A 144,179-nucleotide genomic window follows, 5' to 3' on the forward strand; every position below is an offset into this window, starting at 1 on the left:
CAAACGACGTCGTTTTTTTTTTTTTTTTGGTTCACTGCAGCCCAAACGACCCAAGGTCGTTTGCAGCCACAGCGGCATCGTCAGTGACGCCGGAAGCGGCATCGTCAGTGACGCCGGAAGCGGCGTCGCGGCGGCACAAGGCCAGTGCGCCTCCATGGCGCTCCAGCGTCGGAAGCAGCGTCGTCAGTGACGCCGGTAGCAGCCGCGCTCCAGCGCGCCTCCAATGGCGCTGATGAAGCGCCCTAACAGCGCTGCAGTGGCGCCTTTAACGCGCCCTAACGACGCGTGGAGATGGCGCCTCACAACGCCTGCAATGGAGCCCAACGACGCCCTTCGCCAGAGACAGCGCTTGAAGGCGCACCTGAAGCGCGCGCCACCAGCGCACCACCAGCGAGCCACTAGCGCGCCTGAAGAGCGCACCAGCAGCGCGCCTGAAACGCGCACCAGCTCGCCTGAAGCGCGCACCAGTGCGCCTGAAGCGCCCCCCCGAAACGGCGTCGGAAGCCGCGGCTGCAACGCGCCCCATCAGCGCGCCTGAAACGCGCCGCCTGAAGCGCCTTGACTGGTGCCTTAAAGCCGTCAGAGAGACGCCCTGAAGGGCGCTGCATAACAGCGCCTTTATGGCATCTGAGTGGCGCCTGCACTGGCGCCTTCTCTGGTGCCTCCAAATGTGCGTGAAACGCACTTCCAATGGTGCTGAACAATACAATTTTTATTGCCCTAACATGCTATTTCTCATTGATCCAACAATGGCTCTGATACCAATTGTAAGATTTCATATTCTATTTATTCAATGATCATATAGGATCATATGTTGAATCACATGAAGAAACTATGCTATGATTATTATTAAAAATTGTACCAACCTGAATCCATGTGTGAATTTGATGAAGACGGTATGAATCTTCTAAGACTAATGGAGGGCACCACCTCTGGATTCTCTCAGGCAATGGGAGCGGGAGAGAGAGCGGTTAAGTTCTTTTCAAAAGATGTGATTGTGACAAAAGACACAAGCCAAAGCCCTTTTATACCCTCCTGCCTTAGGGACCATACCCATTGGTTATTGGGCCTCACGGGCCTTAGGCCCATCATCTAAAGCCCGTGATGGCATTGGGCTCTACACATTAGGTGGCCCATACTCAAGATTAAATCATAAATTGCATGTGAAAAGATAGATTAATCCTGGACAATGTTTAATATATTGTCGGTCCACATTTATTCTATCACTCTCACCATCAAGCTCTGCAATTGTTCTCGATGGTTCTTCCCCTCTATGTACCGTGACATCAATAGATGCTGAGGGGACTGTCAAGCTTCACGTTCAGGTTGATTGACTACATGCTGAAGATGTGTTGGCATTTCCATATTCGGATATAATATGAGCGAGCTTTCATGTCAGTATTAGCCTGAAGCTAGATCAAAAGCAGTAGCTTCATAAGTCGCCATGGTGAAGTGCTCTGGAGAATCAGACAATCCCACCAAGTTTTGCAATACCGGGGACTCAGATTCCAGAGTTCACTTCAAGAATACCAGGGTGACTACTCGGGCAACCAGTATGTTGCTTTTGACCATGGCTAGAGGGTATTTGGAGGACGCCCTAGTCCGCGAGCAAACCATGCCTTTCACCCGTTTTTGTAGAGGTATTCCGTCAATGGTGAACATGGTCGAGCTTACTGCTCACTTCCCATTTGATTTATTTCTCTCTCACTTGGTCGTTTTGGCCGTTCGTGACATGTATCAAACTGTTGCTATTGGACTCACCCTCGTGCATGGAGACCATGCAAGCCAGATCACCTTTTCCTATACCCATTTTCTCATTAAACCTCTCTACTCATTCCACCAATCCATTACCTGTTTCCGCCCATGCATGGCTGTCCAAAACTCCTCAGATTCATTCACCCACGCTCATAAGAACATGCAAATCTGGTCATCTCTCTCATACCCATATCCCTACACCTTCATATTTTTCCCGCCACCTCACCTTCTCTCTCTACACCACATATTCATCATTCCCACAAAGGGTTGCTCGAGATATTGACATGTCGGTAAAATGGCTGGTTGATGGAGTCATAGCTGCAAGAGCCACAAGGAAGCTCGGTGGATTATTTCAAATATCATTGTTGGCAACAAGGAGCATGTTCAGGCTGTAACTAAGGCAAGCTTAATTGGTCCCCTTGATTATCTGTTTCAAAAATGCTGGGTTTGATACCAAGAAAGAAGCTACTTTTCTTCCACCCCGCGGACCATAATGGCGTATTTGATCCACGAAGCCACACCTTTTTGTGAGAGAAGGAGCCCTCGTTAACGTGCAGGGCCCCACGAGGTCACTGTCTAATTTAGTGGCTGATCAAGTACCCAATCTCACTACGTGGTCACCCATGCATGGCCATCTTTAGGATTGATTATTATTTTATTTCATCTTTCACCATTTTTAATTTCAAAGCAATCCCATAAATTCCGGTTTTCAAATATTTTTCAAATGACTTCAATTCTTTTTTTGAAATTTCATCCTTAGGGTTTTAGGTCTCAAAAATTCACTTTTCAAATAAAATTCACCGCCATTCTTTCTTTGGCCAGTGACTTTCGCAATTCCTCTGATTTTCAAAATGTTTTAAATAAGCTAGAATCGAATTCCGTAATTCCTAGTGATGGAATTTATGGATTTGATCCGTGCAAAATGAATCGGGCTGTGGTGGGGGCCCCACATAGGTGATTTCATGATTGATTGATTTAATTGCCATGAATGATGGACTTTATTATACTCTGTGACATATCTCGTGATTGTTATTATGCACTAACCTCCTCTCTTGATAGCGCATGGTGGCTTGTTGGTCAGGTACACACATATTCTCACTCTGGTCACTCTGTATACATGTATTGATTCCCATATGTGCATGATCAATTCGGGTATTCATTGATTTCTTTATTAGACGTCACGTCAGCTTCATTCTATTAGTAGAGACCCGACTTTAGGGACTTAGAGGGGTGCTACGGTCCTTACTGTACCTTCCCGATAAGTAACCTGACCCCCGAACCCGATCCGGTTTTCACAGACCACCTTTTCCAAAACAAGGAGTCACACTTAGGGTTTTTCTTTCTTATTTTGTTTACCCTTTAAAAATAAAACAAAAATAAGTGGCGACTCCAAGTCAATTTTTTTCAACAATAAAATCAATTTTTTCAAATAAGAATCGAGCTCGCCATTCGAGTGGGAAACGCATTGAGCTGAAAATGCGGGTCCACAGATATATATGTTTTTTTTTTCAATGATTAGATTTATTTTTGAGTTGCAAATTATTTCAAAAAAAAATTTAAACTCATTAATAAATTCAATAAAAAGTACCATTTGATTTGAAGTTCATTTTTCTAGTGAAAAAAAAATTATAAAACAATAATTATGTGCATAAAATAAACAATAGAGTCATTATAAACCAATTTTTATTCATAAATTTATGGTTTTTTTACAAATCATTCTTAAAATTAAATGATTTATTAAATAATTAAAATTATTAATCATGTCTTACTTAATTTATAACCTACTTACCTAGTGAGAAAATTTTCAAAAGAATAGTTCTTAAAATTAAATGATTTATTAAATAATTAAAATTATTAATCATGTCTTACTTAATTTATAACCTATTTACCTAGTGAGAAAATTTTCAAAAGAATAGTTGTGTGTATAGGTTAAATAGTAAAGTTATGACTCATGATATATATGTTTTTTTTTCAATGATTAGATTTATTTTTGAGTTGCAAATTATTTCAAAAAAAAATTTAAACTCATTAATAAATTCAATAAAAAGTACCATTTGATTTGAAGTTCATTTTTCTAGTGAAAAAAAAATTATAAAACAATAATTATGTGCATAAAATAAACAATAGAGTCATTATAAACCAATTTTTATTCATAAATTTATGGTTTTAATAAGTTTATTATTTGAGTTTTAAATTATTTTAAAAAATGATTAGAGTTGTTAATGTATTACATATGCGCACATTTAATATTCAATTTTGAACATAATATTCTACAATGTTTTGATTTAATCTACAATTAATTGGGCCAATATTTTTATTACAAATCATTCTTAAAATTAAATGATTTATTAAATAATTAAAATTATTAATCATGTCTTACTTAATTTATAACCTATTTACCTAGTGAGAAAATTTTCAAAAGAATAGTTGTGTGTATAGGTTAAATAGTAAAGTTATGACTCATGATATATATGTTTTTTTTTCAATGATTAGATTTATTTTTGAGTTGCAAATTATTTCAAAAAAAAATTTTAACTCATTAATAAATTCAATAAAAAGTACCATTTGATTTGAAGTTCATTTTTCTAGCGAAAAAAAAAATTATAAAACAATAATTATGTGCATAAAATAAATAATAGAGTCATTATAAACCAATTTTTATTCATAAATTTATGGTTTTAATAAGTTTATTATTTGAGTTTTAAATTATTTTAAAAAATTATTAGAGTTGTTAATGAATCCAATATATGAAGTCTTATTTAATTTGAAGTTCATCTGCCTATTGAAAAAAAAATCATAAAATAATAATTTTATATAGAAGAGAAACAATAAAATTGTTTTAAACCAATTTTTATATATAAATTTCTGATATTAATGAGTTTATTATTTAAGTTTTAAATTATTTTTAAAAATTAATAGACTTGTTAACAAATCTAACATATTAAGTCTTATTTAATTTGAAGTTAATTTACCTAACAAAAAGAAATTGAAAAATAATGATTCTATGTAGAAGAAACAATAGAATGTGTGTTTTTCTATTAGTTTTAAAAATCGATGAAAACAACTTTTACTTATTATTTAAAATTTATTCTCTATTTCACTTTGATTTTAAAAATTAGAATCAGAGAACAATAATTAAATGGTATTATGAATTTTTAAAAACTATTTTATGTTTCTAAAAAACAAAAAGTTGTTTTTAAAAACTCCGCTAAACAGGCTCTAATTTTTTAAAAATGTTTTTAAACTAAAGAACAAGAAAGAGTTTTATGATGTTTTATTAAAACCTAACTCATACTTTTAAAATAAATTTTGGTCTATAGCTTATTAATATTATTGAGTTCCTTCTTAATATTAATTAAATTGGTTTTTGAGTTTTAAATTATTTTTAAAAATTAATAAATTTTATGTATCAAGTATAATTTGATTTGAAATTTATTTGTGTAATGAAAAATTTTAAAGAAATTAAAAAAAATAGAAAAATACATGTAATATAAAGGAAAATCATATTTTAAAATTTTTTATATCAGTATTATATCGTAAAAAGAGAAAGGGAATGGGATCATATTCAATTTTATTTCTTTTTATTATTTTTCTAAAATTTTATGTGTTTTACTACTGTTTTTAAAAATTGGTGAAAACAATTTTTACTTGTTCTCTAAAAACTATTCTTTATTTCACTTTGTTTTTAAAAATCGTTTCCTAAGAACAACGGTCAAACAGTGTTCAGAATTTTTAAAAACGGTTTTTTGTTTTTTTGATAAAGATTGTATGATATGTAATAAGACAAACATTGATATAGAATAAAAAACATTAGAAGATGGTTTCACTATACACAAGATACTATAGATCCAAAGGTATAGAGATACAACATTACTATTACTTCCAATACATAAGTACTTCATCATAGTGGGAGGTTTATACTCTATATATTATGATGAAGCAATGAGTGTGTTGGTGCTCATAACTCGACAAGGAGCTATGAATGATAGTTAGAATCGTTGTAATTTTAATGTAGTCTGGGTTCTTGTAGAAGCACCCGAAGGGATAAAACCCATAAGTGGAAGTTGGTCTACAAAAGGAACAAAGGAGTAGATGGAAAGGTTGAGATTTAAGTGGTTAGGTTGTAGCTAAAGTTTATAGTTTGAAACATCGTTTTGAATACAGGAAACCTTTTCACCAGTAGTTATAATCAAATCCATTAGAGTACTCCTATCCATTGTGGTGTATCTCATTTATGAGATATTGCAATAAGATGTCAAGATAGTGTTCTTAAACTTTTATCTTGATATTAACATCTATATGATGTAACCATATATTTTCATAACAAATGGTCTTGTGTGTACAAGAAGGTGAAGGGAAGTGTGGTAGTGCTCTAAGATCTTCTAGGTAGATAACAATCTACTCATTGAGAATGATGTAGAGATATTTTCATCAACCAAGATAAGTTTTTCTACTCAATTCTACAAGGGACACCATCTAAGTTTATCTATCTAAGTTTATTGTTTGTTCCTTTGGTTATTCATCATTGGGACACCATCCTAAGTTCTAAGTTTATTCTTTGTTTCTTTGGACTTTTATCATTGGGATGCTATCATAGGCTACATCTAAGTTAATTATTTGTTCATTTGGTTTCTAATTATTAAGACATCATCCTAGGTTCAATCTAATGTTATTCTTTATTTCTTTAGACTCTTATCATTGTGGTACTATCCTACGTTGTATCTAACTTAATTCAATTTTCCTTTGGACTCTTATCTAAATTTATTCTATGTTCCATTGGCTTCTCATTATTGGGACACCACCATAGGTGTAATCTAAGTTCATTATTCATTCCTTTGGATCCTTATCATTAGGACGTTATCCTGGGTCCTATCTAAGTTTGTTATTTGTTCCTTTGGTTTCCTATCATTGGGATGTCGTCGTAGGTTCAATCTAAATTTATTCTTTGTTCCTTTGGACTCTTATCTTTGGGACATCATCCTAGGTTCTATCTAAGCTTATTATTTGTCCATTCGGTTTCTAATCATTAGGACACCATCCTAGCCGCAATTTGAGTTTATTCTTTGATCCTTAGGACTCTTATCATTAGGATGTAATCTTAGGTTCTAGTTAAGTTTATTATTTGTTCCTTTTTTTTTTTTTCTAATCATTGGGATACCATCCAAGGTTCAATATAAGTTTATTTTTTGTTCCTTTGAACTCTTATCATTGGGACGCCACCCAAGGTTCTATCTAAATTTATTATTTGTTTCTTTGGTTTCTTATCATTGGAACACAATCCTAAGTTAAATCTAAGTTTATTCTCTGTTCCTTTTAGAGTTTTATCATTAGGATGTCATCCTAAATTGTAATACCTAGCACCAATGAATTAAATAGGCAATAATGATTATCTTAGTACTTAACTTTAAACGTGTTTAATTAGATGTTAAAACTAGTTTAGTGTTAATCCTGTTTAATTATGAATTAAACTTTGATTAATGTTAAGTTAGATTAGTTAATGACAACCATGCTTATTAGGTTCTTAGGGGCTGATTATAATTATGAAAACCTAAAGGACTAATGGGTAATTATGGGTTTAATTTTTGATAACCTAAAATACTAAAGTGCAAAATTGGGAAGTTGGAGTTAGTGGCAGCCAAGTGGCCTGCCACCTCCTACTTGGGTGGGTTGGTGGCCGCCATGTGGCCTGCCACCTTCTACTTGGCTGCATGGAGAGCCCTATATAAGGGCATGCAACTCATTTTGCACCATTTTACCTACAACAACTTGGGTTAGAGAGAGTTGTTTAATTTAGTAATTTCGGTTCATTTTTGTTCCTAATGGTGTACTGAAACAAATTAATGGTAAAATTTTTGTAAAAGTTGAGTGTAATTAGCTATAAACATGTTTTAGTTAAAAATAAAAATTAATTAAGGATTAAAGTATTTTAGCTTAAATATTTTATTAATGGTAAGATCAGTATAAATCTTTGTTTAATTTGGTTTAATGGAAAAATAGATTAGTAAACATGTGATTAATTAGGTTATTTGGACCCTTGGGATTTGTTAATGGGTTAGGCTTTAAGAAAATCATAACAATTAGTGTTTGGTAATTAATTAGAGAATATTAATATGCATTATAAATATTGTTTAATTCAATTCAAATTTGATTTAAAATCCTGTAGGCATGTAGATTATAGAACATTAGAATTAAAAATTAGCAACAGTAAATTGTATAAATTTTCATCATTAGGAAGTCTAAATTATGTGTTTCATTTCAATTCCTTGTAATAGGTAAAGATCGCCTACATAGAAGAATCATAGAAGGAAAGTTTGTGTAAGGTAGGGAATTTTATGCTAACCCATGGTGTATCTGATTTCTTTCCTTGAAAGATTTATTGGAAATTTCATGTCATTTCTATGATTTCATAAAATGTTTTAATGTGTCATTGCATCTCGGTTTATTGTGTTGAAATGTTACATTGAGATTGGTGGTATGAAGATTCATGGTTCTGTGTTGTGGAAATGGTTCATGGTGTGGTTGCATTGACAAAAGGATATGGAATAATCACAGATGATATTCAAAGAATTGATTGGTGGGAAGTATTTGTGCGATGCTACAGGCATTATCCTTTAATATATTATTTATGTGGGATCGTGGGTCCTTGGGTGAAAGTCCCTAAAGCCCTCGAGGAAGACACTCCGATGTGGGTGTATGGGGTTGGTCCTACCCTTGGGTTTTTGTCCCTAAAGACACAGGGTTGGTCCTGCCCTTGGGTATGAGTCCCAAAAGGCACGGGGTATGACTTGCCCTTTGGTGATGTCCCAAAATAGTCATTATTATATTGATCATGTATCTTGTGGAGCATTGATATATGATATATAGATTGGTGGGGGTCAATAGTTTATCAATCGTGAAAGGATGGACAAGGTAAAGTAAAGATGAAACCAGCAAACACATGCATACATGTTTGACATGATTGCATATTTGTTAATGGTTATAAAATGTTTATCATGCATGCTATTACATGTTTAATTCAAAGTTTTTAAGGGTATGCTTAGGATGGTTATAAACTTTCCTACTGAGTTGTGAACTCACCCTATCCCTTCCATCTTTAAATGTAGGTCAGAAGACCTATGTGGGAAATAATGCTGGAGCATTGCTTTACTATGATTGGATGTTGTTTGCTCGCATTGATAGTGTTTTGAGGCTTTGCCTTTGTATTAAAGACCAAATCTTTTTTTAGGAATGATGTAATATATATATTTGTTAGGTACACTTGTAGTATGGGCTACCCGTAGTGAACCATGGGATTTTGGTATATGTAAATTAATGTAGTACAAGTTTCTTTTGTGAAACAAAACATATTTTGTTAACTAATAGTTACGAAGTTTAATACAAGATGCACTCTTTATAACATATTTTGCATATTCTCTTTTTGCACAAAATCAAGCAGGAACTTGACATTTAAATTCTTGTATCCCATGCAGCATGTAGCCATTCTATTTTCATATTACGAACCAAGGCCAAGCCTTAGACCCTAGTCTCATTCTTCCATCCCACAGCGAAGTTAATCATTTAACCAGTTGTCCTTATCTTCTTTTCGGTTTATTTATTAGAGGATTTCCAATTTTCTTTATATATATATACATGGATCTACTCATTTGAATATTTGTAATTTTATTGTCTCCATGAATAAGTCCACTTTTGTATATATATTTCTATTTTTTATAAATAAAAAAAATAATTCAAACAACATCTAGTCTAGATTTTGATTTTTAAATGAACATTCAAATTATTTAAAACTATTTAATGAAACTAAAATACTATTTACAAAATTTAGATCTTACCTAGAAAGATTGTTCTCCAAAACCGTACATTCTCTTTCTAGGGATTTTTGTATAGAAAAATCATGAATAAGCTATTTATAATTAGGTTTTTAATGGAAAATGATCATTCTATTTCCATTTATTTTATTTTATTTCTTTTTAAAATTACATTTGCCTCCTTGACAGTAAATTTGTTGTACTACAATCATGCCTAACCTTAGCACACATTACTCTCAAGAGCACATAGAACTCATCATACACAAACCACATATATGTTACTCAGCTAGCTTAGTTGTTTACATTGTAAATATTTAAGTAAATATCCACGTCTTACATTTACTTATTTTTCCACTTACTTCAAGTTTATAGCATAAGTAATGAATTGCCCCATATATATTAATTCAATACAAATACTCCTAAAAATTAATTTCATGTAAATCAATTTTTTTTTTCAATTTTAATTATAAAATGAAAAGTTTTGAGGAAATTATATATATAAAAAAAAGTATATATATACTCAAAAGTAGGAAAATGTCATTTTTCAATTTAGATATACTAAATTGAAAGCAAGAAATACAATTTGTTTTTTTTTTTTTAAATTAGGAAATTTTCAAAACTATCAAATTTCTCATACTTAGGTTAAAATTCAGGATACAAAGTTAGCGTACAAGGTACATAACCTAAAGCGTCATCTTATCTATACTCTTATATGAGATAATTAAATTATAACTGAGAGCAAAGCATATAAAATAAGGTTTGATATCATTTTTATATGGTGTTACCTTTTGAAAAGCCTTAGAAACGATAAGATCCTAAATATGTAAATAAATTTTTAGGGGAAATATATTACAATCACTATCCTTTTCCTTGGGTTTGCCATATCTCAATGTTATACTTTGTTATATAATTTCATATCAAATTTAAGGTTGTCTCTCAATAATTGATTTTCTCTATTGTTCACAATTCAATATCAAAATGAAATCAATAAAGGATCCACATTAAGGTTTCAAATCGTGTCAATGCATAATTTGATACTCCACTTTGTGGTATCGACCTCCCTACGGATTTAAAATTTTGACACTTTAGCCCCTAGTGTTGATTTCAGTGCAATTCATCCACAATATCCTAGCCAACCTTGGGTCAATTTTTTGGGCCTTGTTTGCATATTTTTAGTTTTGAAACCAAATTTGAATTTGAATTTCATTAGGTTCATGATGGTTCATATTGTCATTTCTTTGATTTTGTCCATGCGTGCATATCTCGGCCTTCATCATGTTATCATATACATCTTTTGTCTATTATTTGAGTGTCACTACTTTTGGTATTCATCAATAAATTAATAAAATATGAAAAAAAATTACTTGTTTAGTAAAGACCATAGTTATTCATCGTTTAACGGAATACTCCTGAACCTTTTCATTAAGTATGCTAACTCTTAGATCTATTTTTCATTAATACACTTGTTTATTACTTTATGAAGTCACATATGATTTTCTTTCTTATTTTATTTTTACTTTAAAATTAAATAAAGACTCCAAATCTTAATAAATAGAAACCAATTTTCTCAAAGGAATACTTTTCTCATAGTCTAAATCTTTCCATGAAGTAGGGATGCATACAAAATGTTGTCCATAGTGGGTGACAATATTTATAAGACTTTTCTTTGGTTTATTATAACTTACAAATGGAATTATTTATCATATCATAAAAAAATTTATAGTATATTTTTATTTTTTATTGATGTGAAATTATTAGTAAAAATTTTTATTTTTATGAAAATTATTGTAGACTTTATATTAATTTAACCAAATATCTTTATAGATTTAAATTCATTTTCTTTTAAAATTAAAGCAACATCTATTAACCATCTACGAGTCAAAAAGGCATATATAACTTTGACAAAAATAAACCAATCCCTATTATAATGGCATCAAATCAATGCTATAACAGAAATGTAGATTCTTACAAAGCTTAGATATCCACTATTCAAAATCAAGTTAAACAGATTTACCTAGTCTCTTTACTCTAAGGACTTACTCTCCAGTACTTACAACTTGATTCACGTCCACGACGCAACAACTTCATGTTGCTTCCTAATAAATCCTTCAACCACTCTAAAGGGATGATGGTCTTCAACCCAATATTCGAATATCAAATCCTTGGATGAGAGATCAGAAATAGTATGACACTTTAAGCTTTCTTAAAGAGATCGTATTTAAGGAATGAAAGGTCTTTCAACAATATATCTCCAATCTCCAAGATCTCTAACCCTTAAGGGGTTATAATGAGGTATTTATAGGTGAATACCACAAAGAATTTCAGTATCTTAAGTTTCCAGATAGAGTTTGAGTGAAATTAATCCAAAATTCGTTTCTAAACTAGGTAGGACTATCAAGTGTGCTTGAGCGGACTTACATCACTTAAGCGGTCTACTTGAGTGAGCTTAATCGCTTGAGCAACCCCTACTTCTTTTGAAAAAACATTTTAATACATTTTAAGTCTAAAAATGATATTGAACCTTTTTATACCTCAAAAGAGCCTAATATGTCACAAGCAAAACCTTTTTAAACATACTTGTGACTTCCTAGTTAGACGAACACGAACCCTTGATCTTTAATGGAAATCAATTCATTATCTAAAAAGACTTCTATGGACAAACATTACAAGGAACAAAATTTCCAACATATAAACAAGACTCAATGTCCTAAAAATCTCCCCCTTTGGCAATTTTGTGACAAAATATCATTACATAAACCAACCTAAACTCTCATATTGGAGTTTACATAACACACATTAATACTCAATTAAAACTAAACTAAGGGAATGCTTTGCATCACTTTTTAGTACTTATCTTCTAACCTTGTAACCTGCACACATATAGAAAACTATACCAAAGGTAAAATGGTATGAGAGATAAAATAATGTCGTGAAAGAAAAATAGGATAGTTGGAGGTTTTGCTTGATGGCTTGTGAAATCATGAAAAAGAACATATTCATGTAGTGATACTAAGGTACAAAGCAAAGCTTGAGAGGAATATAGATGTATGCAAATCAACCAATCATAATAGAAGTTAAATAAAACCTAATAAATCAACAGTAAAGAATAGGGGCCTTCTTGTTAGGATAGAACCCTTAAAAGCATGACATGATGTAATAAATTTGGAATTCATTATTTATTTAATGATGTTCCAATTTCACTTTTATCTATCCTTATTCAATGTATTATACTTTATGAGCATTCTTGTCTGCACCTTTTTCATTGTACGTGACTTAGGTGCATTGGCAGTTGCACAGAAGATCTAAGTCATGGGTTCCTTGCAAATAGATGACTTGTTCATAGTCGGGTCATGAGCCTAGGCAACCCATTAAAGGTTGTAGTGCACCACCTCCTATTTAGAGGGATGGCTGGTCTTGGCTTTTGGGATGGGTTTCCATGATGAGTGCACTAGTATGTATGGTTACACATTGGACAATGCCTATGGTGAGTTATAACTTAAGGCTATCAAGGAGTCATGACCTCACTAAGTTACTTCATTGTGTTGTCTGTCAAACTTGAGAGAATATTGAACTTGTGCTAAAGTTAGCAATGACTTTGTCTTACGGGTGAGACCATAAGTTGATTATATATTCCTTATGGATTGGGTCATTGTTGATGGAAGCCGGTAGCAATAGGTATTCTCAATAGATGCACCATGATATCTCTTGGGATTGAGACAGTGTGTCCCTTTGGGTGATCCTAAGGAGGTGATGGAAACTATGGCCATAGTAGTTCCTTAAGTGGAACTTGACATAAGTTCTTTGAGAGCTAAGATATATCAATTGAACACGCAATAGGAGGATCTATAACTTAAGGATAGTAGAGGTAGTCTTGAAAGGTTGATAGCTTTCATTTTATTAAACTACAAATACCAGTTCATAGGGAAACCGAACACAATGAATAGTAGGTCAAGGACATGAGCACTTGTTGTCTCATTGTTATTTACATAGGATACTAAAGTTTAGTTAATTAATCAATTAGAACCCATTTGGGCTAAATTAAGTGACCCAAGCCCATGTGGGCTCAAGCTACTTAAGCCCACATAGGAACCCTGTAAATACCCCATTGGGGTTAGAGTTTCCATAGCTTTTGTCTTCCACCATCCAGAGAGATAGAGAGCCATTGTCTCCACCCTCTTCTCCCTCCCTACCAGAAGTGTGCTAAGATCAAGGTTCAAGTCATCAAGAAGAAGACTTTGGGTTTACGAGACTTTTACGATTTCGATCTTCATCTTCACCATGTGGATTTGATTCGAGAACATCCAAATATAAGGTATGGTTTGTAAGAACTTTTTGAATCCTTTTAAAGTATAAAAATGTTATTTTTCCGTTGTGCATAGGATTTAGAAAAAGCGTAGGATAGTTATGCATGTTCCTAACCCGATTCGGACTTGGGAAATAGAGAGATTCGGGTTTTTCCCATCCTAGTATAAGAGCCATAGGTTAGTAATCGTGCTAGAACCATTGTAGGGTGTGTTAACTTGGTTTTGCAGGGTTTTTGTTTATCCCATGGCCCCAAGGATAATTAATGTGCGTTCTTTATTATGATCTTATTATAATATGATGGTTATAATTGTGATTGCTTTTATTGGGATGTAATAATTATTTAGATTGTTGTTTACTTTTCCTATATGGGTTGTAAGCCTCATAAGAGGCATATGATTTTTGTTATTTTGTAAAAATCCCGCTTTTATCTTAGAATGATATGTAAACTCTAAAACTTTGGAGTACAGGATTTTGTTGTAAAAATTCATTTTTTTTTTATTTATCATTCTTTGTAACCTATGGAGAGTATGGAAGTAGTGCAAAGCATCACAGAGTGTTCGCGCACATTCCCTTGCTGGAAAAGAGAAAAGAAGGCTTCTTGGAGTTTCTTTCATGAGTTCCTATGGTGATTTAAGGGAAAAGAAAGAATCTTGGAAGTTCTTGATTTTAGATCATTGGCAGCATAGTTTTGTCATTTTTAACTTAAAATTGGAATGACATCCCATGATTTTCTTGGGTCAAACCACTTATGGTTTTGGAACCTAGGAAATCATCAATCCAACGCTTCAAATGGATCATATTTCGGAATTGAAACGAGAGAGTTATAACCACTTGAATCAAGGTTGTGCAGAGAGCATGGTAGCGACATTGACTTCAACTCAAAATCGGGGCTACATCCTATAATCTTTTTATGGCAAATCAAATATGATTTTGAATCTTAGGAAGTCAGAAATCCAGTGCTTCAAACAGATTTCAATTGAAAGTTGAAACGAGGGAGATATGGCTGATTGAAATAAGGTTACGCAAAGGGCGTGCAATTATAAGATTGAGTTTGGACCAAATTGTTTTTTGTTGTTTGGGCTCAATTTTTTAGCCTCTTTTTGGGCCCTCTTTTTTTTTTTTTAATGGCAATTGGGCATGTTAGGTTTTTCTTTTTTCACTAACCCTATCTTTGGTTGTAGGACTATTTTGGTAATTTGGATTTTATCCAAGTGTTAGTTACCAAATATGCAACAAAATCCCTAAGGCCATGGGGATTATTTATTTAATTTCTTTTATGTATTTTATGCTTTTTTATTTTTGGCTTAGAATATATTTTGGTATTCTTAAGTTAATGAATTTTCATATTTTCTGGTTGTTAAGTTAATGATAATTGGGAGACTTGCGAATGCTGGAGATTGTTTCAAGGCTTTCTGGTTGTTTCTAACGACATGACAAGAATATTCTAATGTTGGGTTTTAGACGTTTGTAGCCATGATTCAGGTATCTTCTGAATTGAGGCTCAGTTTTGCTAGAGAACAGTTACACTCTTATTCTTTGAAGACAAGTGTAGATGGAGATGCTTTATGGCTTGAGCACTGATGAACATGTATGGTAAATGTGGGAGCATTGGAGATGTTCAGTGAGTCTATGATCAGATGCCAAAGAAGACCATAGTAAGATGGAATTCTATCATTGCGAGTTATGCACTTCATGATTATAGTGAGAAGCCATTGAGTATGCATCACAAAATGTAGGTCCCATCCTTACAGGGCCATGCACGGTCACTTACCTTGGCTTATTTTCACAGTCCATATCTGCATGCATGCATGCATTTGAAACTATTTTTTCTGAATAACTTGATTTCCAAATGATTTAATTCACAACTCTCCATCCCTTTTTAAAAAATATTTTAAAATAAGTAAGAAATCAAATCCCGTAATTCCAAATAATGGAGTTATGGGAATTGATCCATGCAAAATAAATTGGGCTTTGGTGGGGACCCAACATCAAATAAATTTTCACCAAAATAAAAGTGAATTTGAAATGAATGCCATGTGTGCTGTTGATGGTTCTTTATCTGTTTAGTGACACACGGGCTATATTTTGTATTCATTAATTGTGCACTAACCCCATTTCTTGATAGTGCATGGTGGTTCATTGCCAAGGTATGTATTTACTCGTGTCTTGGTCATTCTCTCTGCATGTTCTAATTCTCATATGTGCATGATCATTTAGGGTATTCATTGATTCATTCATCAATTGTCATGTCAACTTCATTTTATTAGTAGAGACCCAACTTTAGGGACTTAGAGGGTGCTACAGTCGTTACTGTACCTTTCTGATAAGTAACCTGACCCCCGAACCTGATCCGGTTTTTCACATACCACTTTTTCCAAAATAAGGAGTCACACTTAGAGTTTTCTTTCTTATTTTGTTTACCCTTTAAAAATAAAACAAAAATAAGTGGTGACTCCAAGTCATTTTCTAATAAATAAAATCATTTTCAAAATAAAAATCGAGCTCGCCATCTAGTAGAAGCGCATGAGCCGAAATGTGGGGTCCATAAAATATAATTTAAACTATAAATAAAAACTCTTTTTACTTAATTTTATTCTTATAGCTAAAATTTTAAAGTGAAAATGAAGTGCTGCATGAGTGTTTCATACCAATTATTTTCTTCATGAAAAATTTACTAATAAATCTATAGTATTTCCAAATAAATGATGGCTAAAATATAATCATTAATTATATATATTAATTTTAACCATAATATGTAAAATTGTATTATTGATAAAAATTTATCCATTTCACTTAAACAATATAATTTTATTTCCATGAAATATTATGCACAATGTTTAAAAATTTATGAATAGCATATGATAAGTATGAAATTAAATGTGTGTTTAGTAAACCAATTTAATAACACAAAGTGACTTAATGACTTAATTTAAGTTGTTAAGTAAATTAAGTATATTTGGTAAAATAACTTAAAGTAAAAAACAATTTTAGGTAATAAGTAAAAACAATTAACTCATTTTTAAATTTACATCTTTAGTTTACTTTTTTTATCATCATTTGTCATAATTTTTCATAATCTCTTTTGCTACTCCATGACCTCCATGATGTGCCTATTCTGTTCTAAAATCAATTTTTTTTTATCTTGTTGATAAGTATAAAAAAAAAAGTACATCATTGAAAAAGAAATTCAACAAAACAACTTTAAGTAATAAGTAAAAACAATTAACTCATTTTTAAATTTACATATTTATTTTACTTTTTTACCATCATTTGTCATAATTTCTCATAATCTCTTTTGCTACTCCATGACCTCCATTGTTATTTGATCTCCTTTACCCAAATAATAATTTATGAGAATAAATATATCAATTTGATGATTTATAATAAATTTTAAATTAATTTTATTAAACAACCTTGATACTTAAAGTAATAAGTTTTAAATCAATGACTGAAGTATGATTTAACTTAAAGTCAACTTAAGTCATTAAGTAATAAGTATTAAGTTTACCAAATATCCCTTAAATTTGTAAAGAATAAAACAAACTTTCATTATTTCTATTATCGAATATTCAAATTAAATTTCCTAGTTTGAATTAAAATAATACAAAACACTTTTTATTTATAAAATTGAGCACCTATAATTTTGGTATTAAAATTTTTACCACTTAAAGGGTGTTTTGTAAAATTTAATACTTATTACTTGATAAGTTAAGTTGACTTTAAATTAAATTATTCTTAAACTATTATTTAAAACTTATTATTTATTTTAAACTTTAAGATTTAAGGTTGTTTAATAAAGTTAATTTAAATTTTATTATAAATCATCTAATTAATATATTTATTCTTATTAATTTTAACTAATATTTATCTTCACTGATTTTAATTAATATTTATCTTCATTAATTTTAACTTGTATTTATTTTTATTAAGCTTAAATAATAACTTTATTTGTTAAACATCTATTTACAGTATGATAAATATATGAGATAACTATGAACATTTATTATAAAAGATATGTAGTAGATGTAGAACTATACTTGTAAAATATACCATTACCATATATTATTAAATGATTAAAAAAAAAAATTAAAGATTAAAAATAAGTTAATTTTTTTGACTTATTACTTAAAATTCATTTATAATATTAAATTATTTTATTAAATATATCTAATTAATGAATTTAAATTAAGTTATGGAGTGATTAGATTAATTTATTAAATACCCTTATAGACTATCTTTGATTATCAAAAAAATGATAGAGAAAAATGGAGGAGAAAAAAAATAGAAAAACAGAAAATGCTAGAATAATTTTAAAGTCACTAAGATATTTATTTTTATTTTTTTATAAAGATTAAATATTTTTGAAATATATTAACTAATAATAATTTTAATTATACTAGATTTTCTTCCCCTATTTTTTCATAATAAAATCAAATGCAAGAAAATTATTTCTCTTTAAACATTTATTTTTTCTCCTTCCCTTAAGTACCACCAATACCACCTTAACCCGGCTTTGTCGCTATTCTCTTCACTTTCCCGCCAAACGAGTGCCAGAATCTCAATCACTTCTCTGCAACCATTCTCCTGCCCACCTTCACCCATCAATGGACGCCAACATGTACATTCCCCTCCCAGAAGAGCTCGAATGGCTGGAAGCCAATTCTCACCTCCACCAAGACCTCGAAGACTACGAAGACCAAGAACCCCCAGAACCCTACCCTGAAGAAGAAGAAGAACAGCTCCCTGAACCTCCTTCACCACTTTCACAACCTCAAGTCAATAGCCAGAAACGCCCCCTATCCGACGGACTAGATGCCCCCGATTCTGGAAAGCGTAGCAAAGCTGATCTGTCTGAGACCGGAGCTGAGGAAGATTGGCTGCGATACTCGCTGCCGCAGGACAGTGACGGTGATTTGGAGCCTATGGTTGTTGATGAGGAGAGAATCGTTTCGCGATACGCGTCAGAGATTGACGGTGATTGTATTCCGGTGACTGGACCAGGTGGCGACAGGGTTTACTTGAAGATTAGCGCGACTGGGAGCGACGGGAGGTTGAAGAAACTTGATTTAGAGGGACGCACCAAGGGTGAGTCTAGTTTTGTGGTAGCTGTTTGGTTACCGAGAGAATGGAGGAAAAGAATAGTAAATGCAATCTATGAATTCTAGGGCGTATTTATCAACTGACCACAACACAATTTTGGTTTTTGAAAACCGTTTTCTGGTAACAGAACCAAACATGTCTTTAAATTTTGCTATGTCTGGATCCTGAAAAACAACATAATCACCAGAGCTCCACTTAGTTCAATGCGGCAATTGTTTAGTTGAAAGTGGTGTTTTGAGTTTTTACCTTTTTATTTTCCTTTTCTTTTTCCTTTTCTTTTTCCTCATCTTCTTGGCAACCAAATGAAGTTCAATTGTGGAATCACTGCCATAATTGCTTGGATGTTGATGATATAAAGAGGGAACTGCATTTGCCCTATCATATTAATTTGTTGAAGAATTTCATCATTGTTCTTCTTTTTATTATTTTTGTGAAATATTAGCTTGAACTCTGATTTTTGATTAGATTTTTATCGAGGAACCTCCAGCCAAAGTATATTAGTCACTAGCAAACCAAATAATCATATTTCTTATTTTGTTTGGAAGTTTAGGTTATAGCCTGACCTGAAGTGTATCAAAATAGTTTCATCACATTTGTCCAGACAACCAAGTTCCAGCTTCAAGTGTTAACAAACTGGAATTTTGGCTTCAAGGGTTGACAAACTGGAATTTTGAGAAGGTCACATGATTTTAAAGGGAGGATATTACCTCAAGTAGGGGCAAGTGGCAAAATAGGATTTACCTAACACCCCTAATTGTTAGGACTAAAGTTTCACTGAATTGAGTTTAGTATGATTTTGATATTTTTATTATGTTGTGAGAGACTTATTTCTGAAAATTATGTCAGATCTGCAGTCAGTCATGAAGTGATCCTTGTGTATTAAGCTATGCCCCACATGACTCTTGCAAATTAGGTTTATGGTGTTATGAATGTTTCTTGAGATTTGCCTTGACACATGTCTTGAATTCACTAACTAGCATTCCAACGTTATGGTTGTGAGTGTTGTTCCTTTGAATGCAAGACAATTTAGGGACATGATAGAATGAATACTGTTTTTGGATTTCTTTTATGTTTATTCTTTTGGAAAGAAGGTACCAAGTTATCAGATGTTCTAAATGAAAGAAATTTGCAACAATTTGGCATGGTCTTTTTGATAGGTAAGGATCAATTGTATTAAAAGTGGTTATCAAAAGGGCACACAAAAGTATACATGGTGTATTCAAGCGCTAAAGGTGAAACATGGTAGAGGGAAACACAAAAAACAACACCCTTGCCTTACTCAGACTCTTAGAGTTCAACTATCGATAGCGTTGATCATTGACAAAGAGCTGTCTCTTGTGTGTACCCTAACCTATTCTAAAAAATTGTACATAAATAGTTGTTTAATTGCTCGATCTGCATTTTTAGTGTTCTCGAAAGCTCTCTTATTTCTCTACTCCAAAAATCAAAATAAAGGAGCTGCTCTCCACGCTGTTTTCCTACAAAGGGTATGTGCTAGCTTAGAAGGACATCTCGAACTAAGGAGATCACCACTTACTGAACACCTAATAGAGCATAAATTAATTGCCAAAGCATGACTGCTTTGGAACAATGAAGGAGGATATGGTCCATCGTTTCTTCCTTTACTTTACACAAATAACACTTACCCGACAACTGTGAACCCCTCCTTTTGAGTTGATTAGAAGTTAGAATGTTCCCCATAAAGCTTCCAAACAAAAAAGTCAACTATCATTGGAACCCATGGTCCATATAATGCCAGATGGAAATGCCTCCATTCTATGATTTCTTAAGAATAAAGCGATTTAACTATAAATTTGCCACTCTTTGATATCCAACTAAATTATGATATCCTCTACATCCCTTCTAATTATTTGCCCTTGCAATCTCTTAAAAAACCTACACACCTACACCTCTCCTCACTCTTAGTCGATGTTTTGTCTTGTAAACAAGGGATTCCAACAACCTCTCTACCTACTCAACTCCCACAAATTAGTCAATTGTACATCTTTAGCAGGGACCATAGAGAACAACTTAGGAAAAGCCTCTTCTAGGGAATCATTGTTGTACCATCTATCCTTCCAAAATTTTACCCTCCTACCGTTTCCCACCCTATACCCAATCTTATTATGAAACTCCTCTCACTTGCTCTTAATAGCCTTCCACAACTCCACCCCATATCCTTTCCTTCGATGCTCTCGAGCACCATCCGTCCTCTTCCTCCCCACTCTTCCCTATAATGACTTGCTTCCAAAGGGATTATTCTTAGTTGCAATCTCTAACACCATTTTCCAAGGAAGGCCTTGTTTAGAATAGACAAATTTTTGATGCCTAAGCCTTCACCTTTTTTCTCCATATGGACTATCAACTAATTCATCAAATAAGGCCTTCTTTGAAGCTCTCCTCCCACTTAAAGTTCACTTTAATTGTAACCAAATAAGTCCTTCTATGGGAATTTGACATTTTGTGGAAGAACTTTAGAATTTTTTTTCTCTTTCTTTTAGCCATAATTCTCGTGGTTTCTACTCTAGGAGATCTATTGTATTACTACCTACATTCTGAACTCCTCCATTATCCCCTCTTAACCTCACTTTCCTCCATTGAAAGGGCGGTCTCCTTTGTTTTTGCATCCCCGAAACCAATCTTGTTGAGAGTTGCAACTTTATTAGTAGACAAATTCCCTACCACCTCTCTATTCTAGACTTGTGGATCCTGCTTCAAAGCCTTTAGTTTGCTAGCTAAAATGTGGCTATAAGAGCCATTAACATTGTAGCCTTCCCACCAATTTCTAACTAGGTCTTTAAAACCTTCTACATTTAGCTTCATATTTTCAAACCCAAAAGGCATTTTGCCCTTCCTCATCTCTCTTTCATCAATAAAATAGGAGCAGGATCAAAAACAAGTTTAGGCAACACACTTTGGGTCAAACAATTGAAGTGACTTTCCCACTCTTTTGAATCAAGGTAGCTATCTAGTCTAAAAAAGGATTGAATATTTAGATCACCACACTAAGTAAAAGGACCCGCCGCAAGGGGATGATCCCTCAATTGAAGCTCATCTATGATCTTCAAATTTCTTCTTTCCCCTAGGAATTTGACAAACATTAAGATCCCTTCCAATGCAACAAGGGTTGCTCCACAATGCTCTAATATCTCCCAATTTTGACCATAGATCCTCTCTCTCTCTCTCTCTCTCTCCATTATGAATTGACCTATACACTCCTAAAAGCATCTAAATAAAATTATCCTTGCAGTTCTTAAACCAACATGAAAGAGAAGGCACCCCATTTCTACCTCCAGAAGCTTCATGACCTTATTGTCCCAAAAAAACTAAAATACCCCCTACTTGCCCTCTGGCCTCCACATTTGATTACTACCAAAAAGTGCTATTTTGTAGACCTAATTATAATGGTTTTAAGCACCTTTGAGTAGTAATCATATTCATTTAACCCAATTAATTCATTAAGGTCCTTAGTAATTGGTTTTAACCATTTTGTGGCAAGTTTACATGTTTATATCAGCTTATGAATCAATTCAAGCATGCCAAATGATGGAGGAGCTACTTGGACAAGTTAAAGCAAGCTTTTAGCTACACCAAAGCAAGCCAACAAAAGGAGAAAAGCAAAGAGAAGCAAAAAGAAGCAAAGAGGAAAATAGAGGACAGCAGCTGCAGTCTTCTTTGGCACTTTTGGAGCAATTCCCGAAGTCCATTTTCTACATGCTATATACCATTTCAAAGCTCAGGAAGTCAAGAATCTAACGCTTCAAACCGTGTACGATTTGGAGCTGAAATGAGGAAGATATGGCCTTTGGAAGACAACTGCTCCAGGTGTGCGAATGGTGTGCGAAACTCGCACACCCCCCTCAGGTGTGCGAAAATTTCGCACACCCCATGCGTGGTGCGAATTTTGCTCTGTTTTTGCCGACTCCACTTTAGAAATTTTCTTTTGTATTTTTTGATGTAATTTCCTTTCTTCTCCTTGTAACAAGCCAATCACAAGCTTTTGCTTTTGTAAAGACTATATAAGGGGTGGAAATCACCTCTTGGAATATATAATACATATTACGTTTTACACTCTCTCGTTTTCTCTTTTCTCTTCACTATTTTATTTTCTTGGTAGCCAAACAGCCTCTAAGGGCTTTTTCTCAGAGGATGATTGGCTAAAACTTTTAGTTTCTCAAAGTATGGATGTTATGTGATGACTTGGATGCAATCCCATGGAAATTTCTCACACCCGGAAGGTAAGGTAGTCGTTTTTCATTAAAGGTTCATTAATGCAAAGTTTGGTTTTTATTTCCTTTGGACAACTTCCAACGGCCAATACTTGATAAGCTTTTGGATTTCTATCCATTAGTTATCTCCTACGAGCTATTGGAAGGTGAGGTTTTCAATTCCAAGTTTTGTATTAATCCGTTAGAACCAATTTCAATGGCCATTGAAAGGTGAGTTTATCACCTGGAATGACTTTGAGTTGCCAATATTTGGTAAGCTTTTGGCTTTAGACCATTAGTTATCTCTTACGAGCCATTCAAAGGAAGTCTAAGGTGAATAACCATTGATGAAATTCACTACCATCTGTTTTGCCATTTTAAAGGATTAAAACGTGATTTGCTAAATCCATACCGGTTCGGGAAGCAAGCATCACCATAGTTGCAACCCCAACGCGAGGAGCCTATCCTGAGATTTCCAATTTGCATAAGAGCCAGAGCATAGCTATCCTATCTTTGAGAAACTTGTTTTTACACCCTTTCATTTTAGTCTTTAATGTTAGCTTAGATTAGTTTAAATCTTTCTAAAACATTTACATCTTCTTTTAAAGCTAACATCCACAAGAAAATCACCTATTTTCCTAACTTGAATATCACTTGTGTTTGCGAAAATCCTTCCCAGTGAACGATCCTAGAACCACTATGCTATAGTAGCTTGGCTACTTTAGTAATAGTATTCAAGGTATAAATTTTGTTGATACGCCTTTAAAGCTAAGCTACCATGAGTCGAATCAACATTACCCCAATTTATATTCTATGTACTCCTAAATTCCTCACCAATTAACTCGACATTTATTACACCTTGGTCTCTTCTAGATGAACTAGGTTTACCCTCTACAATGTGATCAAAGCCTTTGCTACTTTCCGCTTTTCTATATCATTAATATGACTTTCAAATCTTTCACAAAAGGATTCAAATATTTTCTTTTTGATAGGTAAATAAGCAAAATATATTAAAAACGCTTGCAAAAAGGTGCAACAAAGCACACACGGAGTATACAAATATGACCCATAGGCAAGTGATAAAAGAAGAGAGAAAGATTAAAACCCACCGTCCCACCAACACCTAGCTCCAACAAGGGCTGGAAACCCCTTAGCGAAAAACCAAAAAAGAGAAAAACATAAAAAACCTTACCTAGAATGAACAAAGAACCCCTAGTCGAACAAAGAGAAAAACATAAAAAACCTTACCTAGAATGAACAAAGAACCCCTAGTCGAACCACTAGTGGTCAACAGAGACCCCTGCCACTAACTCCGCACCCCTCTCCCCTTTCCTTTTACTGTGGTTGAAACACTATTATAATTGACTGATCACTCGAGGCTTTGGATTTCCTTCTCAAGATGCAAAGAGGACAAAAGGATTCAAATCTTCTTCACTAAACTTTGCATATCTCTAAATAGCTTCTATTCCTCCTCCCTTTTCTTTAAGCTGAATTATGGTTAATGGAGCACTCCACTTTGCGAAGTCTCCTCTTAAATCTGGATCCAAGTGCCAAATTCTTTTTTATTACTCGACTTAACTCTTTGCTCCTCTTTCTGTTCTCCAACCCTTTTAAGAAGCCATTATTTTCTTCCTTAAGATCCTCAATTGACATTCCCTCAAATATGTTGAAAGTTGCTAATTTTTGAAGGTATCCGTGGAGCAGTTGAAGATTTGGCTCGCTCTACATGGAGGGGAATCACATAATGAGGAAGGCTCCTCAATGAATCCTTCTTCTTGATCACTACAACCACCTCTCATAGTGCTTGCTAACATCTCCACCATCATTCCATTTTTCAGAATAAAGCAGAAAGTTCCAACCATTAAATTTTCAGCCTTTGGAAAAGACCCATTAAGAGGGTTATCCCAGTGAACCATACTCCCTATTGTCTTTTCCATTGGAAGATTGCCATTTGAGATTGAAAAAGGAGAGAATGCCCCGTCCCCTAATAGAGTATGGAGTAAGGAAGCTTACTTGGGAAGTAGGAGGCCTCCTTCACTAGGATTACATCCATAGGAGTCAAAAACACAACCTTAACTAGAAATCTCTTCTCAACCGTGGGTTTGAGATCATCCTTGACACTCACAATCATGTCAGAGAGTAATGAACCTTCGAAACCCTCACGATTGCTAGAGCTCATGGTTTTAGCCTGATGAGAGATTGCATAAGGCTCTCGTAATGCTAAAGGGCCAATCATCTCCATTAGGCCTAGACCTTCCCCTTTAAAAGAAACACAATACGCATCCGTAGTGCCTAAGCCTCCATCCACGCCTATACCTAATGCAACCCCCTTCATTTCATGGGGTGACATGCAAACATCCCCATGTTTGTTTGCATATGGTCCACCAACCCTAGTCTCGCTGCGATGTGTAAAGCACTATCCAAGTCCTCTCCAACCTCCAGCCCCTACCTAAGCTTGAGCGGCTTCACCATCAACATCCATGGTGGAATCTCCCACCACAGTTGAATGGCGAAGTAAAGCTTTCCTACCATAACTTGCAAACTTCTTGGGACCTTCCTTCCATTTGTTTTTACTACTACCTCTCCCACTATAAATTTCAGCGCATTGCAGTGTCTTCATCTACAACTATGAAGCCTCCACAAGCTTCACCTAATTGCTTAAAAAAGCCTCTGTGCCACAAAAACAAAGGAAGACCCATAATCATCACCTAAGATTCAGCCACCTTATCTCCTTCCCTAAGTTAGCCAACCTTTAGAACCTTTTTTTTTTTTACAATAGCCTCTTCCTCTTGAACATTGTTGATTACTACTCAAAAAGTGCTATTTGATAGCTTGTAATTAACTCTTTTAAACACTTTTGAGTAGTAGTTATTGCCTTTTAACCCAATTAACATGTTAAGGACCCTTGCAATCAATTCTAATCAAATTGTGTTAAGTTTTGGTGTTTTGATAGCTTTTTGATCACCAAAGCAATCCAAGATTGAGGAGAGTTATTTGGAATCCATGGAAAAGCAATGGAAAGCTCAAATTCATGAAGAACAAGCTTTGGAGCTCCATAGCCCTTTGTCAAAGTCGTTCAAAGTATGCAAGGAAAGAACAAAGGAGAGAGGAAAAACAGAGTGAAGAAAACAGAGGACAGCAGCTGCAGTCTTCTTTCGCACTTTTAGAGCACTTACCGAAGTCCATTTTCTACATTCTATATACCATTTCAAAGCTTAGGAAGTCAAGAATCCAATGCTTTAAACGGTGCACGATTCGGAGTTGATACGAAGGAGTTACAGCCATTGCAAGAAGATCACTCCAAGCTGAAGGAAGAATTTTGCACAACGCTGCGAAATCACCCTTTTGTTGCGAGATGATTTCACAGCCTTTTTGTACAGTGCTGTGGATTCCCCCTTGAAGTTTCCCGTCACGATGGAAGCCGAATACCACAAGCTGAAAGACCACTTCGCAGCGTTGCGAAGTCAGCCGTTTGCTGCGAAGTAATTTCGCAGCCCTTTGTGTGCATATGCGAAATCTCGCAGACCTCGTTTTCACCTGCGAAATGGTCCTTAATGCTTCCCGATATTTGTGCACCGACTCTTTTAGATCTTTTCTTCAGATATTTTTGTATAAATTTCCATTGTTCTCCTTGTAATCCACCAACCATAAGATTTCTTAGTTAGGAAGGTTGGAAAAACGTCTCTATATATATTCCCTTGCATCCACTGTAATAGAGGGAGAGAAATAGATAAATATATCATATATAGAATCAACGAACAGAGCACTTGCTCTGTTTTTCTTATATATTCTTGTTTTCTCGTTAGTTTTCTTGCTAGCCAAACATTCTCTAAGGATTTTTCCTCAGAGGATGAGAGGCTAGGCTCTTTGTCTCTTGGAGTGAGGAAAGCCGGGTAAGTTTCCACATGCATAAATTGGAAGTTTTGTTGTTTTAGTTTTTAATGAAGAGAAAGTGTGACCCGTTAATGGTTTTTATCTTTTTAGTTAACTTAAAACGCCTTTAAATCACCTAGGCCAACACTTGGTAAGGCAAGTGATCTCCGTCCATGGAGATGCACTAGTTTACCCCTTGCGAGCCTTTGGGAGGTGACTTGAAGGTAGGATTTTCTAGAATAGCCAACACTTGGTAAGCTTTTGGACTTCAAGGAGACATCCATTAGTTATCTCTTGCGAGCTTTTGACGGGTAATCCAAGGTTAAAGATCACCTTGAATGGCAAGTGCTAGGTGAGAGGTATGAGCCATTGCAAGGTGCATCAGTGAGAGGGATTTAGTGTTTGAACCCATTAATGGGAAGCATCTGTACAACACCGGTTGGAGAAGGAACTATATGTTAATTCTCTAATGCGAGGAAAAGAAACAAGTGACCGGAACTCTCTTTTTTGTATGAGGAACCTGAGCCTAGTGATCTGAACTCCAAGAAACATTTTTCTTTGTAAGTAAAATCAGTTACTATTTTTGGTTAGTTTAAAACCAAACCTTTTTCATTCAAACATCTTTATGTTTTCTTTTAAAGCTAACCTTGAAATGAAAAGGCACCAATTCAACTTTGAATTAATATCATTTGTGAAGTGAAAACCCATCCCAGTGAACGATCCTAGAGCCACTATGCTATAGTAGCTTTGTCTTTGCTACCCTAGTAAATGGTGTAATAGGTTATAAATTTTGTTGATTACTCCCTCAATCAAGGAGCACCAGCTGGACACGAATCAGCTGAGACACCAATTGGGCACGAATCAAATGGCGCCGTTGCCGGGGATCGAACCCCGAATCAGATGGTGCCATTGCCACTGCCGCTGCTAGGGACGAATCAAATGGCGCCGTTGCCGGGGATGGTGCCACTTTATAGTGATATCACCTTTTCAGAGTACTTGTGATCTTCATCACAAGTTTGGTGACTTTTCTTTTCCTTTTACTAACTCTTTTTATTTCTTTATTGTTCATATTTTAGTATACCTTTTATTTAGTTTTTAGTTTACCTTAATTTTCTTTCTTTGGATTGTTTTTCTTTTATTTTCCTTTGTTTTCTCTATTTTTAATTCACAAATTGCTAAGTTGTGCATGCCATATTGAATACCATAGCAGAGGAAGCCATGAACTTCATGAGTTATGTGGCTGAAGTCTCAAGAGAATGGGGTGAACCAAATGCTAGAGATAAGGGAAGAATGACGTCTCAACCTAAAGCTAAGGGTGAGATGTATATTTTGAATGATGGTATGAACATGAAGGCAAAGATTGCAGCTATGGAAAGGAGATTGGAAGAGCTAGAAATGAACCAAATGCAAGAAGTGCAAGCCATCTCTCTAACACCATTGCTACCTATGGCTTGTTCCATTTGTCGATCATATGAGCACTTGGTGGATGAGTGTCCTACCATTCCAGCCGAGAGGGAAATGTTTGGTGATTGCAACACCTACAATTCCAATTGGACGGACCATCCAAAATTCTCTTGGAAACCACAGCCACCTCAGTACAAGCAACATGTTCAAGCATTTCCGCAAGCCTCAAGCCTTGAACAAGCTATGGTGAATCTTAGCAAGTTCGTGGGAGACTTTGTTGGAGCTCAGAAAGCCATCAATGCTCAACTCAATCAAAGAATTGACAGAGTGGAGAGTACTTTGAACAAAAGGATGGATGGAATGCAAAATGATATATCCCAAAAGTTTGATAATATCCAATACTCAATTTCAAGGCTCACAAATCTCAACACAATGCAAGAGAAAGAAAACTCTCCTTCTCAACCTTATCAAAATTCCAAGGGCATCCATGTAGTGGAGGCTCAAGAGGAAGAATCTTCAATGGTGAAGGAAGTTAAAACGGTTATCACTTTGAGTGGTAAAGAGGTTGATCTGCCCACATGCAAGCTAGAGCATAAGGTAGAGAGTGAAACAGAGAAAGAAAAGAGGGAGGAAATCAAAGGAAAGAAAAAGGGGAAAAGCATAGAGAAAGATGGCTATGAGGTTAATGTACGAAGAGAACCACAGAGGATAGTCATCAAGGAATTGATGAAGAAACACATGCCTCCACCTTTTCTCCAAGCTTTGTATGGGAAAGTCATACAAACCAAGTCTCAAGTGAAGGATCCAAACTTCATATGGGATTCGGGCAAGCTAAATCAAGAGCAAATTTTTTGATGGACTTAGTCTTTCTAAAGACTAGCTAGTCCATATCTTTTTGTTTTGTTTTTTTTTTTACATGCTTTAATTTTGATTTCAAATGCTTTAATTTTGATTTAAATGCTTTAATTTTGATTTTAATGCTTTAATTCTAATTTGTTTTGATGTAATATAGGTTTTTGGATGATCAAAATTAGGAGAAAATGCAAAGAAATTGAAAGGAAGTCTTTCGGAGCAAAAACGGGTCAAAAACAGGGCAAAAACAGGGGAAAAACAAGGGTCTGCGAGATTTCGCAGCCTCTGCGAAATCGGCACTTTGCTGCGAAACCAGTTCGCAGCCTCAGGCCCCTCTCTGCGAAAATTTTCGCAGCTGCGAAACCACTTTTGGCACACGAGTGCCACTTCGCAGCACAGGAGTCCCCATTTCGCAACTGCGAAACGGCTGCGAACCACCAAAGCATGAAAGATCCTATTTTCGCAGGGAAAGCTCCATTTCGCAAAGGATTTCACAGCTGCGAAGCCACTTTTTGGCACACGAGTGCCATTTCGCAGCACAGTGAACCTCATTTCGCAATTGTGACACGGCTGCGAAATCCCAAAGCGTAAAAACTTCCAATTTCGCAGCCAAAGCTCCATTTCGCAGGGTATTTCGAAGCTGCGAAACCACTTTTTGGCACACGAGTGCCATTTGGAAGCCCCGTACACTCATTTCGAAGCTGTGAAATGGCTGCGAAACCTCAACACCTTAAAATCCTTCAGCGCGCACACCATGAGCTGACATGTCACAGCCGTACCCCCATTTCGGCAATTGTTGGACACATCTAGATCACTTCCCGAAGTTCAAATTATGCATGCAATATCTCGTTTCAAATCTTGGGAAGTCAGAAGTCTATAGCTTCAAACGGTGCTCGATTTGGATTTGAAACGGAAAAGTTATGGCCGTTTGAAGATGACTGTGCAAACCATGAACGAAAATGTCGCATCCCCATTTTGCTACTGTTGGACAAATTTTTGAAGCACTTCCTAGAGCTCAAATTATGCATACCATATCTTGTTTCAAAGCTTGGGAAGTCAGAAGTCCAGAGCTTCAAACGGTGAACAATTTGGAGTTGAAACGAAGAAGTTATGGTCGTTTGAAGACAAGCGCGCAAAGATGAGCGAGAATTTCGCAGCCGAGACACCATTTGTAAGGGTGTTTCGCAGCTGCGAAACCACTTTTTGGCACACGAGTGCCATTTGCAGCATAGTTCCCCTCATTTTGAAGCTGCGATACAGCTGCGAAATCACTTTTGAGCTGCGAAATGGCTATGAAATGATCTCCAAGCTTCGAAAGGGCTGCGAAATCACCTCCAAGCATCGAAATGGCCTTCAAATTGCAAAATTGACTTGCGAAATGGAGGAAGGTTTGCAAAAACACCTTGCAAAGCCAAGGAAAATTGCTAAAATGCCAACAGAGCCTCACAACCATGCATCTGAAGAGGAGAGCCCCGCGCACCCTGGGATCACACACACTAAGCCTCTCACTCCATTTCTGACCTCCTTAAACCATCAGAGCCCATAGCTCCAGCTGAGGAGACTATGCCACCTAAGGAGACTACCAGAACAGAGGCCAAAGTCCTGATCCAACCCATTCAAGAGGCCACCACAGACACATCAGCTCCGCATGACCTTACCATTACTTGATCATCTCTTTACTTTTTGTCTTTACATATTATATTAGCATAGACATCATTTTTTGTTTAAACTTGGCATTTTTTTTATTTCCTCTACTCACTAACTCTTTTGTGTTTTTTTTGAAACATGTGGTTTCTCCTATATGACTCAGACTCCATATCACATGAGGTACCACTTCCTTCCTCCTTATTTTCAATTCAAACATTGAGGACAATGTTCATCTCGGTTGGGGGGAGAGATGAGGAAGTAAGTATTAATTTAAATTTTTATCATACTTAGTTAAATTAGCTACTTTTTGTTTAAATTTTAAAATTTTTGCTTTAAACTCCATGGATATTAAGGATTAACTCTCAAAATTAAATGAGAGAAGTCGAGTTTCAACTTGATTACATGAGTCTTAGAGTTTGTATTATGCTCTTCTAAAAGTAGATGAATTTTTGAAACTCCCATTGTATGCAAACTTACCTCTTCCACCTTAAGCTATTCGCACACACATACATTAGATTCCGGTTATAAGATGTGAAACTATCTCACCCTCTAAGCTTGAGAAATCATAATTTGACACCTTTAACCTCTCTTTAATAGTGTTGGGACACCTCATAAAGACCAATGAGTCTTTGTAGAAAAAAAAAAAAAAAGAGAATAAAAAAAATAAAATAGAATAAACTTCTTTACTTGCCTTGAAACCTGAGCATGGTCCGAAGGGGTGGTGAAAGCCTTTAAAGCCTGGTGCCCTAAGCCTTTATTGGTTGGGAGTCACCGATCCTCTGCTTGTTACATGGGTGAATTGGTTAAGTTTAGTAAGTGAAAAGAATTGTGAATAAGAGGTGCGTTCCTAGCCTATCAAGAGATGGTTAATTTTGCTAAGCTTAAAGAAAGACTTAGGTTGGGGGGAAATGATAGTTATCCATACTATACTCGGAAGCTAATCACATTAACACTTAGCTTTTAGTGGAAGAATTTGATTTGGATCTTTTGAGAGTGGAAATTCTTTTGATGCTTAAACTTGCATAATATCCATTCTTTGTACTCTATGATCAAATGAATGCTTTGACAACTCTTATTATAGGTTGAGTTTCACATCTTTATTGATCCATGGATGTCCGTCATGCCACTCAATTATTTTTTGGAGTGATTTGCATGACCTCTTTTATGTATATTATTATGTTTGCTTAGTTTTTCTCTCCTTCATTGCTAAGGGACTAGCAATATGTCGGTTGGGGGGAGTGATTACTACTCAAAAAGTGCTATTTGATAGCTTGTAATTAACTCTTTTAAACACTTTTGAGTAGTATTTATTGCCTTTTAACCCAATTAACATGTTAAGGATCCTTGCAATCAATTCTAATCAAATTGTGTTAAGTTTTGGTGTTTTGATAGCTTTTTGATCACCAAAGCAATCCAAGATTGAGGAGAGTTATTTGGAATCCACGGCAAAGCAATGGAAAGCTCAAATTCATGAAGAACAAGCTTTGGAGCTCCATAGCCCTTTGCCAAAGTCGTTCAAAGTATGTAAGGAAAGAACAAAGGAGAGAGGAAAAACAGAGTGAAGAAAACAGAGAACAGCAGCTGCAGTCTTCTTTCGCACTTTTGGAGCACTTTTCGAAGTCCATTTTCTACATTCTATATACCATTTCAAATCTTAGGAAGTCAAGAATCCAATGCTTCAAACGGTGCGCAATTCGGAGTTGAAACGAAGGAGTTACAGCCATTGCAAACAGATCACTCCAAGCTGAAGGAAGAATTTTGCACAACGCTGCGAAATCACCCTTTTGTTGCGAGATGATTTCGCAGCCTTTTTGTACAGTGCTGTGGATTCCCCCCTGAAGTTTCCCGTCACGATGGAAGCCGAATACCACAAGCTGAAAGACCACTTCGCAGCGTTGCGAAGTCAGCCGTTTGCTGCGAAGTAATTTCGCAGCCCTTTGTGTGCATATGCGAAATCTCGCAAACCTCGTTTTCACCTGCAAAATGGTCTTTAATGCTTCCCGATATTTGTGCACCGACTCTTTTAGATCTTTTCTTCAGATATTTTTGTATAAATTTCCATTGTTCTCCTTGTAATCCACCAACCATAAGATTTCTTAGTTAGGAAGGTTGGAAAAACGTCTCTATATATATTCCCTTGCATCCACTGTAATAGAGGGAGAGAAATAGATAAATATATCATATATAGAATCAACGAACAGAGCACTTGCTCTGTTTTTCTTATATATTATTGTTTTCTCGTTAGTTTTCTTGCTAGCCAAACATTCTCTAAGGATTTTTCCTCAGAGGATGAGAGGCTAGGCTCTTTGTCTCTTGGAGTGAGGAAAGCCGGGTAAGTTTCCACATGCATAAATTGGAAGTTTTGTTGTTTTAGTTTTTAATGAAGAGAAAGTGTGACCCGTTAATGGTTTTTATCTTTTTAGTTAACTTAAAACGCCTTTAAATCACCTGGGCCAACACTTGGTAAGGCAAGTGATCTCCGTCCATGGAGATGCACTAGTTTACCCCTTGCGAGCCTTTGGGAGGTGACTTGAAGGTAGGATTTTCTAGAATAGCCAACACTTGGTAAGCTTTTGGACTCCAAGGAGACATCCATTAGTTATCTCTTGCAAGCTTTTGACGGGTAATCCAAGGTTAAAGATCACCTTGAATGGCAAGTGCTAGGTGAGAGGTATGAGCCATTGCAAGGTGCATCAGTGAGAGGGATTTAGTGTTTGAACCCATTAATGGGAAGCATCTGTACAACACCGGTTGGAGAAGGAACTATATGTTAATTCTCTAATGCGAGGAAAAGAAACAAGTGACCGGAACTCTCTTTTTTGTATGAGGAACCTGAGCCTAGTGATCTGAACTCCAAGAAACATTTTTCTTTGTAAGTAAAATCAGTTACTATTTTTGGTTAGTTTAAAACCAAACCTTTTTCATTCAAACATCTTTATATTTTCTTTTAAAGCTAACCTTGAAATGAAAAGGCACCAATTCAACTTTGAATTAATATCATTTGTGAAGTGAAAACCCATCCCAGTGAACGATCCTAGAGCCACTATGCTATAGTAGCTTTGTCTTTGCTACCCTAGTAAATGGTGTAATAGGTTATAAATTTTGTTGATTACTCCCTCAATCAAGGAGCACCAGCTAGACACGAATCAGCTGAGACACCAATTGGGCACGAATCAAATGGCGCCGTTGCCGGGGATCGAACCCCGAATCAGATGGTGCCATTGCCACTGCCGCTGCTAGGGACGAATCAATTGTCACTCTTTTCTAAGGGCCTTTTGACTTCATAACTAAATCCAAACTCAAATAAAATAGGAAAGCCACCGATGAAGGCAAGATGGATATCCACTCTCATTCTCCAATTATACTTAACCCAAGACTTTCAGGATGGAAGAAATAGTGTCTCACTTGATACCTTACCCCATTTTCCCACTAAACATTGATTTATGGCCTGCATTTTGTTGAAAAAATCCAAACCTCCAAATTGAAACCACACAACCTTGTCCACACCCCTCCAACCATCTTTTACTGCATTACTAAAAGGTGTTCCTTCTTTGATGCTCTTGGCTATACAACCTGGAGCAAGGGAATTGTTGGCTTTGAGTACCTAAAAAAATCCAAGGGGAAGCTCTACATCAAGGGCTCTTAACTTTCTGGCTAGCACCACCCACCCCCTTAATACTCTCCTTCCTTTTGGGAACACAAGGGAAAATCTCTTTGCCTCCACTGAGCAAACATAACACATGAGGAGAATGTGCCAGCTACATTGCTCCTGAGCTCCAAGTTGAAACTTCTTCCTCCTGTCTGTCTAGGCCTTTCTGAAGCTATTCAGATTTACATCCTGACAACATACTTCACCCCTTGCAGCAACAAAGATAAATGCTTAGCTCCAAACTTAATCCACTCTGAGAATCCTTTGATCCTCTTTGTGATCTTGCCAGCACCCTACCTCCAACTTGATCGATCAAAATGTCAAAAGAATTTGACTAGATCTTGATGTGTTACAGTTCTGTTTTCTTTTATCTGTTACATGGAGTGATTTCTGTGGTACTTTACCTGCCATGAATGGGAGTCAAGGGCATTTTTTTCACAGATCGAGTCCTTGTGACATTGCTCACTTTGTATAATTCCAAGATTCTGTAGGCATCCTTATTCATTTGTATATGATATTATTTTTGCACAAAATTAATATTTGAAGTAGTTGATTCCAGGCCTTTGATCTTTTCCCAATCTATCCACTTTATAGGTCTTATTTTGGAACCCATTAGTGTTCTAATGCAAAGAGTGGAACAAGATGCTTTCACAAAGGTATATCATTTTTTTTCTTGGTTTTTTTTTTTTTTTTTTGGGCAATGGTATTATTTAGTGTTCTATTTGTGAAAACAACTTGTAATAATTCATGTTTGATGTCAATGCTCTTTTTTCTTTTCTTTCATTGAACAGATATTTAACTTGATGAATTAAAGAAAATCACTTGGTTTTGTGTATAAAAAATTCATTAATATGCTATAAGTAGTATCGAAGCTTTCCTAACTGGTCACCTTTATTGCAGAATATCAATTTATTCTTGTTTTTTTTGTTCTGATCAGATTCATGAACTGCTTTTGTTCATATCACTGTTTCACAAAATCAGGTTACCAATATAGAAGCTTCCATTTTGTCTATATGGGTAACACATCATCTTATGATTTGAATCCTATGAGGGTCCTAAGAAAATTTAGTGGATGGCAGCTACTTGATAAAACCAGAATGATCCATTGGGGCCTTGAAGCTCTTTTGGTAATTGAGAACCTTGGAAGTGGTTAATTTTGATACTGTATAGCATGGACATGGACATGAGACATGAGTACATCACCCTTGGAAGAGGTTAAGTTTGAATAGGATTTGGACTTGAGACACAAGTCCAATATGACATCAATTTATGACATGATAAATTTTGAAGGACTTATACATGAAAAATATATTACTGTGATTCTTATTTAACTATTAGAAAAAAAGATACTATTTCTATATTTTATATAATAATACAAATATTAGTAAATTTATTTAAATTTCCAAACTCACAATTGCATTACCAGGAAGAAAAAGCTTGGGGAATTTGGTAGTGTATTACTTCTCTTCAATAGTCTCTCTTCCAAACTATATTATTTTTCTTTATTTAGGAAATACCTTATACTTTTCCACTGAATGTTTGATTTATTTAGGCCATGAAAAAATTATTCAAAATTTTGGACACATCTGAGAAATGTCTGAAACATGTTTGAGAGTATTGTGCTCAAGCTAGCCACAACTCCTTTTGAAGCTTCTGCTGCATAACTGGGACTCTCTGATGACTTTTATTATTAGAAGATCTTATGAAGTTTTATGCAAAAGGCCATATGAACCACCAAATTTTCACTAAAGAAATCCAAAAATTAACCCTTGTCTCAATTCATATATAAAGTTAGAAATTATCTTAAATTTTATCATGCTATGTGATGTACAATATTAATTTTTAGGGGTAGGAACATTGAAGTTGTTTCCCTTTTAGAAAATATTTTCTACACATTATAATGTTTCTTGTGAATATTGTTGTCATGCTTAGGCTTTGCAAGCAAGTTCTGAATTGCAGAATGATGCAATCCTCCCTGAAACACAAGTGGTCAATGAACAGCTTTGGGTGGATAAATATGCTCCAAGTTCATTTACAGAGCTTCTCAGTGATGAACAAACAAATCGTGAGGTGAACATATTGTTCATAGTATTAGTTTGAAGTTCCTACAAAGCCAAAACCTTAGAAGGCTTATTTACATTTGGAGTTTCTGTTTGTTTAATTTTTTTTCATGATTAATTAACCTTGTATTGTTGTTCTGCAGGTCCTCTTGTGGTTGAAACAGTAGGATTCCTGTGTTTTTGGATCTGAAATTAGGAGCACGACGGAGGAGGTCTTGTCTGCTTTGAGACGACATTCTTCCATTGCTCAACATCAAAGGCCCTCTGGTATGAGCTTTCTTAGGAAGAATAAAGGACAGCGATTGAGTGATGGAAACTCCAGATACTCTAATAATTTGGATCAAGAAAATGGGAATTTGAAAGGCCTTCAGGTGTTGTGGAATAAAAAGTCAAGGGGTACTGGTCCTCCAGAACAAAAGGTTTGTTGTTGTACTTATTTCATAAAACAATTATTTATTTATTTATTTATTTCTTTTTTGAAGTTGATAGATGTTTAGTTTGCCTTTCACTTCAAATAATTTGCATGCAGATACACTTTTGTTTGAAATTTGCTAATATTTTAATTTTAAAATGTCTAACTAATGCACTCCATATATTGGTAAGAAGCAACAAAAAATTAATTCTGGAATAGTAAGGACTTGGAAAAGAAAGGATGTGTTCTTTCATGACATTAAATTGAAAGATAAGTAATCATAGTATAGTAGCTCTATACACATGCTAAATGACCTTAAAGGACTTTTGAAGTAGATGCCCCTCTCATGGCTAGGAAATTTGTGTATTAATTATGATACCTCCTATTTGCTTTATATTCCGCTAGAAATTCTCTAGAATAATGTGGTGTCTCCTTTATTAAATGGGCATATCTCCAAATGAGGCATTTTTCTTTGTTGTCCTTGGATCATGATAGTGGAGTTACCTTCAATCCAAAAAACATTGTAAGCCTAAACCTTTCCCCCCTTTATGGCCTCTACAAGAGATCAAATCTTTACCTCAATAGCCAAGTCTCTACTAGCTGGTTTTGAGAGGGCTAAGATATTGTCATTTGAAATGGTTTTTAAACATATGGCCAATCCCCGTTTGACCAAGATGCCCTAGCAAACTGTTGGCAAGATTTAGCTTAAAAGATGCTAGGGAAGGAAACCTCCATATATCAATGAATGCAGCATTTGTATTTGTAAAATTACAAACAACAAGTGAATCCAACGATATACTCCTCATTGTGAGCGCCTTCAAACTCCTTTGTTAGAACCATGGTTTGAAATGTCGCGATTTTTCACCAAAATATCGGCGAAATTTCGCTTATCGGGTGAGGCCGACACTATATTCAATATCGAAAGTCGTTTGATTGATTTTTCTAGAATTTCGTCAAAATATCGGCATTTATTGGCTTTTTGCTGATTTTTCGGGAAGTCAAACTTTGGTCAACATGGAGTTGGTGGGCTTAGTGCGTCAAACCAGTCAAATTTCAAATATTTTTGCCCTGTTGCCGCTACTGCCAAGATTCAAGCCTAGGCCAAAAGGCTTAGGTTCAAGCCTAGTTACTGCTGGGCGGTTGGGCCAACTTCTTCTTTGTTAATATATGTAGATAATAAATATGTTAAATTTTATTATTAAAAAATAAATAAATAAATTCTTATTGTTCTATTTAAAATTTTTATTTAATTAATTAATAAATATATAAAAACCACCATTATAAATTTCTTAACAAGTATTTTAATATCATTTATATGATCATTAAATATAAAAAAAATATAAATATTAAAAAATTATATATGCATCATCATTTATTTTACATTATTGAATGCATTTGAATTAAATAAATTATAGTTTTAATATTAGATGTATCATCATTTATCTCATTAATCCTATTTTAAAAAATTACTATCACTTCACTTTAAATTTTTTTTTTTATATTTATCCTTTTAATTTTATTTAATTTTGAATGTTTTTATTTTAAAATATTAAAAATATAAATTTATTCTAAAAATACGAAAATATAAAAAAATAATAATTAAATTCTAATATTTTATAAATTAAAAATAATTTGATTAAATAAATAATAAATTATTAATACCGACATATCCTTGCTTTCTGATATTTTTTTGTTTAGCTACACCTATGTCAATTATACTTAGAAAATAACTTTAACATGTGTATTTTTATTTATTTGATAATTTTTGGAGTTTCTCCAAATATTTCCATGAATTTTGAATAATTTTCGCCTTACTTATATTTTTGTCAAAATATCCACTGATATTTCTCTGATATTTCCGATATATCCGTAAAATCCAAGTACCGATATATCCATATTTATCGATATTTCAAAGCATGGTTAGAACCTAGGGAGTTTAATAAAACACACCTATCACATTAATGATCTTGGGAAGTTATACTATTAAGGAAAGTTCTTTCAATTATTCTTGTATATTTTATCCACATAATAGTCAATATAGCATTGAACCATAGGACACACTTCTTTCTACTATAGCCAAACCTTGAAATGGGATCTTTAACATCCTTTGAATCTCACTAGGAGCCACACAATATATGGTGATTTATTAAAGAAGTCTTTGCCAAAGAGTAAGGTGCTAGGGCATTGAATAAACACAAGGCTAATCATCTGTCTACTAGGTTTTCACATGACACAAACCTATGGATGAAGTTTCAAGTGGCTAGTATTGAACCTCTCAATAGGATAGTCAATAGTTGCATGAACCTCTTAATAGATAGTCAATAGTTGTATATAACAATTTAAATTATGAAGTTAGAATTAAAATTTCCATGAGTTTTGGGACAGATTTTTAGGATTTTTTCCATTTTTTTCCTCATCGTATAGCTGCCTATAGATATACAATTTTTCCTCAAATCAATATATACAATTATTCTCACATATGCCTACAATATTCAATTTATAACAAGGAATTCTATGTGATGGTACAAGCACTTCTTTATTGGCAATTTTATCTTATTTATAAAGATTTTGTTTTATATTCAGATCATGAAGCACCAAACTCTTAAAAGAATTTAAATCATTGACATGAAAAATGAATTTCTTGTTTACATGAATATTCTTTTGTTCTTAAGCACAAGGTTGAATTGACAATCAGATGCACGAAAGCGGGTGGTTTATTTCCTTACTTCTATGGTTTTCCAAGTGATTGGATTTGATCAAATCATAAAAGATCACCTTTTTTGCAAGTTTATTTATTTATTTTTATTTGTTTGGTTCTTATTTTATTTTTAATTGGGAACAAAACCATAATTCATAAAAAATATGATATTACAAAAGAAGGATCAGAAATCCTTCCCTAAATTACAAAAATAAATAAGAAACAGAGGAAAAGAATTACACTCCAATAGACATCAAAACAACTCAACATTGCTATTTTAACGCTTTTAATTTATATATCAAAATTCAATCAAATGGAATAATGTGGAAGTGAATGCCCTTAAAAACTGTAATAGTGGAGACCTAAAAAGATGAATAGAAATAAACTAAAACCCATATCATCTCTAAAGTTCTCCACCTATCCTCAAGAATTCTTGTATTTCTTTCTCGCCATACTATCAAAATCAATGTAAGACAAGCGATTTGTCATAAAACTTTGCTTCTAGTAGTATTTCCTAAACCACTAAAGGGAATGGTCAACATGTCACTAATACTTCTAAGAGGAACCCAATTCAATTTGGTTGGTTTGAATAGATTGTGCCATAACTCTAAAATAAAAAAAGGATCTTTGTCTCATTACCTATAAAAAAAAGGTGATTGTAGAATTCCTAGCAAACTTGAGCAATGGACTTCCAAGGGCGATGATGTGACCACATAACTACAATTTTTGCATCCTAACCATTTGGATTTGTTCCTTAGATTCTCAAGATAACTGTGCCTAAGAGCTTTGCTCTCCCTAGGATACCTTCAAAGGCACTTTCCTAAGAGGGTCTTATTCCTTAAAGATATTCTTTTGAACCCCAACCCTCCTACTTCCTTAGTCTTGAACACTTGGATTCATCTAATAAGATGATCTCTCTTTCTGTCCCTATACCCTGACTAAAGGAAATCCATTTGCATTTCTGTAATGCCATTGAAGATGACATCTTGTATAACAAAAGGAAATTGTTAGTGTTAGATAGTGTACAGTTATTTCAGTTATTTACTTTTCCTTTTATTTCCTTATTGTATTATGGGTCCCACTAACATGTATATATATACCCAAGTCCAATGTGTATTATTAATAGTTTTTCAATAACAAAAATTAAAGATTCTCCCTTTTCTCTCTTTTCACATGGTATCAGAGCCTAGGGAGAAAAAAAAAAAAAACCTAATTATTTCCGGTTTATCCGTGAATCAATTCTGGGAAACCTTTCAGTGACCGTGTTTCATTCCGATCACCTTTCCCATCTCCTAAAGCTTTCCGATCAACCTTCTCGCCGTCAGAAAACCCTCACCGCTGTAAGAAAACCCTCACCGCCGATGACTTTTTACGGCGATGTCCTTTTTCGACATCGACCATACCATCAGGTGCGCAAGGAGGAGATCTTCAAGTTTTGTCAAAGCACCGGAGGGAGATTCTCATCCATGCGCCAGCCACGCGTGTTTCTTCTCCGGCGGCCTTAACCTCACACGCTTCCACCTCCAGCCTCGCCTGATGCCGTCTAGCCACCCTCCATCTGTGCTTGTCCCTTCCGAGCCCTGCAAGTGCATTTTTTGGGGTTTTTTTGTTTCTGCCGGCCCTCTAAACAGTCTTTCCGGCGACCTCCGATGACCTCCTCTCCACCCCAAGCCCTACACGTGTCTTAGGAAGTGTTCTTCTACCCTTTCAGTAGTGCCACATTTGTTTTTCTTTACTATTTGGTCTCTCACAACCGCGGATCCTCAGGTTTTTTTTTTCTTCTTTCAGCCGCGATCTGAAGTCGTATTAGGGCTCTGTTCGATCCAAACATATTTCGTTCTCCAGATAAGTAGCTATGACTACTAAAAGTTCCATTTTTTCCTCTGTCATATCTTGATCTCCTATGATTACTTTGAAGAAATTGGTTGGTAGTGAAAATTATTTGTCCTGGTCTATCTCTGTGGAGCTTTGGTTTATGGGTCAAGGTTATGAGGATCACCTTGTTACGCAGGAGGTGAATATCCCTGAGGTTGATAGAGTACAATGGAGGAAGATAGATGCACATTTATGTAGTGTGTTATGGCAATGAATTGATCCTAAGATTCTACTTCATCTTCGGGCCTACAAAACATGCTTTAAATTTTGGAATCAGGCAAAAGGGCTATACACGAATGATATCCAACGTCTTTATAAGGTGGCTTCTTCTATTGTCAATGTCAGACAACAAGACATGAATTTATCTACTTATATTGGCCAGATTGCCTCTCTTAAGGAGGAATTCTTGACCGTGATGCCTCTTTCTACTGATGTTGGGGATCAACGAACATAGATTGACAAGTTCTTCATGGTTCTTACGCTTATTGGCCTCCGTCCAGATCTTGAGACCGTCCGCGATCAGATTCTTGGCAGTTCCTCCGTTCCATCCTTGGATGATGTGTTTGCTCGCCTCCTCCGTATCTCCTCCACTCAGACTTTGCCATCTGATAACACTTCTGATTCTTCTATGTTAGTTTCTCAAACTAACTCTCGAGAAGGACGCAGTGGTAACCGAGGTAGAGGCCAACGTCCTCATTGCACCTATTGCAATAAGCTTGGCCACACTCGTGATCGGTGTTATCAGTTACATGGGCGGCCTCCCCGCACTGCCTAGGTGGCCCAGTCATCTGATCCTCAGCCGCCTCAGCCTCCCAGTTCCTCCACATCTCAGGGTATTTCCCTCACTGATAGTGAGTATGATGACTATCTCCGCTATCAGGCCACCAAGTCAGCTTCTGTTGCTTCTGATGCCCAGACTGGTAATGCTTCTGCTTGTCTTATCCACACATCTTCTCTTGGACCTTGGATTCTAGATTCTGGCGCTTCCGATCACATATCTGGTAATAAGGATCTTTTCTCTTCTATTACTACTACCTCTGCCTTACCTACTGTTACTTTAGCTAATGGTTCCCAAACTATGGCTAAAGGTTTTGGTTTAACTCAGCCTCTCCCTTCCCTACCTCTCCATTCTGTCCTTTACGCCCCTGAGTGTTCTTTTAATCTTATTTCCATCAGCAAAATAACTCGCACTCTTAATTGTTCTATCACTTTTTCTGATAAATTTGTGACCTTGCAGGACCGGAGTACGGGGAAGACGATTGGCATAGGACGTGAGTCTCAAGGCCTTTATCAGCTCACCTCGCCTTCAACTCCTGCAGTTTGCATTTCCACTGATGTTCCCCTCCTCATCCACAGTCGTATAGGCCACCCTAGTCTATCCAAGTTCCAAAAAATGGTCCCTCGTTTTTCATCTTTGTCGTTGCTTGCATGTGAGTCTTGTCAGCTTGGGAAACATACTCGTGTCTCGTTCCCAAAGCGTTTGAATAATCGGGCAAAGTCTCATTTTGAACTTGTCCACACTGATGTTTGGGGTCCTTGTCAGACCGCGTCTACTTTAGGATTTCAGTATTTTGTCACTTTCATTGATGACTATTCTCGATGTACTTGGTTATTTTTAATAAAAAATCAAGCTGAGTTATTCTTTATTTTCTAGAAATTTTATGTTGAAATCCAAACCCAGTTCAATATTTCTATTTGTGTGTTACGCAGTGACAATGCCAAGGAATATTTTTCTATACCATTTACTTCATTTATGTCCCAACATGGGATCCTTCATTAGTCTTCTTGTGCTCATACTCCTCAAAAAAATGGGGTAGCTGAACGTAAGAATCGACATCTTGTTGAGACAGCTCGTACTCTCCTTCTCCATAGTAATGTTCCTTTTCGTTTTTGGGGGGACGCTGTTCTTACACCATGTTATTTGATTAATCATATGCCCTCATCTGTATTACACGATCGGATTCCTCATTCTCTTCTTTTCCTTGACTAACCACTTTATTTCCTTCCTCCTTGTGTTTTTTGTTGTACTTGCTTTGTTCATATTCTCACTCCTAGACAGGACAAACTTTCTGCCAAAATCACAAAATGCATCTTCTTGGGATATTCCAGACTTCAAAAGGGTTATCGTTGTTATTCCTCTGAGACTCATCGCTACTTTCTCTCCGCTGATGTCACTTTCTTTGAGGACTTACCATTCTTCTCCACCTCTGAGTCTCTTCTTGTTTCTGAAGGCTTACCCCTTCCCATTATCTCCCCACCTGATGTAGTGCCTTTCGCCCACTTCAGGTTTATCATCGCCGTCATCGTGTCGTTGTTCCTCATTCTTTGACCGAGGTACCTGTTGACTCACTTCCTATCCCTTTGGCTTCTCCTGCCCCGGCTTTGCCTCCTTTTGCTGACTTACCCATTGCTCTTCGGAAAGGTAATCGATCGACTTGTAATCCTCATCCCATTTACAATTTTTTGAGTTACCATCGATTATCTTCACCCTATTCTGCATTTGTTTCTACTATATCTTTTGTCTCTCTTCCCAAGAGCACCCTTGAGGCTCTTTTCCATCCAGGCTGGCGCCAGGCAATGGTAGATGAAATGACTGCTTTACACTCCAATGACACTTGGGATCTTGTTGTTCTACCCTTTAGTAAATCTACAGTTGGTTGTCGTTGGGTCTACACAGTTAAGGTTGGCCCTGATGGTCAGGTTGATCGTTAAGGCCCGCTTAGTTGCTAAAGACTATACTCAGGTTTATGGTTCTGATTATGGTGACACTTTCTCTCCTATGGCCAAGATAGCTTCTATTCGTCTATTGCTCTCCATGGCTGCTATGCGTTCTTGGCCTTTTTATCAGTTAGATATTAAAAATGCTTTCCTTCATGGGGATCTTGCTGAGGAAGTTTATATGGAGCAACCACCTGGTTTTGTTGCTTAGGGGGAGTCTGGTTTAGTGTGCAGGTTACACCGTTCTTTATATGGCTTGAAACAATCTCCTTGAGCATGGTTTAGCTGTTTTAGTTTTGTTGTTCAGGAGTTTGGCATGTTCCGCAGTATAGCAGACCATTCCGTTTTCTATCATCATAACTCTTCAGGGCAGTGTATTTATCTGGTAGTTTATGTGGACGACATCGTCATTACAGGCAGTGATCAGAATGGTATTCAGAAACTAAAGCAACACCTTTTCACCCACTTTCAGACTAAAGACTTGGGGAAACTCAAGTATTTCTTAGGGATTGAGATAGCTCAATCCAGTTCCGGTGTGGTTCTTTCCCAAAGGAAGTATGCTTTAGACATCTTGGAAGAAACCAGTATGTTAGACTGTAAACTGGTTGACACTCTTATGGATTCAAATGTCAAACTTATACCAGGACAGGGGGAGCCTTTAGGAGATCCTGGGAGATATCGGCGACTTGTAGGTAAACTGAACTACCTCACCATTACTCGTCCAGACATTTCTTTTCCTGTGAGTGTTGTTAGTCAATTCCTATAGTCACCATGTGATAGCCATTGGGATGCTGTAATCCGCATTCTTCGATATATCAAAAGCACACCAAGCCAAGGTGTGTTGTACGAGAACAGAGGTTATACCCAGGTTGTTGGTTACACAGATGCAGATTGGGCTGGCTCACCCACAGATAGATGTTCCACTTTCGGGTATTGTGTTTTTATTGGAGGTAACCTAATATCCTGCAAGAGTAAGAAACAAGATGTAGTGGCTGGATCTAGTGCTGAAGCCGAGTATCGAGCTATGACTCTGGCAACATGTGAACTCATATGGCTGAAACATCTTCTTCAGGAGTTGAGATTTGGAAAGGATGAACAAATGAAGCTCATCTGTGACAACGAAGTCGCTTTGCATATTGCATCCAATTCAGTCTTCCATGAAAGGACCAAACACATTGAAGTTGACTGTCACTTCATTAGAGAGTAGATCGCATTAGGATGTGTGGTGACTAGTTTTGTCAATTCAAATGATCAACTAGCAGATATTTTTACTAAATCTCTCAGAGGTCCTAGAGTTAAATACATTTGTAACAAGCTTGGTGCATATAACATATATGCTGCTTCAGCTTGAGGGGGAGTGTTAGATAGTGTACAGTTATTTCAGTTATTTACTTTTCCTTTTCTTTCCTTATTGTATTGTGCGTCCCACTAACATGTATATATATACCCAAGTCCAATGTGTATTATTAACAATTTTTCAATAACAAAAATTAGGGATCCTCCATTTTCTCTCTTTTCACAGTTAGGTATGTGAGACAAACAAAGATTAAATTAGAGTTATTCTTCTACCTAAGGACGAAAATGCTTTTTCAACCCATCCAACTTCCTTGAAATTTTATCTATAATCGGGTCCTAAAAGACACTAGCCTTAGGAGACCCCTTATTGGAAGACCCTGAACACAGTTTGAATACTAATGCTGCATTATTTTATTCAATTGAAGGTAATACATTTAAATAGACTAGGGACAGCCAAGGACTACAACGAATCCCTAAAAACACTCCTAGGATCACTGCAAATTGATATAGACCACAATTTGATTTTATTTGAAATTAAAAACAATTTTAAAACCAAATTCTAACAACTGGAAATAACAACCAAATCTAGAATAAATAACTTTTGACTAATTCAAATTTCCTAATTATATCAAATTTGATTTAATTTGATTTGCCAATAGACCAAAATAGGTTCAAGGCCATTCAAAACTTTATATTTTAACAACAAAGCCAATTTAGAAATCTAATTCTAACTTGTATTGATTCTTGACAACATGCTTTCGTCTAAATTTTTAATAGGAAACGACAAAGAGATATATTGATAGAAATAAGAAGTACAACAGAAGAATGAAGAATCCTCCCACCAAAGAAAAACTAAACAACAAGAATACAAAAACAAGAAGCTACAATGTAAAAACAAACAAACTCTCTAGGTTAGACCATCCCGTTGGAGCTACACACTGCTATCCAATCTAGTTGTAACACATTAAGGGGAATGCCCTTAAAAACCATGGAACAAAAAGCCCATAGAGAAGCAAGGAAGTGAATGAAATCCCAAAGATTCTCTGAATTCCTTACTTTGTCCTCAAATATCCTCGCATTTCTTTCCTGCCACACAACCAAAATTAAAGCAATGCACGCAGTTTGCCACAAAACTATCCCTCTCTTGGATAATCCAAAACCTTTATAATTGATCGACATCATGTCGGAGATGTTCCTTGGGGGAATCCAATCCATCTTGGATAACTGAAATAATTTGTGCCACAACTCCATCGTCAAAGAACAATGTAGGAAAAGATGATCTGCTGAGTCTCCATGCTTCATACATAACTTACAAATGTCAGGACTAAGAGCTTTGTAGGGTCTTCTCAATTGTAGCAAGTCATTAGTATTTACCTTCTTGTGTGCCACCAACCAGACAAAGGATTTGACTTTAAAAGGGACTTGAGAATTCCATACAAACTTAGTAGGGAAAACTGGAGAAGAATCGGAAAAGTGGAACAAGGCTGGAAAAAAAGACTTGACTGTAAAAAGCCCTGAAGAAGATAAAGATCAGGATCTCGCATCTGAAACTGATGGGGATAAATGCAAACAATTAAGTGACCGCATGAGGCTTTCTAAATCTTCTATCTTAGAATCGGAAAGGTTACGAGGGAAATTAAAGTTCCAAGAGAAGGGACGAGCATAACCGAGAATTGAAGATATAAGAATATTTTTATCCGTGACTATTCTAAATAGTCTTTGATATTGGGAACCCAAAGGTTGGTCCCCCCACCATAAGTCTTCCCAATACCAAATTCTTTCCCCATCTCCTACCACAAATCGAGTATACTTGGAAAAATCTTGAAAGACTTGTGCAATAGCCTTCCAAGGACAACGATGTGACCATCTGACTATAGTGTTGGCATCCCAACCATTGGGATGTGTCCCATAAATGCTTAAAATGACCTGATGCCACAGAGCTAAACTCTTCCTAGGATACCTTCACAACCATTTCCCTAAGAGAGCGAGATTCCTTAGAGAAATCTTCCTAAATCCCAATCCTCCTTTTACTTTCGGATTACACACTATATCCCAACTAATATGATGATCTCTTTTACCATCCCCAACCCCTGACGATAGGAAATCCCTTTGCAATTTCTCAATTTTTGCAGCCATTGAAGCGAGAATCTTAAAATAAGAGAGAAAGTAGCTAGGAATGTGGGTAAGGCAAGAATGAATATATCCTACCTCCAAAAGATAAGTAAACCTTTTGCCACCCATCTAATCTTTGCAAGATTCTCTCAATCAATGGATCCCAAAAGCCACAAGCCTTTGGATTCCCTCCCAAAGGAACACCTAGGTAGAGTATAGGCCAATCAGAAGCCTTGCAATCAAGCAACTTTGCCAACTTAGAAAGATGATTTTGATCAAGATTGATCTAAAAAAGATTACACTTGTCAAGGTTAACCTTAAGCCCAGAAATAAACTCTTGAGAGTTTGCAGATCTTTCTCACAAGTGTTAGGAAAGAAAATGGTATCATCTGCAAATTGCAGATGGGACACCCTTGTTCTATTCCTACCAACCCTGAAACCCTCCAACAAACTTCTTTCCTCTGCTCTCAACAGCATCCTACTCAGTACATTTGCGACTGTAGTAAACAAAAAAGGGGAAAGAGGGTCACCTTGTCTTAATCCTCTAGAGGCCTTAACCCACCCTTTAGTGTTTCCATTCACTAAAACTGCATAAGAGACCATAGACAAACAACCTCTCATCTAGGTCCTCCATCTAGGACTAAACCCCTTCTTCTCCAACACATGATCCAAAAAATCCCAACTCACATGGTCGTAAGCCTTTTCAAAGACAATTTTGAAGACAACTCCTTCTTCCCATTATCGTCTTTTCTCATCCACTATCTCATTGGTTATAAGAACTGCGTCCAAAATTTATCTCCCTTGAACAAAAGCACCTTGAGTAGAATGGATAGTTTCATGTAGTACCTCTCTTAATCGCTCTGATAGAACTTTGGCTATTATCATATAGAGACAAGTGATCAAGCTAATGGGTCTAAAGTTTGAGATTTTCTTTGTTAGGCCTTTTTGGGGAGGCATTAGTGCTTTGATTAATAATCCTGCTTCTGTGAAACTCTGCAAGCACCCTCACTAAATCTCCGTTGATCACATCCTAACAATTTTGAAACACTGCAATGGTAAATCCATCAGGCCCCGATGCGTTATCCCTATCTAATTGAAAAATGGCCTTAGAAAGCTCTTCTTCAGTAAAAGGGGAATCCAACCTAGAAGCACTATCTTTTGAGATAGGGGACCAATCTAAGCCTTCTACTCTCCAAGACTCTCTAGGAGGACTCGAGTAGAACTTTTCAAACTAAAGTAAAATCTCCTCTGTGATGCTCTCGGAATTATTCAACACTAAACCTCTTTCGTTCTCCAAAAACTTGATGAATTTCCTATTTCGTCTGCCATTAGCCACTTTGTGAAAAAACTTTGAATTGTAATCCCTTTCTTTAACCCATTTCACCTTTGCTTTTTGTCTCCAATGAATTTCTTCCCTCAAAATTAATTCCTCTAGCTCCCCTTTTCTTAAAGCTCTTTGAGCTGAAAGTTCAGAAGTGAGAACCCCTTCTTGCTCAACGACATCAAAGTTAGCTATTTCGTTTAGGATGCTTTTTTTCCTTTTGTTTAGCTCTCCAAAAGAATCCTTATTCCAATCTTTCAATTTGACCTTAAACAATTGCAACTTCCTCATGAACTTGTGACATTCCCAACCATTTCCTTGAAAACCTCTCCACCAACTACTGAAGCACTCTTTGAAGCTAGGATGTTGCAGCCACATATTCTCAAACCTAAAAGGTGTTGGGCCCCACTTGAAAGGATTGGTATTCAAAACTATCGGCCAATGATCCAATGTCCATCTAGGAAGAACTTCTTGCAGGCTTTGAGGGAAGAAATGCTCCCACTCATTTGAGTAAAGAAACTGATCCAATCTCTTACACACAGGTGACTCTTGCATGTTTGACCAAGTGAATGGTGCATTTCGTAAAGGGGGGTCAAGTCATTCACAGTCTCTTATAAAATCATCAAAATCCCTCATGCTTGAAGTTAAACTAGAGTCTCCCAATTTTTTTGAACTTCTCTTTATAACATTAAAATCACCACCCACACACCATAAAGGAAAAGAAAGGCAAAAAATGTCTAAAAGCTCCACCCAAAAATCCTTCGTATGGAAGGGACTGTTTGGGCCATAAACTGTGGACAACCACAGGGGTCCGCATCCATCCAACACAAACTTGACTAAGATAGAAAAGGAGCCTATTACCACCTCCTTTCTGCACAGTTTTTTAGAGTCCCAAATAATCAAAATCCCACCTAAAGCCCCGCACGCCAGAAGAGCAACCCACTCCTTATTTCTAACCGTCCAGATACTACCAACAAACCTTCTATCACACACCACCCTTTTTGTTTCCTGAATCATCACAACATGCGGATTCTCTAGCCGTAGAAAATCTTTAACCACCCTTTGTTTTTTCCTAGATCCCCAACCCCTGGTATTTGAACTAATGATTTTCATGGATAAACCTTACCGACCCTAAACCTTTAAACCAGTTCCAACAGGTCTCAAATACCTATGGAGAATCTGTTCTTCCGCCTAGAATACACCTTAATATTCAGAGAACTTAAGACCTCATGAACTTTAGCCATTTTCTTGGGAGAAAGGCCTTCTATTTGGAACTCGCCCAACGAGAAGAACTTAGCTTCACCTTGGCTAACTGTAACCAGGTTGGAGACCTCATTAGGCATGTTGGGCATAGACTTAAGGGGGTTAAAACCCTCGGGCATTTGGTTCAGATGAGCAAATTGGGACTCCACAACATCAAGGTTAGGATTGCCAACAGACACTTGACATAAAGTACCAACGTCATCTTTTTTGGAAAAAATTTCAGAAGTAACTCGATTTTTCATAGGATACTGAGACTGAATGATTGAATTGGGAAAAACGGGAATAGAAGGACTCAGAGGTGGAAGTGCTAAGCCACAGGAAGTGGGAAAAGTTGACAAAGATGACTGAGAAGGTGAAAACGAAGATACCTCCAAGTTTTCCTCTACCAACATTCCATAAGTCCCCACAAAGTTGAGCCATTTTTCTCTGATTACTGGATTAGAAGGAAAAATCGTGACTGATGAGCCACAATGATCAAAACCCACAAGGCCCTTATAGCCTTCTCTGTCTTCATCGTTAGAGGGTTTGCTCAAAATCGCGTCTCCTCTTGACGACGAAGCCCCTTCCCCCGAACACCTCTTTCGGAACCCTGACGATCGACAACAAGTAAGACGACTCGCACTGAATCCTCGTACCATCTGTGTTCCCCCTTGAAAGCATCTTCCTTTGGAGGAGCTTCACAATTTGACGATGGCTTCTCATGTGTTAGAGGCTCGCTTCGGCTTCGAAACCCCTGTCGGTGACCAAAACTTGGAGGAAAAAGAGTAGTCCACAGCTTCTTTGAACCAAAATTCACCTCTTTCATCGCGAAACCCCTTGGCTGAACATCAGATACCTCTGAGACCAAGTTCCCCTTTCCCATTGCAGGAGTCTTCTCTTCGTAATGAGCCTTTCTAAAAAATGGGCTTCTTACCTCCCATTTCTTGGCCCAACTTCGAAAACGGGCCTTTTAAATTAAAGCCCCTCTCCCAGCCCAAGTTTGCTTCTACCAATGGATTGAGATTAAGAGGAGATTGGACCCTTCTCTCTTGCTTTGAATAAGAGGCCCGATGCCTTTCCTCATCATTTGAGTAGGCCTTGTCCCCTTCGGCCCAAGCTTCACCCACCTGCTCTAACCTAGCTGGCCCTAGTCTCTATTTGCTTAAATTCAAAATGGACGAGGAGGAGGTTAGGAACCAGCTGTTCACCACTTCCGGTCCTCTCTTGCCATGTGTCGCCACGGGAATTGTTTCAGCCTTTTGACTTTCTCCTCCCTTATTCATTTTGCCAACTGCCCCAACAGAAGAACTTCCATCAGTCGTTGATCTATCTCTCTCAACCCGTCTTCCACCACATGTCCACGAGTGAGGCATAAAATCCTCCCGGGTTGACTCACCCATTTCTCTACCTCGCCTAACTTCTTCAACTCCAACCATTGCAACAGAAATTGTGAACACCCATCCCCCATCTAACACCTCGATCAAAGCTGGGAGAACTGACCGTTCATTAAAATTCTCACCCTCGCCTTGCAAAGATCAAACAATTTCAACTGGCCTTTTACATTAAAGCCCCTCTCCTAGCCCAAGTTTGCTTCTACCAATGGACTGGGATTAAGAGGAGATTGGGCCCTTCTCTCTTGCTTTGAATTAGAGGCTCGATGCCCTTCCTCATCATTTGAGTAGGCCTTGTCCCCTTCGGCCCAAGCTTCGCCCACCTGCTCTAACCCAGCTGACCCTAGTCTCTGTTTATTTGAATTCAAAATGGATGACGAGGAGGTTAGGAACCAGCTGTTCACCACTTCCGGTCCTCTCTTGCCATGTGTCCCCACGGGAATTGTTTCAGCCTTTTGACTTTCTCCTCCCTTCTTCATTTTGCCAACTGCCCTAACAGAAGAACTTCCATCAGTCGTTGATCTATCTCTCTCAACCCGTCTTCCACCACATGTCCACGAGTGAGGCACAAAATCCTCTCGGGTTGACTCACCCATTTCTCTACCTCGCCTAACTTCTTCAACTCCGACCACTGCAACAGAAATTGTGAACACCCATCCCCCATCTAACACCTCAATCAAAGCTGAGAGAACTGACCGTTCTTTCATTAAAATTCTCACCCTCGCCTTGCAAAGATCAAACAATTTCAACGTTTCCCAATCGATCTCTGTCATTGTCCCCCACTGCTCCACAATTTTCTTCAGATGTTCCTCAGACCATAAATGAAAGGGCAATCCTCGTAATTTTATCCATCCTCCTCTGAACTTTCCCACGACTTCCGAATTTTCCCTTGGCGACCACCTTCTCAATTGGATTGTATACCCTCCTTTAATCTTGAGAAACCTTAAATCTTGGAGAGAGAGAGCTTCTTCTATAGTTTCTACAAAAAATAAACCTTTTCTGCCTAAGAAGGGAACGATAGTCACCACACCTTTTTGCCCTAATCTTCTCACCAGAGCACGACCAACTTCAACCCAGTTATCACAATCTGCAGTACATTCGCACACCACAGCTCTCACCCACCTTCCAACAGGAACAAGGCCTCCTCTCCTCGATCCTTCTTCTCTGATTACATTTGCGAAGGACCGATACAAAGGACCCACATGTTTGTGGATAATCTTTCCTCACTGCATTGCCTTCCCTTTCATATAAATTCTAGGAGGGGACCACCAACATTGAAGACAACGCACTTTTTACTTTCTCCCAGCCCCTGCCCTTCTCGCCCTCAAGTATTACTAGGAAAGTTGACTTTCTGTTGGAGGCGAACTTCGAAAGCCTTATAAACCTTCCATGGTTGTTGAGGCATACCTCCATTAAATGGACACTGGATTTTCCTCAGTGTTTTATGTTGAAACCCATGTAACTCTTCAGTTCGATGGCCTTCGTTAAATATTCGATCAACCACCCAACCTCTTCCTTTTCAAAACCTAAGGTGGAAACAGAGCCTCTACTGTGCTCTGTAAGCGAGCACCATTTTCCACCGGACTCGCCTTCAAACCTAACCCAGAAGGTCTTCCTCTCCACAGAGACCTTCAACGTCCTTACCATCCTTTCTAAGTATAGGTACAGAGTCAGGCTCATTTAACCATGGAGGACCAACAAGAAGAGCTAGCCATGGACATTAAAGGCTTCAAAAAGGTGGAGATCATGCATTTAGAAACCCCATTAGCAATGTTGGAAAAACCAGATGCACCCTGCCCTCTTGTCGAGGCTAGTAAGTCTATTTCTTATGCATTTTCCTTTCGTCTAAATTGATCTTAAGTCTTGAAATATACCCAAAAATCAACAGGATAAGCTTAAGATTTTGTAACTCTTCTGCATTGGTGTTAGAAAAAAAGATAGTGTTGTTTGCAAATTAAAAATGTGACTCCCTAGTTCTACTCCTGCCTACTAGGAACCCTTTTAGAATACCTCTTTACTCTACCTTTATTAGCATTTTGCTTTAAACATTTGTTGCAATGGCGAAAAGAAGATGACATAGTGAGTTTCCTTGCCTTAATCCTTTGGCTGCATCCCTTGGCATTTCCATTTCCTAAGATTGCAAAACTTGTTGAGGAAAAACATTCCCTCATCCATGATCTCTATCTAGTAGTAAACACCTTTTATCTGGTGCAAGGTCCAAAAAAACCCCAATCAACATGGTCATTGACCTTTTCAAAATCCATTTTAAAGACCATTCCTTTCTCTATAGATCTCCTTGGGAAATGTAGATGGTTTCATGAAGGACTCTTTGGATGCAACTTGGAAGAACCTTGTCTATGATTTTATACAAGCTTGGGACTAAGCTAATAGGTTTAAAGTTTGATATTTTGGTGGCTTAACTTCCTTTTGGCATAAGAGTAATGATGGTAGCATTTGTACTTTGGTTGATTACCCTGTTATTATGAAACTTTATAAACACTTTTAATCCATCCTCCTTCATCACATCTTAACATCATTGAAATACTTCTATGGAGAAACCACTTGGCTTAGGAGCCTTTTCTTTGTCTAACTAAAAGACAACTTTACAAACTTCCTCTTAAGGGAAAAAGTTGACTCTTCGGTCAACATTTTGATCGTGTGGGGATGCTTGTCGAATGTTTTGAGGATGAAGTTTTGACTTCCTTGTAATGGTTGGAGACTAGATAGAAGGGAAGAGATTCTAATCAAGGAAAAAAGAAGAGCTCAACTTTTGGAAACGATACTTAACCTTAGATCTACTTAAGAGAAGAGGATGAGTGTTAGCTAACCATTGTTGTTTATATATGAATTCATAAGAAAAAACCGCAAAGCTTGTTGAGTTCAAACATCCCCTCATCCATGATTTCATCTTTTAGTGAAACCCTTTCTATCAAGTGCATGGTACAAAAAAACCTCAATCCACATGGTCATAAACCTTTTCAAAAATCAATTTTGAAAACCACTTCTTCCTTCCTCGATCTTCTCCTCATCCACCATTTCGTTAACTATTAATATCGTGTCTAGGATTTGTCTCCCCTCTACAAAGGCATCCTAAGAAAAGTGGATAGTTTTATGAAGGACTCATTAGATGCGGCCTAAAAGAACTTTGGATATGATCTTAATACAAGCTTGTGAGCAGGTTGATAGGCGTAAAGTCTAATATTTTTATGGTTTCTTTTTCGGTACTAGAGCTATAAAGGTTGCATTGATGCTTTGGGTAATTACCTTGTTGTTATGAAACTCCATAAACACCTTTAATAGATCCTCTTTACCACATCCCAACACTCCTTAAACACTGCTCTGGAGAAACTGTTTGCCCCAGGGCTTTTTTCTTGTCTAATTGAAAGACAACTTTACAAACTTCTGCAAAACAGTTTGCGTTATTTTTTTTTAAATAGGAGACCAATCCAATTCTTCTAGCTTCTATGAATCTTCAAGGGGCCTAACATAAAATTTCTTGAAAAATCCCACTAAAGTAGCTCCATCTTCATTCTCCAGAGATATAATGATTTTTCTGTTTCTCCTTCCATTAGCCACCTAATGGAAAATTTTGAATTGTAATCCCCTTCTTTTACTCATCTTACCCTATCCTTTTGCCTCAAATATACCTCTTCCTTCAACAACAAATTGTCCAACTCTCTTTTCCTTGAAGTCATGTGAGCTACAAGCCTTGGAGACAAATTAGTTCATAGACATCAATGTTCATTATACCTTTGAGAATATTTTTTTTGCTCTTCTTTATGTCTTTAAATACACCTTTATTCCACACTTTCAACTTTGATTTGACAAATTATAATCATTTCATGAAACTATGACCTTCTCACCCTTCTCCTTGAAACTCTTTCCACCATGAGCTAAAACTATCTTTAAAGTTTGGGTGAAGCAACTACATATTTTCAAATATAAATGGAGCTAGGCCTTAATTGAATGAGTTGGTGTCTAACACAATTGGGCAATGGTTAGAGGTGAACTTGGGTAAGGTTTCTTGGAGGCTATGTGGAAAGTTTTGCTCCCAGTTATTTGAAAATAAGAATCTATTCAGCCTCTTGCAAATAGGGGGTTCTTATAAATTGAACCAAGTAAATAGAACATTTCTAAGTGGAGGATCAACTAACTCACTTTCTTTAATGAAATCATCGAAATCTCTCATGCAAGGGGTTAATCTTGAACTGCCTTTTTTTTTTTTTTTTTTTCTGAAATTCTCCTCATGACTTTGAAGTCACACCTTACACACCAATTTGGATAGGTTATAACAAAAAGACCTAATAGCTTCGTCTAAAAGTCCCTTCTAAGAGTTGGACTACTAGGACCATACACCAAGGTAAACCAAAAATCTCCTCCTCCATTGGAAGCTAGACTAATTGAAATTGACAAAGGTCCTACAAATGAGTTTAAATAGATGTGTTTGCGTGAATTCCATATTATTAAGTTCCCTTCTAAAAACCCACAAGTTGGTAAATTCCCCCACTCCTTGTTTCTTGATGTCCACACATTGCCTACAAATCTCCTTTCTCATTCCTTTCTCTTTGTTTCTGGAAACATTACAAAGTTTGGAGATTCATGAAGGAGAAATCCTTCACTACTCTCCTTTTCTTCCTAGACTCCAGTCCTATTATATTCTAGCTTATGATTCTCATAGGACCACTATAAATCCTCAAACATAGCATCAACCCCTGCAAATCATCTCTTCTAGTGATCGAGGGCTTGTACTTCCCCCTGAGATACACTTTGTCCTTTAGTTTCAAACTGTTGCATCCCACTTCTCACAATGCTTGACTAGCTTGACATTCATGGCAGCCAAAATAGATAAGACTCTTTCCATGTTGCTAGGGGTGAGGCCTATATGAAAACATGTTCACTATTTGGACTTGACTATCCTTATTTATAAAGGAGAGAGAGCGAAGATGTTTGGAATGGAATTAGATATAGTTGGACAGTCTTTGAGTATTTTTGGAGTATTCCAAATGGGCTACACCCGTTGAAGTATAAAGTATTAGGCAAGGCATGCTTTATAGCATGAATGTTCTAAATATGAAAAGGCATTCATGAAATGAGTTTTTATGAATGGCAGCACCTACAAATGACAGAGCTACAAACAGATACATTCATAGGGAAGTTGGTGAGAAACCAGTCAAGTACAAGGTGAGAAAATCGATTAATATGGTTTAGCATCAACTTCAATAAAGTCAAATAACAATTAAGAATGAGTGAAAAGGAGGGATATGTTTCAGGATGGAGGTGTTGCAAAGATGAGGAGAAGACAAAATGGATGTAGAGTGAGGTGGTTAGAAAACACATGTGTGGACCTAGATAATCTAATGTCAAGATAGAATTCATATAGTCTATATATTACTGGGGCAATGGCTTCATTGAGAGATACTTTAATTACTTGGTAATTTATCCCTTTATTTCTTATTATTATTGTAATTTAATGAAGGCCCTTTGTAAGTGAAGCTCATGTCTGCTGCAGATCCTCTTGCTTTGTGGTCCCCCAGGACTTGGGAAGACAACACTTGCACATGTCGCTGCTAAGCATTGTGGATACCGTGTGGTGGAGGTTTTGTTTTTTACTTCTCTCACCTGGATAAAAGCTTTCTGCTGTATCCTTCTTTTTTTTTTTCTAAATTAAGTAAAATATCGGCATGCATGTTACATGTGCATATTATTCATTACGTTCATTAGGAATTGTTTTTTGTCTTTTATGAATGACAACTCTAGGTTTTATATGACATTTATCAATAAATTGACATCTCGGTTTAGGAACCGATTTTTATTATCTTTTTATGTTTTCACATGTGACAGATTGGAGTTAAAAAAACTTATTCTTTATTTTGGTGTTGAAGGATCAAGTGTAAAAGCCTTATGTTCTTGTTCTCAGAATACTCATCGTTGTTATTATTTTCTTAGGCTTCTATGTCTTGGACTTTCGCTTGTGTTTCACTATAGCTGAAGGGCATTTTACGGACTCTCTATGCTTTTGTTTTTTCCTTGATATAAATGCTAGTGATGATCGGTCATCTTCAACAATTGAAGCTAAAATCCTTGATGTGGTTCAGATGAACTCTGTCATGGCAGATTCGAAGCCCAATTGTTTGGTGCATTTCATTTTTCAATCTTTGAAGTTTGACGTTCATTTGTGTAGTGCAAAGAAAACAAAAACATTAATTGCACTCTGAATGTAGGTGATTGATGAAATAGAAGGAGCTCTTGGTGATGGCAAGGGTGCTGTGGAGGTTATTCTAAAAATGGTAATTGATATGGTTTTTCATCTTTAGACTGTTATTATTTTCATGAATGTTTCCAAGACATGCGTTCAATGGTTGGTTTTTTTTTTTGGATAAGCTTACCGATCTATCAATTTTCTTCTCCAACAATCAGGTTTTGTATATTGCTGGTATAAGCTATTGCCTAGTCTGTGCATTATAACTATGAATTTGGAGAGATGAAAGAACTACTCGTACATCATATTATTGTCATGATTGGATTGTAGGTAGACACTAACATGTACATGGATTAGATGTGGGTATTTTATAGACATGAAACATAATGAAAATTATGTTTGAACTCAATTTTTTTCTCTATTCTTTGCAAATTTATACCTTTTTATATAGAAAAAGAAGATTTGGGAAATATTACGAGTTTTTAACTATTGTTTCATTATATTTCATTTCCTTCTTGTTTTCTTTGGTAAAGCAAACAAGAGAACATGAATTTCCAAGATCCAAATAGAAGGCTAGTTTCCTAGCTAAGGTGAAAGTGGGCTCGACAAGTTTTCCTTTATCTTGACTCCAACTGATTGCTATTCCTTTTTTTTTTATAGGCAAACTGGTTTCTATTCCTATAATTAACTCTTAATTAAAATAGTAATCAATTACTTATTATTAATTCTACTAAATAATAGTTGCACTCCTAGACAAGGAAATTACAATGAAACCCTAAGCTTTCTAATTATTTCAACTATGCCCATCCATGAACCAATATCCATGAGTGACTTTGGAAGAAGATGAAATTTTTTATCAAACTGATGTGCATTTACATCTAATAATCCTTGAAGCTTAATTAAACATCTTTTAATCACCAATTACATTTTAATAAACAATTTATTAAAAATCATTGGCTGGTCACTAGCGATTTATTCAGTATTAGCTCTAGGAATACTTTACTCCCTCTTAAGAGAGAGGGTGGGTTCCAAACAAAAAATAAGTTTTGTCATAGTCTTAACACGAGCTACCTAGGTTGTTGAGGTGTTTATCTTGGACAATTTGCTTATTAGTAAAACAAAACAACTAATAAAAAGAATTGAGTTCATTACTTTCATGAAGATTAAGATCTTATTGAATTTAGCAATTAGGAGAATTGTCGGAGTGCATGATATACATTGTGTGCCCACATCCTACAAGCCTGTGCTTTAAGGAAAATTGGTTGTCTAACATGGCATCAAAGTCTCATTTGGTAGGAGGTCATTTGTTTGAACTTCACCGCATGTTTATTTCCCCATTTTATTAAACCCAAAGGAGGCTATTTGTAGTTTGTTTGCCTACAGACTTGTGTATCTCTCTACAGGATGTTACAATTACTTCTAGTTAGTGTTAAGCTTTAGGAAGTTCATTTTTTAGAAGTATGTGGAACTAGAACTTTGACTTTGTATTAGTTGTTTGGTATTGATTTGTTGAAGTTGAAGTTATGCTTTTTTTTATGCTTATATATATATATATATTGGTAATCAAGGAACCTTCCATGGCCAAGCCCTTAGGACTTTCCATAGGGACTCAAACCTCGGGGTGCTCCCGGTGCTGACAGTCCCGCAATAATCAACACTAGGTAAATTCAGGGTATTATTAGTGACATGATTCAAACCTAGGACCATGTGCCACTTACTGGGGCCACACTTCCTTGTGTTTGCCCTCTTTTTATGCTTTTAAATATTGATGTTTTATTGTCTATTGTTTTGTAGAAGAAGGTTATTTTTCAGATTAGAGTGATATGTTTGTTGTTCATGTAGGTTTCTACTGAAAGGAAAGCTGATAATAGGAAGGGAAATGTTGCTAAAGTAGATGAGTTGGGACAGATATCCTCAAAAAAGGGGCATTAAACTGCATCATTGTCAAGACTTGTAAAATCAGAATAATCATTATTGCTAATTATTTATTTATTTTTATCAACGGTTTGCTGAATGGGTATCATATGCAGGTGATTTGCATATGTAATGATCTATATGCACCTGCCCTGAGGCCTTTGCGTCAGGTAGCAAAGTGAGTCTTTCTTACTGCAAAAAATGTATTATGGGAAACTTATGTTGGCTTCTCTTTGCCAAAATTGTAAGAGGCTATCATAGGGAAGTCTGGACCTCTTATTTATTGAAGATGGACGCATGAAGGAAAAATTTAAAATAGTAGATAAAGGCACTACACTAGATACATTTAAGAATTACGATTGTAGTTTATCATTGTATGCTGCAAAAGTCAGGTTGGGTTTGGTTCCTAAGATGTGTTATGATTCAGTTGTGGATTCTGTTGTTCCTTGTAAAATCTAGTTTGTGTTTTGGCTAGCATAAAATGTAAGCTTAATATATTTTGTTTAAAGAAATATTTCATCTAGTTCTCATTGTTTTGTGCTGGGATCCCCATATCTTTTTGTTTTGTTTGCCATAAATATAAGATTACTGTTGATATCTTGAGGAATTTCTATGCTCAAGCATTTAAAAGTGCGGTTAAAATGATGTTTGCAATTGGGTTTAAATGTCATGTCATGCTTTGTGCAATTGTGCCGTACAGTGCTAGATCAATTGACTTCATATTAATGCTTCACCTGACAAGTTAATAGCAATTGTGGAAGGGATATCAACATAGCTATGAATAGAGTAGTGCATCTTAAAAATGCATTGTTTCCTTATGGTAGTGATCTTGGTATGATAAGTATAATAGAAATTGGTTCAAGTAGTGCGTGATATTTATTTATAGTTATAGCGTGTCAATAATTGTTACCTTAACAAGTGATTGCTATCATTACAAGGTTCACATTTTTGTTCAACCGACAGTGAGTCGTGTGGTAAGCAGGTAATGACTTGCTAAAAACCATTACTGTGCCACTGTCAAGTACTTTCAAGTTTATCATGGTGCCTTCCTGCTGAATGACAGTTATTTATTTAGTTGGGTTTAGCTTGTGACTCGATCTTGGCCATGGTATCATCAGAACTCAATATTGATGACACTGCTTCATTGATTTGCTGAGTTATGAAATAGTGGTAAAAATGCAAAAAAAAAAAAATGAAAAAAAAAAAAACGAAAACTGGTTAAGACTTAGTAAAAGGATCAAGCTACACACTGTAATATTGATCTTTAATAAGTTGAAGAATAGAGTTTCACGAGAATAATTTTCTTTCACTGAGATTTTTCTTTTATAGAGTTTACAGCATATACAAATCCTTCAAATTAGGAAACTAAATCACTGATTAAAAGGAAAGAATAACTCCTAACAATTACTTTCCTAAAAATACAAAGATTGACAACTAATAAATAACTCCTAATAATTACTTTCCTAAAAATACAAAGATTGACAACTAATAAATAATTTACAGCTTTACAAAGTTATTTCTTTCCATATTAGTTTCGGTTTTCCAACACTCCCCCTCAAGCTGGCTTAAAGATATCTTCCAGAGCCAGCTTGCCAACTAGAAAATCGAATTGCCTCTTGTGTAGTCCTTTGGTGAAGACATCAACCACTTGTTCCTCAGTAGGGATATAGGTCATACAGACCAATCCATTGTCTATCTTCTCTTTAATGAAATGCTTGTCCACTTCCACATGTTTGGTGCGGTCATGGAGAACCAGATTGTGAGCTGCTGAAATTGTTGCCTTATTGTCACAATACAACTTCATAGGAGATGAACCTGTCATCTTTAACTCTTCCAGTAATTTTCTTATCCACATAATCTCATAAATACCATGAGCTACAACTCTAAACTCAGCCTCAGCACTACTTCTAGCAACCACGTTCTGTTTTTTACTTTGCCACGTAACCAAGTTGCCACCTACAGATGAACAGTACCCAGAGGTGGACCTTCGATCCACTATGCTTCCAGCCCAGTCTGCATCGGTGTAGGTTTCAATTTGTAGGTGTCCTCGTGACTTGAATAGAAGACCTCTACCTGGTGTCCCCTTTAGATACCTTAGAATCCTGTAAACAACTTCTCTGGTCCAGGCGCATGCATAAACTGACTAACCATATTCACTGAGAATGCTATGTCAGGGCGTGTATGAGATAGGTAAATCAATCTCCCAACAAGTCTCTGATAACGATCCCAGTCCTTCACATTCTTGGCTTTTATAGGTTGCAGTTTTACATTAAGCTCTATAGGTGTTTCAGCAGGCTTACATCCTAACATACCTGTCTCATCAAGAAGATCAAGAATATACTTCCATTGATTTACAAAGATACCTTCTTTGGACCTAGCAAACTCCATCCCAAGAAAGTATTTTAATGCCCCCAGGTCCTTAATCTCAAATTCCTCAGCAAGTTTCCCTTTCAGCTTCTCTAGTTCATTGCAATCATCCCCAGTTAACACAATATCGTCAACATTCACAATTAAGATGGCTACTTTACCTTCATTTGAATGTTTGTAGAATATCGTGTGATCAGCTTGACTTTGAGTATATCCATAATGCTTTATTACTTTGCCAAAGCGCTCAAACCAAGCTCTAGGCGACTGCTTAAGTCCGTATAAGGACTTCTTCAATTTGCACACTTTCCCAACTCCAAAACTTTCTTCAAAACCTGGTGGAGGACTCATGAACACTTCCTCCTCTAGGTCTCCATTAAGAAAGACATTTTTAACATCCAATTGGTGTAAGGGCCAATTGGAATTTACTGCAAGAGACAACAAAACTCTAATCGAGTTTATTTTAGCTACGGGGGCAAAAGTCTCTTGGTAGTCTATCCCATAGGTTTGAGTAAAACCCTTTGCCACAAGTCTGGTTTTGTATCTCTCAACACTTCCATCTGCTTTACTCTTTATTGTAAACACCCATTTGCACCCTATAACTTTTTTTTCCCTTGGTAAATCTACAACCTCCCAAGTGTCATTCTTTTTTAAGGCATTCATTTCCTCAAACACTGCCAATTTCCAACCCGGTTCATCTAGTGCTTCTTGAATATTTCTAGGTATCACAAGTTTTGAAATATTTGTAGTGAATGCTCTATAGTTGTTAGAAAGGTTATTATAGGAGATATATTTGGCAATGGGATGTTTAGTGCAGGCTCGGGTTCCCTTTCTAAGAGCAACAGGGAGATCAAGGTCAAGGTCCTGTGCAGGAACAATTGGGGCTGATCCTAAACCAGGTTCGGGTGCAGATATTTTTGGACTTGGACCAAAGTGTGATGGTAAACTTAGATCAGTAACAGAAGAAGAAGAAGCATGTATATGAGTAGGAATAGAAGGAGGGTTACCTGAGACATTTAGAGAGCCATTGCCCAGGGCTTTCGGTTGACCATGTGCTGGGATGATCGACTGGTCTTTACTTCTTCCAGGGGCTTTTTTCCTTGAATAAACCACAGACTCAAGATTGTTTCTATTTTTTTTTCATTCGTAGTATTTCTTTTTCTGATAGACCAATTTTAGATTCGGATTCAGTAGGCTTAGTTTACTTATTTTCTTTTTCAAGAGAGATATCAAGAATTACACTAGGCAAAGGTTCAACAATTTCCCAAAAATTTGGTTCCACTAATTTCTCCCCCTGAAGTAATTTTTTGGTAAAATATGGGACATTTTCCATAAAAGAAACATCCATAGTTGTGTAAAAACGTTTTGTAAGGGGATTAAAACATTTGTAACCCTTTTTATTAGGAGTATATCCTACAAAAACACATTTTTCTACTCTTGGGTCTAACTTAGATGTTGACCTTTTTGGAATGTGTACATATGCAGTGTAACCAAATATTTTCAAGGGTAATTCAGAATTTATTCGAGATTTTGGAAATACCTTTTTCAAGCACTCCAAAGGAGTGGTATACTACAAAATTTTTGTAGGCATCCTGTTGATTAGATATGAAGCAGTTAGTATGGCATCCCCCCATAAGTATTTTGGAATATTCATGTAAAACATCATAGCCCGTGCTACTTCTAACAAGTGTTTATTTTTACGTTCAGCTATTCCATTATGTCCAGGGGTATCAGAACACGAGGATTGATGTAAAATTCCTTTCTCGTTTGAAAAGGTTTCCAAAACTTTAATAAAGTACTCAGTCCCATTATTAGATCTCAAAATACTGATTTTTGTTTGAAATTGGTTTTCAATCATTCTGTAAAATTCTTTAAAAATCCTTTCGACTTCAGATTTTTCCCTCATTAAATATACCCAACAACTACGTGTATGACCGTCTATAAAGGTCACAAACCATTTTTTTCCTGAAATTGTGGTTACTTTTGAAAGTCCTTAAACATCACTGTGAAAAAGATAAAATGGTTTTGATGCATGGTAGGGTTTTGGAATGTAAGTTTTTCATTGGCTCTTTGCCAATAAACAACTTCACATTGAAATGATAAAGGATCAACCTTTTGAAATAACATTGGAAATAAATGTTTTAAATAAGAAAAACTAGGATGACCTAATCTGCAATGCCAAACCATTATTTGATCATGAATAGAAAGAGAACTAATACTACTTAGTCCTTGAGCAATTCTATTACTAGGTATATTATCCTCGAAATAATAGAGACCATTGATCATCCTAGCACTGCCAATCTTCTTCCTTGAGCTCTGGTCCTGAAAAATATAATGGGATTCATAGAAGATAACACAACAATTAGAATCTCTAGATAATTTGCTAACAGACAAGAGATTACAAGTAAGTTTAGGAACATGGAGAACATATTTAAGATCTATTCCCTTAGAGATTTTTATTAGACCTTTTCCTGCAATAGGTGAGAAATTACCATCAGCTATCCGAACCTTTTTATTTCCAGGACACGGTGAATAGGATTCAAACATGTTTAAGGAATTGGTCATGTGGTCGGATGCTCCAGAATCGATTATCCATGGAGTAGATTTAAAACGACAAGATAGAACATATAATTCATTACCTGTGTGTGCCAAAGAAACACTAGAAGTACCGGATGTCAAGTTGGATTTCAGCAGTGCAAGAAGATGCTCCATTTGCTCAGTGGTGAAGGGGCTAGTCTCAGCCTCATTAGCAGTAGGAATAATGGTTCGGCCTGGTTTGTCACCTGTTTTTCCTTTCCAATTTGCAGGTTTCCCATGGATTTTCCAACAGTTCTCACGAGTATGACGAGGTTTGTTGCAAAAATCACACCAAATCCGTGGTCTTTCATCTGATTTGCGCTGAAACGCAGCAGCTTTATTACAGCCTCCACCCGTGGTAACCAAGGCTGAACCTTCAATAGCAACTCCAGGTCCCTTCTTGCCCAACATCACATTCCTCCGACTCTCTTCTCTTCTAACTTTTGATAAAACTTCACCAATTGAAGGCAGGGGTTGTCTTCCAATGTTTCTCCCCCTTACCTCATCAAACTCGACATTAAGGCCAGCCAAGAACTTGAAGATCCGATTGTCTTCCATGGTCTTCTTATGATGAAGTCCATCCTCGGCAGATTTCCACTCATAGGTGTTGAAGAGGTCAAGGTCTTGCCAGATCCGCTTCAAGGAGTTGAAGTACTTTGTGACGTTGTCCTCCCCTTGTTGTATCTCACCAAGTTTGAGGGTTAATTCAAAGATCTGTGATTGATTTCCTAAATCAGAATACATTTGATTTACATTCTCCCAAAGCTCTTGTGCTGTTGGATAGTACATGTAATTAGAGCTAATGTCTTCTTCCATAGAATTCACAAGCCATGTCATCACCATGGAATTCTCAGCATCCCATATAGCATAGTTCGGATCATCCACTGCAGGAGCCTTCTTTTCACTCGTCAGGTAGCCCATCTTTCCACGTCCTCTGATGTACATTCAAACTGATTGAGACCATCTCAGAAAGTGGTCACCATTCAAGCGAATCGTGGTGATTTGGACAGAGTGAGATTCCGAGGTGGTAGGACTGATTTTTGAAGAATCAGTGATGATAGGATTGTTCAGAGAAGGTTAAGGAACAGTAGTGGACTCGTTTGAAATATCCGACATGGTTTCAGAGAATAGGGATTGAAAGAGAGGAAGAAGGAGGATTTCGACAAGCAAATTGCTAGCTTTGATACCAAGTTGAAGAATAGGGTTTCATGGGAATAATTTTCTTTCATTGAGATTATTCTTTTATAGAGTTTACAGCATATACAAATCCTTCAAATTAGGAAACTAAATCACTGATTAAAAGGAAAGAATAGCTCCTAACAATTACTTTCCTAAAAATATAAAGATTGACAACTAATAAATAACTCCTAATAATTACTTTCCTAAAAATACAAAGATTGACAACTAATAAATAATTTATAGCTTACAAAGTTATTTCTTTCATATCAGTTTCAGTTTTCCAACATAATCACGCTAACATATAATATTTAAATAACAAATATTAGTTGTTATTTTCTTTAATAACGTGGAATCCACCCTGATGGCAAGACATTTATCTTGACTGCTGGTGAATAAACTTTGGGTGACATTGGCTCACCCCTTTGCTCTACACCATCTAAATATTGGGGAGGTTCGAATTCAGGACCTCTGGTTCATTGCCAGAGGGCACTATGGCTGAGCTACACCTTTGGGGACTAGCTCTTATCAGAATATTTTCTTATGTGTGGCATCTGATTTTAAAAACTGAATTGACTTTCCTTCATTATCACAAGCATCTTGTCTTTTTGTTCTTTTTTTGGTCTTAACTAATTTTTTATTTGAAGATAGGAGATCATTCTAAAAGAGTGATGTTCAATTCTCTCAAAGAATTCTATTATTCAATTTCTTTTCTTTTGTAATTGTTTTTTTTGGGGGGAGGGGGGGGGGGGAGAATAGAATCAATCTTACTTACTTCAGGCACTTGGGGTTAAATCATTGATGAGTTGATTTGATTTCTATTGTTGCTTACAAATTATCTAGTGCTCCCAATATTTGTTTGGTTTTGCCATGAATTAGTAATGCGTTAGTGGATAATACTGGTATTTGCATAAAGTATTATGGCCTTTAAGTATTGACAACTTGCTTGGGGCATGCTCTCTCTCTCTCTCTCTCTCTATCTCTATTTCTTCTTTCTTCTTATTTTATATATACTGTAAATCTAAATCAGATCTGGTTAATACCAATATGAGTTAGGCAAACCATCTTGGTATTAGCGCATACTCCATAATCTATGTGTTTTTAGTGTTGTCTATTTCTCATTCTTACTATCAATTTTGATTTGTTGAGAAATGGTGTTTTAGACTCAAATATATATGTAATATGGAAGGCCTAAAGACAAATTCCACGGCACTTGCTGCACTTGCAGAGTATACTGGTGAGTTAGTATCTACTTCCATTCTGGGTTTCTATTATCTGATTTAGCCAATCAAGGTATTGATATGGCCAAAACATTGACATTTTATATGCTTGATGGGTTATTCTGAGATTTTTAACCTTCCCTTTGGTGTTGGAAATGTTGTATTTGTGATTCTAAAAATTAGGATTGCTTCTTCATATGTTTGTTTTACATTATCTTTTTCCTATCTGCATTGTGAATTTTGTTTAATTTCTGTAGAACTTTGTTTCTATTTTCCAGAATGTGACATCCGTTTGTGCTTAAACACACTACAGTTTCTCAACAAGAAGAATCAAACCCTCAATGTGGTAAGAAATGATGCTGCTGTGGTCTTGTGAAATATTCATTATTCAAGTAATCTCCCAGATGAAATAGAAGGTCTGGAAAAAGTCTCCATTTTCAGTTAAAATAGATGTACTAATTTATTTGCTGGTGATTTGCGGGTTGAGACACATAACTTAGCCATGGAGGAATGAAATCACTTTCTAGAGTTGAAGCATGGAGTATAAAGAAACTGCTACACCTCTACCCTAGTTGTTCTCATCAATTATTATCATTTTATTTCATGTGGGAATACCCTGGCTTATACGTGTAAAGAAAGAGGGAAAAAAAAAAAATACAGTGTGACTTCAGTTACATTATAGAATCTCAGTTAAATTGGAATGAGGACATGTTTAGCACAGGGGTTATGCCTTATTAATAAATGCATGCTTGGTTGAATTTTACTACCCATTTAAAGAGATTTGTGTATCTCTACTGTTACAAATTGTCTTCAACAAAATTTTGTGACTTTCAGAAAGGCTCCCTTTGACATCCTCAAATCAATTGCAACCATTTAAAGGCCATATTTTTCCAGAAGGCTTTCGTTGTAAAAGTTTACCTAAGAATCCTGGTCCTGCTATTGGTCATTCACCTTTGAGAATGCCTGTTCAGCTACCATCTTGCTTTTAGTTTAGGGCTTCCAAGAATGGAGTAATCCATTTCACAGGAAGAAACCAATGATGTGTGAGTGGCAGTAGTCATATTTCTAGAGAATTTCTAATCCATGTTTCTTCTCTTTATGTGATATCATGCCAACTTGATTTATTAATATGCTTTTCATGGTGTCAGTTTGAGATCAGTTCCCAAGTGGTAGGTCAAAAGGACATGTCTAGAAGGATCTTTGATATCTGGAAAGAGGTAACTTAAAGTGAAAGTATCAAGCACTCTGCATCTTTACTACTTTGGCATTCATTTCCAGCATTCTTACCTTTGAGGACTGTTTTTAGATTTTTCAAAACAGAAAAATGAAGTGAGCAAAAAGATCTGATAATTGCTGCAATGGTATGTCCAATGGATTTGACTTTCTGTACCCTCTCATATCTAATCGGTAGGTTGTAAATTCTAGTGAACATAGCTTTCTTATCATTTTTCGAGGGATGGCTCATTTATCTTTTAGTGTTCAATGACTGCAGTGGTGACTATGATTTAATTTTGGATGGCATCCATGAAAATATTTTCTAGCTTCATTATCATGACCCAATAATGCAGAAGACAGTAAGCCTCAAGCACATTCTACTGCAGATGTATACTTCATATAATTATATTTAATCTTAGGGCATTAAGTAAATCTGTTATCACAAGGCAATTGACTATTGAATCATGTGGGCTTCAAGGTCAAGTGCTTAAACACTCTTGGCATTTCTGATCTAGTGCACCAATATGTTATGCGTACACAGCAGATGTCCCTTAATGGTAAATGATTGTAGTAGCTGTCAACTTTGACTTTCCAATGTTTGATGATAATTTTAAACCATTTCCCATTTGTTCTTTTCTGCAGTTTATCAGCCTCTTACTGCAATTAGGTTACATCGTTTAATAGCCCAAGTTCAAAAACCAATTATTGAATGGCCGAAGTCTTTTATGAGGTATGTCCAAGACTAGAACCTGATGTCATTCATGGAAGGATTATTATTTCTTACTACCCTATCTTAATACAAACATTCAGATACCAAATGACATTCATGGAAAAGAGGGATATTTTGAGGTCTTGGCACAACAAAATTGCACCATATATTTCAAGGCATTTGTCTATTAAATCTTTTGTAGAAGATTCAGTTTCTCCATTATTGCATATTCTATCACCACCAACTCTAAGACCGGTAATTTACTCACATTTCTTCTATCTTTTTCTATAGGTTCAGCTGAGCTTAAATTTCTCTCATAAAAATTTTGACATTATGACACATACATGCATAAATACTAGAAATATAGTAAACACATGAGGTAACCGGTGTTGAAAATTTGCATATGTTTTGTTATAAAAGGTAAAAGAAAATGAATAGAGATTATTTTTTTCATACTGATCTTATCAATAAAATTTGATGTATGTGAGAAAAGGTTTTTAGGTTTAAACTAAAACGTCATCTCCAATATGCCCTTGCAAGTAAGTGGCAATAGATAAATAATTATTTTGTTGTGAAGGATCAATGAGATGTGTGGTTTACAATAGCTTGTGAGAATGTCAACTGTTTGATCCTAAGTCCAGGGATACTGAACTTGAAGTGTGTTCTTGGTAGCTTTATCTAGAAAAAAGTGACATGCAACTTCAATTGTTTCATGGGCTAAGGAAAACAAGATTTGCTGTTAGATATGTGGCTCCAACATTATCACCAAAAATTTGCACATTGCGGTTAGGGAACAGGCAAATCCACAAGTATACATTATAGCTAAGCATGGCGGTTACATCAGCATATGCATGGCATTGAAATTCTGCACTTCCGTGAGCCATTGACCATTGTTTGCAATAGGACCATGAAATGATGAGTTGGACAAAATATATTGTATAATCTCCAGAGAATTGCTACATGTTAGAGTATGTTATTGCAATATCATATTCGGGTGTTGTGATTTTCTCTTTTTAGACTCAATAATAGCATAAATAGGTGGAAAGGCATGGGGGAGTTAACAAGACAAAAGCCTAAACCTCTTCCATCTCTTCTTTCTTCTCTTTTCCCTCATTTGTCCAAACGCTAGAATCACAAACTTATAGTTTCAACATGGTATTAGCACACGATCATAGTATTTCCCCTAGATTTTCAAGACAATTAAAAGAATTAGAAAAAAAAAAACCTGTCAGCATGCTTGCAACATGATGGTGTCATGTTGATATCATCATCTTGAGTGGAAATTTGCAGGCCGATCTGTTATATTTCTGCTAACTGATGTTTTGAGGTTATTTGATTGAAATTTTGATTTTTTCATTTTTTATTTTCGATATTTTGGCCCTTATTATTGGATTTGAAATTTAGCACTGTTTGGACGGATGTTTTTAGTTCAAGTTGGTCTTGCTGATTTCCTAATTTATTTTATTAGTTATTTTATTATATGTTTATTTTTTTTTTTTTTTTGTGCATTTGGGAATGTTCTCTTTTGGTCTAAGAAGGTTTATATTCTGTTTCTGGACTATTGAGGGTTGATTAGTAGTGGTGTGCTTGGTTTAGTTGCATTGGAAAGATTGTTTTTTATATTTAGGATGAAAGGGAGTTCAACTTTTTATGCTTCAAAGTGTTTGGATCCCTTAAAATTTTTCATGGCTAATGATAAGTAACACCTTCTCGGGTATGATGGAATACCAAAGTCAACATTTAAAAATTTAATGGTGTTAATTATGTTGCTTGGGCTCATACTTCAGTTTTTCTACATGGAAAAAGGAATTGATGTTAGAAATATGTGAATTCCTTAATTTTAGGGATCTAATTGATTGTTATTTTGTTACCTTATATATTCCTAGTACTTGATTTTGTTTTGCCTTTTTTCTGATAGGTAGACAAGAAAATATATTAAAAGCACTTGAAAAGTGGCACACCAAAGTACACAATGTTTTTTTTTTTTTGATAGGTAAGAAAAGATCTAATATAAAAAGAGGCGCCAAAAAAGTGACTCACGGTATACAATACCTATACACCCACCACCAAAACGGCCAAAAAAGAAGAGAAACACCCAGCTGGCCCGACAAACAACCTTAGCTAGAACCCAACCAATCAATAAAACTAACTATAGTTAGAGGGCAATCAACTATAAACAACTTGGCCTCTGACCAAAGAGAAAGAACAAAAGAGTATTTGAGTCTCGGGATTGACAACACATCATCCTTGAAGGCCAATCTATTTCTCGCCTTCCAAACCATCCAAAAAATGTAAAGAGGAGCTGCTCTCCACACCTTCTTGCGCTTTTTGGCCACAAAAGAACCATGTCAACTAAGGAGAGTCTCTTTAACTGATGACGAGAGCACCCATGACAGCCTAAACAAATTAAAGAGCAAATCCCATAAGACCCTTGTTTTTGTACAATGTAGAAGAAGATGGTTTATGGTCTCCTCTTTCTCAAGGCACATAAAACATTTATTTGCCAAGGCCCATCCTCTTTTTTGAATAAGATCCAGGGTTAAGGCTTTGCCCCATGTAGCCTCCCACGCAAAAAAGCTAATCTTATGTTGCACCCACACATTCCAAATGCAACTAGAAGGAAACAAAGAAGGGCAACCTACTTCTAGAGCCAGGTAGAGGGACTTGACCGAGAACTTTCCACTCTTTGTTTCGGTCTAAAACATCATATCATCCACATCTCTATGCACTCTCTTCCCATGAAGCCGCTCCAAGAATCTTTCTGCCTCCTCCACCTCCCAATCATTGAAGGCTCTTGAAAAATAGGGATTCCAACCCCCTCAACCCCCCTGAGCCAAGGGGTCCCAAATATCGGCCACCCACGCTTCCTTATCAACAGACAAAGCAAACAAAGAAGGGAATGACACACACAAAGTGGAATCCTCGCACCATCTATCCCTCTAAAATTCACCCTCCGCCCATTACCTATAAGGAATAAAATCCTAGAGCCCACAAAATCCCAATCCATCCTTATTCCTTTCCAAAGCCCACACCATGCACCTCTCTCACTTCTCGAGAGCACCATCCCCCTCTTTCTTCCCCATACTTCCCTTTAATTACTTGGTTCCACAAGGCCTCTCTCTCATTTGCGAAATGCCAATTCCATTTACAAAGAAGAGCCTTACTGAGATTGGATAGACATTTGACCCTCAAACCCCCTTTCTCCTTACTTAAGCACACTAACTCCCATATTACTAATGTGGCTTTCGCTCCAAATTACCACCTCTTAAAAGGAAATCCTTTTGAATTTGCTCTAGTCTCCGTCTAACTGAGCTTGGCAAGCGCAACAAGGACATAAAATAAATGGGTAAATTCGACAAAGTGCTTCAAATTAGAGTCGCCCTCCCTCTCTTGGATATGTATTGTCTCTTCCACATAGCCAACCTTCTACGGAACCGCTCTTCCACTCCATCCCACACTGTCACTGACTTAAACGGAGCACTCAAAGGAAGGCCCAAATAAGTGGACGGTAGACTACCCACTCTACAACCAAAATCCAAAGCAAGATCATCAATATTCTCCACCCTACCTATTGGAATTAGTTCACTCTTTTCCAAGTTTATTCTCAACCTCGACATGACCTCAAACCACATAAGTAACCAACTAAGATAGGTCAAATGATCTTGAGAAGCTTGGCAGAACACCAAGGTATCATCTACAAACAACAAATGAGAAATCCGAACCCCTTCTTCACTCGTACCCTTCACCTTACAAGCCGACAGAAAACCTCCATCCACAACCCTTTTAAGAAAACAACTAAACACTTCCATAGCAATCATAAATAAATAAGGCGAAAGTGGATCGCCCTGCCTCAATCCCCTTCAGCTTTGAAAGAAACCCGTATAGGTGCTATTAACCAGCATAGAGAAGCTTGCATTGGAAATGCATCACATGATCTACCCAATCCATTTCTCCCTAAAACCCATTTTATGCATAACTGTGAGAAGAAAAAACCAGTCCACATTGTCGTATGCCTTCTTTATGTCAAGTTTGCACAAAATACCATTCTCATTATTCTTCAGGACCGAATCAATGGCTTCATTAGCTATCAACACTGCATCTAGGATTTGTCTTCCCTCCACAAAAGCCCCTTGGGCCTTAGAGACCACCTTTCCAACCACCTTTTTTTAGCCTATTGGCTAAAACCTTAGCCAACCACTTGTACAAAATTCCCAACAAACTTATAGGCCTAAAATCCCTTAAATCTTCAGCCCCCGCTTTTTTTGGGATTAAAACCAGAAAATTTGCATTTGGACTTTTAACAAATTTACCATATTCATAGAATTCCCTTAAAAAACTCATCACATCATCTTTCACAAAGTCCCAAGCAAACTGCCAGAAAGCCATAGAGAAGCCATTAGGCCCCGGAGCTTTGTCCCCACTACATCCCAGCAGCGCACCAAGCACCTCCTCTTCCTCCTCTTTCGTGAACGGCACCTCCAAAGCAAAAGCATCCAAATTCTCCAAAGTCTCACACTGCAACTTGGATAAAGGAGGACACCAGTCCCACGGGTTGGACAGCAAAGATCGAAAAGCATTGACCACCCCTTCCTTGATTTCAGTCTCCTCCGAAAGCCAAACACCATTAATCCTAATTTTGTCCACATTATTCTTTCTTCTGTGAGCATTGACTATCTTGTGAAAGAAACCCATATTTCTGTCATCCTCTTTCAGCCACACTTTCCTAGATTTTTGCCTCCAAGTTTTCTCTTCTAGCAAAACCCATTTTTTATATTCTTCCATCGCTTCTTTTCTAGCTTCCAACTCCTCCAAAGATAGTTTGCTAGTCTTCTCCTTAGCATCCCAAAATTCCACCTGATTCAGAGCCAAATCCTTACTGAATTCAACCCTTCCAAAAATATCTCTATTCCACTCCTTCAATTTAAACTTCAAGACCTTTAATTTTTCCGCCAAAATAAAACTTGAAGAGCCACTAAAGTTGTCCTCCTCCCACCAAGACTTCATAATATCCTTAAAACCCTCCACTTTTAGCCACATATTCTCAAATCTGAAAGGGGAGGGGCCTCTTCTCAGACCCCTCCATCTAAAAGAATTGGGAAATGGTCAGACACAGGTCTCGAGAGGACACACTACCTTGACTTGCTAAAATGGCAGTCCCACTCATTTACCAAAAAACGATTTAGCCTTGACAATGATTGATTGTTCACCCCTCCAGTCCAGGTAAAAGGACCCCCAAGCAAAGTACACAATGTATATAAGAGACAACAAAAATAACATCTCTTTCCTTGGAACTCAACCAATCTACAAAATACTTTCATGGTCATAGAACAATCATCTAAGTACACTTTGGCCCAATCCAAAAAGATACATAATGGAAAATTTGATTGCTTGAACTAACTATTTTGCATCTTCAAATAACCTATTTCTTTCATTCCATAACGCCCAAAATAGGCACAAAAGAGCAACCTTCCAAGTTTTCTTCTGTTTCTTCCCCATAAAGGAGCCATGCTTACTCAAGAGATTTCCTTTTACAAAGGAGTGCATTACCTATGTCACTCCAAACAAAGGAAAGACCGACTCCCACATGATTCTCGCTTAAGAACGGTGAAGAAGCATGTGATCAACCGACTCTTTTTCCCTTTTAAAGGGGTAATGGTAATGTCTATTCCTTATAATCCATCAATTTCTTCTGAGTTGATCAAATGTTAAAATCCTTCCCCAAACAACTTTCCTTACGAAGAAATCCACCTTTGTTGGTATTCATTGGTTTCACACTATGCTTGTGGGGAATGGCTCAATTCTTCCTTGGGCTAAGGAAATGCAAAAACATTTGATAGAGAACTTGCCAAGCTTGGTTTCCTTTTAACCTAATCCATCATTCTCATTCTTTCTAATTGAGCTCAATTTTATTTTTTGGAAAAAGGTCATTTGAATAATCTTTTAAGAGATTATCTTGTTTTTAGTTTAAAGTTTATTCAATTTCAATTATAATCATCCAAATTTGAATAATTGTAAACTTTGAGTCTTTCAAAGTTAGTAGCGTAGAAGTAGGAAAGAAATCTGGTTAGATTCCAATTTGAACCGACTTTCAATTTCTATTTATTTAGGCCTTGGTTGTATTTCATTTTTTTTTTTTATCAATTTTATAGAAACATCAATTTCTCCTCTAATTTCCTACAGTCTACACTCCTTACAAGTCTTTTTTTTATAAGATAAGTATTGTATTACGGGGAGACGCTAAAATAGCGACTCAAAATGTACAGTAAAGAGAAGTAAAACTCACCCCCTTACAAGAGAAAACAAAAATCTGTTCACAAAGATATACAAAAAACAACCCCTCCCTTAATGTGGACCCACTTAATCTAAAAGTTCCAAAAAAGTCGATGGACCATCTTTTGTAAACAATTTAGTCCCCAACCAAAGTGAGTTAAGAAAAGAAGTTTTCAACCTTTGGATGGACAACACCTCATCTTTAAAGGCAATTTTATTCTTTGTCTTCCAAACTATCCAAAAAATGCAAACGGGACTTGCTCTCCAAACTAACTTAAAGAAACCGTTCCAACCCAATAGGGTTTCCCTAACCGAAGACAAAAACACCCAAGACACTCTAAAAAGAGTGAAAAACAACTCCCACATTGCCCTTTTCTTCTCACAATGAAGAAGGAGATGGTCAATGGATTCCTCTTCCGCTTGACAAAGATAACATCTATTTGCTAAGGCCCGACCTCTCTTTTTAACTTGGTCCAAGGTTAGAACTTTGCCCCAAGATGCCTCCCAATCGAAAGTGCCAACTCCATTTGCAAAGAAGGCCCTTATTAAGCGTAGAAAGGCTCTTAACCCCCAATCCCCCTTTTATCTTATCAAGACGCACTATTGCCCATCTTACTAAGTGAGGTCTCCGGTCTAGGGCCCCACCTCCTCACAAAAAATCTCTCTAAATCTTCTCCAACCTTAATTTGACCCCCCTTGGCATTTGTAGAATAGACATGAAGTAAATAGGTAAGTTGGATAGTGTGCTTCTAATCAAAGTAATTCTCCCTCCCTTGGAGATATATTGGCGTTTCCACATAGCCAATCTCTTACAGAATCTCTCCTCCACTCCATCCCAAACTGCCACAGACTTGAAAGGAGCACCCAACGACATCCCTAAGTAAGTGGAGGGTAAACTACCCACCTTACAACCAAGCTCGGAAGCTAACTCCTCCACATTCTCAACATTTCCCACTGGGATCAGCTCATTTTTATCCAAATTAACTTTCAACCCTTATATTGCCTCAAACCACATAAGTGTCCAGCTCAAAAAAGTCACTTGGTCCTTGTTGGCCTTGCAGAAAATCAGGGTATCATCGGCGAACAGCAAATGGGAGATTTTTTCCCCTTCTCCCCCTCTCCCCCTGACCTTACAAGTCTTAATCGATATGCTTTCTTTTCTTGTTGCAGTGCCCACTTCACAACCGTACTCTGATACCACTTGTCATGGACTTAGGCCTTTCCTAAGCACACGTGCGACACTTAGACAACACAAGCCACTTGTTGCTAAGTTAGCTTTCCCCACATACTTAGTTAGCTATGCTAAGTAATGCACACAACTCGGAAGCTAGGGACATGAAGGAAGCAACACTTGGAGACTTTTGGAAGAATGGAACTTATATTGCACTAAAATGCTTTACAAGGCTAGATTTCTCTCAAGTGTTTGGTGCCTTGGCTAAGAGGCAATCCTCTATTTATAAGCACCCAAAGAACTCTCTGGAACCCTCGAAGGTTCCTTACATCTCTAGAATTCTCTAGAATAACCTATACAAATCCTATGTAGTACAAGACATCTCTGGAACACTTTAGATTTCTCCACACACTTCCGTTGTCTTCCATCCTCGTGTAGAGATGTGTGGACATCTCTAGGTGGTTCCAAAAACTTCCTACTCTCTTATATAAGCTTAAACGAGGGTCATTTTGAGCAGGTTGTGACAATGTGTACCTAAAGAAGTGAGCAATATTGCTAGTGATGGGGTATATTGACTCGTTAAATTGGTTGTGACATTGGGGGGCTATATACCTTGTGGATGCACACTTGCAAAGTATGCAAGGGTCATTAGAGTTATGTTCATTGCCATGACCTTTGAGCATCATCTGAAGAAGGTTGACCTCAAGAAGAAAGGTGACCATGAGAAGAAGGCTAACCACTAGAGCGTTGGATTGTTGATGATTGGTGGATTAGCAATATTGGTAGAAGTAATAAGATCACTTTGAAAATCCTGGTTGATGCGAAATTCCTTATTTAATAGAGAAAGGAGGTAAATTGGTAGGATGCTAGTTTTAACCTGGGTTGAGATTGAAGTTTTGAATGGTTTGCTTTCAAAAGAAAGACCATATGAATATAAAGAAGAAAGATTCATCAAAGAAAGTATAATTGACAAATACTAGTTGATGAGTGAAGTACTTATTGACAAGCTCAAAACCTTTCTTTTTGAAATTGTATAAGTCCATGAGCAATTGGAGAATGCATGCATGGGAGTGTAATAGGAAAGAGGTTTCTAGACTAGTCCAAACTTGTTGAGGGGTATTACATCCAATGACTTTAGGATGGACTTTTTGGAGAGGGAGAATAGTAGCCAATAGAGAAGTTGATCTTAGCATTGCCAATGAGTGAATTTGGGATTCAAGATGGAGTTTAGTAGCAACTTAAGAGGGCATGGAAGAGATCTATCAAGTTATCAACACAACAAAGAAGCTCAATGGTACAAAGTTGTGGCAAAATTTTGAAAAGCCATAGGTGATAGATATTATGTCCAAGCTTGGTGGGAATCGTGTTGGTGTGATATTGGGAAGAATGGAAAAAATACGTTGAACAATAATAGAGGAGGAAGAGTTGGCATTGGAGCAAGAGACAGATGAAGATTTTAGCAACTGAATAAAATATTTACTCTTATCCTGCTCTAATAGCATATATGGGTAGAGCTTTTCATGTGTTTTATTGAAAGTACAACAACTATAAATATAGGAGGTTAAACCAATCAGGTAAAAAACAATCAGATAGAGATTGCCTCTTTCCACCAATCTATTGGATAGGATGTTATCCTATACTATTCAAATTGACCTTATTAATACATTTTGGCATATAAAATAATATAATTAGGTTTAACTTAATAATTATCTCTACTAGTAATCTTCCATGTGATCCATGAACACAATCTTGTTAATCTATTTAGTGGTGACACTCTTGATTAACTTCATGTTGTTATTTCATTTAGTTTTGGACTTAAGTTTTGTGAATAATATTCTTATGAAACCTAATTTCATCTTTGCATTTTTGTCTGCTATCTAGTTCTTTTCTAACTCTCTACCATTTTTCGGTACTCACACAGATTTGACCCTTTTCCGATACTCGCCGGGAGAGTTTTTCGATACTCGTACGGATTCTAGCTTTTCCAGGTACTCGCCCGGATTCTTCCATTTTTCGGTACTGAGATTGATTCGACCCTTTTCGGGTACTCGCCGGAAAAGTTTTTCGATACTCGTATCGATTCTACCTTTTCCGGGTACTCCCCCGGATTTTACCATTTTTCGGTACTCGCACAGATTCGACCCTTTTCGGGTACTCGCCGGGAGAGTTTTTCGATACTCGTACCGATTCTAGCTTTTCCAGGTACTCGCTCGGATTCTACCATTTTTCGGTAGTCACACAGTTTCGGCCCTTTTCGGGTACTTCCCGGGAGAGTTTTTCGATACTCGTACGGATTCTAGCTTTTCCAGGTACTCGCCCGGATTCTACCATTTTTCGGTACTGAGATTGATTCGACCCTTTTCGGGTACTCGCCGGGACAGTTTTTCGATACTCGTACCGATTCTAGCTTTTCCGGGTACTCACCCGGATTCTACCATTTTTCGGTACTCAGATTGATTCGACCCTTTTCGGTTACTCGCCGGGAGAGTTTTTCGATACTCGTACAGATTCTAGCTTTTCCAGGTACTCGCCCGGATTCTACCATTTTTCGGTACTCACACAGTTTCGACCCTTTTCGGGTACTTCCCGGGTGAGTTTTTCGATACTCGTACGGATTCTAGCTTTTCCAGGTACTCGCCCGGATTCTACCATTTTTCGGTAGTCACACAGATTCTATCCTTTTCCGTACTCGCCGGGAGAGTTTTTCGATACTTGTACAGATTCTAGCTTTTCCAGGTACTCGCCCGGATTCTACCATTTTTCGGTACTGAGATTGGTTCGACCCTTTTCGGGTACTCGCCTGGACAGTTTTTCGATACTCGTATCGATTCTACCTTTTCCAGGTACTCGCCCGGATTCTACCATTTTTCAGTACTCATACAGATTTGACCCTTTTCCGATACTCGCCGGGAGAGTTTTTCGATACTCGTACGGATTCTAACTTTTCCAGGTACTAGCCCGAATTCTACCATTTTTCGGTACTGAGATTGATTCGACCCTTTTCGGGTACTCGCCGGGACAATTTTTCCATACTTGTATCGATTCTACCTTTTCTGGGTACTCCCCCGGATTTTACCATTTTTCGGTACTCAGATAGATTCGACCCTTTTCGGGTACTTCCCGGGAGAGTTTTTCGATACTCGTACCGATTCTAGCTTTTCCAGGTACTCGCCCGGATTCTACCATTTTTCGGTAGTCACACAGATTCTATCCTTTTCCGTACTCGCCGGGAGAGTTTTTCGATACTTGTACGGATTCTAGCTTTTCCAGGTACTCGCCCGGATTCTACCATTTTTCGGTACTCACATAGATTCGACCCTTTTCAGGTACTCGCCGAGAGAGTTTTTCGATACTAGTACGGATTCTAGCTTTTCCAGGTACTCGCCCGGATTCTACCATTTTTCGGTACTCATACAGATTTGACAATTTTTCGATACTCGCCGGGAGAGTTTTTTGATACTCGTACGGATTCTAGCTTTTCCAGGTACTAGCCCGGATTCTACCATTTTTCGGTACTGAGATTGATTCGACCCTTTTCGGGTACTCGCCGGGACAGTTTTTCATTACTCGTATCGATTCTACCTTTTTCGGGTACACCCCTGGATTTTACCATTTTTCGGTACTCGCACAGATTTGACCATTTTCGGGTACTCGCCGGGACAGTTTTTCGATACTCATACGGATTCTACCTTTTGCCTGTAATCGCCCCGATTCTACCATTTTTCGGTACTCAGATAGATTCGACCCTTTTCGGGTACTTCCCGGGAGAGTTTTTCGATACTCGTACCGATTCTAGCTTTTCCGGGTACTCCCCCGGATTCTACATTTTTTCGGTACTCACTCAGATTCGACCCTTTTTCGGTACTCGATGAGACAGTTTTTCGATACTCGTACGGATTCTACCTTTTCCCGGTACTCATCCAGATTCTACCATTTTTCGGTACTCACACAGATTCGACCATTTTCTAGTAATCGCGGGGAGAGTTTTTCGATACTTGTACCGATTCTAGCTTTTCCCGTACTCGCCCGGATTCTACCATTTTTCGGTACTCACAATTATTCGACCCTTTTCGGGTACTCCCTGGAAGAGTTTTTCGATACTCGTACCAATTCTAGCTTTTCCAGGTACTCGCCCGGATTCTACCATTTTTCGGTAGTCACACAGTTTCGACCCTTTTCGGGTACTTCCCGGGAGAGTTTTTCGATACTCGTACGGATTCTAGCTTTTCCAGGTACTCGCCCGGATTCTACCATTTTTCGGTACTGAGATTGATTCGACCCTTTTCGGGTACTCGCCGGGACAGTTTTTCGATACTCGTATCGATTCTACCTTTTCCGGGTACTCCCCCGGATTTTACCATTTTTCGGTACTCGCACAGTTTCGACCCTTTTCGGGTACTCGCCGGGAGAGTTTTTCGATACTCGTACCGATTCTAGCTTTTCCGAGTACTCGCCCGGATTCTACCATTTTTCGGTACTGAGATTGATTCGACCCTTTTCGGGTATTCGCCTGGACAGTTTTTCGATACTCGTATCGATTCTACCTTTTCCGTGTACTCCCCCGGATTTTACCATTTTTCGGTACTCGCACAGATTCGACCCTTTTCGGGTACTCGCCGGGAGAGTTTTTCGATACTCGTACCGATTCTAGCTTTTCTTGGTACTCGCCCGGATTCTACCATTTTTCGGTAGTCACACAGTTTCGACCCTTTTCGGGTACTTCCCGGGAGAGTTTTTCGATACTCGTACGGATTCTAGCTTTTCCAGGTACTCGCCCGGATTCTACCATTTTTCGGTACTGAGATTGATTCGACCCTTTTCGGGTACTCGCCGAGACAGTTTTTCGATACTCGTATCGATTCTACCTTTTCCGGGTACTCCCCCGGATTTTACCATTTTTTGGTACTCGCACAGATTCGACCCTTTTCGGGTACTCGCCGGGAGAGTTTTTCGATACTCGTACCGATTCTAGCTTTTCCGGGTACTCGCCCGGATTCTACCATTTTTCGGTACTCACACAGATTTGACCCTTTTCCGATACTCGCCGGGAGAGTTTTTCGATACTCGTACGGATTCTAGCTTTTCCAGATACTCGCGGATTCTACCATTTTTCGGTACTGAGATTGGTTCGACCCTTTTCGGGTACTCGCCTGGACAGTTTTTCGATACTCGTATCGATTCTACCTTTTCCGGGTACTCCCCAGGATTTTACCATTTTTCGGTACTCGCACAGATTCGACCCTTTTCGGGTACTCGCCGGGACAGTTTTTCGATATTGTACGGATTCTACCTTTTCCAGGTACTCGCCCGGATTCTACCATTTTTCGGTACTCACACAGATTCGACCCTTTTCGGGTACTCGCCGGGAGAGTTTTTCGATACTCGTATCGATTCTGCCTTTTCCAGGTACTCGCCCGGATTCTACCATTTTTCGGTACTCACACAGATTTGACCCTTTTCCGATACTCGCCGGGAGAGTTTTTCGATACTCGTACGGATTCTAGCTTTTACAGGTACTCGCCCGGATTCTTCCATTTTTCGGTACTGATATTGATTCGACCCTTTTCGGGTACTCGACGGAACAGTTTTTCGATACTCGTATCGATTCTACCTTTTCCGGGTACTCCCCCGGATTTTACCATTTTTCGGTACTCGCACAGATTCGACCCTGTTCGGGTACTCGCCGGGAGAGTTTTTCGAACTCGTACCGATTCTAGCTTTTCCAGGTACTCGCCTGGATTCTACCATTTTTCGGTAGTCACACAGTTTCGGCCCTTTTCGGGTACTTCCCGGGAGAGTTTTTCGATACTCGTACGGATTCTAGCTTTTCCAGGTACTCGCCCGGATTCTACCATTTTTCGGTACTGAGATTGATTCGACCCTTTTCGGCTACTCGCCAGGACAGTTTTTCGATACTCGTACCGATTCTAGCTTTTCCGGGTACTTGCCCGGATTCTACCATTTTTCGGTACTCAGATTGATTTGACCCTTTTCGGTTACTCGCCGGGAGAGTTTTTCGATACTCGTACAGATTCTAGCTTTTCCAGGTACTCGCCCGGATTCTACCATTTTTCGGTACTCACATAGTTTCGACCCTTTTCGGGTACTTCCCGGGTGAGTTTTTCGATACTCGTACGGATTCTAGCTTTTCCAGGTACTCGCCCGGATTCTACCATTTTTCGGTAGTCACACAGATTCTATCCTTTTCCGTACTCGCCGAGAGAGTTTTTCGATACTTGTACGGATTCTAGCTTTTCCAGGTACTCGCCCGGATTCTACCATTTTTCGGTACTGAGATTGGTTCGACCCTTTTCGGGTACTCGCCTGGACAATTTTTCGATACTCGTATCGATTCTACCCTTTCCAGGTAGTCGCCTGGATTCTACCACAGATTTGACCCTTTTCCGATACTCGCCGGGAGAGTTTTTCGATACTCGTATGGATTCTAGCTTTCCCAGGTACTAGCCCGGATTCTACCATTTTTCGGTACTGAGATTGATTCGACCCTTTTCGGGTACTCGCCGGGACAGTTTTTCATTACTCGTATCGATTCTACCTTTTCCGGGTACTCCCCTGGATTTTACCATTTTTCGGTACTCGCACAGATTCGACCATTTTCGGGTACTCGCCGGGACAGTTTTTCGATACTCATACGGATTCTACCTTTTGCCGGTAATCGCCCCGATTCTACCATTTTTCGGTACTCAGATAGATTCGACCCTTTTCGGGTACTTCCCGGGAGAGTTTTTCGATACTCGTACCGATTCTAGCTTTTCCGGGTACTCCCCCGGATTCTACATTTTTTCGGTACTCACTCAGATTCGTCCCTTTTTCGGTACTCGATGAGACAGTTTTTCGATACTCGTACGGATTCTACCTTTTCCCGGTATTCACCCAGATTCTACCATTTTTCGGTACTCACACAGATTCGACCATTTTCCGGTAATCGCGGGGAGAGTTTTTCGATACTTGTACCGATTCTAGCTTTTCCCGGTACTCGCCCGAATTCTACCATTTTTCGGTACTCCCATTGATTCGACACTTTTCGGGTACTCCCTGGGAGAGTTTTTCGATACTCATACCGATTCTAGCTTTTTCAGGTACTCCCCCGGATTTTACCATTTTTTGGTACTCGCACAGATTCGACCCTGTTCGGGTACTCGCCGGGAGAGTTTTTCGATACTCGTACCGATTCTAGCTTTTCCTGGTACTCGCCCGGATTCTACCATTTTTCGGTAGTCACACAGTTTCGGCCCTTTTCGGGTACTTCCCGGGAGAGTTTTTCGATACTCGTACGGATTCTAGCTTTTCCAGGTACTCGCCCGGATTCTACCATTTTTCGGTACTGAGATTGATTCGACCCTTTTCGGGTACTCGCCGGGACAGTTTTTCGATACTCGTACCGATTCTAGCTTTTCCGGGTACTCGCCCGGATTCTACCATTTTTCGGTACTCAGATTGATTCGACCCTTTTCGGTTACTCGCCGGGAGAGTTTTTCGATACTCGTACAGATTCTAGCTTTTCCAGGTACTCGCCCGGATTCTACCATTTTTCGGTACTCACACAGTTTCGACTCTTTTCGGGTACTTCCCGGGTGAGTTTTTCGATACTCGTACGGATTCTAGCTTTTCCAGGTACTCGCCCGGATTCTACCATTTTTCGGTAGTCACACAGATTCTATCCTTTTCCGTACTCGCCGGGAGAGTTTTTTGATACTTGTACGGATTCTAGCTTTTCCAGGTACTCGCCCGGATTCTACCATTTTTCGGTACTGAGATTGGTTCGACCCTTTTCGGGTACTCGCCTGGACAGTTTTTCGATACTCGTATCGATTCTACCTTTTCCAGGTAGTCGCCCGGATTCTACCATTTTTCGGTACTCATACAGATTTGACCCTTTTCCGATACTCGCCGGGAGAGTTTTTCGATACTCGTACGGATTCTAGCTTTTCCAGGTACTAGCCAGGATTCTACCATTTTTCGGTACTGAGATTGATTCGACCCTTTTCGGGTACTCGCCGGGACAATTTTTCCATACTCGTATCGATTCTACCTTTTCTGGGTACTCCCCCGGATTTTACCATTTTTCCGTACTCGCACAGATTCGACCCTTTTCGGGTACTCGCCGGGAGAGTTTTTCGATACTCGTACCGATTCTAGCCTTTCCAGGTACTCGCCCGGATTCTACCATTTTTCGGTACTCACACAGTTTCGACCCTTTTCGGGTACTTCCCGGGAGAGTTTTTCGATACTCGTACGGATTCTAGCTTTTCCAGGTGCTCGCCCGGATTCTACCATTTTTCGGAAGTCACACAGATTCTATCCTTTTCCGGTACTCGCTGGGTGAGTTTTTCGATACTTGTACGGATTCTAGCTTTTCCAGGTACTCGCCCGGATTCTACCATTTTTCGGTACTCACACAAATTTGACCCTTTTCCGATACTCGCCGGGAGAGTTTTTCGATACTCGTACGGATTCTAGCTATTCCAGGTACTCGCCCGGATTCTACCATTTTTCGGTACTGAGATTGATTCGACCCTTTTCGGGTACTCGCCGGGACAGTTTTTCATTACTCGTATCGATTCTACCTTTTCCGGGTACTCCCCTGGATTTTACCATATTTCGGTACTCGCACAGATTCGACCATTTTCGGGTACTCGCCGGGACAGTTTTTCGATACTCATACGGATTCTACCTTTTGCCGGTAATCGCCCCGATTCTACCATTTTTCGGTACTCAGATAGATTCGACCCTTTTCGGGTACTTCCCGGGAGAGTTTTTCGATACTCGTACCGATTCTAGCTTTTCCGGGTACTCCCCCGGATTCTACATTTTTTCGGTACTCACTCAGATTCGTCCCTTTTTCGGTACTCGATGAGACAGTTTTTCGATACTCGTACGGATTCTACCTTTTCCCGGTATTCACCCAAATTATACCATTTTTCGGTACTCACACAGATTCGACCATTTTCCGGTAATAGCGGGGAGAGTTTTTCGATACTTGTACCGATTCTAGCTTTTCCCGGTACTCGCCCGAATTCTACCATTTTTCGGTACTCCCATTGATTCGACACTTTTCGGGTACTCCCTGGGAGAGTTTTTCGATACTCATACCGATTCTAGCTTTTTCAGGTACTCGCCCGGATTCTACCATTTTTTGGTAGTCACAAAGTTTCGACCCTTTTCGGGTATTTCCCGGGAGAGTTTTTCGATACTCGTACGGATTCTAGCTTTTCCAGGTACTCGCCCGGATTCTACCATTTTTCGGTACTGAGGTTGATTCGACCCTTTTCGGGTACTCGCCGGGACAGTTTTTCGATACTCGTATCGATTCTACCTTTTCCGGGTACTCCCCCGGATTTTACCATTTTTTGGTACTCACACAGATTCGACCTTTTTCGGGTACTCGCCGGGAGAGTTTTTCGATACTCGTACCGATTCTAGCTTTTCCGGGTACTCGCCCGGATTCTACCATTTTTCGGTACTCAGATTGATAAAACCCTTTTCGGTTACTCGCCGGGAGAGTTTTTCGATACTCGTACAGATTCTAGCTTTTCCAGGTACTCGCCCGGATTCTACCATTTTTCGGTACTCACACAGTTTCGACTCTTTTCGGGTACTTCCCGGGTGAGTTTTTCGATACTCGTACGGATTCTAGCTTTTGCAGGTACTCGCCCGGATTCTACCATTTTTCGGTAGTCACACAGATTCTATCCTTTTCCGTACTCGCCGGGAGAGTTTTTTGATACTTGTACGGATTCTAGCTTTTCCAGGTACTCGCCCGGATTCTACCATTTTTCGGTACTGAGATTGGTTCGACCCTTTTCGGGTACTCGCCTGGACAGTTTTTCGATACTCGTATCGATTCTACCTTTTCCAGGTAGTCGCCCGGATTCTACCATTTTTCGGTACTCATACAGATTTGACCCTTTTCCGATACTCGCCGGGAGAGTTTTTCGATACTCGTACGGATTCTAGCTTTTCCAGGTACTAGCCAGGATTCTACCATTTTTCGGTACTGAGATTGATTCGACCCTTTTCGGGTACTCGCCGGGACAATTTTTCCATACTCGTATCGATTCTACCTTTTCTGGGTACTCCCCCGGATTTTACCATTTTTCCGTACTCGCACAGATTCGACCCTTTTCGGGTACTCGCCGGGAGAGTTTTTCGATACTCGTACGGATTCTAGCTTTTCCAGGTACTCGCCCGGATTCTACCATTTTTCGGTACTGAGATTGGTTCGACCCTTTTCGGGTACTCGCCTGGACAATTTTTCGATACTCGTATCGATTCTACCCTTTCCAGGTAGTCGCCCGGATTCTACCATTTTTCGGTACTCATACAGATTTGACCCTTTTCCGATACTCGCCGGGAGAGTTTTTCGATACTCGTACGGATTCTAGCTTTTCCAGGTACTAGCCCGGATTCTACCATTTTTCGGTACTGAGATTGATTCGACCCTTTTCGGGTACTCGCCGGGACAGTTTTTCATTACTCGTATCGATTCTACCTTTTCCGGGTACTCCCCTGGATTTTACCATATTTCGGTACTCGCACAGATTCGACCATTTTCGGGTACTCGCCGGGACAGTTTTTCGATACTCATACGGATTCTACCTTTTGCCGGTAATCGCCCCGATTCTACCATTTTTCGGTACTCAGATAGATTCGACCCTTTTCGGGTACTTCCCGGGAGAGTTTTTCGATACTCGTACCGATTCTAGCTTTTCCGGGTACTCCCCCGGATTCTACATTTTTTCGGTACTCACTCAGATTCGTCCCTTTTTCGGTACTCGATGAGACAGTTTTTCGATACTCGTACGGATTCTACCTTTTCCCGGTATTCACCCAGATTATACCATTTTTCGGTACTCACACAGATTCGACCATTTTCCGGTAATAGCGGGGAGAGTTTTTCGATACTTGTACCGATTCTAGCTTTTCCCGGTACTCGCCCGAATTCTACCATTTTTCGGTACTCCCATTGATTCGACACTTTTCGGGTACTCCCTGGGAGAGTTTTTCGATACTCATACCGATTCTAGCTTTTTCAGGTACTCGCCCGGATTCTACCATTTTTTGGTAGTCACAAAGTTTCGACCCTTTTCGGGTATTTCCCGGGAGAGTTTTTCGATACTCGTACGGATTCTAGCTTTTCCAGGTACTCGCCCGGATTCTACCATTTTTCGGTACTGAGGTTGATTCGACCCTTTTCGGGTACTCGCCGGGACAGTTTTTCGATACTCGTATCGATTCTACCTTTTCCGGGTACTCCCCCGGATTTTACCATTTTTTGGTACTCACACAGATTCGACCTTTTTCGGGTACTCGCCGGGAGAGTTTTTCGATACTCGTACCGATTCTAGCTTTTCCGGGTACTCGCCCGGATTCTACCATTTTTCGGTACTCAGATTGATTCGACCCTTTTCGGTTACTCGCCGGGAGAGTTTTTCGATACTCGTACAGATTCTAGCTTTTCCAGGTACTCGCCCGGATTCTACCATTTTTCGGTACTCACACAGTTTCGACTCTTTTCGGGTACTTCCCGGGTGAGTTTTTCGATACTCGTACGGATTCTAGCTTTTGCAGGTACTCGCCCGGATTCTACCATTTTTCGGTAGTCACACAGATTCTATCCTTTTCCGTACTCGCCGGGAGAGTTTTTTGATACTTGTACGGATTCTAGCTTTTCCAGGTACTCGCCCGGATTCTACCATTTTTCGGTACTGAGATTGGTTCGACCCTTTTCGGGTACTCGCCTGGACAGTTTTTCGATACTCGTATCGATTCTACCTTTTCCAGGTAGTCGCCCGGATTCTACCATTTTTCGGTACTCATACAGATTTGACCCTTTTCCGATACTCGCCGGGAGAGTTTTTCGATACTCGTACGGATTCTAGCTTTTCCAGGTACTAGCCAGGATTCTACCATTTTTCGGTACTGAGATTGATTCGACCCTTTTCGGGTACTCGCCGGGACAATTTTTCCATACTCGTATCGATTCTACCTTTTCTGGGTACTCCCCCGGATTTTACCATTTTTCCGTACTCGCACAGATTCGACCCTTTTCGGGTACTCGCCGGGAGAGTTTTTCGATACTCGTACCGATTCTAGCCTTTCCAGGTACTCGCCCGGATTCTACCATTTTTCGGTACTCACACAGTTTCGACCCTTTTCGGGTACTTCCCGGGAGAGTTTTTCGATACTCGTACGGATTCTAGCTTTTCCAGGTGCTCGCCCGGATTCTACCATTTTTCGGAAGTCACACAGATTCTATCCTTTTCCGGTACTCGCTGGGTGAGTTTTTCGATACTTGTACGGATTCTAGCTTTTCCAGGTACTCGCCCGGATTCTACCATTTTTCGGTACTCACACAAATTTGACCCTTTTCCGATACTCGCCGGGAGAGTTTTTCGATACTCGTACGGATTCTAGCTATTCCAGGTACTCGCCCGGATTCTACCATTTTTCGGTACTGAGATTGATTCGACCCTTTTCGGGTACTCGCCGGGACAGTTTTTCGATACTCGTATCGATTCTACCTTTTCCGGGTACTCCCCGGATTTTACCATTTTTCGGTACTCGCACAGATTCGACCCTTTTCGGGTACTCGCCGGGACAGTTTTTCGATATCGTACGGATTCTACCTTTTCCAGGTACTCGCCCGGATTCTACCATTTTTCGGTACTCACAAAGATTCAACCCTTTTCGGGTACTCGCCGGGACAGTTTTTCGATACTCGTACGGATTCTTCCTTTTCCCGGTACTCGCCCGGATTCTACCATTTTTCGGTACTCAGACAGATTCGACCCTTTTCCGATACTTCCCGGGACAGTTTTTTGATACTCGTATGGATTCTTCCTTTTCCCGGTACTCGTCGGGATTCTACAATTTTTCGGTACTCACATAGATTCGACCCTTATCCGGTACTCGCTGGGACAGTTTTTAGATACTCGTACGGATTTTACCTTTTCCCGGTTCTCGCCAGGATTCTACCATTTTTCGGTACTAAGACAGATTTGACCCTTTTCCGGTACTCGCTGGGACAGTTTTTCGATACTCGTACGGATTCTACCTTTTTCCCGATACTCGTCCGAATTCAACCATTTTTCAGTACTCACACAGATTCGACCCTTTTTCGGTACTCGCTGGGACAGTTTTTAGATACTCGTACGGATTCTACCTTTTTTCGGTACTCGCCAGGATGCTACCATTTTTCGGTACTCAGACAGATTCGACCCTTTACCGGTACTCGTTGAGACAGTTTTTCGAAACTCGTACGGATTCTACGTATTCCCGGTACTCGTCTGGATTCTACCATTTTTCGGTACTCAGACAGATTCTACCCTTTACCGGTACTCGCTGGGACAGTTTTTCGATACTTGTACGGATTCTACCTTTTCCCAGTACTCGCCCAAATTCTACAATTTTTCGGTACTCACACAGATTCGACCATTTTCCAATGCTCCTCGGGACAGTTTTTCGATACTCGTACGGATTCTTCCTTATCCCGGTACTCGCCCGGATTCTACCATTTTTCGGTACTCAGACAGATTCGACCCTTTTCCGGTACACGCTGGGACAGTTTTTCGATACTCGTATGGATTCTACCTTTTCCCGTTACTCGCCCAGATTCTACCCTTTTCCGATACTCCCCGGGAATGTTTTTTGATACTCGTACGGATTCTACCTTTTCCCGGTACTCGTCGGGATTCTACCATTTTTCGGTACTCACACAGATTCGACACTTTTTCGGTACTCGCTGGGACAGTTTTTAGATACTCGTACGGATTTTACCTTTTCCCGGTACTCGCCAGGATTCTACCATTTTTCGGTACTAAGACAGATTTGACCCTTTTCCGGTACTCGCTGGGACAGTTTTTCGATACTCGTACGGATTCTACCTTTTTCCCGATACTCGTCCGGATTCAACCATTTTTCGGTACACACACAGATTCGACCCTTTTTCGGTACTCGCTGGAACAGATTTTAGATACTCGTACGGATTCTACCTTTTCCCGGTACTCGCCAGGATTCTACCATTTTTCGATACTCAGACAGATTCGACCCTTTACCGGTACTCGCTGGGACAGTTTTTCGATACTCGTACGGATTCTACGTATTCCCGGTACTCGTCCGGATTCTACCATTTTTCGGTACTCACACAGATTCGACCCTTTTTCGGTACTCGCGGGGACAGTTTTTAGATACTCGTACGGATTCTACCTTTTCCCGGTACTCGCCTGGATTCTACTATTTTTCGGTACTCAGACAGATTCGCCACTTTTCCGGTACTCGCTGGGACAGTTTTTCGATACTCGTACGGATTCTTCCTTTTCCCATTACTCGCCCGGATTCTACCATTTTTCGGTACACACACAGATTCGACCCTTTTCCGGTACTCCTCGAGACAGTTTTTCGATACTCGTACGGATTCTTCCTTATCCCGGTACTCGCCCGGATTCTACCATTTTCAATTAGTCACCCTCATTCGACCCTTTTCCGGTACTCGCTGGGACAGTTTTTCGATACTCGTATGGATTCTACCTTTTCCCGGTACTCGCCCGGATTCTACCATTTTTCGGTACTCACACAGATTCGACCCTTTTCCGATACTTCCCGGGACAGTTTTTTGATACTCGTATGGATTCTTCCTTTTCCCGGTACTCGTCGGGATTCTACAATTTTTCGGTACTCACATAGATTCGACCCTTATCCGGTACTCGCTGGGACAGTTTTTAGATACTCGTACGGATTTTACCTTTTCCCGATTCTCGCCAGGATTCTACCATTTTTCGGTACTAAGACAGATTTGACCCTTTTCCGGTACTCGCTGGGACAGTTTTTCGATACTCGTACGGATTCTACCTTTTTCCCGATACTCGTCCGGATTCAACCATTTTTCGGTACTCACACAGATTCGACCCTTTTTCGGTTCTCGCTGGGACAGTTTTTAGATACTTGTACGGATTCTACGTATTCCCGGTACTCGCCTGGATTCTACCATTTTTCGTTACTCAGACAGATTTGACCCTTTTCCGGTACTCGCTGGGACAGTTTTTCGATACTTGTACGGATTCTACCTTTTTCCCGATACTCGTCCAGATTCAACCATTTTTCGGTACTCACACAGATTTGACCCTTTTCCGGTACTCGCTGGGACAGTTTTTCGATACTCGTACGGATTCTACCTTTTTCCCGATACTCGTCCGGATTCAACCATTTTTCGGTACTCACACAGATTCGACCCCTTTTCGGTACTCGCTGGGACAGTTTTTAGATACTCGTACGGATTCTACCTTTTTCCGGTACTCGCCAGGATGCTACCATTTTTCGGTACTCAGACAGATTCGACCCTTTACCGGTACTCGTTGAGACAGTTTTTCGAAACTCGTACGGATTCTACGTATTCCCGGTACTCGTCCGGATTCTACCATTTTTCGGTACTCAGACAGATTCAACCCTTTACCGGTACTCGCTGGGACAGTTTTTCGATACTTGTACGGATTCTACCTTTTCCCAGTACTCGCCCAAATTCTACCATTTTTCGGTACTCACACAGATTTGACCCTTTTCCGGTCCTCGCTGGGACAGTTTTTCGATACTCGTACGGATTCTACCTTTTTCCCGATACTCGTCCGGATTCTACCATTTTTCGGTACTCAGACAGATTCGACCCTTTACCGGTACTCGCTGGGACAGTTTTTCGATACTTGTACGGATTCTGCCTTTTCCCAGTACTCGCCCAAATTCTACCATTTTTCGGTACTCACACAGATTCGACCATTTTTCGGTGCTCCTCAGGACAGTTTTTCGATACTCGTACGGATTCTTCCTTATCCCGGTACTCGCCCAAATTCTATCATTTTTCGGTACTCACACAGATTCGACCCTTTTCCGGTACTCCTCGGGACAGTTTTTCGATACTCGTACGGATTCTTCCTTATCCCGGTTCTCGCCAGGATTCTACCATTTTTCGGTACTAAGACAGATTTGACCCTTTTCCGGTACTCGCTGGGACAGTTTTTCGATACTCGTACGGATTCTACCTTTTTCCCGATACTCGTCCGGATTCAACCATTTTTCGGTACTCACACAGATTCGACCCTTTTTCGGTTCTCGCTGGGACAGTTTTTAGATACTTGTACGGGTTCTACGTATTCCCGGTACTCGCCTGGATTCTACCATTTTTCGTTACTCGGACAGATTCGACCCATTTCCGGTACTCGCTGGGACAGTTTTTCGATACTCGTACGGATTCTACCTTTTCCCAGTACTCGTCCGGATTCTACCATTTTTCGGTACTCACACAGATTCGACCCCTTTCCGGTACTCCTCGGGACAGTTTTTCGATACTCGTACAGATTCTTCCTTTTCCCGGTACTCGCCCGGATTCCACCATTTTTCGGTACTCAGACAGATTCGACCCTTTTCCGGTACACGCTGGGACAGTTTTTCGATACTCGTATGGATTCTACCTTTTCCCGGTACTCGCCCGGATTCTACCATTTTTCGGTACTCACACAGATTCGACCCTTTTCCGATACTCCCCGGGAAAGTTTTTTGATACTCGTACGGATTCTACCTTTTCCCAGTACTCGCCCAAATTCTACCATTTTTCGGTACTCACACAGATTTGACCCTTTTCCGGTCCTCGCTGGGACAGTTTTTCGATACTCGTACGGATTCTACCTTTTTCCCGATACTCGTCCGGATTCTACCATTTTTCGGTACTCAGACAGATTCGACCCTTTACCGGTACTCGCTGGGACAGTTTGTCGATACTTGTACGGATTCTGGGTTTTCCCAGTACTCGCCCAAATTCTACCATTTTTCGGTACTCACACAGATTCGACCATTTTTCGGTGCTCCTCAGGACAGTTTTTCGATACTCGTACGGATTCTTCCTTATCCCGGTACTCGCCCAAATTCTATCATTTTTCGGTACTCACACAGATTCGACCCTTTTCCGGTACTCCTCGGGACAGTTTTTCGATACTCGTACGGATTCTTCCTTATCCCGGTTCTCGCCAGGATTCTACCATTTTTCGGTACTAAGACAGATTTGACCCTTTTCCGGTACTCGCTGGGACAGTTTTTCGATACTCATACGGATTCTACCTTTTTCCCGATACTCGTCAGGATTCAACCATTTTTCGGTACTCACACAGATTCGACCCTTTTTCGGTTCTCGCTGGGACAGTTTTTAGATACTTGTACGGGTTCTACGTATTCCCGGTACTCGCCTGGATTCTACCATTTTTCGTTACTCGGACAGATTCGACCCATTTCCGGTACTCGCTGGGACAGTTTTTCGATACTCGTACGGATTCTACCTTTTCCCAGTACTCGTCCGGATTCTACCATTTTTCGGTACTCACACAGATTCGACCCCTTTCCGGTACTCCTCGGGACAGTTTTTCGATACTCGTACAGATTCTTCCTTTTCCCGGTACTCGCCCGGATTCCACCATTTTTCGGTACTCAGACAGATTCGACCCTTTTCCGGTACACGCTGGGACAGTTTTTCGATACTCGTATGGATTCTACCTTTTCCCGGTACTCGCCCGGATTCTACCATTTTTCGGTACTCACATAGATTCGACCCTTTTCCGATACTCCCCGGGAAAGTTTTTTGATACTCGTACGGATTCTACCTTTTCCCTGTACTCGTCGGGATTCTACCATTTTTCGGTACTCACACAGATTCGACACTTTTCCGGTACTCTCTGGGACAGTTTTTAGATACTCGTACGGATTTTACCTTTTCCCGGTACTCGCCAGGATTCTACCATTTTTCGGTACTCAGACAGATTCGACCCTTTACCAGTACTCGCTGGGACAGTTTTTCGATACTTGTACGAATTCTACCTTTTCCCAATACTCGCCCAAATTCTACCATTTTTCGGTACTCACACAGATTCGACCCTTTTCCGGTAGTCCTCGGGACAGTTTTTCGATACTCGTACAGATTCTACCTTTTCCCGGTACTCGCCAGGATTCTACCATTTTTCGGTACTCAGACAGATTCGACCCTTTACCGGTACTCGCTGGGACAGTTTTTCGATATTCGTACGGATTCTACGTATTCCCGGTACTCGTCCGGATTCTACCATTTTTCGGTACTCACACAGATTCGACCTTTTTTCGGTACTTGCGGGGACAGTTTTTAGATACTCGTACGGATTCTACCTTTTCCCGGTGCTCGCCTGGATTCTACCATTTTTCGGTACTCAGACAGATTCGCCACTTTTCCGGTACTCGCTGGGACAGTTTTTCGATACTCGTACGGATTCTTCCTTTTCCCATTACTCGCCCGGATTCTACCATTTTTCGGTACACACACAGATTCGACCCTTTTCCGGTACTCCTCGGGACAGTTTTTCGATACTCGTACGGATTCTTCCTTATCCCGGTACTCGCCCGGATTCTACCATTTTCAATTAGTCACCCTCATTCGACCCTTTTCCGGTACTCGCTGGGACTGTTTTTCGATACTCGTATGGATTCTACCTTCTCCCGGTACTCGCCCAAATTCTACCATTTTTCGGTACTCACACAGATTTGACCCTTTTCCGGTACTCGCTGGGACAGTTTTTCGATACTCGTACGGATTCTACCTTTTTCCCGATACTCGTCCGGATTCAACCATTTTTCGGTACTCACACAGATTCGACCCTTTTTCGGTACTCGCTGGGACAGTTTTTAGATACTCGTACGGATTCTAGCTTTTTCCGGTACTCGCAAGGATGCTACCATTTTTCGGTACTCAGACAGATTTGACCCTTTACCGGTACTCGTTGAGACAGTTTTTCGAAACTCGTACGGATTCTACGTATTCCGGTACTCGTCCGGATTCTACCATTTTTCGGTACTCAGACAGATTCAACCCTTTACCGGTACTCGCTGGGACAGTTTTTCGATACTTGTACGGATTCTACCTTTTCCCAGTACTCGCCCAAATTCTACCATTTTTCGGTAATTACACAAATTTGACCCTTTTCCGGTACTCGCTGGGACAGTTTTTCGATACTCGTACGGATTCTACCTTTTTCCCGATACTCGTCCGGATTCAACCATTTTTCGGTGCTCACACAGATTCGACCCTTTTTCGGTACTCGCTGGGACAGTTTTTAGATACTCGTACGTATTCTACCTTTTCCCGGTACTCGCCAGGATTCTACCATTTTTCGGTACTCAGACAGATTCGACCCTTTACCGGTACTCACTGGGACAGTGTTTCGATACTCGTACGGATTCTACGTATTCCCGGTACTCGTCCGGATTCTACCATTTTTCGGTACTTAGACAGATTCGACCCTTTACCGGTACTCGCTGGGACAGTTTTTCGATACTTGTACGGATTCTGCCTTTTCCCAGTACTCGCCCGGATTCTACCATTTTTCGGTACTCAGACAGATTCGACCCTTTTTCGATACTTCCCGGGACAGTTTTTTGATACTCGTAGGGATTCTTCCTTTTCCCGGTACTCGTCGGGATTCTACAATTTTTCGGTACTCACATAGATTCGACCCTTATCCGGTACTCGCTGGGACAGTTTTTAGATACTCGTACGGATTTTACCTTTTCCCGGTTCTCGCCAGGATTCTACCATTTTTCGGTACTAAGACAGATTTGACCCTTTTCCAGTACTCGCTGGGACAGTTTTTCGATACTCGTACGGATTCTACCTTTTTACGGTACTCGCCAGGATGCTACCATTTTTCGGTACTCAGAAAGATTCGACCCTTTACCGGTACTCGTTGAGACAGTTTTTCGAAACTCGTACGGATTCTACGTATTCCGGTACTCGTCCGGATTCTACCATTTTTCGGTACTCAGACAGATTCAACCCTTTACCGGTACTCGCTGGGACAGTTTTTCGATACTTGTACGGATTCTACCTTTTCCCAGTACTCGCCCAAATTCTACCATTTTTCGGTACTCACACAGATTTGACCCTTTTCCGGTACTCGCTGGGACAATTTTTCGATACTCGTACGGATTCTACCTTTTTCCCGATACTCGTCCGGATTCAACCATTTTTCGGTGCTCACACAGATTCGACCCTTTTTCGGTACTCGCTGGGACAGTTTTTAGATACTCGTACGGATTCTACCTTTTCCCGGTACTCGCCAGGATTCTACCATTTTTCGGTACTCAGACAGATTCGACCCTTTACCGGTACTCACTAGGACAGTGTTTCGATACTCGTACGGATTCTACGTATTTCCGGTACTCGTCCGGATTCTACCATTTTTCGGTACTTAGACAGATTCGACCCTTTACCGGTAGTCGCTGGGACAGTTTTTCGATACTTGTACGAATTCTGCCTTTTCCCAGTACTCGCCCAAATTCTACCATTTTTCGGTACTCACACAGATTCGACCATTTTTCGGTGCTCCTCAGGACAGTTTTTCGATACTCGTACGGATTCTTCCTTATCCCTGTACTCGCCCAAATTCTACCATTTTTCGGTACTCACACAGATTCGACCCTTTTCCGGTACTCCTCGGGACAGTTTATAGATACTTGTACGGATTCTACGTATTCCCGGTACTCGCCTGGATTCTACCATTTTTCGTTACACGGACAGATTCGACCCTTTTCCGGTACTCGCTGGGACAGTTTTTCGATACTCGTACGGATTCTACCTTTTCCCGGTACTCGCCAGGATTCTACCATTTTTCGGTACTCAGACAGATTCGACCCTTTACCGGTGCTCGCTGGGACAGTTTTTCGATACTTGTACGGATTCTACCTTTTCCCAGTACTCGTCCGGATTCTACCATTTTTCGGTACTCACACAGATTCGACCCTTTTCCGGTACTCCTCGGGACAGTTTTTCGATACTCGTACAGATTCTTCGTTTTCCCGGTACTCGCCCGGATTCTACCATTTTTCGGTACTCAGACAGATTCGACCCTTTTCCGGTACACGCTGGGACAGTTTTTCGATACTCGTATGGATTCTACCTTTTCTCGGTGCTCGCCCGGATTCTACCATTTTTCGGTACTCCAACATATTCGACCCTTTTCCGATACTCCCCGGGAAAGTTTTTTGATACTCGTACGGATTCTACCTTTTCCCGGTACTCGTCGGGATTCTACCATTTTTCGGTACTCACACAGATTCGACACTTTTTCGGTACTCTCTGGGACAATTTTTAGATACTCGTACGGATTTTACCTTTTCCCGGTACTCGCCAGGATTCTATCATTTTTCGGTACTCAGACAGATTCGACCCTTTACCGGTACTCGCTAGGACAGTTTTTCGAAACTCGTACGGATTCTACGTATTCACGGTACTCGTCCGGATTCTACCATTTTTCGGTACTCAGACAGATTCGACCCATTACCGGTACTCGCTGGGACAGTTTTTCGATACTTGTACGGATTCTACCTTTTCCCAATACTCGCCCAAATTCTACCATTTTTCGGTACTCACACAGATTCGACCCTTTTCCGGTACTCCTCGGGACAGTTTTTCGATACTCGTACGGATTCTTCCTTATCCCGGTACTCGCCCGGATTCTACCATTTTTCGGTACTCCGACAGATTTGACCCTTTTCCGATACTCGCTGGGATAGTTTTTCGATACTCGTACGGATTCTACCTTTTTCCCGGTACTCGCCAGGATTCTACCATTTTTCGGTACTCAGGCAGTTTCGCCACTTTTCCGGTACTCGCTGGGACAGTTTTTCAATACTCGTACGGATTCTTCCTTTTCCCAGTACTCGCCCGGATTCTACCATTTTTCGGTACTCAGACAGATTTGACCCTTTTTCGGTACTTGCTGGGACAGTTTTTCGATTCTCGTACGGATTCTACCTTCTCCCGGTACTCGCCCGGATTCTATCATTTTTCGGTACTCACACAGATTCGACCCTTTTCCGATACTCCCCGGGAAAGTTTTTTGATACTCGTACGGATTCTACCTTTTCCCGGTACTCGTCGGGATTCTACCATTTTTCGGTACCCACACAGATTCGACACTTTTCCGGTACTCTCTAGGACAGTTTTTAGATACTCGTACGGATTCTTCCTTATCCCGGTACTCGCCCGGATTCTACCATTTTTCGGTACTCCGACAGATTCGACCCTTTTCCGGTACTCGCTGGGACAATTTTTCGATACTCGTACGGATTCTACCTTTTTCCCGGTACTCGCCAGGATTCTACCATTTTTCGGTACTCAGGCAGATTCGCCACTTTTCCGGTACTCGCTGGGAAAGTTTTTCAATACTCGTACGGATTCTTCCTTTTCCCAGTACTCGCCCGTATTCTACCATTTTTCGGTACTCAGACAGATTCGACCCTTTTTCGGTACTTGCTGGGACAGTTTTTCGATTCTCGTACGGATTCTACCTTTTCCCGGTACTCGCCTGGATTCTACCATTTTTCGGTACTCAGAGAGATTCGACCCTTTACCGATACTCGCTGGAACAGTTTTTCGATACTTGTACGGATTCTACCTTTTCCCAATACTCGCCCAAATTCTACCATTTTTCGGTACTCACACAGATTCGACCCTTTTCCGGTAGTCCTCGGGATAGTTTTTCGATACTCGTACGGATTCTACCTTTTCCCGGTACTCGCCCGGATTCTACCATTTTTCGGTACTCACACATATTCGACCCTGTTTCGGTACTCGTTGGGACAGTTTTTCGATACTCGTACCGATTCTACCTTTTCCCGGTACTCGCCAGGATTCTACCATTTTTCGGCACTCACACAGATTCGACCTTTTTCTAGTACTCGCTGGGACGGTTTTTCGATACTCGTAACGATTCTACCTTTTCCCGGTACTCGTCGGGATTCTACAATTTTTCGGTACTCACACAGATTCGACCCTTTTTCGATACTCACGGGGACAGTTTTTAGATACTCGTACGGATTCTACCTTTTCCCGGTACTCGCCAGGATTCTACCATTTTTCGGTACTAAGTCAGATTTGACCCTTTTCCGATACTCGCTGGGACAGTTCTTCGATACTCGTACGGATTCTACCTTTTCCCGGTACTCGCAGGGATTCTACCATTTTTTGGTATTCACACAGATTCGACCCTTTTCCCCGTACTCGTTGGGACAGTTTTTCGATACTCGTAACGATTCTACCTTTTCCGGGTACTCTCCCGGATTTTACAATTTTTCGGTACTCACACAGATTCGACCTTTTTCCGGCACTCGCTGGGACAGTTTTTAGATACTCGTACAGATTCTACGTTTTCCCGGTACTCGCCAGGATTCTACCATTTGTCGGTACTCAGACAGATTCGACCATTTACCGGTACTCGCTGGGACAGTTTTTCGATACTTGTACGGATTCTACCTTTTCCCGGTACTCGCCCGGATTCTACCATTTTTCGGTACTCACACAGATTCGACCCTTTTCCGATACTCCCCGGGACAGTTTTTTGATACTCGTACGGATTCTACCTTTTCCCGGTACTCGCCCGGATTCTACCATTTTTCGGTACTCACACAGGTTCGGCCTTTTTCCGGTTCTCGCTGGGACAGTTTTTAGATACTCGTACGGATTTTACCTTTTCCCGGTACTCGCCAGGATTCTACCATTTTTCGTTACTAAGACAGATTTGACCCTTTTCTGGTGCTCGCTGGGACAGTTTTTCGATACTCGTACGGATTCTACCTTTTTCCCGATACTCGTCCGGATTCAACCATTTTTCGGTACTCACACAGATTCGACCCTTTTTCGGTACTCGCTGGGACAGTTTTTAGATACTCATACGGATTCTATGTATTCCCGGTATTCGCCTGGATTCTACCATTTTTCGTTACTTAGACAGATTCGACCCTTTTCCGATACTCGCTGGGACAGTTCTTCGATACTCGTACGGATTCTACCTTTTCCCGGTACTCGCCCGGATTCTACCATTTTTCGGTACTCACACATAATCGACCCTGTTTCGGTACTCGTTGGGACAGTTTTTCGATACTCGTACCGATTCTACCTTTTCCCGGTACTCGCCAGGATTCTACCATTTTTCGGCACTCACACAGATTCGACCCTTTTCTGGTACTCGCTGGGACGGTTTTTCGATACTCGTAACGATTCTACCTTTTCCCGGTACTCGTCGGGATTCTACAATTTTTCGGTACTCACACAGATTCGACCCTTTTTCGATACTCACGGGGACAGTTTTTAGATACTCGTACGGATTCTACCTTTTCCCGGTACTCGCCAGGATTCTACCATTTTTCGGTACTCAGACAGATTCGACCCTTTTCCGATACTCGCTGGGGCAGTTCTTCGATACTCGGACGGATTCTACCTTTTCCCGGTACTCGCAGGGATTCTACCATTTTTTGGTATTCACACAGATTCGACCCTTTTTCGGTACTCGCTGGAACAGTTTTTAGATACTCGTACGGATTCTACCTTTTCCTGTTACTCGCCCGGATTCTACCATTTTTCGGTACTCAGATAGATTCGACCCTTTTTCGGTACTCGCTGGGACAGTTTTTCGATACTCGTACGGATTCTATCTTTTCCCGGTATTCGTCCGGATTCTGCCTTTTTTCGGTACCCACACAGATTCGACCCTTTTTCGGTACTCGCGAGGACAGTTTTTAGATACTCGTCCAGATTCTACCTTTTCCCGATACTCGCCTGGATTCTACCATTTTTCGGTACTCAGACAGATTCGACCATTTTTCGGTACTGGCTGGGACAGTTTTTCGATACTCGTACGGATTCTACCTTTTCTCGGTAGTCGCCTGGATTCTACCATTTTTCGGTACTCAGACAGATTCGACCCTTTTCCGGTACTCGCTGGGACAGTTTTTAGATACTCGTACGGATTCTACCTTTTCCCGGTACTCGTCCGGATTCTACCATTTTTCGGTACTCACACAGATTCGACCCTTTTCCGGTACTCGCTAAGACAGTTTTTAGATACTCGTACGGATTCTACCTTTTCCCGGTACTCGTCCGGATTCTACCATTTTTGGGTACTCACACAGATTCGACCATTTTCCGGTACTCGTGGGGACAGTTTTTAGATACTCGTACGGATTCTACATTTTCCCGGTACTCGCTAGGATTCTACCATTTTTCGGTACTCACACAGATTCGACCCTTTTCCGGTACTCGCTGGGACAGTTTTTAGATACTCGTACGGATTCTACCTTTTCCCGGTACTCGTCGGGATTCTACCATTTTTGGGTACTCACACAGATTCGACCATTTTCCAGTACTCGTGGGGACAGTTTTTAGATACTCGTACGGATTCTACATTTTCCCGGTACTCGCTAGGATTCTACCATTTTTCGGTACTCACACAGATTCGACCCTTTTCTGGTACTCGCTGGGACAGTTTGTAGATACTCGTACAGATTCTACCTTTTCCCGGTACTCGTCCGGATTCTACCATTTTTCGGTACTTACACAGATTCGACCCTTTTCCGGTACTCGCTGGGACAGTTTTTAGATACTCGTACGGATTCTACCTTTTCCCGGTACTCGTCCGGATTCTACCATTTTTCGGTACTCACACAGATTCGACCCTTTTCCGGTACTCCTCGGGGCAGTTTTTCGAAACTTGTACGGATTCTACCTTTTCCCGATACTTGTCCGGATTCTACCATTTTTCGGTAGTCAAACAGATTCGACCCTTTTTCGGTACTTGCTAAGACAGTTTTTACATACTCGTACGGATTCTACCTTTTCCCTTTCATCGCCTGGATTCTACCATTTTTCGGTACTTAGACAGATTCGCCCCTTTTCCGGTACTCGCTGGCACAGTTTTATTATACTCTAACGGATTCTACCGTTTCCCGGTACTCGCTCGGATTCTACCATTTTTCGGTACTCAGACAGATTCGACCATTTTCCGGTACTCGTGGGGACAGTTTTTAGATACTCGTCCGGATTCTACCATTTTTCGGTACTCACACAGATTCGACCCTTTTCCGGTACTCGTGGGGACAGTTTTTAGATACTCGTACGGATTTTACATTTTCCCGATACTCGCCCGGATTCTACCATTTTTCGGTACTCACACAGATTCGACCCTTTTCCGGTACTCGCTGAGACAGTTTTTAGATACTCGTACGGATTCTACCTTTTCCCGGTACTCGCTAGGATTCTACCATTTTTCGGTACTCACACATATTCGACCCTTTTTCGGTACTCGCTGGGACAGTTTTTAGATACTCGTACGGAATCTACCTTTTCCCGGTACTTGTCCGGATTCTACCATTTTTCGGTACTCAGACAGATTCGACCCTTTTTCGGTACTTGCTGGGACAGTTTTTACATACTCGTTCGGATTCTACCTTTTCCCGGTACTCGCCTGGATTCTACCATTTTTCGGTACTCAGACAGATTCGCCCCTTTTCCGGTACTCGCTAGGACAGTTTTTCAATACTCGTATGAATTCTTCCTTTTCCCGGTACTCGCGCAGATTCTACCATTTTTCGGTACTTAGACAGATTCGCCCCTTTTCCGGTACTCGTTGGGACCGTATTTAGATACTCGTTTGGATTCTACCTTTTCCCGGTACTCGCCTGGATTCTACCATTTTTCGGTACTCAAACAGATTCGACACTTTTCCGGTACTCCTCGGGACAATTTTTCGATACTCGTACAGATTCTACCTTTTCCCGGTACTCGTCCGGATTCTACCATTTTTCGGTACTCACACAGATTCGACCCTTTTCCGGTACTCGCTGAGACAATTTTTAGATACTCGTACGGATTCTACCTTTTCCCGGTACTCGTCCGGATTCTACCATTTTTCGGTACTTACACAGATTCGACCCTTTTCCGGTACTCCTCGGGACAGGTTTTCGATACTCGTACGGATTCTACCTTTTCCCGATACTTGTCCAGATTCTACCATTTTTCGGTACTCACACATATTCGACCCTTTTTCGGTACTTGCTGGGACAGTTTTTACATACTCGTACGGATTCTACCTTTTCCCGTTCCTCGCCTGGATTCTACCATTTTTCGGTACTCAGACAGATTCGCCCCTTTTCCGGTACTCGCTGGGACAGTTTTTCTATACTCGTACGGATTCTACCGTTTCCCGGTACTCGCCCGGATTCTACCATTTTCCGGTACTCAGTCAGATTCGACCATTTTCCGGTACTCGCTGGGACAGTTTTTAGATACTCGTACGGATTCTACCTTTTCCCGGTACTCGCCCGGATTCTACCATTTTTCGGTACTCACACAGATCCGACCCTTTTCCTGTACTCCTCGGGACAGTTGCTCGATACTCGTACGGATTCTACCTTTTCCCGGTACTCGCCCGGATTCTACCATTTTTCGGTACTCACACAGATTCGACCTTTTTCCGGTACTCGCCCGGATGCTACCAATTTTCGGTACTCACACAAATTCGACCCTTTTCCGATACTCTTCGGGACGTTTTTCGATACTCGTACGGATTCTACCTTTTCCCAGTACTCGTCCGGATTCTGCCATTTTTCGGTACTCACACAGATTCGACCCTTTTCCGGTACTCGCTGGGACAGTTCTTAGATACTCGTACGGATTCTACCTTTTCCCGGTACTCGTCCGGATTCTACCATTTTTCGGTACTCACACAGATTCTACCCTTTTCCGGTACTCGCTGAGACAGTTTTTAGATACTCGTACGGATTCTACCTTTTCCCGGTACTCGTCCGGATTCTACCATTTTTGGGTACTCACACAGATTCGACCATTTTCCGGTACTCGTGGGGACAGTTTTTAGATACTCGTACGGATTCTACATTTTCCCGGTAGTCGCTAGGATTCTACCATTTTTCGGTACTCACACAGATTCGACCCTTTTCCGGTACTCGCTGGGACAGTTTTTAGATACTCGTACGGATTCTACCTTTTCCCGGTACTCGTCCGGATTCTACCATTTTTCGGTACTCACACAGATTCGACCCTTTTCCGGTACTCCTCGGGACAGTTTTTCGATACTTGTACGGATTCTACCTTTTCCCGATACTTGTCCGGATTCTACCATTTTTCGGTACTCAGACAGATTCGACCCTTTTTCGGTACTTGCTGGGACAGTTTTTACATACTCGTACGGATTCTACCTTTTCCCTTTCCTCGCCTGGATTCTACCATTTTTCGGTACTTAGACAGATTCGCCCCTTTTCCGGTACTCGCTGGGACAGTTTTTCTATACTCGTACGGATTCTACCGTTTCCCGGTACTCGCCCGGATTCTACCATTTTTCAGTACTCAAACAGATTCGACCACTTTCCGGTAGTCGCTGGGACAGTTTTTAGATACTCGTACGGATTCTACCTTTTCCCGGTACTCGTCCGGATTCTACCATTTTTCGGTACTCACACAGATTCGACCCTTTTTCGGTACTCGTGGGGACAGTTTTTAGATACTCGTACGGATTTTACATTTTCCCGGTACTCGCCCGGATTCTACCATTTTTCGGTACTCACACAGATTCGACCCTTTTCCGGTACTCGCTGAGACAGTTTTTAGATACTCGTACGGATTCTACCTTTTCCCGGTACTCGTCCGGATTCTACCATTTTTGGGTACTCACACAGATTCGACCATTTTCCGGTACTCGTCGGGACAGTTTTTAGATACTCGTACGGATTCTACATTTTCCCGGGAACTCGCTAGGATTCTACCATTTTTCGGTACTCACATAGATTCGACCCTTTTCCGGTACTCCTCGGGGCAGTTTTTCGATACTTGTACGGATTCTACCTTTTCCCGATACTTGTCCGGATTCGACCCTTTTTCGGTCCTTCCTGGGACAGTTTTTACATACTCGTACGGATTCTACCTTTTCCCTTTCCTCGCCTGGATTCTACCATTTTTCGGTACTTAGACAGATTCGCCCCTTTGCCGGTACTCGCTGGGACAGTTTTTCTATACTCGAACGGATTCTACCGTTTCCCGGTACTCGCCCGGATTCTACCATTTTTCGGTACTCAGACAGATTCGACCATTTTCCGGTACTCGTGGGGACAGTTTTTAGATACTCGTACGGATTCTACATTTTCCCGGTACTCGCTGGGATTCTACCATTTTTCGGTACTCAAACAGATTCGACCCTTTTCCGGTACTCGCTGGGACAGTTTTTCGATACTCGTACGGATTCTACCTTTTCCCGGTACTCGTCCGGATTCTACCATTTTTCGGTACTCACACAGATTCGACCCTTTTCCGGTACTCCTCGGGGCAGTTTTTCGATACTTGTACGGATTCTACCTTTTCCCGATACTTGTCCGGATTCTACCATTTTTCGGTACTCAGACAGATTCGACCCTTTTTCGGTACTTGCTGGGACAGTTTTTACATACTCTTACGGATTCTACCTTTTCCCTTTCCTCGCCTGGATTCTACCATTTTTCGGTACTCAGACAGATTCGCCCCTTTTCCGGTACTCGCTGGGACAGTTTTTCTATACTCGTACAGATTCTACCGTTTCCCGGTACTCGCCCGGATTCTACCATTTTTCGGTACTCAGACAGATTCGACCATTTTCCGGTACTCGCTAGGACAGTTTTTAGATACTCGGACGGATTCTACCTTTTCCCGGTACTCGTCCGGATTCTACCATTTTTCGGTACTCACACAGATTCGACCCTTTTCCGGTACTCGTGGGGACAGTTTTTAGATACTCGTACGGATTTTACATTTTCCCGGTACTCGCCCGGATTCTACCATTTTTCGGTACTCACACAGATTCGACCCTTTTCCGGTACTCGCTGAGACAGTTTTTAGATACTCGTACGGATTCTACCTTTTCCCGGTACTCGTCCGGATTCTACCATTTTTGGGTACTCACACAGATTCGACCATTTTCCGGTACTCGTGGGGACAGTTTTTAGATACTCGTACGGATTCTACATTTTCCCGGTACTCGCTAGGATTCTACCATTTTTCGGTACTCACACATATTCGACCCTTTTCCGGTACTCGCTGGGACAGTTTTTAGATACTCGTACGGATTCTAGCTTTTCCCGGTACTGGTCCGGATTCTACCATTTTTCGGTACTCAGACAGATTCGACCCTTTTCCGGTACTCGTTGGGACAGTTTTTAGATACTCGTACGGATTCTACCTTTTCCCGGTACTCGCCCGGATTCTACCATTTTTCGGTACTCACACAGATCCGACCCTTTTCCTGTACTCCTCGGGACAGTTGTTCGATACTCGTACGGATTCTACCTTTTCCCAGTACTCGCCCGGATTCTACCATTTTTAGATACTCGTACGGATTCTACCTTTTCCCGGTACTCGTCCGGATTATACTATTTTTCGGTACTCACACAGATTCGACCCTTTTCCGGTACTCCTCGGGACGTTTTTCGATACTCGTACGGATTCTACCTTTTCCCAGTACTCGTCCGGATTCTACCATTTTTCGGTACTCACACAAATTCGACCCTTTTCCGGTACTCGCTGGGACAGTTTTTATATACTCGTACGGATTCTACCTTTTCTCGGTACTCGCCGAAATTCTACCATTTTTCGGTACTCAAACAGATTCGACCCTTTTCCGGTACTCGCTGGGACAGTTTTTCGATACTCGTACGGATTCTACATTTTCCCGGTACTCGTCCGGATTCTACCATTTTTCGGTACTCACACAGATTCGACCATTTTCCGGTACTCGTGGGGACAGTTTTTAGATACTCGTACGGATTCTACACTTTCCCGGTACTCGCTAGGATTCTACCATTTTTCGGTACTCACACAGATTCGACCCTTTTCCGGTACTCGCTGGGACAGTTTTTATATACTCGTACGGATTCTACCTTTTCTCGGTACTCGCCGAAATTCTACCATTTTTCGGTACTCAAACAGATTCGACCCTTTTCTGGTACTCGCTGGGACAGTTTTTCGATACTCGTACGAATTCTACCTTTTCCCGGTACTCGTCCGGATTCTACCATTTTTCGGTACTCACACAGATTCGACCATTTTCCGGTACTCGTGGGGACAGTTTTTAGATACTCGTACGGATTCTACACTTTCCCGGTACTCGCTAGTATTCTACCATTTTTCGGTACTCAGACAGATTCGACCCTTTTTCGGTACTTGCTGGGACAGTTTTTACATACTCGTACGGATTCTACCTTTTCCCTTTCCTCGCCTGGATTCTACCATTTTTCGGTACTTAGACAGATTCGCCCCTTTTCCGGTACTCGCTGGGACAGTTTTTCAATACTCGTACGGATTCTACCGTTTCCCGGTACTCGCCCGGATTCTACCATTTTTCGGTACTCAGACAGATTCAACCCTTTTCCGGTACTCGCTGGGACAGTTTTTAGACACTCGTACGGATTCTACCTTTTCCCGGTACTCGCCCGGATTCTACCATTTTTGGGTACTCACACAGATTCGACCATTTTCCGGTACTCGTGGGGACAGTTTTTAGATACTCGTACGGATTCTACATTTTCCCGGTACTCGCTAGGATTCTACCATTTTTCGGTACTCACACAGATTCGACCCTTTTCCGGTACTCGCTGGGACAGTTTGTAGATACTCGTACGGATTCTACCTTTTCCCGGTACTCGTCCGGATTCTACCATTTTTCGGTACTTACACAGATTCGACCCTTTTCCGGTACTCCTCGGGACAAGTTTTCGATACTCGTACGGATTCTACCTTTTCCCGATACTTGTCCAGATTCTACCATTTTTCGGTACTCACACAGATTCGACCCTTTTTCGGTACTTCCTGGGATAGTTTTTACATACTCGTACGGATTCTACCTTTTCCCTTTCCTCGCCTGGATTCTACCATTTTTCGGTACTCAGACAGATTCGCCCCTTTTCCGGTACTCGGTGGGACAGTTTTTCTATACTCGTACGGATTCTACCGTTTCCCGGTACTCGCCCGGATTCTACCATTTTCCGGTACTCAGACAGATTCGACCATTTTCCGGTACTCGCTGGGACAGTTTTTAGATACTCGTACGGATTCTACCTTTTCCCGGTATTCGCCCGGATTCTACCATTTTTCGGTACTCACACAGATCCGACCCTTTTCCTGTACTCCTCGGGACAGTTGTTCGATACTCGTTCGGATTCTACCTTTTCCCGGTACTCGCCCGGATTCTACCATTTTTCGGTACTCACACAGATTCGACCTTTTTCCGGTACTCGCCCGGATGCTACCAATTTTCGGTACTCACACAAATTCGACCCTTTTTCGGTACTCCTCGGGACGTTTTTCGATACTCGTACGGATTCTACCTTTTCCCAGTACTCGTCCGGATTCTGCCATTTTTCGGTACTCACACAGATTCTACCCTTTTCCGGTACTAGCTGAGACAGTTTTTAGATACTCGTACGGATTCTACCTTTTCCCGGTACTCTTCCGGATTCTACCATTTTTGGGTACTCACACAGATTCGACCATTTTCCGGTACTCGTGGGGACAGTTTTTAGATACTCGTACGGATTCTACATTTTCCCGGTACTCGCTAGGATTCTACCATTTTTCGGTACTCACACAGATTCGACCCTTTTCCAGTACTCGCTGGGACAGTTTGTAGATGCTCGTACGGATTCTACCTTTTCCCGGTACTCGTCCGGATTCTACCATTTTTCGGTACTTACACAGATTCGATCCTTTTCCGGTACTCCTCGGGACAGGTTTTCGATACTCGTACGGATTCTACCTTTTCCCGATACTTGTCCCGATTCTACCATTTTTCGGTACTCACACAGATTCGACCCTTTTTCGGTACTTCCTGGGACAGTTTTTACATACTCGTACGGATTCTACTTTTTCCCGTTCCTCGCCTGGATTCTACCATTTTTCGGTACTCAGACAGATTCGCCCCTTTTCCGGTACTCGCTGGGACAGTTTTTCTATACTCGTACGGATTCTACCATTTTTCGGTACTCAGACAGATTCGACCCTTTTCCGGTACTCGCTGGGACAGTTTTTAGATACTCGTACGGATTCTACCTTTTCCCGGTACTCGCCCGGATTCTACCATTTTTCGGTACTCACACAGATCCGACCCTTTTCCTGTACTCCTCGGGACAGTTGTTCGATACTCGTACGGATTCTACCTTTTCCCGGTACTCGCCCGGATTCTACCATTTTTCGGTACTCACACAGATTCGACCTTTTTTCGGTACTCGCCCGGATGCTACCAATTTTCGGTACTCACACAAATTCGACCCTTTTTCGGTACTCCTCGGGACGTTTTTCGATACTCGTACGGATTCTACCTTTTCCCAATACTCGTCCGGATTCTGCCATTTTTCGGTACTCGCACAGATTCTACCCTTTTCCGGGACTCGCTGAGACAGTTTTTAGATACTCGTACGGAATCTACCTTTTCCCGGTACTCGTCCGGATTCTACCATTTTTGGGTACTCAAACAGATTCGACCATTTTCCGGTACTCGTGGGGACAGTTTTTAGATACTCGTACGGATTCTACATTTTCCCGGTACTCGCTAGGATTCTACCATTTTTCGATACTCACACAGATTCGACCCTTTTCCGGTACTCGCTGGGACAGTTTGTAGATACTCGTACGGATTCTACCTTTTCTCGGTACTCGTCCGGATTCTACCATTTTTCGGTACTTACACAGATTCGACCCTTTTCCGGTACTCCTCGGGACAGGTTTTCGATACTCGTACGGATTCTACCTTTTCCCGATACTTGTCCAGATTCTACCATTTTTCGGTACTCACACAGATTCGACCCTTTTTCGGTACTTCCTGGGATAGTTTTTACATACTCGTACGGATTCTACCTTTTCCCGTTCCTCGCCTGGATTCTACCATTTTTCGGTACTCAGACAGATTCGCCCCTTTTCCGGTACTTCCTGGGATAGTTTTTACATACTCGTACGGATTCTACCTTTTCCCGTTCCTCGCCTGGATTCTACCATTTTTCGGTACTCAGACAGATTCCCCCTTTTCCGGTACTCGCTGGGACAGTTTTTCTATACTCGTACGGATTCTACCGTTTCCCGGTACTCGCCCGGATTCTACCATTTTCCGGTACTCAGACAGATTCGACCATTTTCCGGTACTCGATGGGACAGTTTTTAGATACTCGTACGGATTCTACCTTTTCCCGGTACTCGCCCGGATTCTACCATTTTTCGGTACTCACACAGATCCGACCCTTTTCCTGTACTCCTCGGGACAGTTGTTCGATACTCGTACGGATTCTACCTTTTCCCGGTACTCGCCCGGATTCTACCATTTTTCGGTACTCACACAGATTCGACCTTTTTCCGGTACTCGCCCGGATGCTACCAATTTTCGGTACTCACACAAATTCGACCCTTTTTCGGTACTCCTCGGGACGTTTTTCGATACTCGTACGGATTCTACCTTTTCCCAGTACTCGTCCGGATTCTGCCATTTTTCGGTACTCACACAGATTCTACCCTTTTCCGGTACTCGCTGAGACAGTTTTTAGATACTCGTACGGATTCTACCTTTTACCGGTACTCTTCCGGATTCTACCATTTTTGGGTACTCACACAGATTCGACCATTTTCCGGTACTCGTGGGGACAGTTTTTAGATACTCGTACGGATTCTACATTTTCCCGGTACTCGCTAGGATTCTACCATTTTTCGGTACTCACACAGATTCGACCCTTTTCCGGTACTCGCTGGGACAGTTTGTAGATGCTCGTACGGATTCTACCTTTTCCCGGTACTCGTCCGGATTCTACCATTTTTCGGTACTTACACAGATTCGATCCTTTTCCGGTACTCCTCGGGACAGGTTTTCGATACTCGTACGGATTCTACCTTTTCCCGATACTTGTCCCGATTCTACCATTTTTCGGTACTCACACAGATTCGACCCTTTTTCGGTACTTCCTGGGACAGTTTTTACATACTCGTACGGATTCTACTTTTTCCCGTTCCTCGCCTGGATTCTACCATTTTTCGGTACTCAGACAGATTCGCCCCTTTTCCGGTACTCGCTGGGACAGTTTTTCTATACTCGTACGGATTCTACCATTTTCCGGTACTCAGACAGATTCGACCCTTTTCCGGTACTCGCTGGGACAGTTTTTAGATACTCGTACGGATTCTACCTTTTCCCGGTACTCGCCCGGATTCTACCATTTTTCGGTACTCACACAGATCCGACCCTTTTCCTGTACTCCTCGGGACAGTTGTTCGATACTCGTACGGATTCTACCTTTTCCCGGTACTCGCCCGGATTCTACCATTTTTCGGTACTCACACAGATTCGACCTTTTTTCGGTACTCGCCCGGATGCTACCAATTTTCGGTACTCACACAAATTCGACCCTTTTTCGGTACTCCTCGGGACGTTTTTCGATACTCGTACGGATTCTACCTTTTCCCAGTACTCGTCCGGATTCTGCCATTTTTCGGTACTCACAGAGATTCTACCCTTTTCCGGTACTCGCTGAGACAGTTTTTAGATACTCGTACGGAATCTACCTTTTCCCGGTACTCGTCCGGATTCTACCATTTTTGGGTACTCACACAGATTCGACCATTTTCCGGTACTCGTGGGGACAGTTTTTAGATACTCGTACGGATTCTACATTTTCCCGGTACTCGCTAGGATTCTACCATTTTTCGGTACTCACACAGATTCGACCCTTTTCCGGTACTCGCTGGGACAGTTTGTAGATACTCGTACGGATTCTACCTTTTCCCGGTACTCGTCCGGATTCTACCATTTTTCGGTACTTACACAGATTCGACCCTTTTCCGGTACTCCTCGGGACAGGTTTTCGATACTCGTACGGATTCTACCTTTTCCCGATACTTGTCCAGATTCTACCATTTTTCGGTACTCACACAGATTCGACCCTTTTTCGGTACTTCCTGGGATAGTTTTTACATACTCGTACGGATTCTACCTTTTCCCGTTCCTCGCCTGGATTCTACCATTTTTCGGTACTCAGACAGATTCGCCCCTTTTCCGGTACTCGCTGGCACAGTTTTTCTATACTCGTACGGATTCTACCGTTTCCCGGTACTCGCCCAGATTCTACCATTTTCCGGTACTCAGACAGATTCGACCATTTTCCGGTACTCGCTGGGACAGTTTTTAGATACTCGTACGGATTCTACCTTTTCCCGGTACTCGCCCGGATTCTACCATTTTTCGGTACTCACACAGATCCGACCCTTTTCCTGTACTCCTCGGGACAGTTGTTCGATACTCGTACGGATTCTACCTTTTCCCGGTACTCGCCCGGATTCTACCATTTTTCGGTACTCACACAGATTCGACCTTTTTCCGGTACTCGCCCGGATGCTACCAATTTTCGGTACTCACACAAATTCGACCCTTTTCCGGTACTCCTCGGGACGTTTTTCGATACTCGTACGGATTCTACCTTTTCCCAGTCCTCGTCCGGATTCTGCCATTTTTCGGTACTCACACAGATTCTACCCTTTTCCGGTACTTGGGGGGACAGTTTTTAGATACTCGTACGGATTCTACCTTTTCCCGGTACTCGCCCGGATTCTACCATTTTTCGGAACTCACACAGATTCGATCCTTTTCCGGTACTCGCTGAGACAGTTTTTAGATAGTCGTACGGATTCTACCTTTTCCCGGTACTCGTCCGGATTCTACCATTTTTGGGTACTCACACAGATTCGACCATTTTCCGGTACTCGTGGGGACAGTTTTTAGATACTCGTACGGATTCTACATTTTCCCGGTACTCGCTAGGATTCTACCATTTTTCGGTACTCACACAGATTCGACCCTTTTCCGGTACTCGCTGGGACAGTTTTTAGATACTCGTACGGATTCTACCTTTTCCCGGTACTCGTCCGGATTCTACCATTTTTCGGTACTCACACAGATTCGACCCTTTTCCGGTACTCCTCGGGACAGTTTTTCGATATTTGTACGGATTCTACCTTTTCCCGATACTTGTCCGGATTCTACCATTTTTCGGTACTCAGACAGATTCGACCCTTTTCCGGTACTTGCTGGGACTGTTTTTAGATACTCGTACGGATTATACCTTTTCCCGGTACTCGTCTGGATTCTACCATTTTTCGGTACTCAGACAGATTCGCCCCTTTTCCGGTACTCGCTGGGACAGTTTTTCTATACTCGTACGGATTCTACCGTTTCCCGGTACTCGCCCGGATTCTACCATTTTTCGGTACTCAGACAGATTCGACCATTTTCCGGTACTCGCTGGGACAGTTTTTAGAGACTCGTACGGATTCTACCTTTTCCCGGTACTCGTCCGGATTCTACCATTTTTCGGTACTCACACAGATCCGACCCTTTTCCTGTACTCGTGGGGACAGTTTTTAGATACTCGTACGGATTTTAAATTTTCCCGGTACTCGCCCGGATTCTACCATTTTTCGGTACTCACACAGATTCGACCCTTTTCCGGTACTCGCTGAGACTGTTTTTAGATACTCGTACGGATTCTACCTTTTCCCGGTACTCGTCCGGATTCTACCATTTTTGGGTACTCACACAGATTCGACCATTTTCCGGTACTCGTGGGGACAGTTTTTAGATACTCGTACGGATTCTACACTTTCCCGGTACTCGCTAGTATTCTACCATTTTTCGGTACTCACACAGATTCGACCCTTTTCCGGTACTCGCTGGGACAGTTTTTCGATACTCGTACGGATTCTACCGTTTCTCGGTACTCGCCCGGATTCTACCATTTTTCGGTACTCAGACAGATTCGACCCTTTTCCGGTACTCGCTGGGACAGTTTGTATATACTCGTACGGATTCTACCTTTTCCCGGTACTCGTACGGATTCTACCATTTTTCGGTACTCACACAGATCCGACCCTTTTCGTGTACTCCTCGGGACAGTTGTACGGATTCTACCTTTTCCTGGTACTCGCCCGGATGCTACTAATTTTCGGTACTTACACAAATTCGACCCTTTTCCGGTACACGCGGGTACAGTTTTTAGATACTCATACGGATTCTACCTTTTCTCGGTAGTCGCCTGGATTCTACCATTTTTCGGTACTCAGACAGATTCGAACATTTTGCGGTACTGGCTGGGACAGTTTTTCGATACTCGTACCGATTCTACCTTTTCTCGGTAGTCGCCTGAATTCTACCATTTTTCGGTACTCAGACAGATTCGACCCTTTTCCGGTACTCGTTGGGACAGTTTTTAGATACTCGTACGGATTCTACCTTTTCCCGGTACTCGTCCGAATTCTACCGTTTTTCAGTACTCAAACAGATTCGACCCTTTTCCGGTACTCGCTGGGACAGTTTTTCGATACTCGTACGGATTCTACCTTTTCCAGGTACTCGTACGGATTCTACCATTTTTCGGTACTCACACAGATTCGACCATTTTCCGGTACTCCTCGGGACAGTTTTTCGATACTTGTACGGGTTCTACTTTTTCCCAGTACTCGTCCGGATTCTACCATTTTTCGGTACTCAAACAGATTCGATTCTTTTCCGGTACTCGCTGGGACAGTTTTTCGATACTCGTACGGATTCTACCTTTTCCCGGTACTCGTACGGATTCTACCATTTTTCGGTACTCACACAGATCCGACCCTTTTCCTGTACTCATCGGGACAGTTGTTCGATACTCGTACGGATTCTACCTTTTCCCGGTACTCGCCCGGATTCTACCATTTTTCGGTACTCACACAGATTCGACCTTTTTCAGGTACTCGCCCGGATGCTACCAATTTTCGGTACTCACACAAATTCGACCCTTTTCCAGTACTCCTCGGGACGTTTTTCGATACTCGTACGGATTCTACCTTTTCCCAATACTCGTCCGGATTCTACCATTTTTCGGTACCCACACAGATTCGACCCTTTTCCGGTACACGCGGGTACAGTTTTTAGATACTCGTACGGATTGTACCTTTTCTCGGTAGTCGCCTGGATTCTACCATTTTTCGGTACTCAGACAGATTCGACCATTTTGCGGTACTGGCTGGGACAGTTTTTCGATACTCGTACGGATTCTACCTTTTCTCGGTAGTCGCCTGAATTCTACCATTTTTCGGTACTCAGACAGATTCGACCCTTTTCCGGTACTCGCTGGGACAGTTTTTAGATACTCGTACGGATTCTACCTTTTCCCGGTACTCGTACGGATTCTACCTTTTCCCGGTACTCGTCCGGATGCTACCATTTTTCGGTACTTACACAGATTCGACCCTTTTCCGGTACTCCTCGGGACAGTTTTTCGATACTCGTACGGATTCTACCTTTTCCCGATACTTGTCCGGATTCTACCATTTTTCGGTACTCACACAGATTCGACCCTTTTTCGGTACTTGCTGGGACAGTTTTTCGATACTCGTACGGATTCTACCTTTTCCCGGTACTTGCCCGGATTCTACCTTTTTTCGGTACTCACACAGATCCGACCCTTTTGCAGTACTCCTCGGGACAGTTGTACGGATTCTACCTTTTCCCGGTACTCGCCCGGATTCTACCATTTTTCGGTACTCACACAGATTCGACCTTTTTCCGTTACTCGCCCGGATGCTACTAATTTTCGGTACTTACACAAATTCGACCCTTTTCCGGTACTCCTCGGGACAGTTTTTCGATACTCTTACGGATTCTACCTTTTCCCAGTACTCGTCCGGATTCTACCATTTTTCGGTACTCAGACAGATTCGACCCTTTTCCGGTACTCGCTGGGACAGTTTTTCGATACACGTACGGATTCTACCTTTTCCCGGTACTCGCCCGGATTCTACCATTTTTCGGTACTCACACAGATTCGACCTTTTTCCGGTACTCGCCCGGATGCTACCAATTTTCGGTACTCACACAAATTCGACCCTTTTCCGGTACTCCTCGGGACTGTTTTTCGATACTCGTACGGATTCTACCCTTTCCCAGTACTCGTCCGGATTCTACCATTTTTCGGTACCCACACAGATTCGACCCTTTTCCGGTACACGCGGGTACAGTTTTTAGATACTCGTACGGATTCTACCTTTTCTCGGTAGTCGCCTGGATTCTACCATTTTTCGGTACTCAGACAGATTCGACCATTTTGCGGTACTGGCTGGGACAGTTTTTCGATACTTGTACGGATTCTACCTTTTCCCGGTACTCGTCCGAATTCTACCATTTTTCGGTACTCAAATAGATTCGACCCTTTTCCGGTACTTGCTGGGACAATTTTTAGATACTCGTACGGATTATACCTTTTCCCGGTACTCGTACGGATTCTACCATTTTTCGGTACTCACACAGATTCGACCATTTTCCGGTACTCCTCGGGACAATTTTTCGATACTCGTACGGGTTCTACTTTTTCCCAGTACTCGTCCGGATTCTACCATTTTTCGGTACTCACACAGATTCGACCCTTTTCCGGTACTCGCATGGATTCTACCATTTTTCGGTACTCAGAGATTCGACCCTTTTCCGGTACTTGCTGGGACTGTTTTTAGATACTCGTACGGATTATACCTTTTCCCGGTACTCGTCTGGATTCTACCATTTTTCGGTACTCAGACAGATTCGCCCCTTTTCCGGTACTCGCTGGGACAGTTTTTCTATACTCATACGGATTCTACCGTTTCCCGGTACTCGCCCGGATTCTACCATTTTTCGGTACTCAGATAGATTCGACCCTTTTCCGGTACTCGCTGGGACAGTTTTTCGATACTCGTACGGATTCTACCTTCTCCCGGTACTCGCCCGGATTCTACCATTTTTCGGTACTCACACAGATCCGACCCTTTTCCTGTACTCCTCGGGACAGTTGTTCGATACTCGTACGGATTCTACCTTTTCCCGGTACTCGCCCGGATTCTACCATTTTTCGGTACTCACACAGATTCGACCTTTTTTCGGTACTCGCCCGGATGCTACCAATTTTCGGTACTCACACAAATTCGACCCTTTTCCGGTACTCCTCGGGACAGTTTTTCGATACTCGTACGGATTCTACCCTTTCCCAGTACTCGTCCGGATTCTACCATTTTTCGGTACCCACACAGATTCGACCCTTTTCCGGTACACGCGGGTACAGTTTTTAGATACTCGTACGGATTCTACCTTTTCTCGGTAGTCGCCTGGATTCTACCATTTTTCGGTACTCAGACAGATTCGACCATTTTGCGGTACTGGCTGGGACAGTTTTTCGATACTCGTACGGATTCTACCTTTTCTCGGTAGTCGCTTGAATTCTACCATTTTTCGGTACTCAGACAGATTCGACCCTTTTTCGGTACTCGCTGGGACAGTTTTTAGATACTTGTACGGATTCTACCTTTTCCCGGTACTCGTCCGAATTCTACCATTTTTCGGTACTCAAATAGATTCGACCCTTTTCCGGTACTTGCTGGGACAATTTTTAGATACTCGTACGGATTATACCTTTTCCCGGTACTCGTACGGATTCTACCATTTTTCGGTACTCACACTGATTCGACCATTTTCCGGTACTCCTCGGGACAATTTTTCGATACTCGTACGGGTTCTACTTTTTCCCAGTACTCGTCCGGATTCTACCATTTTTCGGTACTCATACAGATTCGACCCTTTTCCGGTACTCGCATGGATTCTACCATTTTTCGGTACTCAGAGATTCGACCCTTTTCCGGTACTTGCTGGGACTGTTTTTAGATACTCGTACGGATTATACCTTTTCCCGGTACTCGTCTGGATTCTACCATTTTTCGGTACTCAGACAGATTCGCCCCTTTTCCGGTACTCGCTGGGACAGTTTTTCTATACTCGTACGGATTCTACCGTTTCCCGGTACTCGCCCGGATTCTACCATTTTTCGGTACTCAGATAGATTCGACCCTTTTCCGGTACTCGCTGGGACAGTTTTTCGATACTCGTACGGATTCTACCTTTTCCCGGTACTCGCCCGGATTCTACCATTTTTCGGTACTCACACAGATCCGACCCTTTTCCTGTACTCCTCGGGACAGTTGTTCGATACTCGTACGGATTCTACCTTTTCCCGGTACTCGCCCGGATTCTACCATTTTTCGGTACTCACACAGATTCGACCTTTTTCCGGTACTCGCCCGGATGCTACCAATTTTCGGTACTCACACAAATTCGACCCTTTTCCGGTACTCCTCGGGACAGTTTTTCGATACTCGTACGGATTCTACCCTTTCCCAGTACTCGTCCGGATTCTACCATTTTTCGGTACCCACACAGATTCGACCCTTTTCGGTACACGCGGGTACAGTTTTTAGATACTCGTACGGATTCTACCTTTTCTCGGTAGTCGCCTGGATTCTACCATTTTTCGGTACTCAGACAGATTCGAACATTTTGCGGTACTGGCTGGGACAGTTTTTCGATACTTGTACCGATTCTACCTTTTCTCGGTAGTCGCCGGAATTCTACCATTTTTCGGTACTCAGACAGATTCGACCCTTTTCCGGTACTCGTTGGGACAGTTTCTAGATACTCGTACGGATTCTACATTTTCCCGGTACTCGCTGGGATTCTACCATTTTTCGGTACTCAAACAGATTCGACCCTTTTCCGGTGCTCGCTGGGACAGTTTTTCGATACTCGTACGGATTCTACCTTTTCCAGTTACTCGTACGGATTCTACCTTTTCCAGGTACTCGTACGGATTCTACCATTTTTCGGTACTCACACAGATTCGACCATTTTCCGGTACTCCTCGGGACAGTTTTTCGATACTCGTACGGGTTCTACTTTTTCCCAGTACTCGTCCGGATTCTACCATTTTTCGGTACTCAAACAGATTCGACCCTTTTCCGGTACTCGCTGGGACAGTTTTTCGATACTCGTACGGATTCTACCTTTTCCCGGTCCTCGTACGGATTCTACCATTTTTCGGTACTCACACAGATTCGACCATTTTCCGGTACTCCTCGGGACAGTTTTTCGATACTTGTACGGATTCTACCTTTTCCCGGTACTCGTCCGAATTCTACCATTTTTCGGTACTCAGATAGATTCGACCCTTTTCCGGTACTTGCTGGGACAGTTTTTAGATACTCGTACGGATTATACCTTTTCCCGGTACTCGTACGGATTCTACCATTTTTCGGTACTCACACAGATTCGACCATTTTCCGGTGCTCCTCGGGACAGTTTTTCGATACTCGTACGGGTTCTACTTTTTCCCAGTACTCGTCCGGATTCTACCATTTTTCGGTACTCACACAGATTCGACCCTTTTCCGGTACTCGCCTGGATTCTACCATTTTTCGGTACTCAGAGATTCGACCCTTTTTCGGTACTTGCTGGGACTGTTTTTAGATACTCGTACGGATTATACCTTTTCCCGGTACTCGTCTGGATTCTACCATTTTTCGGTACTCAGACAGATTCGCCCCTTTCCGGTACTCGCTGGGACAGTTTTTCTATACTCGTACGGATTCTACCGTTTCCCGGAACTCGCCCGGATTCTACCATTTTTCGGTACTCAGATAGATTCGACCCTTTTCCGGTACTCGCTGGGACAGTTTTTCGATACTCGTACGGATTCTACCTTTTCCCGGTACTCGCCCGGATTCTACCATTTTTCGGTACTCACACAGATCCGACCCTTTTCCTGTACTCCTCGGGACAGTTGTTCGATACTCGTACGGATTCTACCTTTTCCCGGTACTCGCCCGGATTCTACCATTTTTCGGTACTCACACAGATTCGACCTTTTTCCGGTACTCGCCCGGATGCTACCAATTTTCGGTACTCACACAAATTCGACCCTTTTTCGGTACTCCTCGGGACAGTTTTTCGATACTCGTACGGATTCTACCCTTTCCCAGTACTCGTCCGGATTCTACCATTTTTCGGTACCCACACAGATTCGACCCTTTTCCGGTACACGCGTGTACAGTTTTTAGATACTCGTACGGATTCTACCTTTTCTCGGTAGTCGCCTGGATTCTACAATTTTTCTGTACTCAGACAGATTCGACCATTTTTCGGTACTGGCTGGGACAGTTTTTCGATACTCGTACGGATTCTACCTTTTCTCGGTAGTCGCCTGGATTCTACCATTTTTCGGTACTCAAACAAATTCGACCCTTTTCCGGTACTCGCTGGGACAGTTTTTAGATACTCGTACGGATTCTACCTTTTCCCGGTACTCGTCCGGATTCTACCATTTTTCGGTACTCAGATAGATTCGACCATTTTCCGGTACTTGCTGGGACAGTTTTTAGATACTCGTACGGATTATACCTTTTCCCGGTACTCGCCCGGAATCTACCATTTTTCGGTACTCAGACAGATTCGACCCTTTTCCGGTAATCGCTGGGGCAGTTTTTAGATACTCGTACGGATTCTACCTTTTCCCGGTACTCGTCCGGATTCTACAATTTTTCAGTACTCACACAGATTCGACCCTTTTCCGGTACTCTTCGGGACAGTTTTTCGATACTTGTACGGATTCTACCTTTTCCCGATACTTGTCCGGATTCTACCATTTTTCGGTACTCAGACAGATTCGACCCTTTTTCGGTACTTGCTGGGACAGTTTTTACATACTCGTACGGATTCTACCTTTTCCCTTTCCTCGCCTGGATTCTACCATTTTTCGGTACTCAGACAGATTCGCCCCTTTTCCGGTACTCGCTGGGAAAGTTTTTCTATACTCGTACGGATTCTACCTTTTCCCGGTACTCGCCCGGAATCTACCATTTTTCGGTACTCAGACAGATTCGACCCTTTTCCGGTAATCGCTGGGGCAGTTTTTAGATACTCGTACGGATTCTACCTTTTCCCGGTACTCGTCCGGATTCTACCATTTTTCAGTACTCACACAGATTCGACCCTTTTCCGGTACTCTTCGGGACAGTTTTTCGATACTTGTACGGATTCTACCTTTTCCCGATACTTGTCCGGATTCTACCATTTTTCGGTACTCAGACAGATTCGACCCTTTTTCGGTACTTGCTGGGACAGTTTTTACATACTCGTACGGATTCTACCTTTTCCCTTTCCTCGCCTGGATTCTACCATTTTTCGGTACTCAGACAGATTCGCCCCTTTTCCGGTACTCGCTGGGAAAGTTTTTCTATACTCGTACGGATTCTACCTTTTCCCGGTACTCGCCCGGAATCTACCATTTTTCGGTACTCAGACAGATTCGACCCTTTTCCGGTAATCGCTGGGGCAGTTTTTAGATACTCGTACGGATTCTACCTTTTCCCGGTACTCGTCCGGATTCTACCATTTTTCAGTACTCACACAGATTCGACCCTTTTCCGGTACTCTTCGGGACAGTTTTTCGATACTTGTACGGATTCTACCTTTTCCCGATACTTGTCCGGATTCTACCATTTTTCGGTACTCAGACAGATTCGACCCTTTTTCGGTACTTGCTGGGACAGTTTTTACATACTCGTACGGATTCTACCTTTTCCCTTTCCTCGCCTGGATTCTACCATTTTTCGGTATTCAGACAGATTCGCCCCTTTTCCGGTACTCGCTGGGAAAGTTTTTCTATACTCGTACGGATTCTACCGTTTCCCGGTACTCGCCCGGATTCTACCATTTTTCGGTACTCAGACAGATTCGACCATTTTCCGGTACTCGCTGGGACAGTTTTTAGATACTCGTACGGATTCTACCTTTTCCCGGTACTCGTACGGATTCTACCATTTTTCGGTACTCACACAAATTCGACCATTTTCCGGTACTCCTCGGGACAGTTTTTCGATACTCGTACGGGTTCTACTTTTTCCCAGTACTCGTCCGGATTCTACCATTTTTCGGTACTCACACAGATTCGACCCTTTTCCGGTACTCGCCTGGATTCTACCATTTTTCGGTACTCAGAGATTCGACCCTTTTCCGGTACATGCTGGGACTGTTTTTAGATACTCGTACGGATTATACCTTTTCCCGGTACTCGCCGGGATTCTACCATTTTTCGGTACTCAGACAGATTCGCCCCTTTTCCGGTACTCGCTGGGACAGTTTTTAGATACTCGTACGGATTCTACCTTTTCCCGGTACTCGTCCGGATTCTACCATTTTTCGGTAGTCACACAGATTCGACCCTTTTCCGGTACTCCTCGGGACAGTTTTTCGATACTTGTACGGATTCTACCTTTTCCCGATACTTGTCCGGATTCTACCATTTTTCGGTACTCAGACAGATTCGACCCTTTTTCGGTACTTGCTGGAACAGTTTTTACATACTCGTACGGATTCTACCTTTTCCCTTTCCTCGCCTGGATTCTACCATTTTTCGGTACTCAGATAGATTCGCCCCTTTTCCGGTACTCGCTGGGACAGTTTTTCTATACTCGTACGGATTCTACCGTTTCCCGGTACTCGCCCGGATTCTACCATTTTTCGGTACTCAGACAGATTCGACCCTTTTCCAGTACTCGCCTGGATTCTACCATTTTTCGGTACTCAGAGATTCGACCCTTTTCCGGTACATGCTGGGACTGTTTTTAGATACTCGTACGGATTATACCTTTTCCCGGTACTCGCCGGGATTCTACCATTTTTCGGTACTCAGACAGATTCGCCCCTTTTCCGGTACTCGCTGGGACAGTTTTTAGATACTCGTACGGATTCTACCTTTTCCCGGTACTCGTCCGGATTCTACCATTTTTCGGTAGTCACACAGATTCGACCCTTTTCCGGTACTCCTCGGGACAGTTTTTCGATACTTGTACGGATTCTACCTTTTCCCGATACTTGTCCGGATTCTACCATTTTTCGGTACTCAGACAGATTCGACCCTTTTTCGGTACTTGCTGGAACAGTTTTTACATACTCGTACGGATTCTACCTTTTCCCTTTCCTCGCCTGGATTCTACCATTTTTCGGTACTCAGATAGATTCGCCCCTTTTCCGGTACTCGCTGGGACAGTTTTTCTATACTCGTACGGATTCTACCGTTTCCCGGTACTCGCCCGGATTCTACCATTTTTCGGTACTCAGACAGATTCGACCCTTTTCTATTACTCGCTGGGACAGTTTTTAGATACTCGTACGAATTCTACCTTTTCCCGATACTCGTACGGATTCTACCATTTTTCGGTACTCACACAAATTCGACCATTTTCCGGTACTCCTCGGGACAGTTTTTCGATACTCGTACGGGTTCTACTTTTTCCCAGCACTCGTCCGGATTCTACCATTTTTCGGTACTCACACAGATTCGACCCTTTTCCGGTACTCGCTTGGATTCTACCATTTTTCGGTACTTAGAGATTCGACCCTTTTCCGGTACATGCTGGGACTGTTTTTAGATACTCGTACGGATTATACCTTTTCCCGGTACTCGCCGGGATTCTACCATTTTTCGGTACTCAGAGAGATTCGCCCCTTTTCCGGTACTCGCTGGGACAATTTTTAGATACTCGTACGGATTCTACCTTTTCCCGGTACTCGTCCGGATTCTACCATTTTTCGGTAGTCACATAGATTCGACCCTTTTCCGGTACTCCTCGGGACAGTTTTTCGATACTTGTACGGATTCTACCTTTTCCCGATACTTGTCCGGATTCTACCATTTTTCGGTACTCAGACAGATTCGACCCTTTTTCGGTACTTGCTGGAACAGTTTTTACATACTCGTACGGATTCTACCTTTTCCCTTTCCTCGCCTGGATTCTACCATTTTTCGGTACTCAGACAGATTCGCCCCTTTTTCGGTACTCGCTGGGACAGTTTTTCTATACTCGTACGGATTCTACCGTTTCCCGGTACTCGCCCGGATTCTACCATTTTTCGGTACTCAGACAGATTCGACCCTTTTCCGGTACTCGCTGGGACAGTTTTTAGATACTCGTACGGATTCTACCTTTTCCCGGTACTCATACGGATTCTACCATTTTTCGGTACTCACACAGATTCGACCATTTTCAGGTACTCCTCGGGACAGTTTTTCGATACTCGTACGGGTTCTACTTTTTCCCAGTACTCGTCCGGATTCTACCATTTTTCGGTACTCACACAGATTCGACCCTTTTCCGGTACTCGCCTGGATTCTACCATTTTTCGGTACTCAGAGATTCGACCCTTTTCCGGTACATGCTGGGACTGTTTTTAGATACTCGTACAGATTATACCTTTTCCCGGTACTCGTCGGGATTCTACCATTTTTCGGTACTCAGACAGATTCGCCCCTTTTCCGGTACTCGCTGGGAAAGTTTTTCTATACTCGTACGGATTCTACCGTTTCCCAGTACTCGCCCGGATTCTACCATTTTTCTGTACTCAGACAGATTCGACCCTTTTCAGGTACTCGCTGGGACAGTTTTTCGATACTCGTACGGATTCTACCTTTTCCCGGTACTCGCCCGGATTCTACCATTTTTCGGTACTCACACAGATCCGACCCTTTTCCTGTACTCCTCGGGACAGTTGTTCGATACTCGTACGGATTCTCCCTTTTCCCGGTACTCGCTCGGATTCTACCATTTTTCGGTACTCACACAGATTCGACCTTTTTCCGGTACTCGCCCGGATGCTACCAATTTTCGGTACTCACACAAATTCGACCCTTTTCCGGTACTCCTCAGGACAGTTTTTCGATACTCGTACGGATTCTACCTTTTCCAGTTACTCGTACGGATTCTACCTTTTCCAGGTACTCGTACGGATTCTACCATTTTTCAGTACTCACACAGATTCGACCCTTTTCCGGTACTCTTCGGGACAGTTTTTCGATACTTGTACGGATTCTACCTTTTCCCGATACTTGTCCGGATTCTACCATTTTTCGGTACTCAGACAGATTCGACCCTTTTTCGGTACTTGCTGGGACAGTTTTTACATACTCGTACGGATTCTACCTTTTCCCTTTCCTCGCCTGAATTCTACCATTTTTCGGTACTCAGACAGATTCGACCATTTTGCGGTACTGGCTGGGACAGTTTTTCAATACTCGTACGGATTCTACCTTTTCTCGGTAGTCGCCTGAATTCTACCATTTTTCTGTACTCAGACAGATTCGACCCTTTTCCGGTACTCGCTGGGACAGTTTTTAGATACTCGTACGGATTCTACCTTTTCCCGGTACTCGTACGGATTCTACCATTTTTCGGTACTCACACAGATTCGACCATTTTTCGGTACTCCTCGGGACAGTTTTTCGATACACGTACGGGTCATACTTTTTCCCAGTACTCGTCTGGATTCTACCGTTTTTCGGTACTCAGAGATTCGACCCTTTTCCCGTACTCGCTGGGACAGTTTTTCGATACTCGTACGGATTCTACCTTTTCCCGGTACTCGTACGGATTCTACCATTTTTCGGTACTCACACAGATTCGACCATTTTCCGGTACTCCTCGGGACAGTTTTTCGATACTCGTACGGGTTCTACTTTTTCCCAGTACTCGTCCGGATTCTACCATTTTTCGGTACTCAAACAGATTCGACCCTTTTCCGGTACTCGCTGGGACAGTTTTTCGATACTCGTACGGATTCTACCTTTTCCAGGTACTCGTACGGATTCTACCATTTTTCGGTACTCACACAGATTCGACCATTTTCCGGTACTCCTCGGGACAGTTTTTCGATACTCGTACGGGTTCTACTTTTTCCCAGTACTCGTCCGGATTCTACCATTTTTCGGTACTCAAACAGATTCGACCCTTTTCCGGTACTCGCTGGGACAGTTTTTCGATACTCGTACGGATTCTACCTTTTCCCGATACTCGCCGGGATTCTACCAATTTTCGGTACTCACACAGATTCGACCCTTTTTCGGTACTCCTCGGGACAGTTTTTCGATACTCGTGCGGATTCTACCTTTTCCCGATACTTGTCCGGATTCTACCATTTTTGGGTACTCACACAGATTCGACCATTTTCCGGTACTCGTGGGGACAGTTTTTAGATACTCGTACGGATTCTACATTTTCCCGGTACTCGCTAGGATTCTACCATTTTTCGGTACTCACACAGATTCGACCCTTTTCCGGTACTAGCTGGGACAGTTTTTAGATACTCGTACGGATTCTACCTTTTCCCGGTACTCGTCCGGATTCTACCATTTTTCGGTACTCACACAGATTCGACCCTTTTCCGGTACTCCTCGGGACAGTTTTTCGATACTTGTACGGATTCTACCTTTTCCCGATACTTGTCCGGATTCTACCATTTTTCGGTACTCAGACAGATTCGACCCTTTTCCGGTACTGGCTGGGACTGTTTTTAGATACTCGTACGGATTATACCTTTTCCCGGTACTCGTCTGGATTCTACCGTTTTTCGGTACTCAGACAGATTCGCCCCTTTTCCGGTACTCGCTGGGACAGTTTTTCTATACTCGTACGGATTCTACCGTTTCCCGGTACTCGCCCGGATTCTACCATTTTTCGGTACTCAGACAGATTCGACCTTTTCCCGGTACTCGTCCGGATTCTACCATTTTTCGGTACTCACACAGATCCGACCCTTTTCCTGTACTCGTGGGGACAGTTTTTAGATACTCGTACGGATTTTAAATTTTCCCGGTACTCGCCCGGATTCTACCATTTTTCGGTACTCACACAGATTCGACCCTTTTCCGGTACTCGCTGAGACTGTTTTTAGATACTCGTACGGATTCTACCTTTTCCCGGTACTCGTCCGGATTCTACCATTTTTGGGTGCTCACACAGATTCGACCATTTTCCGGTACTCGTGGGGACAGTTTTTAGATACTCGTACGGATTCTACATTTTCCCGGTACTCGCTAGGATTCTACCATTTTTCGGTACTCACACAGATTCGACCCTTTTCCGGTACTCGCTGGGACAGTTTTTAGATACTCGTACGGACTCTACCTTTTCCCGGTACTCGTCCGGATTCTACTATTTTTCGGTACTCACACAGATTCGACCCTTTTCCGGTACTCCTCGGGACGTTTTTCGATACTCGTACGGATTCTACCTTTTCCCAGTACTCATCCGGATTCTACCATTTTTCGGTACTCACACAGATTCGACCATTTTTCGGTACTCCTCGGGACAGTTTTTCGATACACGTACGGGTCATACTTTTTCCCAGTACTCGTCTGGATTCTACCGTTTTTCGGTACTCAGAGATTCGACCCTTTTCCCGTACTCGCTGGGACAGTTTTTCGATACTCGTACGGATTCTACCTTTTCCCGGTACTCGTACGGATTCTACCATTTTTCGGTACTCACACAGATTCGACCATTTTCCGGTACTCCTCGGGACAGTTTTTCGATACTCGTACGGGTTCTACTTTTTCCCAGTACTCGTCCGGATTCTACCATTTTTCGGTACTCAAACAGATTCGACCCTTTTCCGGTACTCGCTGGGACAGTTTTTCGATACTCGTACCGATTCTACCTTTTCTCGGTAGTCGCCTGAATTCTACCATTTTTCGGTACTCAGACAGATTTGACCCTTTTCCGGTACTCGTTGGGACAGTTTTTAGATACTCGTACGGATTCTACCTTTTCCCGGTACTCGTCCGGATTCTACCATTTTTCGGTACTCAAACAGATTCGACCCTTTTCCGGTACTCGCTGGGACAGTTTTTCGATACTCGTACGGATTCTACCTTTTCCAGGTACTCGTACGGATTCTACCATTTTTCGGTACTCACACAGATTCGACCATTTTCCGGTACTCCTCGGGACAGTTTTTCGATACTCGTACGGGTTCTACTTTTTCCCAGTACTCGTCCGGATTCTACCATTTTTCGGTACTCAAACAGATTCGACCCTTTTCCGGTACTCGCTGGGACAGTTTTTCGATACTCGTACGGATTCTACCTTTTCCCGATACTCGCCGGGATTCTACCAATTTTCGGTACTCACACAGATTCGACCCTTTTTCGGTACTCCTCGGGACAGTTTTTCGATACTCGTGCGGATTCTACCTTTTCCCGATACTTGTCCGGATTCTACCATTTTTGGGTACTCACACAGATTCGACCATTTTCCGGTACTCGTGGGGACAGTTTTTAGATACTCGTACGGATTCTACATTTTCCCGGTACTCGCTAGGATTCTACCATTTTTCGGTACTCACACAGATTCGACCCTTTTCCGGTACTAGCTGGGACAGTTTTTAGATACTCGTACGGATTCTACCTTTTCCCGGTACTCGTCCGGATTCTACCATTTTTCGGTACTCACACAGATTCGACCCTTTTCCGGTACTCCTCGGGACAGTTTTTCGATACTTGTACGGATTCTACCTTTTCCCGATACTTGTCCGGATTCTACCATTTTTCGGTACTCAGACAGATTCGACCCTTTTCCGGTACTGGCTGGGACTGTTTTTAGATACTCGTACGGATTATACCTTTTCCCGGTACTCGTCTGGATTCTACCATTTTTCGGTACTCAGACAGATTCGCCCCTTTTCCGGTACTCGCTGGGACAGTTTTTCTATACTCGTACGGATTCTACCTTTTCCCGGTACTCGCCCGGATTCTACCATTTTTCGGTACTCAGACAGATTCGACCTTTTCCCGGTACTCGTCCGGATTCTACCATTTTTCGGTACTCACACAGATCCGACCCTTTTCCTGTACTCGTGGGGACAGTTTTTAGATACTCGTACGGATTTTAAATTTTCCCGGTACTCGCCCGGATTCTACCATTTTTCGGTACTCACACAGATTCGACCCTTTTCCGGTACTCGCTGAGACTGTTTTTAGATACTCGTACGGATTCTACCTTTTCCCGGTACTCGTCCGGATTCTACCATTTTTGGGTGCTCACACAGATTCGACCATTTTCCGGTACTCGTGGGGACAGTTTTTAGATACTCGTACGGATTCTACATTTTCCCGGTACTCGCTAGGATTCTACCATTTTTCGGTACTCACACAGATTCGACCCTTTTCCGGTACTCGCTGGGACAGTTTTTAGATACTCGTACGGACTCTACCTTTTCCCGGTACTCGTCCGGATTCTACTATTTTTCGGTACTCACACAGATTCGACCCTTTTCCGGTACTCCTCGGGACGTTTTTCGATACTCGTACGGATTCTACCTTTTCCCAGTACTCATCCGGATTCTACCATTTTTCGGTACTCACACAGATTCGACCATTTTTCGGTACTCCTCGGGACAGTTTTTCGATACACGTACGGGTCATACTTTTTCCCAGTACTCGTCTGGATTCTACCGTTTTTCGGTACTCAGAGATTCGACCCTTTTCCCGTACTCGCTGGGACAGTTTTTCGATACTCGTACGGATTCTTTCTTTTCCCGGTACTCGTACGGATTCTACCATTTTTCGGTACTCACACAGATTCGACCATTTTCCGGTACTCCTCGGGACAGTTTTTCGATACTCGTACGGGTTCTACTTTTTCCCAGTACTCGTCCGGATTCTACCATTTTTCGGTACTCAAACAGATTCGACCCTTTTCCGGTACTCGCTGGGACAGTTTTTCGATACTCGTACCGATTCTACCTTTTCTCGGTAGTCGCCTGAATTCTACCATTTTTCGGTACTCAGACAGATTTGACCCTTTTCCGGTACTCGTTGGGACAGTTTTTAGATACTCGTACGGATTCTACCTTTTCCCGGTACTCGTCCGGATTCTACCATTTTTCGGTACTCAAACAGATTCGACCCTTTTCCGGTACTCGCTGGGACAGTTTTTCGATACTCGTACGGATTCTACCTTTTCCAGGTACTCGTACGGATTCTACCATTTTTCGGTACTCACACAGATTCGACCATTTTCCGGTACTCCTCGGGACAGTTTTTCGATACTCGTACGGGTTCTACTTTTTCCCAGTACTCGTCCGGATTCTACCATTTTTCGGTACTCAAACAGATTCGACCCTTTTCCGGTACTCGCTGGGACAGTTTTTCGATACTCGTACGGATTCTACCTTTTCCCGATACTTGTCCGGATTCTACCATTTTTCGGTACTCACACAGATTCGACCCTTTTTCGGTATTTGTGGGGATAGTTTTTAGATACTCGTACGGATTCTACCTTTTCCCGGTACTCGCCTGGATTCTACCATTTTTCGGAACTCAGAAAGATTCGCCCCTTTTCCGGTACTCGCTGGGACAGTTTTTCTATACTCGTACGGATTCTACCGTTTCCCGGTACTCGCCCGGATTCTACGATTTTTCGGTACTCAGACAGATTCGATCCTTTTCCGGTACTCGTTGGGACAGTTTTTCGATACTCGTACGGATTCTACCTTTTTCCGGTACTCGCCTGGATTCTACCATTTTTCGGTACTCAGAGATTCGACCCTTTTCCGGTACTTGCTGGGACTGTTTTTAGATACTCGTACGGATTATACCTTTTCCCGGTACTCGCCGAGATTCTACCAATTTTCGGTACTCACACAGATTCGACCCTTTCACGGTACTCGCCCGGATTCTACCATTTTTCGGTACTCAGACAGATTCGACCCTTTTTCGGTACTCGCTGGGACAGTTTTTCAATACTCGTACGGATTCTACCTTTTCTCGGTAGTCGCCTGGATTCTACCATTTTTCGGTACTGAGACAGATTCGACCCTTTTCTGGTACTCGCTGGGACAATTTTTAGATACTCGTACGGATTCTACCTTTTCCCGGTACTCGTCCGGATTCTACCATTTTTCGGTACTCAGATAGATTCGACCCTTTTCCGGTACTTGCTGTGACAGTTTTTAGATACTCGTACGGATTATACCTTTTCCCGGTACTCACCGGAATTCTACCATTTTTCGGTACTCAAACAGATTCGACCCTTTTCCGGTACTCGCTGGGACAGTTTTTAGATACTCGTACGGATTCTACCTTTTCCCGGTACTCGTACGGATTCTACCATTTTTCGGTACTCACACAGACTCGACCATTTTCAGGTACTCCTCGGGACAGTTTTTCGATACTCGTACGGATTCTACCATTTTTCGGTACTCGTCCGGATTCTACCATTTTTCGGTACTCACACAGATTCGACCCTTTTCCGGTACTCGCTGGGGCAGTTTTTAGATACTCGTACGGATTCTACCTTTTCCCGGTACTCGTCCGGATTCTACCATTTTTCGGTACTCAAACAGATTCGACCCTTTTCCGGTACTTGCTGGGACTGTTTTTAGATACTCGTACGGATTATACCTTTTCCCGGTACTCGCCGGGATTCTACCATTTTTCGGTACTCACACAGATTCGACCTTTTTCCGGTACTCGCCCGGATGCTACCAATTTTCGGTACTCACACAAATTCGACCCTTTTCCGGTACACGCGGGTACAGTTTTTAGATACTCGTACGGATTCTACCTTTTCTGGGTAGTCGCCTGGATTCTACCATTTTTCGGTACTCAGACAGATTCGACCATTTTTCGGTACTGGCTGGGACAGTTTTTCGATACTCGTACAATTCTACCTTTTCTCGGTATTCGCCTGGATTCTACCATTTTTCGGTACTCACACAGATTCGACCCTTTTTCGGTACTTGCTGGGACAGTTTTTAGATACTCGTACGGATTCTACCTTTTCCCGGTATTCGCCTGGAAACTACCATTTTTTGGTACTCAGACAGATTCGCCCCTTTTCCAGTACTCGCTGGGATAGTTTTTCTATACTCGTACGGATTCTACCTTTTCCCGGTACTCACACAGATTCTACCATTTTCGGTACTCACACAGCTCCGACCCTTTTTCGGTACTTGCTGGGACAGTTTTTAGATACTCGTACGGATTCTACCTTTTCCCGGTACTCGCCCGGATTCTACCATTTTTCGGTACTCAGATAGATTCGACCCTTTTCCGGTATTGCTGGGACAGTTTTTAGATACTCGTACGGATTATACCTTTTCACGATACTCGCCGGGATTCTACCAATTTTCGGTACTCACACAGATTCGACCCTTTTCCGGTACTCCTCGGGACAGTTTTTCGATACTCGTGCGGATTCTACCTTTTCCCGATACTTGTCCGGATTCTACCATTTTTCGGTACTCACACAGATTCGACCCTTTTTCGGTATTTGTGGGGATAGTTTTTAGATACTCGTACGGATTCTACCTTTTCCCGGTACTCGCCTGGATTCTACCATTTTTCGGAACTCAGACAGATTCGCCCCTTTTCCGGTACTCGCTGGGACAGTTTTTCTATACTCGTACGGATTCTACCGTTTCCCGGTACTCGCCCGGATTCTACCATTTTTCGGTACTCAGACAGATTCGACCCTTTTCCGGTACTCGCTGGGACAGTTTTTCGATACTCGTACGGATTCTACCTTTTTCCGGTACTCGCCTGGATTCTACCATTTTTCGGTACTCAGAGATTCGACCCTTTTCCGGTACTTGCTGGGACTGTTTTTAGATACTCGTACGGATTATACCTTTTCCCGGTACTCGCCGGGATTCTACCAATTTTCGGTACTCACACAGATTCGACCTTTTCATGGTACTCGCCCGGATTCTACCATTTTTCGGTACTCAGACAGATTCGACCCTTTTTCGGTACTCGCTGGGACAGTTTTTCAATACTCGTACGGATTCTACCTTTTCTCGGTAGTCGCCTGGATTCTACCATTTTTCGGCACTCAGACAGATTCGACCCTTTTCTGGTACTCGCTGGGACAATTTTTAGATACTCGTACGGATTCTACCTTTTCCCGGTACTCGTCCGGATTCTACCATTTTTCGGTACTCAGATAGATTCGACCCTTTTCCGGTACTTGCTGGGACAGTTTTTAGATACTCGTACGGATTATACCTTTTCCCGGTACTCACCGGAATTCTACCATTTTTCGGTACTCAAACAGATTCGACCCTTTTCCGGTACTCGCTGGGACAGTTTTTAGATACTCGTACGGATTCTACCTTTTCCCGGTACTCGTACGGATTCTACCATTTTTCGGTACTCACACAGATTCGACCATTTTCAGGTACTCCTCTGGACAGTTTTTCGATACTCGTACGGATTCTACCATTTTTCGGTACTCGTCCGGATTCTACCATTTTTCGGTACTCACACAGATTCGACCCTTTTCCGGTACATGCGGGTACAGTTTTTCTATACTCGTACGGATTCTACCTTTTCTCGGTAGTCGCCTGGATTCTACCATTTTTCAAAACTCAGACAGATTCGACCATTTTGCGGTACAAGCTGGGACAATTTTTCGATACTCCTACGGATTCTACCTTTTCTCGGTACTCGTCCGGATTCTACCATTTTTCGGTACTCAGATAGATTCGACCCTTTTCCGGTACTTGCTGGGACAGTTTTTAGATACTCGTACGGATTATACCTTTTCCCGATACTCGCCGGAATTCTACCATTTTTCGGTACTCAAACAGATTCGACCCTTTTCCGGTACTCGTTGGGACAGTTTTTAGATGCTCGTACGGATTCTACCTTTTCCCGGTACTCGTCCGGATTCTACCATTTTACGGTACTCGTCCGGATTCTACCATTTTTCGGTACTCACACAGATTCGACCCTTTTCCGGTACTCGCGGGGACAGTTTTTAGATACTCGTACGGATTCTACCTTTTCTCGGTACTCGCCTGGATTCTACCATATTTCGGTACTCAGACATATTCGACCCTTTTCCGGTACTCGCTGGGACAGTTTTTCGATACTCGTACGGATTCTACCTTTTCCCGATACTTGTCCGGATTCTACTATTTTTCGGTACTCACACAGATTCGACCCTTTTTCGGTACTCCTCGGGACAGTTTATCGATACTCGTGCGGATTCTACCTTTTTCCGATACTTGTCCGGATTCTACCATTTTTCGGTACTCACACATATTCGACCCTTTTTCGGTATTTGTGGGGATAGTTTTTAGATACTCGTACGGATTCTACCTTTTCCCGGTACTCGCCTGGATTCTACCATTTTTCGGTACTCAGACAGATTCGCCCCTTTTCCGGTACTCGCTGGGACAGTTTTTCTATACTCGTACGGATTCTACCGTTTCCCGGTACTCGCCCGGATTCTACCATTTTTCGGTACTCAGACAGATTCGACCCTTTTTCGGTACTCGCTGGGACAGTTTTTCGATACTCGTACGGATTCTACCTTTTTCCGGTACTCGCCTGGATTCTACCATTTTTCGGTACTCAGAGATTCGACCCTTTTCCGGTACTTGCTGGGACTGTTTTTAGATACTCGTACGGATTATACCTTTTCCCGGTACTCGCCGGGATTCTACCAATTTTCGGTACTCACACAGATTCGACCTTTTCACGGTACTCGCCCGGATTCTACCATTTTTCGGTACTCAGACAGATTCGACCCTTTTTCGGTACTCGCTGGGACAGTTTTTCAATACTCGTACGGATTCTACCTTTTCTCGGTAGTCGCCTGGATTCTACCATTTTTCGGCACTCAGACAGATTCGACCCTTTTCTGGTACTCGCTGGGACAATTTTTAGATACTCGTACGGATTCTACCTTTTCCCGGTACTCGTCCGGATTCTACCATTTTTCGGTACTCAGATAGATTCGACCCTTTTCCGGTACTTGCTGGGACAGTTTTTAGATACTCGTACGGATTATACCTTTTCCCGATACTCGCCGGAATTCTACCATTTTTCGGTACTCAAACAGATTCGACCCTTTTCCGGTACTCGTTGGGACAGTTTTTAGATGCTCGTACGGATTCTACCTTTTCCCGGTACTCGTCCGGATTCTACCATTTTACGGTACTCGTCCGGATTCTACCATTTTTCGGTACTCACACAGATTCGACCCTTTTCCGGTACTCGCGGGGACAGTTTTTAGATACTCGTACGGATTCTACCTTTTCTCGGTACTCGCCTGGATTCTACCATATTTCGGTACTCAGACATATTCGACCCTTTTCCGGTACTCGCTGGGACAGTTTTTCGATACTCGTACGGATTCTACCTTTTCCCGATACTTGTCCGGATTCTACTATTTTTCGGTACTCACACAGATTCGACCCTTTTTCGGTACTCCTCGGGACAGTTTTTCGATACTCGTGCGGATTCTACCTTTTCCCGATACTTGTCCGGGTTCTACCATTTTTCGGTACTCACACATATTCGACCCTTTTTCGGTATTTGTGGGGATAGTTTTTAGATACTCGTACGGATTCTACCTTTTCCCGGTACTCGCCTGGATTCTACCATTTTTCGGTACTCAGACAGATTCGCCCCTTTTCCGGTACTCGCTGGGACAGTTTTTCTATACTCGTACGGATTCTACCGTTTCCCGGTACTCGCCCGGATTCTACCATTTTTCGGTACTCAGACAGATTCGACCCTTTTCCGGTACTCGCTGGGGCAGTTTTTCAACACTCGTACGGATTCTTCCTTTTCCCGGTACTCTCCCCGATTCTACCATTTTTCGGTACTCAGAGATTCGACCCTTTTCCGGTACTTGCTGGGACTGTTTTTAGATACTCGTACGGATTATACCTTTTCCCGGTACTCGCCGGGATTCTACCAATTTTCGGTACTCACACAGATTCGACCCTTTCACGGTACTCGCCCGGATTCTACCATTTTTCGGTACTCAGACAGATTCGACCCTTTTTCGGTACTCGCTACGACAGTTTTTCGATAATCATACGGATTCTACCTTTTCCCGGTACTCGCCCGGATTCTACCATTTTTCGGTACTCACACAGATTCAACCCTTTTCCGGTACACGCGGGTACAGTTTTTAGATACTCGTACGGATTCTACCTTTTCTAGGTAGTCGCCTGGATTCTACCATTTTTCGGTACTCAGACAGATTCGACCATTTTTCGGTACTGGCTGGGACAGTTTTTCGATACTCGTACAATTCTACCTTTTCTCGGTAGTCGCCTGGATTCTACCATTTTTCGGTACTCACACAGATTCGACCCTTTTTCGGTATTTGCTGGGACAGTTTTTAGATACTCGTACGGATTTTACCTTTTCCCGGTACTCACCTGGATACTACCATTTTTCGGTACTCAGACAGATTCGCCCCTTTTCCGGTACTCGTTGGGACAGTTTTTCTATACTCGTAAGGATTCTACCTTTTCCCGGTACTCGCTCGGATTCTACCATTTTTCGGTACTCACACAGATCCGACCCTTTTTCGGTACTTGCTGGGACAGTTTTTAGATACTCGTACGGATTCTACCTTTTCCCGGTACTCGCCCGGATTCTACCATTTTTCGGTACTCAGACAGATTCGACCCTTTTCCGATACTCGCTGGGACAGTTTTTCGATACTCGTACGGATTCTACCTTTTCCCGGTACTCGCCCGGATTCTACCATTTTTCGGTACTCACACAGATCCGACCCTTTTCCGGTACTCGCCTGGATTCTACCATTTTTCGGTACTCAGAGATTCGACCATTTTCCGGTACTTGCTGGGACTGTTTTTAGATACTCGTACGGATTATACCTTTTCCCGGTACTCGCCGGGATTCTACCAATTTTCGGTACTCACACAGATTCGACCCTTTTTCGGTACTCCTCGGGACAGTTTTTCGATACTCGTAGGGATTCTACCTTTTCCCGATACTTGTCCGGATTCTACCTTTTTTCGGTACTCACACAGATTCGACCCTTTTTCGGTATTTGTGGGGATAGTTTTTAGATACTCGTACGGATTCTACCTTTTCCCGGTACTCGCCTGGATTCTACCAGTTTTCGGTACTCGGACAGATTCGCCCCTTTTCCGGTACTCGCTGGGACAGTTTTTCTATACTCGTACGGATTCTACTGTTTCCCGGTACTCGCCCGGATTCTACCATTTTTTGGTACTCAGACAGATTCGACCCTTTTCCGATACTCGCTGGGACAGTTTTTCGATACTCGTACGGATTCTACCTTTTTCCGGTACTCGCCTGGATTGTACCATTTTTCGGTACTCAGAGATTCGACCCTTTTCCGGTACTTGCTTGGACTGTTTTTAGATACTCGTACGGATTATACCTTTTCCCGGTACTCGTCGGGATTCTCCCAATTTTCGATACTCACACAGATTCGACCCTTTCACGGTACTCGCCCGGATTCTACCATTTTTCGGTACTCAGACAGATTCGACCCTTTTTCGGTACTCGTTGGGACAGTTTTTCGATAATCATACGGATTCTACCTTTTCTCGGTAGTCGCCTGGATTTTACCATTTTTCGGTACTCACACAAATTCGACCCTTTTTCGGTACTTGCTGGGACAGTTTTTAGATACTCGTACGGATTCTACCTTTTCCCGGTACTCGCCTGGATACTACCATTTTTCGGTACTCAGACAGATTCGCCCCTTTTCCGGTACTCACTGGGACAGTTTTTCTATACTCGTACGGATTCTACCTTTTCCCGGTACTCGCCCGGATTCTACCATTTTTCGGTACTCACACAGATCCGACCCTTTTTCGGTACTTGCTGGGACAGTTTTTAGATACTCGTACGGATTCTACCTTTTCCCGGTACTCGCCCGGATTCTACCATTTTTCGGTACTCAGACAGATTCGACCCTTTTCCGATACTCGCTGGGACAGTTTTTCTATACTCGTACGGATTCTACCTTTTCCCGGTACTCGCCCGGATTCTACCATTTTTCGGTACTCACACAGATCCGACCCTTTTTCGGTACTTGCTGGGACAGTTTTTAGATACTCGTACGGATTCTACCTTTTCCCGGTACTCGCCCGGATTCTACCATTTTTCGGTACTCAGACAGATTCGACCATTTTTCGGTACTGGCTGGGACAGTTTTTCGATACTCGTACAATTCTACATTTTCTCGGTACTCGCCCAGATTCTACCATTTTTCGGTACTCACACAGATCCGACCGTTTTTCAGTACTTGCTGGGACAGTTTTTAGATACTCGTACGGATTCTACCTTTTCCCGGTACTCGCCTGGATTCTACCATTTTTCGGTACTCAGAGATTCGACCCTTTTCCGGTACTTGCTGGGACTGTTTTTAGATACTCGTACGGATTATACCTTTTCCCGGTACTCGCCGGGATTCTACCAATTTTCGATACTCACACAGATTCGACCCTTTCACGGTACTCGCCCGGATTCTACCATTTTTCGGTACTCAGACAGATTCGACCCTTTTTCGGTACTCGCTGGGACAGTTTTTCGATAATCATACGGATTCTACCTTTTCCCGGTACTCGCCCGGATGCTACCATTTTTCGGTACTCACACAAATTCGACCCTTTTCCGGTACTCCTTGGGACAGTTTTTCGATACTCGTACGTATTCTACCTTTTCCCAGTACTCGTCCGGATTCTACCATTTTTGGGTACTCACACAGATTCGACCCTTTTCCGGTACACGCGGGTACAGTTTTTAGATACTCGTATGGATTCTACCTTTTCCCGGTACTCGCCCGGATTCTACCATTTTTCGGTACTCACACAGATTCGACCCTTTTTCGGTATTTGCTGGGACAGTTTTTAGATACTCGTACGGATTCTACCTTTTCCCGGTACTCGCCTGGATATTACCATTTTTCGGTACTCAGACAGATTCGCCCCTTTTCCGGTACTCGTTGGGACAGTTTTTCTATACTCGTACGGATTCTACCTTTTCCCGGTACTCGCTCGGATTCTACCATTTTTCGGTACTCACACAGATCCGACCCTTTTTCGGTACTTGTTGGGACAGTTTTTAGATACTCGTACGGATTCTACCTTTTCCCGGTACTCGCCCGGATTCTACCATTTTTCGGTACTCAGACAGATTCGACCCTTTTCCGATACTCGCTGGGACAGTTTTTCGATACTCGTACGGATTCTACCTTTTCCCGGTACTCGCCCGGATTCTACCATTTTTCGGTACTCAGAGATTCGACCATTTTCTGGTACTTGCTGGGACTGTTTTTAGATACTCGTACGGATTATACCTTTTCCCGGTACTCGCCGGGATTCTACCAATTTTCGGTACTCACACAGATTCGACCCTTTTTCGGTACTCCTCGGGACAGTTTTTCGATACTCGTAGGGATTCTACCTTTTCCCGATACTTGTCCGGATTCTACCATTTTTCGGTACTCACACAGATTCGACCCTTTTTCGGTATTTGTGGGGATAGTTTTTAGATACTCGTACGGATTCTACCTTTTCCCGGTACTCGCCTGGATTCTACCATGTTTCGGTACTCCGACAGATTCGCCCCTTTTACGGTACTCGCTGGGACACTTTTTCTATACTCGTACGGATTCTACCGTTTCCCGGTACTCGCCCGGATTCTACCATTTTTCGGTACTCAGACAGATTCGACCCTTTTCTGGTACTCGCTGGGACAGTTTTTCGATACTCGTACGGATTCTACCTTTTTCCGGTACTCGCCTGGATTCTACCATTTTTCGGTACTCAGAGATTCGACCCTTTTCCGGTACTTGCTGGGACTGTTTTTAGATACTCGTACGGATTATACCTTTTCCCGGTACTCGCCGGGATTCTACCAATTTTCGGTACTCACACAGATTCGACCATTTCACGGTACTCGCCCGGATTCTACCATTTTTCGGTACTCAGACAGATTCGACCCTTTTTCGGTACTCGTTGGGACAGTTTTTCGATAATCATACGGATTCTACCTTTTCCCGGTACTCGCCCGGATTCTACCATTTTTCGGTACTCACACAGATTCGACCTTTTTCCGGTACTCGCCCGGATGCTACCATTTTTCGGTACTCAGACAAATTCGACCCTTTTCCGGTACTCCTTGGGACAGTTTTTCGATACTCGTACGGATTCTACCTTTTCCCAGTACTCGTCCGGATTCTACCATTTTTCGGTACTCACACAGATTCGACCCTTTTCCGGTACACGCGGGTACAGTTTTTAGATACTCGTACGGATTCTAACTTTTCTGGGTAGTCGCCTGGATTCTACCATTTTTCGGTACTCAGACAGATTCGACCATTTTTCGGTACTGGCTGGGACAGTTTTTCGATACTCGTACAATTCTACCTTTTCTCGGTAGTCGCCTGGATTCTACCATTTTTCGGTACTCACACAGATTCGACCCTTTTTCGGTACTTGCTGGGACAGTTTTTAGATACTCGTACGGATTCTACCTTTTCCCGGTACTCGCCTGGATACTACCATTTTTCGGTACTTAGACAGATTCGCCCCTTTTTCGGTACTCCTCGGGACAGTTTTTCGATACTCGTACGGATTCTACGTTTTCCCGGTACTCGTCCGGATTCTACCATTTTTCGGTACTCAGACAGATTCGACCCTTTTCCGGTACTCGCTGGGACAGTTTTTCGATACTCATACGGATTCTGCCTTTTCCCGGTACTCGCCCGGATTTTACCATTTTTCAGTATTGACACAGATTCGACCCTTTTCCGGTACTCCTCGGGACAGTTTTTCGTTACTCGTACGGATTCTACCTTGTCCCGGTAGTCGCCTGGATTCTACCATTTTTCGGTACTCACACAGATTCGACCCTTTTTCGGTACTTGCTGGGACAGTTTTTAGATACTCGTACGGATTCTACCTTTTCCCGGTACTCGCCTGGATACTACCATTTTTCGGTACTTAGACAGATTCGCCCCTTTTCCGGTACTCGTTGGGACAGTTTTTCTATACTCGTACGGATTCTACCTTTTCCCGGTACTCGCCCGGATTCTACCATTTTTCGGTACTCACACAGATTCGACCTTTTTCCGGTACTCGCCCGGATGTTACCATTTTTCGGTACTCAGACAAATTCGACCCTTTTCCGGTACTCCTTGAGACAGTTTTTTGATACTCGTACGGATTCTACCTTTTCCCAGTACTCGTCCGGATTCTACCATTTTTCGGTACTCACACAGATTCGACCCTTTTCCGGTACACGCGGGTACAGTTTTTAGATACTCGTACGGATTCTAACTTTTCTGGGTAGTCGCCTGGATTCTACCATTTTTCGGTACTCAGACAGATTCGACCATTTTTCGGTACTGGCTGGGACAGTTTTTCGATACTCGTACAATTCTACATTTTCTCGGTACTCGCCCAGATTCTACCATTTTTCGGTACTCACACAGATCCGACCGTTTTTCAGTACTTGCTGGGACAGTTTTTAGATACTCGTACGGATTCTACCTTTTCCCGGTACTCGCCTGGATTCTACCATTTTTCGGTACTCAGAGATTCGACCCTTTTCCGGTACTTGCTGGGACTGTTTTTAGATACTCGTACGGATTATACCTTTTCCCGGTACTCGCCGGGATTCTACCAATTTTCGATACTCACACAGATTCGACCCTTTCACGGTACTCGCCCGGATTCTACCATTTTTCGGTACTCAGACAGATTCGACCCTTTTTCGGTACTCGCTGGGACAGTTTTTCGATAATCATACGGATTCTACCTTTTCCCGGTACTCGCCCGGATGCTACCATTTTTCGGTACTCACACAAATTCGACCCTTTTCCGGTACTCCTTGGGACAGTTTTTCGATACTCGTACGTATTCTACCTTTTCCCAGTACTCGTCCGGATTCTACCATTTTTGGGTACTCACACAGATTCGACCCTTTTCCGGTACACGCGGGTACAGTTTTTAGATACTCGTATGGATTCTACCTTTTCCCGGTACTCGCCCGGATTCTACCATTTTTCGGTACTCACACAGATTCGACCCTTTTTCGGTATTTGCTGGGACAGTTTTTAGATACTCGTACGGATTCTACCTTTTCCCGGTACTCGCCTGGATATTACCATTTTTCGGTACTCAGACAGATTCGCCCCTTTTCCGGTACTCGTTGGGACAGTTTTTCTATACTCGTACGGATTCTACCTTTTCCCGGTACTCGCTCGGATTCTACCATTTTTCGGTACTCACACAGATCCGACCCTTTTTCGGTACTTGTTGGGACAGTTTTTAGATACTCGTACGGATTCTACCTTTTCCCGGTACTCGCCCGGATTCTACCATTTTTCGGTACTCAGACAGATTCGACCCTTTTCCGATACTCGCTGGGACAGTTTTTCGATACTCGTACGGATTCTACCTTTTCCCGGTACTCGCCCGGATTCTACCATTTTTCGGTACTCAGAGATTCGACCATTTTCTGGTACTTGCTGGGACTGTTTTTAGATACTCGTACGGATTATACCTTTTCCCGGTACTCGCCGGGATTCTACCAATTTTCGGTACTCACACAGATTCGACCCTTTTTCGGTACTCCTCGGGACAGTTTTTCGATACTCGTAGGGATTCTACCTTTTCCCGATACTTGTCCGGATTCTACCATTTTTCGGTACTCACACAGATTCGACCCTTTTTCGGTATTTGTGGGGATAGTTTTTAGATACTCGTACGGATTCTACCTTTTCCCGGTACTCGCCTGGATTCTACCATGTTTCGGTACTCCGACAGATTCGCCCCTTTTACGGTACTCGCTGGGACACTTTTTCTATACTCGTACGGATTCTACCGTTTCCCGGTACTCGCCCGGATTCTACCATTTTTCGGTACTCAGACAGATTCGACCCTTTTCTGGTACTCGCTGGGACAGTTTTTCGATACTCGTACGGATTCTACCTTTTTCCGGTACTCGCCTGGATTCTACCATTTTTCGGTACTCAGAGATTCGACCCTTTTCCGGTACTTGCTGGGACTGTTTTTAGATACTCGTACGGATTATACCTTTTCCCGGTACTCGCCGGGATTCTACCAATTTTCGGTACTCACACAGATTCGACCATTTCACGGTACTCGCCCGGATTCTACCATTTTTCGGTACTCAGACAGATTCGACCCTTTTTCGGTACTCGTTGGGACAGTTTTTCGATAATCATACGGATTCTACCTTTTCCCGGTACTCGCCCGGATTCTACCATTTTTCGGTACTCACACAGATTCGACCTTTTTCCGGTACTCGCCCGGATGCTACCATTTTTCGGTACTCAGACAAATTCGACCCTTTTCCGGTACTCCTTGGGACAGTTTTTCGATACTCGTACGGATTCTACCTTTTCCCAGTACTCGTCCGGATTCTACCATTTTTCGGTACTCACACAGATTCGACCCTTTTCCGGTACACGCGGGTACAGTTTTTAGATACTCGTACGGATTCTAACTTTTCTGGGTAGTCGCCTGGATTCTACCATTTTTCGGTACTCAGACAGATTCGACCATTTTTCGGTACTGGCTGGGACAGTTTTTCGATACTCGTACAATTCTACCTTTTCTCGGTAGTCGCCTGGATTCTACCATTTTTCGGTACTCACACAGATTCGACCCTTTTTCGGTACTTGCTGGGACAGTTTTTAGATACTCGTACGGATTCTACCTTTTCCCGGTACTCGCCTGGATACTACCATTTTTCGGTACTTAGACAGATTCGCCCCTTTTTCGGTACTCCTCGGGACAGTTTTTCGATACTCGTACGGATTCTACGTTTTCCCGGTACTCGTCCGGATTCTACCATTTTTCGGTACTCAGACAGATTCGACCCTTTTCCGGTACTCGCTGGGACAGTTTTTCGATACTCATACGGATTCTGCCTTTTCCCGGTACTCGCCCGGATTTTACCATTTTTCAGTATTGACACAGATTCGACCCTTTTCCGGTACTCCTCGGGACAGTTTTTCGTTACTCGTACGGATTCTACCTTGTCCCGGTAGTCGCCTGGATTCTACCATTTTTCGGTACTCACACAGATTCGACCCTTTTTCGGTACTTGCTGGGACAGTTTTTAGATACTCGTACGGATTCTACCTTTTCCCGGTACTCGCCTGGATACTACCATTTTTCGGTACTTAGACAGATTCGCCCCTTTTCCGGTACTCGTTGGGACAGTTTTTCTATACTCGTACGGATTCTACCTTTTCCCGGTACTCGCCCGGATTCT

The 144,179-nt window shown here is 41.1% G+C and overlaps 1 long non-coding RNA gene and 1 pseudogene across 1 annotated transcript; both read left to right on the forward strand.

Annotated features, from left to right (window-relative positions):
* Nucleotides 1-18,469: 18,469 nt before the first annotated feature.
* Nucleotides 18,470-68,461, forward strand: LOC100241615 (uncharacterized; annotated as a pseudogene).
* Nucleotides 68,462-68,510: 49 nt separating this feature from the next.
* On the forward strand, nucleotides 68,511-69,164 carry LOC104877326 (uncharacterized). Its single transcript, XR_786627.3, has 4 exons — nucleotides 68,511-68,580; nucleotides 68,666-68,747; nucleotides 68,867-68,945; nucleotides 69,031-69,164. It is a non-coding gene; the product is annotated as an uncharacterized LOC104877326 (long non-coding RNA).
* The last annotated feature ends 75,015 nt before the right edge of the window (nucleotides 69,165-144,179 follow it).

This window comes from Vitis vinifera, chromosome 9, assembly GCF_030704535.1.
Source record: "Vitis vinifera cultivar Pinot Noir 40024 chromosome 9, ASM3070453v1".
In the NCBI taxonomy this organism is placed as follows: Eukaryota; Viridiplantae; Streptophyta; class Magnoliopsida; order Vitales; family Vitaceae; genus Vitis; species Vitis vinifera.